This window comes from Rhinolophus sinicus, linkage group LG05 (genome assembly GCF_036562045.2).
Source record: "Rhinolophus sinicus isolate RSC01 linkage group LG05, ASM3656204v1, whole genome shotgun sequence".
NCBI lineage: Eukaryota > Metazoa > Chordata > Mammalia > Chiroptera > Rhinolophidae > Rhinolophus > Rhinolophus sinicus.
Genome location: NC_133755.1, coordinates 3,565,554 through 3,695,223, shown reverse-complemented (window position 1 = coordinate 3,695,223; position 129,670 = coordinate 3,565,554). Strand labels below are relative to the sequence as shown.

At 49.1% G+C, this 129,670-nt stretch overlaps 2 protein-coding genes across 8 annotated transcripts in view; both read right to left on the bottom strand.

Annotated features, from left to right (window-relative positions):
- Nucleotides 1-13,085: 13,085 nt before the first annotated feature.
- Nucleotides 13,086-110,196, bottom strand: RNF144A (ring finger protein 144A). Of its 7 annotated transcripts, XM_074331652.1 has the most exons (10): nt 110,059-110,191; nt 107,047-107,301; nt 86,064-86,236; nt 43,873-44,018; nt 37,214-37,318; nt 36,998-37,058; nt 31,376-31,583; nt 28,013-28,160; nt 23,579-23,668; nt 13,086-17,197 (listed from the first exon to the last, which is right to left on the bottom strand). In XM_074331652.1, the coding sequence occupies exons 3-10, from the start codon at nt 86,128-86,130 to the stop codon at nt 17,066-17,068; spliced, it is 957 nt and encodes a 318-aa protein (XP_074187753.1). In that variant the 5' UTR covers nt 86,131-86,236; nt 107,047-107,301; nt 110,059-110,191; the 3' UTR covers nt 13,086-17,065. The 7 variants fall into 7 exon arrangements, with proteins under 7 accessions (XP_074187753.1, XP_019613181.2, XP_074187754.1 ...); XM_019757622.2 differs by lacking the exon at nt 107,047-107,301 and having other exon boundaries at nt 110,059-110,196; XM_074331653.1 differs by lacking the exons at nt 107,047-107,301; nt 110,059-110,191 and adding an exon at nt 57,272-57,447 and having other exon boundaries at nt 86,064-86,208.
- An 11,932-nt stretch (nt 110,197-122,128) lies between these two features.
- Nucleotides 122,129-129,670, bottom strand: part of RSAD2 (radical S-adenosyl methionine domain containing 2) — a 12,584-nt gene continuing 5,042 nt past the window's right edge. Inside the window, exons 4-6 of the mRNA XM_019757619.2 lie at nt 127,316-127,465; nt 126,605-126,637; nt 122,129-124,970 (exon numbers count right to left, since the gene is read on the bottom strand). Of these exons, the coding sequence (XP_019613178.1) occupies nt 124,806-124,970; nt 126,605-126,637; nt 127,316-127,465 (348 nt within the window). The 3' untranslated portion in view covers nt 122,129-124,805. The remainder of the gene's footprint in view (nt 124,971-126,604; nt 126,638-127,315; nt 127,466-129,670) is intronic.

Here is a 129,670-nt window from a genome sequence, read left to right as displayed (position 1 = left end):
GTGGATGCTAGGTGGACTGTGGGCCTCTGAGAAATAGCCTGACCACCCCCCAGGACATTTGCCTCTGACTGCACCCCAGGTTCTGGGATCCCCATCCTCCTGACTCCACACCCTTCAAACCTAGGGGTGTCTTTAGCCATAGCCCTTAGGGACTAAACGTGATGGGGCTTGGTTGAGTGCCCCTCCCCCATCCCTCCCCCTAGGTGGCTGGTAGCAGAGGGGTTAAGCTCTGGGCTGCTCTCTTCTGCCACCTAACCAGCTTCAAGTTATGCTATATATATATGGCCAAAAATGTATACACATTTTAAGAAAGGAAAACCTGTATTAAAATTGTTGTACTCAACATATACCGATAACAAAAGAAGAATACAACTCACGTTTGACTTCTGCAATTACAAGAGGTGCTCATAGTGGTTATTTTAATATAGTTCTTTTCCTTTCTTAAAATGTGTATACATTTTTTGTCACCCTCTGCATACGAGGTCTGACAATTAAGTTTGTGAACTTGTTACAACGATGTTGCTAAACTTTTTTTTTATTTCAGAGGGATTATTTGTTATGAATTTGTACCAACTGGACAAACAGTTAACCAAGTTTACTATTTGGAAGTGCTGAAAAGGCTGCGTGAAAAAGTGAGACGATCTGAACTTTTCTCCAACAATTCATGGTTTTTGCATCACGACAATGCACCAGCTCACATGGCACTGTCTGTGAGGGAGTTTTTAGCTAGTAAACAAATAACTGTATTGGAACACCCTCCCTACTCACCTGATCTGGCCCCCAATGATTTCTTTCTTTACCCGAAGATAAAGGAAATAGTGAAAGGAAGTCATTTTGATGACAGTCAGGACATCAAGGGTAATACGACAATGGCTCTGATGGCCATTCCAGAAAGAGTTTCAGAATTGCTCTGAAGGGTGGACTAGGCGCTGGCGTCGGTGCATAGCTTCCCAAGGGGAGTACTTCAAAGGTCTGTAGTGATATTCAGCAATGAGGTGTGTGGCACTTTTTCTAGGATGAGTTCTCGAACTTAATTGTCTGACTTCGTGTGTGTGTGTGTGTGTGTGTGTGTGTGTGTGTAAAATTCAAGCTTAAAAAAACTATGTATGGTGTCAGATGGGTACTAGATGTATTGGGGTGATCACTTCGTAAGGTATATAAATGTCTAATCACTATGTTGTACACCTGAAACTAATATAATATTGTATGTCAACTGTAATCGAAAAATTAAAAAATGATTTAAAATGATAAATAAAAACTAGAAAATAAATATTTATGGATCAGACACTCCATATTCTGCCATATTCTCCTTGCTGTACATCCACGAGGCAATGCACATAGGAGCCCACATGTATGAATACTCATAGGTCTATCAAAAATAATTATGGTATTGCAGTTAGTTTTGTTTCTTTGTTTAAAAATGAAACAACAACAAAAATTTCTCCTAACTTTTTGGCAAGTTAGGACAGCAGAGTTTGGCAGCTTTGAACGTGAGGTTGGGTGATATTTAGATATAAGAAATATTCCTATCTTTTTTTTTTTTTTTCAGGTAGAAAGAAAGTGAGAAGAAGGGAGAACCTTAGAGTCAGAGGAATTCTGAAAAACTGGGAAAGTCGTAAAAAAATAAAATAAAATTGTGAGGAAATTGGCAAAATTTTGCATGCAAATATGATGAATCTGTCAAAATTAGGAATGATTCTTAAAGGTGAAAGCTGCCTATGCAGTGTGCAGGATGAGGAAAAGTTAGCAGGAGCAATGTTTCATATGCACCTGCCAGCTGTGTGTTTAGAAGCCAGGGATGTCTCCAGAGTTGAAAGGCTGCTGGTGATTTCATGGGCTCAGTGCCCTTTCACTTCAGCACAACACTGAGGTGCAAAGGGGGGAAGAAGATACCCCCTTTGTTACAAGAGGTTCACAGCAATACTCACAGGGGAAATACATTTTCAAGGTAAATAAAACATTTATTTAGAGAAATGAAGCCAGGTGGATATAATTCATCAGCACATTCGTTTGGGGAAAATACCTCCTGGAAATAGAACCTTAATCCCTTCCTAGTCACTTTTTAAAAACATAAATAAATGGACTTCAGCTTTGTTGAGGGGGCTCTATGTAAGCCATGTGATGAGGAACGTACGTTTTGTTGATTTCTGGGGCTATGTCCCACTCCACTTCTTGCCAGGTGCCTGGCATAGTACCAGGACACAAAGTTTCCGCGAACTGTTGAGAGTGAAATGACCCACTATTAACAGTCGACAGAGATCTCTGTAGTTTAAGAAGTGTTTTCACACCCACCATTTCCATTTGACCTTCACAACAGCCTTATTGGCACTTAAGGGAGAGGTAATCAGGCTTCACAGAGAAAAAATGATGGCTCACCTGTAATGTGAGTTGCCCAAGAGGACACAGCCAGTCTGTGGTTTAGAAGCAGAAGTCGAACATGGGGTCTTCTGACGTTCTCCTAATTTCTAGCTGGCAATAAGCCAATAATACATTGCATCCCAACCCAGAGGCTAGGCTGAGCCACAAAGACTGAGTGAGAAAGATCTGGAATTACTGTCCTGGTATGCAAGGAAGCTTTGCACTTGTGATGCTTTTCAGCCCAAACATCTCACCCTTAAGACTGATGAGCAAATGTTTCTGACAACATATTCTGAGTAGAAGCTGGCAGATGATAAATGAAAAATATGAGGTCCCTTTGTTAAAATTTAAACTAGGTCTCCTTGCCATCCATGCATGGATTGGTAATCAGGTTGGAGCCCAAGATAACGATACTAATCACTGCAATTACTAAGCCCACCTTTACGCAGGTTTATTTCAATTAATGGAACACTTCGCAGATTCATACTCTTGTCCAGATTTTGTGAATGGAGAGCAGACATGGGACCTGCAGGGCCAAGAGGTGGAGTAACGTGCCTAAGGTCCCACTGGCACGAAGAGGCAGAAAACATGGGAGCGCAGTGCCCAGCTCAAGGAGTCCGTCAAAGGATCAGAAATGACTGAAAACACTTGCCAAAGGGAGATGGCAATACGGATGAGTGACAGAACAGAGCCCAGCTTAGGGGGCAGGGCCTTTGGGAATCCTCTTTCTACTAGGAAGGAAGGAGCCTCTGGGGAGAAAGCACTGAGTGACCACATCTCTTGTCCTTAAGAACAGACACAGAGCATTACTGAGGACCTGTAAGGTGCAGGTTGGTTTTATGCCATCTCGAACAAGTGGGTCTACCTGGGATGCAGGAGGAAGTGGACCAGGTGCATGGGGAATGGGTACCTGTCCACTTCCAGCTCCCGGAGCCCAGGCTTCCCCGACTCGTGGTCCCTCCTGCTGGCAGCGATGACCCCTAGGCCTCAGAGGTCTGGTCTTGAGCACACATGTGCAAATCAGAGACAGCTTGGCTGCCCCGAATATGACACTGTCCTTTCTGAAACGGAGCACTTTCTCTTTCCTTGCTGTCCTACCTTATTCTGGTGAATCTCGGGGCTGGGAAAGAAAGTATTCTGAAAAGAAGTTGAAAGCAAGCTGGGTGGGTACAGGGTGGAAGAGCCAGCAGCAGACACGAAAGTCCAACTAATGTGAAAAACACAACAGCAAAATAAATAACAATAACAAAAGGCCGCAAAGCACACTCCCTGCCAGAAACTGGAGCAATGTGGTGCTGGAGTGCCACCTGCTGGTCATCTTTGGGCACTGCATACTGGCCGGCGTCTTCCGCGTCTTGAACCCACAGCCGTGCGTAACTTCAACTCCCCAGCAAACCGAGCACATCTCAGGCGATTCTCCTCTCTAACCCAGTTGCCAGGAAATCTTTCTAAAACATACGACTTAACTGTCACTGCCCGATTTAAAGCTTTCTAGTGGTTCCCATTTCATATAATAATTTCAATTTCAACTTCTTTTGCATGGTACACACAGGAGGACGTTAAAAAGTGGCCCTCAGCTCTGCTCCTCCAGGCTCCTTTCCTGAAACCACGTCTCTCTCTAGGTTCAGTTCAAGGCCTTCTTTCTTCCTCCCCAGGTTTCCCATCCCTGCACCCCTTTCTCCAGGCTTCACACCTGGTACGTGGCCCCTTTCCTGCGTCACTGCCCCTCTAATCTATGAGAGCTCCGTGGGAACTCTGTCTGATGTATCCCTCCAGACAAGAAGCACAGTACCTGAACCGTGAAGAGTTCCAATCAATGCTGAGTTATTATTTGTCTACTTGGTATTTGCAAAGTACATGCTGGTCCTTTTACCAGAGTCCAAGTCTACTCACCTTAAGAATTCAGAGGTTTTCCAGCATCGGCTGTCTTTCCCAGTACAGTGAGGACGAAGGTTCTTGTGGTCTGCAGTGGGGACCTAGGAGAATCCCTTCTGCCCGGACCTTGGCGAGCACAGCTGCCCCCGGGGAACCACTGGGGGTGGTTGGCTGAGTGGCACAGGACGAGGTAGCCCACGAGGTAGAGTCCTGTTTGGTAGCCCTGCCACCCCGCTCCTGCCCTGAGAGTGCTTCCTGCGCTGTTGCTTCCCTTCTCACTTCCTTTACCTGGAGCAGAGTCCTGCCCTCCCTCCATCTGGGATGTCTCCCAGGATATCTACGCATATCTGACTGCGGATCTCCGGTTACTGGCTCCCAGACACTCGGATCTCTGCTTCCATCTGGTCCCCAGGCCTCTGTCTCCACTTTGTGAGGATTCGATCGCATGTGGAAGCAGCTAGCACATGTTCGAAGCTCAGCACTGGTTGACCTCTGCATGTGTCCTCTGCCATTCACACCCACATGCCCTTCAACACTCAGTCCTAGTTGCTCTTCTTCCAAGAAGCTCTCGAACTCCTACTGTCCCACTAGGCCCCCTGCTTTCTGAATGTCCACCGACAAATACCTGCTTTACGTTTGATCTTTGGGAAGATTTGTATGAGAAAATGCGCTATGATTCTCTCAATTTCTACCTACCCACACCCAGGAATTGTTACAGTGCTAGAAGTGCTGTCTAAAATATATTCAAATTGATGGAGGGCAACTGGAGTTTGAGAATTCCCAGCATTAGGAATTGTCAGGTCTATAATCCCATCTCCACAGAAAGTACGAAACCATTGTAGTGGTTCCAGGTGAAAGACAAATAGTAGTTATTCGACCCACAGAGCTTATCCCATCCAACAGAACAGTCAGCACGGGGCTTATTTTCACCATTTGGTAAGCAAGAAACATGAGCATCAGGAAAATGCTTGTCCAAGCTCATGCAGCTCGTGCGTGAATGGATCCTCAGGTCTCTTCATCGTCTGACCCCCGGTGCCTCTGTAACACCCTCGCCAAGTGAACACCCACGTTCTCCTCCTTCAGGTTAGAGAGAAGCAGAAAGCTGTCCCTAAATCCTGCTTCTGGAATGATCCACAGGGTACTCACTCAGGGAACATTACGCCTTGAGCACGCGTTGGGTGCCGTGCCACAACGGGGACTAGACAGAGGAAGAGAAAGCCGACCAGCCGCCAGGTAACTTGGACTACACTGCGAAGAGATACGAGTACAATGTAAGGCACTGCATTAGGCATCTCCAGTGAGGGGTACAAAAGACAGCACGAGAGTTTTGCACCTCGACTTTGCCACTCTAAGGTAGAAATCACTTCCGTAGCCTCCCTTGTCACCTCCAGTTGGTGGATGAGCAGCTTCTCTGATAAACACCAGATTGTGTATCGGCTCCCAGGGGTCACATCCCACAGTCCCAGGCAGGAGGTGTCAGGGATCTCGGCAGATGGTGACTCCACAGAACTGAGCTCCAAGGAGAGGCTGCCAAGAGCTGTGCCAGGCCACCAGACTGCGGGGAGCCTGGGGTGCTCAGGTTTGTGGGGGTCCTGAATGCCGTGTGCCCCGACCACTACTGCACGGTGTGGATGCGAGATCTGCAAACAAGCGAGGCACTGACGGAGTCCCCCAAAGTAGGTAGTGAGGGTGAGAGGGGACCACGGCCAGGTGGGAAAACCACGGAACAGGCATGAAGGTTGACCTCAAGGACTGTCAACAAAATATGGGATTGCAATTCCCTACCAGGAGGTAGAGCCGGAAGCGCTGCTGAGAGAATCCTGCACAGTGGAAAGTGGGGTTGGACCAGTGCTGCAGGACTCAGAGCTAGAATGACCAGGAAGAGATGTAAGAGGCAACACACCCTAGATGGACAATGGTGGGGTGAGCTGAGGGGCAGTTGGCATGTGGAGGAGCTGCATGTTGGCAGGTGAATCTGGAACAATACCACTGTGTTTGTGGGCTCGGGCTGCCATAGCCAAAACACCACTGACTGGGGGCCTTACACCACACACGTTTACTGTCTCACAGTCTGGAGGCTGGAAGCCCAAGATCAAGGTGTTGGCAGGTTTGGTTTCTCCTGAGGCCTTTCTCCTCAGCTTGCCAACAGCCACCTTCTTCCTCTGTCCTCACATGGTCTTTCCTCTGTGCTCATAGCCCCTGGGTCTCTCTGTGTGTCCTCATCTCCTCTTATAAGGACACCAGCCAGATTGGATTAGGGCCAACCCAACAGCCTCCTTCTAACTTAGTCACGTATTTAAAGACCCTATGTCCACATACAGTCACATTCTGAGGTATTGAAGGTTAGTGTTTCAACATATGAATTTGGGGGGACACAATTCATGCCCTAGTAGTCATGAGCTGGGGAAGGGAGAGGTTCCCAGAGAAGAGGTCTGGCTGAGGTGGTAGGGGGACATTGTCCAGGAGAGAAAGTTGAGTAGGAAGAGCTATAGGGCTCCTCCTTGAATAACCCCATCATCGGAAAAGCTGGAAAGAAAAAGCAAGAAGAGGAGGCTAAGAAAGTCTCCAGAGAGGTGGAAAGGAAGCTGGGAGATACGAGAAAGCAGAGAAAGAGAGAAGGGGTCAAGGAGGAAACGTCAGCCCCGACGATGCTGATGAGAGGCCAGGGAGGAAGACCAAACAAGCACGTGCGGGTTCGGTGCCCGAGAAGTCACTGGTGACTTTAGCAAGATGTGTTTGGTGGAGCAGTGAGTGCAGAAGCCGGTGCGGGTGGTCTGAAAGAGAGTGAGCATGCGAGGAGATGGATATTCAATTATGTCACTCAGGAAAAATAGTTCAGATGCAAAGCTTTAGGTTCTTACACCTGTGAGGGATGAGGTAACAGATTAGATTTGATCATTGCTTTCAAATTTCTATCTGCATGACAAAAAAAGACTCTAGAGCAGCTCCCAAGTTTGCACCCTATATAATTCCCTCAGCTTGAGTGTGGGCAAGACCTGCATTTGCTTCTAACCAAGGCAAACATGTCACTCCCATGATTAATGTATCTGGACACAGAGACACATATATGTAGTATATGTGCATGTATGTATATGTGTACTTACAAACACAGATGTATATATACCTATGGCTTCATCTGGCTAGCACACACTGGAGAGATCTTCTTAGCAGAGTTGATGAAGGAAGCCGCTATGTGGAGGACACCCAGGTGATGACAAACTGCAGGCAGCCTCTAGGACCGGAGGGGGACCTCCAGCTGACAACGGACATACAGAAGGAAATAAATTCTGCCACAATGTGAATGAAATTAGAAATGGACTCTTGCCTAGTGGTGGCTCCAGCTGAGAACACAGCCCAGCTAGCCTCTGGTAAGACCTGGGATCTTTCTAAAATCCAGCTCCTAACAATAGGTTTGAGGTGGCACCTGAGATTCTGCATTTCTAAGTAGTTACCAGGCAATGCTAACGCTTCTGTCAAAGCCACATTTTCAGTATAAAGGCGGTAGGTGCCTGTTGAGATTCCTTCCAACTCTAAGAACCTACCAGCTGGAAGAGAAAATCCCATGAGGATCAAAGAAAATAAGTTATCACCGTTTGCAAATATCTAAACTGACTTTTGCAATTTCACTAAGAACTGAAAACTTATGTTGAAGGAGTTTAAATGCATATGGAATATTGCACAGAAGTCACTTTCAAGAGATGCTTGGTGTCCCGCAGGAGAAACGGAAGGACTAATGATGAGAGAAACGTTGGAAAGAAAAACATAGCAAACTGCTAGCTTCAGCTCAATATTACACATGCCACGGCGTGTGTGGGCCCCTATGCAGGAGTCCCCCCGTTTCACACACAAGCCGAGCATTACAGGGAACAGGAGGGCCTGCAGTAGACGAGGGGCACCCTCTGCGTCACAACAGAAGCCTCAAACATGCTCTCAGCGTGGGGAGCCTGGCCACGGAGCTTCTGGAATGAAGCACTAGACAGCACTGCACAAGCACTGGGCGGCTGGGCTGAGCTGGCTTTGCTGCTACCAGTTACGCCGCTTACAAGACACCCTCTCTGAACCATCATGTGCTCCTCTCGTGAAATAATGAGCCATTCCCGCCTCCACTGTACCCATTTCGCAAGAGGCACTTGGACAACGAAACACCATGCTTCATACTGACTTCTAGCATTTCTGCGAGGGTTAGGAAATGCTTCCATGCTAGGCGGTAAGCTCCCTTGTGGAATGAAGAATCGTAGAAGGGGAAAAAAAAAAAATGGTCATCACCTTGACCATTTTCGAAGGTTTCCTTGGCCAAGATAATCAGTGATTTCTTGTTCCTGTTTCAACATCAAGGTGGTGACGCTGAGACAGCACGGCCTGGTAGGGCCTGTCGCTATGGCTATAGCTGCTGAGACAATGGAGCATTTTGGCAGCATTTGTGTGATTTTTAATTAAGCATCATAGATAAGCTGGATTAAAGGAGGGGAAATGTGAGTTAAGAACTGGGCCCCAGGACAGACTGCGGGCCTGACCAAGGCGGAGTGTGAAGGGAGAGTCACTGGCTGCTGACTTCACCCCCAGGACAAACTGCCTTTAGTTCAGTCACATCTGCACTCCAAGGGCAACCAAAATATGTCAACTTTGATGGACTGTATGTTCTCCTGGAAAGCAGGGGTGATGGTACTTTTCCCTGAAAATGGAACCATTGTCATCCCACAACCCCCCCCCCCCCAGGCATGTCCAAAACCCCCTACTCTGGAGCGGCTCCCCCTGCTGGCCGACGTCAGCCTCGCCTTCTGGGATTCCCACACTGTATTTGGTGCAGGTGCATTTGCTTGCGTTTTGCAGAAACGGAAGTTTGCTTTGTTGTAACGCTTCCTCCTTTTTGTCCCTCTTCATTGTCTGGTTGTCCTAATTGGTGTTTGTAATAACTCCCAGTCTACTCTCATCTGCAAGTTTCATTAACATGCTGATTGCTCCTTTGTCGTTAATAAAAACATTAAATTATTATTTCACATTCATTGTGCCCAACGATGAATTAGGAGTTGTGCAGAATAGAGAAACAGATTCAGCTCTGAGCGCACCTCGCTCTCTTGTGCCTGAAAACGTCTCACGTAGCTGAGGATGGTGGAGTTTTGTCCTTTCCTTTCGTTTTCAGGATTTGGGTGCCAGATGGAGCCAGCACACAAAATCTCCAGAAGTTCTCTCTCCTGAGATGAAAGTTATGTGATCTAACCGTTACTCTTGTCATTGATTAAGCCTGACTATCCGGCCAATGTCCCCTCTTCTCCTGGCTTACACCATATGAACGACGTACTTATTTGCTCCTTCAAGCAACAAACATGACTTCACATTACCCAGCACCGACTAGGCACAGCCACTATGCAGTTTGCCTGAAAATGCCACGCCTTCCCACCTCTGTGTTTGTTCTCATCTCTGTGTTTGTCATCCCTTTTCCCCTCTGCCTCTGAGCCAGGCCCAGACCCCGCAGCCCACTCCAAGCACCGCTCAGCCTCCCACACTCAGCTTAGATGGCTAAGGTTGCACATGAGGTGTTCCCAGACCCTGCCTCCTGTCCAAGTCCAGTCACTCATTCAGTCTGCTGAGGTGATGCCATAGGGTCTCAAGCATCCTGTCAGGCAGGGCTGCGGTTTGTCCCACTGACAATCCCACTAGGCCTTGAGCCTCATGAGGATGGGGTCTAAGAAATTTTGCCTCTTTTTGTGCCCTTGTCATATGTGTCTGCAGAGCAAGTGTCTGGTGAAGAATCAATGGTGCCCACGTCGCCGGTGACTCAGCCACCGGCTGTGCACTCAGCCTGCCCTCGGTGAGAGAGACTCTCTTCCACAATGGGCTGCGTGGCCCCTGCCAACGCTGACTTCTGTGGATTTCCATGTCATCCTGCCTCTCGTTTTTACTCCACTTCAGATGGTGGGAATGTCACCGACCAAGGTCATCCTTTCCTAGGAAGCATTTTGCTGTCATGGAAGCACAGCAGCTCCAGGCGAGGCTGCCTGGTCCCCACCACTCTGAGCCCTTCCTGAAGGGAAGCTCTTCTGGGCCCCACTGGCCCTTGCCCTGGAGCACCTCTGGACATCTTGCTGAAGTCCTGAGTGGTGTTCCCACAGGCTGTGGGGCGGTCCTTGACTCCAGTCCACTAGTGACTGTTTTTGGGTGAGACTCTTAATACCATCTGAGCTTTAGTTTCCTCACCTGTAAAGGGAAGTGTCCACAATAACAATACTTTTTTCCCAGGGCTGTTGTGGGAGTCAGTTTCATCTGAACAGAATGTTGACATGAGAAGGACAGTTTTGTCCTGCAATGGGCACTATTTCCTGCTAGATGCTGATCCAGACACTTCAAAAGGCCACGTGTGATCATTTGGGGGTGGCAGGGAGGCACGTTTGGTCTATGGCACTGACAGCACCCCAGTGGTCTGTGCGCCTTTGAGGAACTGCCTCCCCCTGGGGACCTCCTGGGGCCAGTGCCCTGCTTCATCTGGCTGGTTGGAAAACAGGTGGGACTGAGGTCTTCTGTCTCCACATGGGAGATTCACCTTCAGACACAGTTCAAACGGTCAGGGACAGAAAGCAAGCTGCCGCACATGGCTGAGGGACGGCTCTGTGTGTCGGTGGCGGTGCATCAGGACAGGAAAACAGGAAACCTGTAACAGGAAACACACGGGTCCCCCATTCCAGGCTGCCCCTCACTGTTGGTATGTCTCGTGGCAATGGCTTCTGCCACCCGTTTCCTCGCCATAGTACGGAGGTGATAGTCCTCGCCGGTCTGTGAGCGTTCAAATGCATGGCAGGAGGCAGTGCCTGGCTCATGGCAGGGTCTCGGTTCACAATAGTTATGTTTTTACCCTATATTGAGACTTTTGCTTCTAGGCCATCTACACTTCCCCTGCATTCCGATCTAATTAATTTTTATAAGTAGTTTTGAAAGACACCCTTCCTCTTCCACCTCGTTTCAATTTAATGGTTGTCTTCTAAACCCAATGACTCCAAGCGACTGTCCCTCTCCCAGTCCACATACACACACAGCCTTTATCTGACAAGCACTTAATAAGTCCCTACTATGTGTCAGACAGTACGAGTTGCTGATATAAACGTGAATAACTCATATTTATGCTCATTTTCCTAACCCCCTGGATAAAACTAATCATCAAGTCCAACTGTTAGAAGTTTTCAAAATACATTCCCTTTTATATGGTGGGCCTTTTATAGACATTGTGATCATTGATTCTGAAGATGGAGAAAAGCCTGTCCCTTTGGATCTGTCCAGTGTGCTGAGGAATGAATGCTCCACTGTGAGCAAATTTTCTGTCAAGGATAAAAAATAAATAGAATAAAATATTGAGAAAAGAGACAGGTAACTATCCAGGGGAACAAGTAAGTGACTTCTGATTTTCCCATATGCAGAATTTGCTCCATTTTTCTGTGTTAACCAGAATCCCCAGGGTCCCTCACTAGTGGCCTAAGCTGTGATGTAGGAAGGCAAAGTGGTCCAAGCCAGACCTTTCAGTGGCCCTGGGATGACACGAGTGGGCCCTTTGGGATCCCGGATTTGCAGGTGGTGGGGGAGCTTTCTCAACAGCACCGTCGTCCCCATCACTGCTGGAGCTCATTAATGACTTCACATATTGCCAAACACTCTCTTGGTTTACTTGCCTTTCCTCATCTGTCCTTAGAAAGATGCTGCAAAGTATTTTTTACCCTCATTTTCAAATGAGGAAACTGGTGCTCCAGACTGTCACATGCCTGAGAAATCACATGCCTCAGAGGGGACCAACTCTGCTGGCACTTGCATCTTGGATGTGTGGCCTCCAGACTCTGAGACAGTAAATCACTGTTGTTTAGGTCCCCGGTTTGTGGTGATGTTACAGCAGCCCTAGTACACTAACCTCCCGCACCCCACAGCTTCAGCGTGAAGGTCCAGGCCAAAGCTTGGCATTCCGCCCTGAGGTCGGACACGACTCTGCATCCCCAGGGCGCTGGCGGCCCACACTCCTCACATGACTTGTGGCGTTGGCCCATGCCCTGAACACTCGTGCACTCATCTTCGCTTGGCTCACGCCTCCTCATCGGCTGAACGTGTTCGCACACAGCACCCCAACAACGTTCCCTACCTGGCCCACCTCAGCACTGCGCCATCTTCTTCTGACAGCGATTGACAGCTCGACCTCCCCTCCAGACCAGGTGCTGCTGGAGTGACAGCAATGAACCCCGTTAACAAAATACAACTCACCTCTAAATTCTGAGGGTTTTTGAACTTTCGCCTTTCCCTAGCCTTTCACTTCACGCTAATGAACGAGGTGCCTATTCTTCCATGAATTTAGAACAGGCAAATGAAAAAGGTCACTTATTCTAATCTTAGAGTTACTTATTTCTCCTATTGAACAAGAAGTAGCCACATCCATTCCACTTTGTTTTCCAAGCAGAAAAAGAATGTCACTGATTTTTATGGGGGGGAAAATCCCCCATGAAGGTGGTAGGTGTTGAAGTGCTTGTCTTCACGGAGGGAGGTGCCGGTTGAGGCGGCATTCCTGGGCTGGCACCACGAGGAGACAGGGAAAGGCAGGAGGGGGGTGCCTTACCAATGAGCCAGGTCCCTTGGTGACACTCAGGAGAGAGAAAACCGGAAGAGAAAGCTGCTTTCCCAGCGGGTAAGCTCCGTACCCCGCCCGCCCCTCTGTCCACCTCCTTCCCTCATCACACTTTCAATCCCCACCAGCAGTCAACTCAGAATGTACAAAAGATGGAGCCAGACAGGATTTAGAAAAGGAACCTGTATTCTAGCCAAAATATCTTTAAAAAGAAATCCCTTCTGAAAGGGGGGAGAGTGGGGACAGACTACATAAGACACAATACATTTAAAATATGTATTGAAATTACAAATCACACTTATCCATACGATTCCAAAGTACAAAACACAACATTAAAAGGCATTCAAAACAGCTCTTCTATACATCACAGTGTTAGTGACATTTCAAAAACACAAATTTGTTTTTGTTTTTACCACCACTTGTCAAATACATCACATATACAAGTGCATGACTCATTCATGCATGCTTTTATGCAAGATTAAAATACACCCGTGGTAAAATGATCAAAGAAGGAAAGAACAGGCAGGCGTGTGGGGGGCACCCAGCCCTACCTGAAGGCTCCTGGATTGTGGAAGACAGATTGCAGAGACCAGAGGCAGGAGGGCGACCGTGGCCTTCTGCACCCAGACAGTATGCTCCCCGAGTTCTGGTGCCCAGCTACTCCCTTCGTCCCATGTGGCATTTCTGGCAACACTAGTCATAATCTCATTTTGTCTCTTTTCATAACGGCTTGGGTTCATTATAAGGGATAAACAAGCTTTGGTATTTTTTAATGAGAACTTCACGAAGCTTTACACATGCAAAATGTTTTCCCTTGATGGTTTCACTATGATTTGTGTATATATACTATATACAGGGGGCATTTATTAATAAAGGAGAATCTGAGAAGTATACAAAAAGCTCACCCTGGTTCTTTGTACTCCCCTCATTTTTTAAAGACTCCCAAGGGAAATGTCTTCTTCTAATTTGTGAACTACCTTTCAACTTTTATGATACAGGTGAAAAAGATAGACGTCTTGAAGTATTTCTTGCACATCTGACACTCCCTTCCCCTTGGCATTGAATCCTAGTCAGGAACTGAGCTGCTTCCTACGCTGGTTTTATGGAATAATATGCTGCAAAGAGAACTCGTTCCCATTTTAAAAGATGCCAGAAGTGGCGAGCGCTGCTTCTCGGTCTGCAGCTACTCCAGGGGGTCAAGGAAGAACTGACGTGGACAGGAATTTGTGCCATGGAAGGTTTTGTCTGTGCTCAGTCTCTGCTACGTGACTACCCGCAGGGACTCCTCTGACAGAGGCAAAGCTTGGCCACCTGGCTACAAGGACACACAGCAGAGTCAGCCTGGGTGGTCAGGAGCATCCAGGCAACCGTCAGAACGTGGTCAGTTTCCAAAGGGACACAAATAACTATGGGGAAACCGTGCCCTCCCTCACCACCGCAACCGCTGGCAGTAGCATCAGCTATGGTCCATCTGGAAGGGTTTTCTTCCCTCTTCCGCGGCTTGATACAGAAGCAGGCATGTGCTCCCAAATGGTCTGTATGAAAACCGTCTGTGAAAGTGAATGTCATTTTCAATTAAGACAAACTGTGCTGGATCACAGGAATGAGCCCACCTAATAAGGGCAGAATTCCCCAGGTTTTACCGGGGAGTGACAGGAAGGTTAAAACCTGAAACGTGGGCCACCCTCCCACGTCCTATTTATATTTTACACCAAGCCTAGTTAGCAGTGCGTCCCCGAGGCCCGTGGGTACGGTGCTGCTGAGGGAAACTCCGAGGGCAGGGAAACGCAACGTTATGGAAGGACCCCCGTGCAATCTTGCTGGTATCTTTCCGGGGAAGGGACGTTTTCAGTTCTGTTGTTACTCAAGCCAAATGAGAAAAGTGAGGCTTGCTTGATGCAAAATCTTGGCGTGAGCAGGTACTCCTTTGGCCCCTGAATCTCTGCGGTCCCTCCCTGGTCAAACCTCGTGCTTGTGAAACATGTCAGAGGTGAAGGCACAAGGATGGTTGGGGCTTCAGATGTGCAAGCTGTGCCCACGGACTCCCCCAGGAGAGACGGACGGCCTGACCCGCTAGGAACAAAACGACCTGAGCTCCAGCCCAGGGAATGCAACCTTTCCAAGGCTCTGCTCCCTCCCCCAAAGGTGAGGGGAGCAGTGTATGGAGTCGTGCAGTGTGCAATGGGCAGCAGTTAGTGCAGGCAGGATGGACTGGGTGGGATGAAGACCTGCCCCGTGGACGTCTCCACACGCGGCCACGAGCCTGTTGTGTTCAGTACATTTTCAAGGGCTCTGGCTAGTCAGCTGCATTCTCAAATCCCAGCAGGAGGCCTCAAGCCGTGCCACTGACTTCATCCTCAGGCCTCCTGCGGTTGTCACCCTCTCAGAAAAGCCATTCTACCTCCAGGCCCTATTGCAACACCTCCAGCTACAGACTTTACCCAGGCTTCGTCCCAACACACAGTCCCAGGCATGTTCTTTCAAACTACAAGTAGGAGAAGTTTTCCACATAATTTTGACACAGACTGGTCTCCTAAATGGCTTCTGTTTCATAAAATAAATACTAGAGGTGAAGAGTGAGGTGATCCTATTTCTTCTAACGTACTGAACATTAAGAAATAAGACATTTCTACATGAGAAGGTGAACCAGGACCTGAGATGAACACGCAGGTAGGAAGGGAAAGATTCAAACACCACCCCATTTTCCACACACGCTTGCAACAAGCAAACGGCCGAGACACAAGTCAGGTTTGGTTTTCAATGTGCTCCTCTGTGGAATGCTTAATAAGTTTTAAAAAGTTCCCCTGTGATGAATCCACAACATTTGCCTTTCCACTATTTTTAGAAGCCCCAAGTTCAATGCAATCGATTTGTTCTTTAAAAGCACATGTGGATTTAAGAGCCGTATTAAAGTCAATTCTCTGTGAAGACACATCCCCCACTTTCCAAAGTCAATTGATGGGATGACATGTGTCTTACTGATCTGTGCATTCTGCTGCCATGGTAACGGTCACACACAGCCTGTAAAAGACAGCCTGTAGAATCCCATCAAAATAACGACACGATGTGAAAGGTGTTTCCGCCAGGGCGAAAGGGTCAGCAACAGGACTGGAGTTCTGTGAGATACGTGATTTGTCCAAAATAGCTTAGTTATTTAAAAACTGAAAATCTGAGAAGCTCCTCCCTTGCAAAGCCAGAGGCCCTGCCTCTGAGAAGCGGGGCCCAGTTCTCTTCCTACTTCCTACTTGAGGAGACTGAGGCAGGTGGCCAAACCATAGTGATCCCGAGTAGAACCGTTTCCGAGTAGAACTATTTCGGAGCACAACATTTGGTTTCTGAAGACATTAAAACTCTGATGACACTCGGGTGAGAAGAGACAAGCCTGTGAGCTGAACTGAGTCACCAAAGAGAGAAAAAAACAAAAGGCAAATCTATTGGTGGTGACGCTCCTTTAAACACAACAGCATTTTCAAAGAAATGCAGCGGTATAGGAATCACGTTTCCGATGGTGCACAGCGCACAGCATTCGAAAAGTCGTTACAAGTTTCAAGAAGAACACAAAGGGCATATAAGGCTTCCTAAATCTCCTGAAAAGTGGCCGAGCCAGAAAAGTCATTTCACAATAACTGCTTAAAATGCACATTTCAAGAAAGGCATAGGATGGTTTAGATGCACCTTGTTGATTTTTCACTTCTCAGTTGGAAAGAAAGAAAAAAAAGAACGCCTTCTAAAAAGGATTTTACTAAATGCCGTTAGTAATAAAAACAGTTGTCATAAACAGAGCGCTTTTCTCAAGTCGGAATAACTGGATTCAGTCTGAAGTGAGCTGCAATCCTCAAAGACTTCTCTCAGCGCCATGGCACCGAGGAGGAGACGGACAACATTTTGCACGAGAAGCTCCTCTGCAACCCCCAGACATTCCTCGTCTACTGCCAGAGGGAGAAAACTGCCCAGTGTGCTTCTTACAGCACCTCCCTTGTCAAGTCTGCAAGGACCGATTGTGTGGGGACGTGCCCTACCCACGCCAGCCCTGCCTGCCCCATGCCTAGGTGACTCCACCTGTTGTCTCGGCAAATGTTCTGACATCGGTCCCTGAAATCACGGCATCCTGCGTGACACTGTGAAGCTCAATGGGGCACATAAGGCAAGAAAGATGTTTAGTGAGAGGGGGACGGCGGGGAGAGAAAGGGGAGAGTCACGCTTCCCGGAGGCAGGGGTCTTGTTCCAGCAGCATGCCTTCCTCTAGGTGGGTAATGGGTCATCGTCACCTTTACTGCACTTGCACTTGCAGCAAAGTACAAATGGAGTGGCCAGGAGCAGGAAAGGTGAGGCCACCAAGAGCAGGAGCCCAAATCCAGCAAAAATGCCCACGACCTGCAAGAGAAAACACAGGATCAGAAGGTAAGTGGCTGGTCTGTAGGTGCCATGGCTGAAGTATAAACCACACCACCACCCATCCGTCCATCATCACCCACATCTCATCCATCCATCCATCCATTATCCACGGCACATCTACCCAACCATCCATCTACCCATCTATCCATCCATCCATCACCCATCCATTCACCCACCCATCCATCCATCATCTCTCCATCATCCATCCATCTATCCACCCACCCGTATTTCCTACCCTTCACTTTCTTCCCTTCACTCTTCCTCCTCTTTCTCCCTTTCTTTTTACTTCTTTTCTCTTCTCTTCCTCTCCTTCTTTTCATCTGAGCACCCAAACATTCATCCATTGATACGTCCAATTAACCAACATACTTCTCCTGAGCCAGACACTGTACTAGTGTCATGCGGGGTATCAGGCAGGGTGTCATGCGGGGTTTCTGCTCCCGCTCCCCGCATAAGAACACAGGACACAGTGAGGCCAAAAAGGAACACCCACGGAGCCACAGATGGGGGAGTCATACCAATATATTCTTGCTGGCGGCTGGGTTGGAGACACAGGAAGCAGGAGCCACAATGTTCGCAACCCTCACTGTGCCGCTTGCAGGCTCAGCCACCATCTTCTTGCTATCCCCTTTTTTCTGCTAGCATAGCCACAGCAGTTATATTAGTGGCCAATGGCTCACTGGTTACAGCTGACGGCCAACTAGCCACAGCTGATGGCCATGCAATCACAGTTGGCCATTTACTACCTGAGCCAGCACCTTTCTACGTGAGGCTGAGAGCCTGGAAACTGCTTTCTGGGGTTCTGTCCCCACAACTAGGTGCTGCAAATACAGAGGCACAAAGATCTTGGCCTTCAAGGAGCAGCCAGTCTGATGGAAAAAGATCACGATTTAATCAACTGGTAACAATACTATCAACAAAAACTGCTGTCAGGTTCCAGGTGTACAGGGCCCTCGGGGAGCAGACACCTGCATTTGCTGGTGGGGATGAGAGTTTCCAATGGGAGAGGGCTATGATTATAAAGGGAAGGCAGTGGTTAGTAAACAAGAAAGACTGGGATGAGGCATTCCAGACAGGAGACCTGGGAAGACACAGGTGTGGTGCGTTAGGGAGTGACCAGACCTGTATTAATCCTGGAGTGTGAAAACGAGCACTTACTTTTACACATCGTGATTTTGTTTTAAAACATATGTTTACCCCCAGGTTTGAGTAACTGCTGAAAAATAAAAAAAGCCTCAAATGTAGACATGCTGTCATCCAATCTGGCAGTGTGACTGGTCAAAGAAGCAGGACATTTACTCTGACTAGTCTCTTCCATCAGGCAGGGAAGAGCCCAGGATAGAAATCCGAAGATGGAGTTACACCGCCACCTGGTGTTCAGAGAGAGAAGTACGTGAACGTGCTGGGGCACATGGTCCTGATTCTGACTCAGTGTGTTTACGTCATCCTGGGCCTCAAATTTCTCGGTTATAAAATAAACAAATGAGGTAAAAGATCTCCAAGGGCTATGATCAGCCCTGAAACATGATACTATGCTCAAGCTTCCCAGGTGTGTGAATGAAAGTTTGCCTTGATTAGAGTTCTGCCTGAAAATGGTCACACACACACACACACACACACACACACCCATTGCATTTATAAAACAGACTGTATTATAAGTGCTAAGGATCCGTGTGTTCTTCCCAGCCGGTAAGTCCGTTGGTCTGAGCGTAACATCGATGAGGGAACTCCACGGTCTGAATTCAGACCCTGCTTTGTTAAAAGCCCGTGCACACCGGTATCTCAAGAGCCCATGGACACACACCACAAGGTGTGAGCGATCCCCAGGGCACTCGTGAGCAACGTCCACTTCTGGGAACACCCTGAGCCCCGAAGGGCCATGGACTCAAAAACGTACCAAAACCCTTCACCAAAGGCTCCATTCCGGGTCAATGCGACACCGTCTTAGATGTCACCCCGTCTATCTTGTCTCTCATTTGCGTGCCATTCAACAAGCGGGGCTACCCATTCCCTTGCCGGCTGCTGATAGGAGGCTGCAGACACCGCCAGAAGGAAAGCAGCCAACGGGAAGGAAAGAGACCGGACGCAAATGTCCCAAAACAAGCCTAATGGCTTAGTGAGCATGTGATAAATACGCGGCGGGCACAGACCAGACCCTGCCTGAGACAAGCAGACCCGCACCCAGGGCCCGGCTGCCGAGGGGAGCACGGTGACCAGCGTCATTCACGCCGGCAAACCCCGATTTAAAGGACCGATTAACCACTCAAACTGAGCTGCTTGTGGGGTTTACTAGTCAGAGCAGAACACCCTCGTGTGGCCACAGCCGAGTGCCTGTCCCACAATAAACGGTCATTTATGGGAGGGACCAGGACATTCTGAACACATCCCAGCGCGGTGAAACGCTGCACCAGGGGAGTGACACGCCTGTCAGTCACTGCAATTTGGCGTTGAGCACGGCATGGCGAGTGGCCCAGCACACGCTCCAATGCGGCAGAGGCTGGGACGAGGGCTGGGGTCAGGGACCCAGGGCTGCGTCGCATGCGCTGGGGTCGGCTCTCAGGTCTCCTCTCCATTCAGTGACAGCACCTTGGCAGCCAGCAATAGTCAGTTGGAGCGTGAACAGAATGTTAGATTTTCCCACATAGTCTCTTCCTCCTTCAAGTGGCCCTAATTTCATTTCACTTAAACAAAGCCCTGGGCGACCTCCCGGATTCCCCCACGGCCCCTGCATCCCCCTCCCCTGCTCACCACACGCGTAACCCCCGGCTCGCCCTTTCTCCCTTGGTCCCTCTCGTAGTTCAGCTCAGCTCCCAGTCCTTTGTTTAAGTGAAATGAAATTAGGGCGACTTGAAGGAAGAAGAGACTGTGGGGAAATCTAACATTCTGTTCACGTATGTTCTGACACCCACATGCACACGGGTAGCCATGTAAGCTGGGAATCCAGGGGAGCAGTTAGGGGCACAAACCCAAGTGAAGCAAAATCACTGAGGTCCTGGGAGGCCCATGGGTGCCAGGAATGCAGGTAGAGGCTAACGGGACACCTCCCTCACTGCCGTGGCCATAGCACTGGTCCCAACTCCCTGGAAACGTAGAGTAGCAAATCCTGTTGGACCCTGGATTATAATTCACCCCAATTTTCTCATTTCACCAATAGAAAACTCTAAGGTCAGAAAGCGATTCCAGAGGTCCCAGGATTTGTGTGAGACAGAGAGGACTAGGCCTCCTGGTTTCAGTGCAAGACACAACTCATGCGTATTTTACTGAGCTCAGAGAAAAGACCCTTGAACAAACAGGTCACTGCACAGGCTTCCAGGACACCAGCGTTTCTGGAGAAATCAATCACCAGCCAGCAATCTTAAATGCCCCCCTTTGGCTAAAAGCGAGCCCCCCCTTTACCGTGAGCTACAAATGTCTGTTCTCTGTGCAGAAAAAGAAGAACCAGTGTGGGTAACGCTCTCCCACATTGGGAGCTGGTGTCCTGAGGAAGCAGACTGACTCTAGTGAAAGAAACACCCCTTTTAGCTCTTAAGCAGGATGCCCCATTTCTGGAACTGCACTGGAAAAAGGCAGGCGGACACTTCACAGCCATCGTGTATGTTAATGGAGTGTCCGAGGGCAAATGAAAGGGCCAGGCTGGGAGCGTCTGGCGCTCACATCCAGCAACTCCGTGGTGAATAATACAGGTGACATCTGCTCCCACGCCGCCTCAGAGCCCTCACAACCCTCCTTCCCATGCTGATTGGCAAAAGCACTTTGTCAGCAAGAGACGTGCTACACAGAATACGAAATGACATCACTTGGCACAAAATAAAATTCTATAAAACCTTTACTTTACAGAGACATATGAGGTGTGATCCCAAAGTACGTGAATGTTTAAGTTAAAAAACATTTACTACAGTAAAAGACACATTGCCATTAACCCCTCTCAAAATACCCCCCCTTGCTTCCAACACACGTATCCCATTGTTCTTGCCACTTTCTGAAGCAGTTCTGGAAGTCCTCTTTTGTGAGTGTCTTTAGTTGCGCTGTCATGGCTGCCTCGACGTCCTAAATCATTTGGACTTTGGGGAAGAGCCAGAATAGCCTGGTGCCAGATCCGGTGAATAAGGTGGATGAGGACACACCATAATGTTTTTATTTGACAGAAATTGCCGTACCTGAAGCGATGTGTGACATGGAGCACTGTCATGATGGAGGATGAAGTAAAGACACGAAAGAGGACTTCCAGAACTGCTTCAGAAACTGGCAGAAACAATGGGATAAGTGTGTTCGAAGCGAGGTAGAGTGTTTTGAGAGGGATTAATGGCAGTGTGTCTTTTACTGTAATAATTTTTTTTTATTTAAACATTCACCATATTTTGTGATCACTCCTCATAGAATTCTTCCATTCATGGCCCGATTCCCTTGCTAGAAAAGTCCATTTGAAAGGGTGTTATGTAAAAGGCATTTGGCTGAGAATACTTTTTCTCCCACGAAAACACTGAAGGTGGCCTATGATAATTGCAAAGAGGCACACTAAAATTCTCAACAATCTCTTAAAACAATTCTACCTAAGTTCACATCTAGAGGGTGGGGAGCAGGGACCTTGCAATATCAACAAATTATACTGGGCAACTGATGACAGCCCCTAAAAGCTGGGAGTCACAGGACACTGGATTCAAGGGCATTTCCTGAATACATGGAGGGAGGCCTGAGCTGGGTGAGTGGTAGGCAGAAGGAGACGCATTTCCCCAGGGAGCGCAGGACCCACACTGGACAGAAGCTTAAGCAAAGACCCACATGCCAGAGGGCAGCACATGTGATGCATGTGGGAGACAGTGCAGGTGAGGAGGACACATGTGAAAGTGGCGAAAATGAGCTCTGAGACTGAGGTCCACAGACTGACCCTTCAGCCCAATCTGGTCTGCAATCTGTTTTGTTTGTTATTACAGCTTTATTGAGCTGTAATTCCCATACCTTACAACTCCTCCACTTAAAGTGCACCATTCAACGGGTTTTAGTGCATTCAGACTTGGGCAACCATCCCCAGTCAATTCTGCCACCTGTTGTTTAAAGAGCTTGTCTGGAATGCAGCCATGGTTCTCTAGTGACATATTGTCAGCGGCTGTTTTTTCCCACCAGACACAGTTGAAGGTTGCAACAGGGATCTTACGGCCTGCAAAGCCAACATACCTACCACCGGGCCGTCTGCAGGGAACGCCAGCCGGCCCCTGCTGTGCACCCCAGTGGCTTGGCTCCGGGGTCTGCAGTGAGGATTATCCAGGAAGCACAATGATGGGTGGGCACTTCCTATTCTCGTGCACCTGCCCTGGGACCTGCTCCCTTATGCCCCAGATGGGGCTGACAGGCCTGCGTCAACGGGCTGACAGCCACCGTGAATGCAATATTGGCTGTGAACCTTCCAAGCCTCTTCTCCAGCCCGGGAGTTCCCACAGACCCGAGTCCCCCCCAACCCACCTCCTGCTCACTTCCCACTTCATGCAGAGTGAGCTCCGGATGTCTTACTGTGCCAGCAAAGCCCTTGGGGTCTAGCCTCTGAGATCGCCTCTGACTATTTCTGCCTCCATCTCAGTCCTTCTCTGTCCCAGGGATCTTCAGGCCACAGTTCCACCATCAACCCATCCCTGTTCCCTCTGCCTGGACTGTCCCCTGTGCCCTGCCCCTATACTCCAATGGCCAGCCACAGGCGCCACACAATCTAAGAGACCCTTCCCCATCCATCACCCCCATAGCTGAGTACGTGCTGCTTGCTTAAGGTCTCTGTCCCAAAACAGAATGAGGGTCCTTTAAGAGGAGAACGCATCTATCTTACTGGAGTATTTCCAGCGCGTAGACTAGTACCTGGCATACTGCAGGAAATAAAGATGTGCTGAAAGTATGAATAAATATCAGCACACAGGCCCTCTGTCAACTCCACAGGCTGCAGAGACCTTACTGGGCAGGGACTTTTTCTGTTCTCTGCCTGTCACCCTTCCCTGTGACTAACTCACTCTCCTCGGAGCCTGTACGGGAAGCTCTTCCTCCCTTAAGCGCGATACAAGGATTAACTACACACAGTGAACCGTTACCAAGACCATGAGTGAGGAGCAAGGGATCCATCGCCTGCTGTTAAGATTCACCGTGTGCTAAAGGTGATGCGTCTTCACTCCAGCTTTGGGTCCGGGTGACCGTGAACGTCGTCAGCCCAGGACCACATTTCCTAGCTCTGTTTCTCTTCACTGCAGATCTCCAACCAACTGGCAAGCCTTCTGGAAACCACACACACAGGCGTGCGCGCGCACACACACACACACACACACACACACATGCACGCACGCTTTCTCTTCCTGACATCAACGTTCCAGGTGAGTGGCCTCCTACCTGGGTCCGGTGCCAGATCACAGAAGCCCTGGAGTGGCCCAGCTTGTTGCGGCAGGGTCCTTTATCGTAATGGATCAGGAGGAAATCATCCTGAGGAGGAAGACAAAGAGCAGGGTCCATGAGCAAGTCAGCTCGGCTCAGTGAATGAGTCCTGCCTGGGCCGAGTTTCCCTGTTTGTACCCAGCGAATGATGATGTGGTTGATGGCAGAAAAAGGGCAGAAATTCCACACACGACCCTGGCAGCTCCAGGCCAGACCCCTCGGACTGGGCACAAGAGGGAGCCCTGACCACGATTTCCACCTCAGCCTGAAGAAGGCGGCCCTGGGCGCAGTGGTCACTCTTGGTTTTGCAGGAAAGAGAGAATCCTGTGATGGAGTCTGATCAAGTAGATCAGAGCCTCTTGCTACTCAAAGGCCACTCCTGGCCCTGGCTGTGGTTTATCCCACTGGAGTCCTTCTGCCTTTACGTCTTCCTTTCGTCCTGGCAGGACTATTCCTGGATTTGATGGTTTCCTTTATCTCTGGCCGCCCTCCTCCAGGAGTGCCAGACCTCTCACCTGTAAAGTGCTTCCATTCCGCTCAGACCCTGAAAACGTTCTCCTTGCTTGGGAACCAGCCTTTCCAATTTCTACAACTGTCCAGGAGGGGGCAGTAGCTCCCTTCTGACTCTGGGGAGACACGCTGTTCTCCAGGTGCTCTGACATTCCACCTCCACCTTCCCTTGAGACCAGGACCGGACTGTCAGGTTCCCCTTACTGATGCCAATCTCTTCAGCTATGTGCCCGGGCCAGTGTTTGGCACCCAAACCTCAACAAGCACCAACTGAGCTTGCAGCAATGGATTTTCTAGACAAAACCCTCTGTCCCTCCACGTACAGGAAGTGCCACTGTCCCCCGTTCCTCCATAAAAAGAAACAACTCAGTACAAGCACAAAGGAGGGGCCGATGTCTGTCCATTCATTTAACGGAGGGTGCAAACAGCCTCTTTTTGAGAAGAGAGTGAATAAGTACAGGGCCCAGTGTGTCTGAGAGGACAGGAAGTCATTCTTCCGAGAACCCAGGAGAGCTGGACACAGTGGCTCTTGTTTGGCCCTTAAAATCAGCTCTGCTCAGACCAGACTGGGTGGCTGCAGCCAGCCCGGGAGCACTCCTCTCGCCCTGAGGACCGTGCAGGCTTTGCTGATTTTAGGGCAGCGCCAGGGGCCTGAATACAGGCATGCGGCATGAAACCCTGGCTCTTCTGGGACAGCAGTGAGATGCCTATGGGGGAGGTGGGCAGTCCCAGCCTCCCACTACCTGCCTGCCCCCTTCACCCACACCCCTCACCTACAGGGACGCACAGGTGTAAATGAAGGTAACGTCTCTTCCCGCTGGCGCTCTGTCTTCTCTGCAGCTACTGCTGAAGACGTGGGCCCGCTGTGAACTCTCGCTTCCCGAAACTCTTACAGTACTTCCCTCACCACTCACATTAATTTGCACATACCCCTGACATCAGTTCATTTTTCATTTGTATTGCTCATTTTCCCAGACTGCCTGTCGAAAAGTCTGGCACCATAGGCTCCTGAAAAGTTTCTGAGCTTGTTTTCTGAAACAGGATCAGAATCACGTGGCCCAACCCAGATGACAGGTCTTCTGTGATCTCTCCACTGTCAGACGCGGACAACCCCGGCTGCTACTGTCACCTGCACAGCTTACGGAAAACGCAGGTTCCCAGCTGCACCCCCATGAATCATGGCGCCCAGGTCTCAGGTAGGGCCCAGCTCACAGCCTTCCTAAGTGGCCCTGGTCTGACCAGTGGCCACCAGTGCTTGGGAAGCAGAGGCCCCGTCTAGAGGACACACTCCTCAGCCCGGCACACGGAGTCATGGCCGCGACTTCTCCTTCTGGCCACGTTCAGGCCGCGTACTATTTATGTCCGCCTGCATCACATGCAGCTGCCTGGTGAGCTAACTCTCCCTCTACTGTCACCGTGCCCCGACCTGCCCAGACCCAGTGCCTGCTCCTCCCCAGGCTGCTGCCAGCGGCCTTTACACCCATCATCCTGACACACTCCATACAAGGCCCCAGTGCCATCAGCCACCAGGAGCCTCTCAACCCAGAGATCACCAGCTCCCCATGCCCTGGACGGGGCCGTGGCCAGCCAGCCACCCCTGGAGTTGAGCTCTGACAGACACTCAGGACCTGCTTCCCGGACAAAGTGAGAGATGGTTTAAACAGTACCTATCTTCTCTCTACAAAAGCACTCTAATCCACTTTGACAATGTATAAACGATTTCATTGTGAGCTCAGTTTATTGATGAAGCCTGGGGCATACCAGCCCCAGGACCTGGCAGCAACCCCAGTGCATTTTGTGATAGGGACCATTTCCTTAGTATTGTTCAGAGAAGTTTCATTATGCTCCTGGGTGGAAACAGAAACAATGGAGCCGGGATGGAAAGCTGCAAATCTCGGAGATGGTCAGAGATAAAAATAAACTCCTTCCAACAATCCCACCCATTAAGGTTTGAGCCTTTGTCAAAGACTGGCTTGCAGCAGCCTGGTCTGACCCAAAGTTGTTGAGTTTTGGAGTGTGAAGGTCAGAGCAGGGATGCAGGGTCCCTCTCTCGCTCCTTCAGGGCTTTTGGGAAAGACTATCAACCTTCTTGAAAAAAAGGAAATCGATTCCAACTCTCATGGATAGATTGAGTGTATTAAATAAAATAGGTATGAAGAAGAAATTGCACAGTGCTGGCACAGAACAATTACTTCAATAAATAATAACTATTTATCTCCCCCACCAAAAAAAAAATATAAAAGAAAGTGTGTGTGCCCCTTTCGACTGTACTCGTAAGTAACAAATGCTGGTGCAACCAAGGTTCCTTATGACTTTGATTAAATTTAGTTTTAAATCCCAGTTCTAGAAATCATATCCCTCTTTATATATACCCCTCAGAAACCTAGCCTTTCCTCTGAATAACCAGCAAGCTCCAGGGCAGCAGAACACAGTAGCCTGGACCTGACTAATGGTCACACAGTGAGACCTCTGGCTGACTAAAGGTAACATCTTACCTAAGTTATGTTTCAGCTCAGAGCCCTAAGGTGGAATGACCCCCTGGCCACTGTCCCAGGAGACCAGACAGAGGGATGCCTGAAAAGACCTCAGAACTGTCCTTAAGACCTGAAGAGACGACTCATTACCCTTACCGCACTTTCAACCAATCAGATCCCAACACGAGCCCCTAACCCACAGTGTCCTGTGACTTTGCCCCATAGAATCTGTAACCTACAGGCCATCGGGGAGCCAGGTCTTTGAGTGCCAGCTCACCTGTGTCTCCGGGCTTGGCACCATTTCCTTAAATAAACCTCTACTTACTTTGCTGCAATCTCCTGTTCACATCTAGTTTGGCTCTGATGAGCGCAGGTTAACGAGCCCCCTGAGTTCGGTCACACTGGGAGGGTGTATACTCGGCCAAGAGGCAGGAGTCACGGGCCTCACCAGTGAGGGGTCCGGGGGTGGGGCCTGGCCAGGAGCAGAGGAGGGCTAAGGGACAGGATGAGGACAGGAGTCCTTGCTGCATTCCTGTGCAGAGACTGGGTGTGTGGGGTGGGGGGGTTCCCGAGAAGGAGGGAAGAGCCCAGGGAGACGTGGAGCCACGTTCCTGTTTTCGCATGCTGTCTGCTCCCAGCCCTGCCTTTACGCACGGGTCTTAAATCCTTGTTACTGTCCTTGATCAATGGCCCCAATTCCTTCAGAGTCTGCTTTCTGTGGCAACAGGGTCACTTTTCAGCAGCTCTTCATTTCCAAAGAAAAACAGGAAACTCTTGGCCAGGAGAACAATGAGTCTCATGAAGGAAAGTGCAGTGTGGAGCCTCTGTCACCAGTTCAGGCCGAGGCAGAGCGCACTGGGCCTCGGGCACAGGCAGGAACCACGTTAGAACTGAGTCAGAGAGGGCAGTGTGCCCGAGCCCAGGACAGTGGACAGCCCTGGGACCACACGAGGCAGAGGCGGACGCCGGGCTCGCCTCCCACGCCGTGTAAGTAGATCGAGGTGGCAGAGGAGGCAGCAGCAGAAACAACAATCACCCCAGGAATCAAACTTGTTGTCAGTCCATTTCCAATACTTCCCCTAACATAGTAAAACTGGCATTTCACTTCCTTTCCCTTTTAGGAAAAGTTCTAAGGAGCGGCAAATTGCAGGTCAGAAGTTAGATAATACAATTTAATGATCAGTTTTCCGAAAAACATTAGAACATGGTAAAATACAAAATTATATATGCATTATAGATCCACTATAGAGAGAGACGATATATACGTATGGACTCTCCACAAAGATGTTAAGGGCCTCGGGAACCTTCTCTAGGCGCTTTAGGTAATGGCCAGTCTATAGCTCCCCCATGCTGAAGGTACCGGCAAGGTCAAGGTCAAGGTCAAGGTCAAGGTCAAGGCCATACTCACGTCTAGAGACTCAAGGCAGTACCAGCAGAAGGCATGCTTGCAGTTCTTACACATCATCTGCGCGCACCCTTCGTCTCGCTCTATGTAGACCTTGCACTTGGGGCAGCGTTTGATGGGTGCGTCGTCCACCTCCAGTTTGAAAGCAGAACTGTGGGGAGAAATGCCATCAGGCCCTGCTCACAGGGACCCAGGGAGACTCAGTCACCGTCACTTAGGCCGGGAGCGGAAGCTCAGCTAGAGGAACCACGGTCAGTTGATATTGAAGGAGATAAAACAAAACCAAAGAAACAAAAACTGCAGAAAAAGAAATCACCGAAAACTGTGAATCGCCCAATTTTGATTAAGGGAAAAAAATAAATAAAAACACCAACATCAGCACACACCTGAATGTAGGTGTACGTGTGTGTATGGACGAGCCAACGAAAACATGACCTAAGGCTTAGTTTAGATTGGAGGTTCGTGAGTAATGGGATTATGGTTAAATTTTATGTCCTGATTTCCTATATTTGCATACTTTCCAAAGGGTTGATAATAATTTTTAGGCACTTTGCTATTTTCAGGGGGAAAAAAGTATTGCGAACACATAGCAGTTGCTTACTTAGATCTACCTGGTTTGTGTTGAAAGAACTGTCTTCTTGGGTAGTCTGGCTAGGCTGGCGGAAGCATGACAGGCCGTAAGCCTGGGGTGAAGTGCCTGCTGTTCTACAAACTGGCTATGTAACGACCTCTCTGAGCCTCTCCTCAAGTCAGTGTGGGAATGAGGAGAGATTCCCATAGGAAAAGGCACACGGTGCAGTATCAAGCATGTGGCAGGTGCTGATAAATGGGACCAGCAGTTCTGTGCTGCTAATGAGAAGGTACATAGGTATTTCGGCATGACTATGGAGAGACACCTGCCCCACGCCGTCAATTTAAAAAACACAGCTACAACGTATGCATGCGGACAGGTGGGCTTGGCACCAGGTTGCAGACACCGGCTGTGGCCGCCCTCTGAAATGACTTTGATTTCTGCAAAGAGCCACACGTCACCAGACACCAGTCCGGTGAGCAAAGCTATCAAGTTAGATAACGTTATTTGGGTTTGAAAGCCAGGCGTGACCAATGGAACCAATTTTCATGTGACGCATAAGCTAATTTTGAAGAAAAGGCCATTGACAGAGGCAATGTTAACAAACAGAGTCTCTCCAGGGGGCTTTTTTAAAAACAGAAACAGTTAAAATATGTAGGTGCCAGTGCCTCGTGCTATGCACAGAAATCTGCATAGTACGGACAACGGTTCTCAAATCTCTTCTGGCACCTGAATGATCCTGCAAATTATTAGTCGTAACAACTCTCACTGTACACTCAGAGTTAGGAGTGCAGACAGGAGTCTGACAGCTTCATGCCTCCTCATGTGTTCTGGTGTCTGTATGCGTCAGACACAGTGACACAAGTCAAGCTGCTCAGGTGCAGGATAGTAACGTGGGTTAAGGGAAGTTTCATTTTCAACAAATAAACTCTGTTATTTGAATACAGTTGAGTGTACTCTTCGTGATGGGAGACAGCTGTCAATCAGGACCAGGGAGCTGAGAGGGCAGGGTGAGGACTGTGGCACGTAGGATAGCTCACACCTCCTTCTAACGAGGTGGCCACAACTCAGCCCCAGCCGACTGTCAGAGAGAGCGAACAAAGGCTCAGGGCAGCTGGGTATTCAGATTTCCCTGAGAAGCCAGCCTGTCAGATTTTTAGGTCAAACATTTGAATTTTAAGTTTCCACAACTTCAGATTTGTGAGCTTTGATGTAAACTGCCCTTGTGTCACTTCTGAAGGTTATCCATGTGATTTTTTTTCTATTGGTATTTTTTTGTTTTTGTTCTTTGTGAGATGCATGGCATAATGACTTACACGAATACACTGAGAAACGACTGCCACCTTTGTGTAACGACCTCAGTGAGACCAGGACATCACAGATGAAGAAATACTGTCATCACCCAACACCCACCGTCCTCCATCTTAAGGTTTTCTGCCAAAGAAACACCACTGCCGGGCACCTCCTCCCCACCAGCAGCGGAGCCGGGCTCTTTCTCACTCCGGGTTTTCCTGCTTAACAGACTGTAGGCGCCCCTCACTCACACATAGGGTGGGGGGTTCTCTTCGAGACAACTCTACCGCTGCACGAGGGGACACGCCCCCACCAGCCTTCTCCTTTCGTCTTCCCTAACCCGGAAGCTCAGCTCTCCCACGTACGCACAACCTGACCACACAAGAGGTTTCCCTTTGCTGAATTACGGAGACTGAGGCCTAAATTTTAGCTCACACATTCATTCCAGCCTTCGGATGCCAAGTTCTGGGGTGACAAGGTTCAAAGGCATGCGGTGACGTCAGGAAGAAATGGCCACATAAATAGATGAGCTAAAACACAATGTGGCGCGTGTTGTAATCAACACAGACAATCTCCAGTGGGGACAGACACAGAGGGTGGGGCCACCAGCTGGGCCCTGAGAACCGGGAAGCTCACAAAGGAGGAGACGTGAGCCACGGCTCGGAGGGTGACAAGGCGTCTCCAGGAAAAGGGGAGGACAGACAGGGCATCCAGGCACAAGTATGCAAACGGGAGGGAGAAGGGACGTGCTCCAGGGATGCCAGGGGGTCTCTGTGCAGGGCCAGCTGTGGGGGCTGGGGGAGGGGACAGCAGCAGGGCAGAGAGGAATGGAGGGAGCAGCTGACGACTACACCAGGGGTGGATGGTGACAGTCCATCCATCAGAATCGTGGTCTCAGCAGGCACAGGACCAACTCTATCTGTTTGAACCATTTGCCACCGCAGATTTTACAGGACACAAAAAGCTGAGCATTATCGATTTCTAAATTTCAACGTGTGCAGAACGGTGCCCCTCTGGGCACCAGTCTGAGGGGACAGGAGGGCAGACGCGCAGCTGTGACTGACCATCTCCTCCCAACAGGCTCACCATTCTAGGGTGATGTGGTCCCCGGGGCCTCAGGCATCCAGGAACCTGCTGGGTGGCCCTTCCAGTGTTTATACTCACTGCCACCTACTACAGTCCCCACTCCTGCACCGCTCGGGGTCGGGGTCACCTTCAGCGCAATGTCAGGCAGTGGAGGACTAGCCCCTTCACAGTGACTCACTAACCACATGCTTGTCTTCTGTGCATCTTCCGGTTCCCAGGGCCCTGCACACACTGCCTGGCATGTAACCAGTTCTCAAATATACAGTCAAGAAACAAACCAACCCGGTGTGAACGCGGGTCACAAGAAAGGGGCTGACGTGGCACAGGCATGTACTCCCTGTGGCGCCTCGAGGGAGGAAGCCCCTTCTGTCCCTTCTCCCAGCCCTCGGCCCACACCTGCTGTGCGCAGGGCGTACCTGGTCTCCCCGGGGAGGAAGGTGATCGGCATGGTGTCTGGGCAGCCTTGACCGGGGTGCCAGCTGGCTTTGCAGGCAGAGCAGAACTGGGTGTGGCACGCTTTGCACTGCACCAGCTGAGGGGTCTGCAGCCCCATCTCCTGGAGCTGGCACACAGCCTGGCAGGTGGACGCTGGGCACCAAGTCCGACAGGGGTCCAGGAGCACCTCTAGCACAGGAAGACAAGAGCGGCAGGTCAGACTACAGGTGAGGGCGTCTGGGACCTCGGACCCACGGCTCCCCTCAGTGCTTGCTTTACATTTTTCCTGGCGAATGTCCGGAGCACACATACCGTGGCTGTCTGGCTGTTTCCTCCTCTCCAGGCATTCTCCCCCTCTGACCCCACTCCCAGTGCCCCCCAGTTCTTGGACGCTGCTGCTGCCTGCACCCAGTATGCCTGCAGCCACCAGGATGGCCCTGCTGGCCTTGGATAGCCTGTCCTGGCTTCCTGGGAGCCGACACGCCGTGGCCTGGGCACTGCCCTACTTCCTCGCCTGCCTCCCGGGGACACTTCCTGAACTCAGGCCCATGTCTTCAGGCCCAGTGCCAGGCAGGCAGCAGACCTTCAGAAAATGTTTAAGGATAGAAGGGAGGAGGGATGGAGGATGGCTGGATTCTAACCAAACAGCTCACCCGCCTGAGACTGTCTCCCTCCCAAACCTACGCCGGGAGCTATCTCCCGTGTAGAGCAGCTGGTTTTCCAACCCGACTGGAGCCCAAGTTGCTAAGAGCCATGATTTAACGAAACCAGAAGTTATTTTGAAAACCAGGCTCCCAGACACTCCCAGACACATCCTTCACATCTTTGTTCAACATGCACGTTTCTTTACACCGTGGGTCCTGAGCTGCCCTTCCCTCCTCATGAGGCTGGTTATGCGTTTCATCCCCCCATGCGGTGTGACACTGAACTCTCTGAGGGGTAGTGGGAGGGAGAGCCCGACAGGAAACCACAGGGAATGCGGACGCCCTGCCAGGGGGTCACGGGGCCGCTTTCAAAGGCCTGCAAGTAGGCCACGGCTTTCTAAGCTTTCCAGCAGGGCTGCTCTCAGGAAGGAACCCCGGACAACTGAATTTTGCTTGGGAAACTTGGAAGGCAATGAAAAGCACTTGCAAGCTTCTGGGCCGTGTGGCCAGCTGACAGCCAGGGCGGGGGCAGCTCACCCACATCGAAAGCGTGATTTGTACTCACTGGGGACGTACACAGGCTGGGGCTGGGCAGGGCTGGATGTGGGCCCAGGCCGCACCTAAACAAGCTGCACAGGACACACGTGTGTCTGCCATGTTCCCAATTAAACGGGGAAGCCAGAGGCAACGCTCTAGGAACAAGCCTGTGTCAGGTACAACCCTGAAAATGGTCTAATCGTCCATTCCAGGAGCTGGCAAACCTTTTCTATAAAGGGGCAGTGAGTATTCCAGCATTTGAGGGCCATGCAGTCTCTGTCCAACTGCCCAGCTCTGCTGTTGTAGCACAAAGGCAGAGATGCTGATCCATAAATGAGTGTTCCAATAAAACTTTATTAACACACCAGGCCAAGGGCCAGGCCAGTTTGGCCCACTGGTCATGGCTGGCTGACTCCTTATCTAATCTAAATTCCCCGTGTCTTTTTTTGTTTTTTAAGGTGAATTAATCAATGACACAAAACTATCAACTTGGTAGGCCTGGCAGAAGACTTAGAAGAACTTGATAACACAAAGGAACTCTGGAATTCAGGAAAACGTGTTCCTCTTTCACGGACTTTCATGATAATAATGTAAAATCATAATGCTTGTAACAGTGAGTGAACTAGTAAAATTAGCTCTTGTCATTAGTTCATGGTTTCAATGTTTGCTTTTCTAAGAATGTCTCTGGCTGTCAGGTCCCAGGAGATGGCTTTTGTGGGAAAATGCAGCCTTTGTCTCCTGGGAAGGGGAGGAGAGAAGGGCGGGAAGAGCTGGTGTTGCTGGCCTGAGGGAGGGGACAGGGGACAGGAGGAGAGAGGGACGCCGGGTGCTCCATGGAGTGCTGGGAAGGCCTGGCTTCAGGGGGAAAACGCCAGGGCGTCCTCCTAAAGATGAAAGCCGAGCAGAACACCAGGCAGCCCAGAGTCACCTTGAGACCCTCCCTACCAGGTCTCTGGGTGCTGTGGGGGAGCCCAGCTCTGGGGTCCCCTGAGGAAGGGCGCTGTGGGCACACAGCCTGGTCAGTGACACATGGAAAGGAATCCTCAGCTGTTTGCTTTCCACCGTGACACTGTGGTTGGTGCTGGTCTAATAGCCTAAAGGGACAACCTGCCCAGTGGAGACCCTTCCGGTTCCCACTGAGCAGCCTGTGACATCGGGGAAGGGCCACTCTCCCAAGCTATGCAGAGCATCTTCACACATTCCAGGGCAGTGGGCCATGTCCCCTTCATTTTCCTTGCACACAAAAATGTAGCTGTTAGGCTGCTTATCATGAGAGGCCCAATGATAGTGTGGAGGGCAGGTTTCCCTCCTAGTTAAGGTTTCCATGGTGACAACTTAAATTGTGTGACTTCTGTCCTCCTGGAGCTTTGACATGGCACTGCTTGTCCCATGGGGAGAGGTCCCCTAGCAGAGAAGTGAAGGACAAATACTCTGCCAACTGCAAACACCCTTCCCAGCGTGCTCTGTGCACACGGCCCCACACTTTTCTCTTAGAATTCCAGCAAAATTCTACATCATCTTCCTCAGTGCGGAGTTCTGCAAGCTGGGGTGCAAGCTCGCTCAGAAGATGCACACTGGACAGCCCCCAGAGCTTGTCATAGGTCTATCTAACTGTCTATCACATGTGTACCTAACAATATGCATAAGATCCATGATACCGCATATGTCATAACAGATCTAACATTTTATATAGACTTACATGTATCTGGGACGTTTTCAAGCAAAGTACGCAGTACATATTCTGGCATGCTAGAAGAAAGTAATCTTAACTCCAATCTCCTAAAGATCTATTCATGACAGATTAATAAAGCAGATCCCTAAAAGCTTTACTTATATAAAAACCCAAGACTTTTTTTTAAAGGTGCTTTTCTTTCTTAAGCATGGTTTTCCTTTGAGAAGTGCACTGTGACAGGCATGCACCCAGCGTCCCGTCACGGACGGGTAGTGGGTCTCACTACAGGGGCAGCCGATATGGTAGCTGAGGTCCCAGCCTGTAGGGAGGCAGCGTGATTGTCAGGGGTCCTTGCCTCTGGTCAGGCCTGAGTACTGATGGATAAGCCTGAACCGGCATTTACCTTCTCCAGGCTTTCCTTTCCTTTGAAAACACAAAACAACACAAGCCCTGACTTCAGCCTGCATTTGCGGTGTTGTGCTGCTGTCAGCAGGATGAAGAACCCAGGAAGTCAGGCCTGTCTCTGGGTACCAGGGGCCTCAGGAGAGACGCACAGGTACCGAAACACCTCCCACACGGCAGGGTCGATGCTCAGGCAGGAGCATGGGTGTAGCTCAGCGGGGCACGCAAGAGAGGGTGATGGGCCTCTCCCTGGAAAGCCTGTCCCCTCCCAGCCTTTGGGGTCTTCAAGCTGGGGGGGGCAGGTACTCAGATAGGGAAAAATCCCGCCATCCTCTTGCTCAGCTTCCTACTGGCCGAAGACCCAGCTGGAGGAGTGGGGAAGTTCCAATTAAAATCAAGGCTCTTCTATCAAACGAGACATCCTAAGACCCAATGGAGATAGTGTTTGCAACTTTAACCACAGGACATCTCGGTAACTGAATGTTTTCAGAAAACCATGGAACGGTCTTTCTTTCAGGGCATCTTGCATTAACTACGCTGCAAAGGGATAGAACAAGTCAAAACTCGCTTTCTGATCACATCTCTAAATTTGCTCGATGACTGGCTACAATCAATAGCTGTATTTTTGTTCTAACATGTTAACATTTCATTCAGACAGGTCTTTAGTCATATTAAGTCTGAGTCCATATTTTTTTTGGCTTTTAATGTAATGCTAGCAAAAAGGTTTAAAGTGACAGCTTTGAGAGATGTATTTTTTTAACCTAAGTCAAGTTGGCTTCATTTTTATGCAAAAGAAAAAAGTCTTCTTTGACGAAGCCAAAGTACTGAAGAAAAATAAGAGTAAAAAATTATTAGGCAGGAACATTTACCCAGCTGCATTTTTAAATAAAATTCAATGTCATACAAAGTTCATTTTCTTGTAACCCAAATAACCACCAGTTTCCATCAAGATTTTCGCTGGAAAATGTTTTCAGAAGAGCCTGAAAGTCTCAGAAAGCCAAATTAATCAATTTTATAGCTCTACACACTGACTGTTGTATCACATGGCATTATATTTAAATTATAAACTGTCCAAATCCAATGATAAATGCCATTTAAATAAACAAGCTTTTGAAATTTCAATGCCACCAAAAATGCTATTTTTTTTAAGTTGGCCACACTTTTTTTTCCTTTTTTTTTTTTTTTGAGAAGCCTCATGAGGAAACACAGCTATCTTTAGTATTTCTTTAAAAACAAACCAGAAAAACACACATAGAAAAGATTTTCCGCTTTTAGCTAAACTAGGAGTCTTCTGACACTTTCCTCTGGTTTGTTCTGCATTCCATCCCTATCCTGACCAAGGGTTGCCTCGAAGCAGCGAATACAATGACATGAGAACCCATTCAGGAGGGGGGGACAGCAGACATCAGCCATCACAAACTGGGCTGAAAAGTTTAGAATTTGGATGCAGTGTCTTCACCATAAAGTGGTGCATAAGGGGTGTCATTGACACATGTTGGTTATCTGCTCTTTTTCTGATGAGCCCAAGGCCCAGAATATATACAAAAACGAGGCCAAAGGGAATCCATAGACTCCTTAAAACATCGTGTTGCGATTGTGGCATACTTCAGGGAGCAAAGAGATGGATCTGTCCTGATGGATAAACGTCACAGCACCTTGCAATGTCCCCTCAACAACGTTGCCATCAACTGTACAGCTCCACTGTGGACAGGCCACGCCATGCCTCTGGAGAACCCCCGAGTCTGGGCAGGAGGGCTGGGCAGGGCACCCCGGGAGATGGGAATCAGGGTGAGTCAGCCTTTGGGGTGGGAGTTTCATAGATAAGGACACCGTAAGGGCTGTTGTGACGTGACACTTACAGGGACTCAGCACCTACTAGTCTAGGCCCGCACGAGGTGGACAGGGAGTGCCAAGCAAAAGGCTCCGCTTTGCTGTCAGGGTGGAGACCGTACACCTGTCCTCTGCTTAGCCACCAGCCTTCTGCCTTTATGTCTCACACTCAGTGCAGGTCTAAGAGTTTCGCCCTCAAACCGTTAGGCCTTAACCTGGCTGAAGAGTAACATCCCAGGAGGGTCACATCTCGTTAAACCTCCCCCATTAGCCCACATTCCTATAAATAAGTTCTGTCTCCTGAATCCTTGTGGCTACCATGTAGACCCCTAACGAAGACCTTCCAACTCTGAACACTTCAGAGAATTCAGAATGGCAGAAGAATTCAGAAGTCTAATGCACAGCGACTTTTTCCCTTCTACGGTAGCCAAATGATGTGTAATCATATCTACTGAGAGTGCCCCCCACCAAGTTATCTGGATTCTCTCACAGGAATCGTAACCACATAATGTACCCACCTCGTTCAAATTGCAGCTTTTTATATCTCTGCATAATTTCAGCCGCAACCATGCACTCAATCTAAGGGGGGAAAAAATACAAGTAAGGAGTGTAACACGCTGAGTGAGGGCTAGCGCAAACGCAAGGTCAGCCGAAACCGAAGCCAGAATGCCCTGAGAAGCTCCACAGGACATGCTGTCTGCAGCACAAAGCCCGACTTGTCCTGCATCACGTGCCTCCTTGTCCTGTAGGTGGCCCTGTTTAGGGCAGGTGGCATCCGGACAGCTAATGGCAGTTTCTAATCCTTCTTTGATCAAGAGCTCGACATACTGTTTCAGGCACTGGAAAAAAAAGAGAGAGAGAGAGAGATATTTGTAAACATCCTAACTTTAAGGCCGTGATCCATTAAAAAAAATGACCAATCAAGCACATCGTTCCATTACAGTTTCATATTTCCACTGTGCAGCCTATAGCAACCACTGAATCAGAGGTTTTGCTCACTCAACAAATGCTTATGGGGGGCCCCTCTGTGCCCAGCACTGCACGCTGGTTTACAGAACCAAGACTGCAGGTCGGGTCCCTGCACACACCCCCGGCAAAGACAAGGCCAGTAAGACTGGCAGCCAGGGGAGAAGCGGTGATGGAGGTTGGGGAGTCAGACCAAGTGCACACCGGATGGCAGGCACTGCACTCAATCCTTCACAGTCCTTTGTGTCGCATCTTCCCTGGAACATTCTCACGGGAACCGGATGACTACTCCATCTGTCAGATGTGAAAACTGAGTCACCAGAAAAGGAGCTTGCTGGCTTATCCACAGCAAGGGCACACAGAGCCCGGATGCAAGCCTAGCCGCGCGACTCTGAGATGCCCGCTGTCCTGCTGGGAGCCCAGGTACAGCCGCCAGACCTCCTGCACGGACACCTCACTAGCCGGCAATTACTACAGGCTCACCTACTTGGAGGCTGGCCGAGCGCGTGAACTAAGCCAGAGGTCAAGTGCGAGACACAAAGCAGGTTCCATATCGGAGATGGGGAGGCAGTTCGCAGAAAGAACCAATTCCTCTTGCTTTACAGCCTACTCTTCTTAGAAATCCAGGCTTCCCTGAAGAGCCCAGTAAGAACTGGAAGGAGAGACAGAGCCTTCCCTAGTGAGCTCACTACCAAAAGTGACCAAGGCAGAAGCTCAGAAGAGCTTACAGAAGAACTCAGGGTAGTCGGGAACCTGTCCATGACGTGAGGGGACAACAGTGTCACATGTCTCACCAGCAGCCCCAAGTCGGCTTATAATCACAACCCAAGTCCCGTACGTGGGGTTCATGATGCCAACATCACTATAATCACACGACTCAATGTTGTAACAGCGATTCACCGAGAAAAGCCCACAGCTATGTTTCCTAAGTGTACCCCTGAAAACGCGCAAGCTATTTCATTGCGAGGATGCTCAGTCGTTATGAATGGATGGGCCCAGCATGAAGTCCAGATGCACTTCTTCCCAGCACCTGGCCCAGGTGAGTTCCCTCTCAGCCTCATCTCCCCAAACTGCAAATCGGGATGGTTTCACTGCCTTGGAGGGCAGTGGTCAGAATCGTACACCAGAGAGAGTCTGGAAGACCACATGGAGGCACTATATGTTCAACGTGTAAATAATAATTGGATCTAAATGGCAATTCTCACCATTCCATCAGACTGGAGTGCCACTCATTAACGACTCCAGATGGCAAATTTCTTTAAAGAATAGAAATCAAGGACATCCTCAATTGAGCCACTTCCCACAGCTTCTCGTAAGAGCACTAACACAGAAAGCTATGACTTCAAGTGTCCGTCGCAATGCTGGTACCCATGAGCCAAGGACCACGTTGCAGCCTGGTCCTTCTGTCTGACCCAGGGCCCTGGACTTAAGATTATTCCACAATCACCTACATTTCACCCACCCAACGACTACAAAGAGAGCTCCCAGGGAACCGAGGAAGGATGAGCCCAGACTTGGAGCCCCACCTGAGGCAGAGGGAGGCAGAGGTTTCAGAGGGGAATTCTTCGAAACCAACACACAGGCCTCCCCAGAGGAGAGAGGGCAGGGGTGGGGGGATGTCACACGGAACCTCCATCAGGCCTGAGCCCGCTGTGCTGGCACCAGGTGGTCTGTCTGGGAGGCAGGGCAGGGGCTGAGTGGCACGCTGAGCCCCTGCCGCAGTGGAATGTTTGCAGGTGGGAGGTCACTGGAATGTGCCGTTTATGGCTGGGCCTATGGTGAATCTGAGCACAGAGAGAGACCTCAGGCTTTGGAGCCAGACAGACTCGAGGAATCCCCGTCCTTACAGACAGAGGCTGCAAACGGTTCCTTGAGGAGTTTGGGCCACAGCTCGCTCAACAATAAAATAGGAGGCCTGACCTGCTGGACTTTTGTGATAGTGACAAAGGAAGTATATAAAGGCATCGAGCACAATGTCACTACATGGCAGCAGCTAAGTAAACAGTCACCGATGTTATCTGTGGTCTGTCTATCCACGTGACATGTTTCTTAGTCACAGGCAAATGAAAATCAGAGCCGTAGCGACAAGATCATTATTTTACTTTCTAGAATTAAGTTGGTCTAATTGGGGTCTCTGGAGGACATGGAACGCCATAAACCGATAAAACACAAAGCGTCTCAGGATCTTGTGCAGAGCAGTCCGTCATGAGAGAGCGTGTACTCTCCCTGAGGAGGAAAGCACAACAATCACAGCTGGTGTGAAACGTACACGCAGGGACATCTACGACTCTACACGTCACCGGTCAAGAACTTGCCCACGCCAACAAGGTGTCACATCGCTGAAAGCTGCCCAGAGCAAACATTCCATGCCACCAGAAAGCACCTGCACAATTTCTGCAAAATGACTGTGTTTGGGTAGAATTGGTTTGTTTACTACAGAAGCTAAGAAGACGACCCAAGTGTCTGGCCACGCTCTGTGCCCAGTCTTCTCCCAGATATAAAGTGCGTCCTGACTCACAAGCTGCATTTTCAAATCCACCAAAACAAATGTCTTGAAATGAGACAAGTAACAAAGGGGCTCACAGAGAAACTTCCGTAAAAATGAATATGCAGTACACAAGCAGAGACTGGCGTGTCTGCCGACTGTCCTATCAATTCTGGCTCTCAGGGGTCAGATGTGAACACACCAGACTCTATGCTAATCGCTTTCCCCATCAGTACACCCAGCAACACGTGCCGACCTTGTGAGGTGTCCTCCCTCCATCAAGTGGAGAAACCAATATTTCTGTTTGTGTGTGTGTGTGTGTGTGTGTGTGTGTGTGTGTGTTTGTTTTTTATCTCAAGAATAAGGAGGGATTGGGGAGACCGATGAGTGTACCCACTTGGGCATCTTGCCAATAGCAGGGCAGGGTTCCAGGACCCTGACTGCTGCAGGACCTCTGGGCGCCTCCTGGGAGACGGGGAGGGGCTTCAGGATGAGAGTCAAGTGCACAGAATACAGAGAGCGGGAAAGCAGGTCCCCAGTGTCCTGCCTCGGTAGGAAGGTGCAGGGACACGGAGGTGTGTGAAGGAAGCCGTCTGCCTTTGACCTAGGGTGTGGCACAGAAATGCCTCTGGAGCAGACCTTCGGCCCTGTGCCAAGTTTCTCAGCAAAGCCGATACCAGGAATCAGTTATCTCACAACTTCAACAGATAATTATCCAATTATAATGCCAGGGGCGAGAGCACAGGAGTCACGACACACCCGGCGAGCCGTGGTTCCTTTGTGTTGGGTGGAGAATCTCGCCCATTTCACAGGGTTTCATGAGAATTGAGATAACATAGCAAAGCATTTGGGATTTCACCGGCAATCAACACATGCTATTCCCCATCATCTTTATCTTATCCATAAAGTAACGTTTTACATGGGTTCTAAAAGCCAGAAGTAAAGACGAAAACCACGCTGGTAGTGCCTGTGAGCAATGCTGGCAGAGAACCTGGGGGCTTGGGCGATGCCTGACAACACGAATGGAGAAGCAGTTCCGCCCACGGGGACACAGGAGGGACTTGCAGAGCGAGGTGTCACTGTCATCGTCATCTGGGCCCCTGGACGCCCCACCTCTTGGGTCCACTGTCAGCCCCCGCACGCACCTCATCACCCCACCCTGCCAGTCTGCTTTTCCTGTCTGGACAGCCGAGACCACGATGAGACCTCTACATCCTAACCCTCCCAGCCCACAGAGCAGAGTCCTGGGGTAGACCCAGGGTCCTCCGAAGCCCCCGGAGACAACATGCAGGACAATCAGCTGGGCTGGGGTCGCAAAATCCACACTGACAGAGCAGGGCTGGTTCCAACCATTGTACACATTTTTAGGCTTTCCTGGAGACTTTCGTTTGAACAAACGGACCCCGAGCTAAAGGAGGCTCTGAAAACTGTTTCCAGCACCCATGCTTCCAGGGCAGGCTGATCCCAGGAATGCCTCGTGGTTGTGCCATTTCGTACCTGGCAGGCAAACATTGCTCCCCTTCAGATAAATTTGGGACACGCAGGTAAAATCTAGTTTGTCCCTAGCTATGGATTGCTCAGGGTTTCCGCCATGCTCTTGGGCACCAGATGGTGTTGGTGGGGGTACACGGAGAGGGACGCAGCATGTGGCTTAGCAAACCCACTGACCCACAACAATCATGCTGAGTACATCTTTTAGGACGAGAGTTCCCCAGGACACACGTTTGGGGACTCTGCCCCAAGCTCTCTTTCACTCCTGCAGTTCTCAGCCCAAACTGAGAGGCAAAAGAGAAGGACCTGGGCCTGCGGGAAGCCCTGCCATCCACAGATACTTTATATATGTTCTCCCACTGGAACCTCGTAAACTGTTTGTAGCCCATTTCACAGGTGAGGTGAACGACGCCTGAGGTCCGAGACAGCCTGAATTTGACCGAGTGGATGCCTGACTCCAAACACTGTTCCCCAGGGAGCCCGTTCTTCCTGAGGTCAAGTCACCTGACAACTTAACCTATTTGTCTAGTAATAATTCTGTTAAGTGTCTCCCGCTTTCAGTCTCACACAATTTTCTACCGTCACCCTTTTCTACCTTCCCTGTCTGTCCCCCAGGGAAAGGACAGTTACAAGTCCGCTGGCCACGGGCTCCTCCCCAGTGTGTGTCCCGGGCTGGGGTGACTAGAGGCCCACACAGAGGGGAACACAGTGACTGAAGGAATGAGGCAGGGGCCCCCCACACCCCCCACCTGCCGCACACAGGGGCTTCCTAGCTTCACACTGCGGTGGCTGCACAAACAGTGGAACTGCTCTCAACATTTTAATTTTTCAGCAATGGTTATGAAACAAAATAAAACCATACTGTCACCCTATTTCCTGCTACTCCCTGCAACCCCTCTTTGAGAAAACAGTGCCATTTTCCTCCTTTCATAAGCCCTGCTTTAAATTAAGTGTTTGATCTGGAGTTGCTGATTTATTTTTACTACAATTCTCCAGAAATTAAAAACCAAAACAACAACAAAGGAAAGCCTGGGTTAAAGGGCCAGGCTCAGGGACAACTTCAAGGGGAAGGACGCAAACCCTGGTCACGGAGGTGTCCCCCAGGGTGGCGGGTTACTGAGAGGCAGCAAACTCGCCCAGGGCACCAGGGCAGAGGGGACTCTAGTCCACTGGTGGGCACTGTGGAAGTCCCTGAGGCAAGAAGCTAATTATTCAATCCGCCCAACCTGCTCCACCGTCCTCCCTCACCCTCTAGAAAGGAGGAGCGCCCTCCTGGGTTAATGGAAGGAGGTCTCTGTCCACAGCTCCCATCGGCGCTCTCTCTGCTTTCCTTCCCCATCTCAGAAGGCCAAGGCCATGTCCTGTGCTGCAGGCGGAGGTCCCTGCCAGCTTTCATGGGCCCATTCCTTGCCTGTCAACTACAACACTGAAAGAGACTCGCCGCAGTGCGAGCCTGTGAGCCTTCGTCGACCGGCCATCACGAGTCCTGCAGCAAACCAGGGCTTGGAGGCTCAGAATCTGCCCCTCGGGACGCCCGCGTCTGGCAGAGAGAGTCAGGAGAGGAGACTTAAGCGTTTGAAATACGGTCTGTGAAATATGAGTAAGAATGAAGAACACACCTCCTGCAAAAGGTAGGAAAGACTGTCTAGTGACAGATTTTAATCTAGATAAATACCTAGGCAGGCCACCCATGTGGTCCATTTACAACAGTTAAATTCAGAAGTGACTGATTGTGTTTTTTTAATTTGAACAAAATGGTTGTGTTTTGTTTGTTTTTTTTCTCTTCTCTGGACCTTTTTTTTTTTAATTCCTTGAATGTGAAGAAAAATCAAGTAAAATTAAATGAGATGAACTGAAAAATGAACCCAACATTCTCATTTTCCCTTCCTGATGTGAAAATATGGGTCTGAGTTGGGCCTGCTGGAAACAGAGGTCCCTCGAACCACAAAGAGCAGATTGTTTGGCCCCAAACAACGCCGGCTCCGTCTTACGGGAATTTAAACATGACTTCAAGATGTAGGCATGCATTCTGGTTCAGCGCACCCAGGGCAAGCTGACACAGGCTGTGCATGCTCATTAGGTGAGCGCCGTTATGAGGTGAGTACGTGTTATAAACCACGGAACTACCAAATGTAACACAGGGCGTGGTGAAGCTTTTCCTTTCCAGAAAGGAGAACGCATGCCTCTCAGGTTTTCTACGGTGCTTTCCTGGCTTCCAAAGCTCTGTGGAGTGGACTCCTTTTGCACCAGAGGCAACTGTGCTGGAAATCTACCTGGGGCCCTGGCTGACTTCGACACTTCCTCCGATAGCAGGTGAAAGCCTCCCGAGGGGGACTCGGCACTAGCGACTCTGCGGCCAAAGGCCTGTGGGGGGGTGAGGGAGGGGTGTAAAAACACAAGCAAAGGCTCATCCCGCCACCCTGGCAGACACGCTTCCTCTCAGAGACCCACCAAAGTACAGAAGATGCACTGGCACTGGGCCAAGGTCGTCATCTGCTCCAGCGGGTACTCCCCGAGGCACAGCTTGCAGGACACGAGGGGGTCGAGGGCCAGGTCCCACGTGGGCCGGTACCGCGCAGTGGTCATGGCAGAGCAGTCTGAAACGAGAGAAGCACAGGCCATCAGACCCTCACAGCCTTCCCCACAACCGATGCGGGGATCACTGGCCGCAACCAGGGCCCCAGAGGGTGGCAAAGTGACTGTTGATGGGTCCAGGGTCTCAGAGAACTCGCTCCGGTCCTCTGAGAAATTTTAGCCCCTGACTGGAGACCATAGGGGACCTCTTTCCCATATGGATGGTGACATTCATGTCTAACCTCAGAGTCCCCAAAGGCCACCCCATCCCCTTCCTTCCCTCCAGGCCTCCAAAGGGCACCGAGGAAGACACCTCCCACCGGCCCAGCCGCCAGCCCAGGAGCGTAAAACCGTAGCAGCCAAAGAACAGAAGCTTTTGTTAAAAAGGTCATGGACGGGCTCGAACGGGTCTCTAGTTTCTGCTGTGGAATCATCCCAGGGAGCCCGGTCAGTGAAGTCCTTCCCCTTCAGGCCCCATGCTCTCCAAACAGACCACACCTTCCCACGCTGGCCTCCATCACACCACCCAAGTGCCACCGACCCTCCAGACACAGCCCAAGCACCGCTGCCCCAACGCCTGGCAGATTCCTGACATGTAAACATCATAAAGGCCAGGGCCTCTGGCAGACGTGTGCGGCTAACTGCACCCAGCGGTGCCTAGGAAATCAGACACTCGACACACATCAGTGGATGTGACCTCCACTCCCCATCCTCAGGGAGCGATCTCTGGCCACTTCCTCACCCGCCCACAGTCTGTGTTCCCGAGAGCATGCACTTTCCTGTGGCTCCATGTGCCACACCGATGCCCACAGCTTGCTGCCCCGGGAACTCAGGGCACGTGTGGGGCCCCAGCTCCCAGCCAGCATCTGAGCCATGGCAGACTCGCCATGACTGCCGGTTGACTGAAGGGACACATGCCTGCATCTGGAGACACAAACCCTTACCCTGAACCCCCCGGCACTTGGTTTGAGCTTTATGACACTTACCAGGTACCTGAGACAGGTAAGAATGTGCTTTATCACACCAGCACCCCATGCTCCCCACACTCAGCTGCGAAAGACTGTTAGAATTCCAGAGAAAACTCCTGGCCATCTGCACTCTCCCTGCTGGCTAGCCACATCTCAGGGGTGGACGTGATTCAGAAGACGTGGTTTCCGTCCCTCCTAACCTTGCTCTCTGACCTCAGGAAGGAAGCGAGGTGGGTACAGGAGACTCTGCATCCTTGGCTGGTTTGTGAGGCCAGAGACAGAGGACGGTCTTTTCCCGACTCCGCACTCACAGCAGAGCGTTGCATGTGTAACGACAAAGACATAACCCGCAGGAAAAGGGAAAACAAAACAGAGCACCAAGCAGTGACCAGAACGTCCTCGGACGGCTGCAGGATCTCGGGAGGATGCCAAGACGCAGGAGACACAGTTCCGGACCCGGGGTCTTCAGGTTCCACTCACGAACATCCTTTGTCACATAAAAAGCTAACTGGTAACACAGGGCAGTGTGTGATTCTGCCCGGAACTGGTGCCCCCGGCCCCCGGTGAACACGATGACAGGCCTGGGAGGACTGGGCAGCACAGAAGAGCCCGGCGGGGGTGAAGCTTGGGTTACGACTGGACGTTACATTTCACACAGGTGAAAAGGAGTGGACAGCAAAACGGGAGAAAGAAATACCCTCAGACCTTCCACCAGACCACAGAGTGTGCAGGCACCAGGGGAGGTGAGAAGGAAGTCTGCGCTTTGACAGCAGACAGAAGGCCCATAGCTAGTGCGGTGCATGAGTGCTGGACCACTGCAGCCTCAGTTTGCTCATCTGTGTGATGGGCTGCTGTGAGGGTAAGGAGAGATGGTGAACGGGCCTGACACATCCAGGAAATGCTCAGCAAAAACCCCGTCTCCTCTTCCCCTGCAATGTCTCCTTCAGCCATAGTTGTATCAACCCGTGACAAACAATGGTGACACCACTATCTCTAAAATTAGGGGCTGCACGTTCCCATCATCTGTGCAAGTTACTCCTCGGACAAGGAACTGTTATGACGAGTTTGTAAAAACTTCTATTCCTTTCTCAAGGTTTGTCAGTCATAGCGCCTTGGGGATGACTAAGCAGCACCCCTGCGGGTCCTCCCCAGGGCATGGGGTGGGAAGAAGACCCGTGTCACTCAGCACTGCACAACCCTGGCAACACCCGGAGGACATGCGACGTCCCGACACAGGAGAGAGGAACAAGAGTGACATAAATGTAACAGCTAAGCAAGGCGACCTGACCTATAAGCTCCAGAAGACGACGGGACACACACTGGGAGTGAGGCCGGAGCTCAGCATCAGGAGGGAGAGGAAGCGGGGACAAGGGACGCAGTCTCCTCCTCCCAGGACACTTAATAACTGAGAGGCTTAGTCTAAAGCAAATGCATTTTCCGTTGTCAGAGCTCTTTGACACAAATGCAAGTAATTTCTGAGTTGACTGGGGCTTTGCAGATAATTCAAGCAAGCTCTCATCACTTGACCTAAGGCCAAGGGGCCAGAATGCTTCGATGATCTGGGGGTCACTCTGCTACCTGGGGGCGCAGCGGACACCAGAATCAAGCCTTCGCATCTCCCCGAATTCATTCCATTCGGAACACTTCTCCACACCTTGAATCCATGCTCATGACTATTATTATTTTCAATGCCCACCACAGCTTTCTGGACCCTGGGCTCATGGGCCAAGATTGTTTTTCATCTTTTTTTTCTGCATGTTTTTCTGTGTTAACCCTTAAGTAACATCTCTGACGGCTCACTGTACAGAGTGATGAGTAGGTTTTGACTAAGGATGTTAGCTAGTCCTAAGAGGGATTACAAACCTTCACCGGAAGCTATGCAGGCTCGGGGCTCAGGACTGGAAACGTCCCCCAGGGGGCAGCAGCTCCTCAGTGGCTTCTCTGCTGGGCAGCTGGGGGTGGCTGTCGCCTCTGCTGAAAAGGCCTGGGCTCAGATTCTGCAGGGCTGGAGCAGCCTCCTGGAACCTGCAGAGCAGGGTTCAAACTCTTGTCCAGGATACTTGGTCATGTGATTTGGGTGAAATTACGTAACCTCTACAAACTTCAGTTTTTTCCTTCTGCAAAACCTTATACATCGTCACCTCCCATGTACACTTGGTACGAAGAGTGAGTGAGGAGTCATATATTTAAAATCACGGGGACATATTACCTGCTTGGAAAGCAGATGTCACTATTACATGTCGGGTTTAAGAACCAGGCCGTTAACTGGTATGGACTGAAGGGAGGGGACATGTGGCTGAGCAGAGAATAGCTACCACAAGCTCCGCCTTTGAGGAAGTTCAAGCTGATGGCCGTGACCTTTGAAGAAGAAAACATAAAACCTCTGGAAGCCTCTGACGTCGTCATCCGCTGTGCAGTGTGGTCCAAGCCTGGATACCCCCCAAAGTGGGTATCGGAAGGGCCGAAACCGAGGGCTCAACCCTTCAACGTGGAGTCCGTGAAGGCCGCCCCACCGCCAGTCCTGGCAGGCACATCGCGGGTCAACCACTGCCTCTCGCTCTGGACCACGGGTCCTCGCTGGCTTGCGTTCCCAGACAATTCTCACTCTTCCCAGCTTCTGAGCTTGGCTGCTTTTCCTGTTTACAACCTCCCCGAAGACGTGACCCTCAGCACGAATTGCTGGCTTGACCTCTCACTTCCTTTCTTCCCGGACCGTGATTTCCACTTGACCTCGAGACAGTGTGGCTTCCCACTGCTCCCCTTGAGGCAGGTCAGATTCCAGTTTCCTGCCCCACATCAGTATTCTTTCTCCACGAGAGGAGATACTCTCTGAGGTACATTCAAAATCATGACTCAAATGGTGACAACAATAGGATATATTTTACCAAAAAGAAAGTATACATTGTCCAAGGCCACCCTGGTCCTTCCTCACACAGGATGGGCTGAATATGACTTTGCAAACACTGAACAGCTGCAACTCGAAATACGAATGTGCTAAGAGAATCACAATGCACAATAAAAGAAAATAACAGTCTTTGTTTTGCTCATGTGACTGTCAAGTCATGAAACAACAAAAGATTTTAAGAACATCTGGTCGATTATAAGTATTATTCAATCTAAGCGATTCACAATGTTTATAAGGCAAGTTACTTACTAAGCTCCTGCCAGGGTTACAAAGCGCTGTGCGTTGTGCTGGGAGAGGTATGGGTGCGAGGATGGGAGAGCGCTGAAAGGGAGGGCAGTCCCCTGAGGTGGACAGTCCACCGATTACTACGAGGCCGGCACCATCCCGCCCCTGGGCTTTGGGGCTGTGGACTTCTACGGGTCCCTCTTCCCCAACCTTCACCCCTTCAAAGGACTTAAAGGAAGGGAAAGCAGTGGTCGACCAATCACTGTCCCCTTTTATGCTCATGACTTCCTCCAACAAATCCCTGGTCCTCAAGGCTGGCAGAGTCTCGCCCATGTTTGTTCCCCAACCCCCCACCCCACCCCCACCATTCCTCCAAATCCTCCATGCCCAGCGTCAGTCCCTGTGCTCTGAGAAGTCTCCTGGGTTCCTCAGAAGTCCTCAGCTGTCCCCATGTCTCAGTCTCTGCTGCAGGCAGCCTATCCGTGCTTCCTAGCATAGGCTCCCTGAAACACCAGTGTGGCCCAAGACCTTGCAAGTACACAACCTCTGGGGCCCTAACCCAGCCCTAGTAAGCTAGGCTCTCTAGGTCGGGGAGAGAGAGAGACGCAGCAACCTGGGTTTCCAGGAGCCTTTCAGGAGATTCTCATCCACAGCGATGTCTGAGAACCACAGCTATCTGTCACTCCTGAGAGCAACTCCCCTACCCCACCCCAGCTCCATCTGCCTCCAAAGCCATGTAGGCTGAAATCCAACAAAAGCACCGCCCGCCAGAGCACAACTGTGCAGCCTGTCTGCCTGGAACTGGGCTCGCCTCTGCACGTGAACTTGCATCGATTCTGTCTATGACTCTGGGTAAGTGTGGCTTTCCAAGTCCGCCACATGTGTTAGTGTGTCTCCCAACTTGATGATACATTATTCAAGAGTGTCTCTTTTCCATCCTGCTCAGCAGTGCTTGTAACAGGCAGACGCAGACGCGCACACACACACCCTGACTGTTTAATATGCATTATTTCATTTATCTGCACGTGCCTTTGAGACATCAAGAGTTTGCTATTCTTCCAGTTTCACCAATGAGGAAAGCAAGGTGCAGAGAGGATGAGGCAGCCTGCTCCACACACAGGGCGCTGGACGGCAGACTGCTGGGCCCTCAGGCTCAGTCACCAACCACTCTGCTGGGCCCCTTCCTGTATCTTACGCCCTGACTGACAATGGAGCTTGGTGGACGCAAGAGAACGAACTTCAGTCCCGCGTCTCAGCTTCCGGGGCCTCAGCCTAGCGCCCCCTTCTGGCAGTGGCTATGGAGAACACCGCTTCGTAATTTGGAGCTGTCAGCAGCCCTAGAAACATGGCAATGGCAGCTGAGTAAAAATTAACTACAGAGACGCTGCCTTGTCCGAGTGTATGGTTTCATAGCCCTTTAGGAAGGTGCTTGGCTGTTACTTCCTGCAAAGGAGACAATGCCTACAACTCAACAGCAGATTTTACTAGTTCCAGCAACTGTGCTGCAGGTAGTTATCCAGCAACTGGAAAACTTACATTCACATGAAACCCTGCATAAGGATGTTTAGAGCAGGTTTACTCATAACGGCCAAAACTGGGAAGCCACCAGGATGTCCTTCAGTCAGTGATGGATACACAAGCTGTGGTCCATCCAGACCACGGAACAGTATTCCACGCTAAAGAAATGAGCTCCAAGCCACGAAAAAACCTGGAGGAAACTTAAACGCACAAGACTACATGAAAGAAGCCAGTCTTGACAGGCTACAGACTGTGTGAGTCACCCATATGACCTTCTGGAAAAGGCAACGCTAGGGAGACAGTACACAGGTAAGCGGTTGACTGCAGGGGAAGAAGCTATGAGCCGGCAGAACACAGCGGATATTTAGGGCAGTGACACTACGCAGTATGGTACTGTCATGGTGGGTGCACGTCATCACACATTTGTCCAAACCCACAGAATGTGCGACACCAAGAGTGAGCCCTGATATAAATGCCATGCACTGAACTGTGGCCCCCCAAAATGCGTATGTTACAGCCCTCAGTCCCCATGTGACTATGTCTTTAGGAGGTAATTAGGATTAAAGGAGGTCATAAGGGTGGGGTTCTAATCCCACAGGACTGTGGCCTTAAGAAAGATCTGTCTCCCTGCCTCCCCGCCACCACCCTCTCTCCCCTCTCCCCACCATGAGGACTTAGCGAGAAGGCAGCCATCTGCAAGCCAGAAAGACAGGTCTCCCCAGAACCTGGGCGGCCCCCTGATCATGAACTTCCAGTGTCTAGAACTGTGAGAAAACGAATGGGTCCCTGTAGCGTAAGCCCCCAGGCTATGGAATTTTGTTATGGTGACCGAGCTAATCCAGTCAACTCGGGACTTTGGGTCACAATGACGCCTCACACTATAGGTTCACTGATGGTAATCAGTGTGCCACTCTGGTGGGTGATGCTGGAGGCTGCGTGTGTGGGGACAGGGAGGATGCAGGAATCTATGCTTTTCCATCCATTCTGCCGTGAAGCTAAACCTCTTCCACATGGGAACTCCCTGTGCTACCAGCATCTCCTTGCTAAACCTAAATCCAAATCCGTTAACCTAAATCTAGAGTGGAAGCTGAATCTGTACAACGAAATCTAAACCGACCTAAAATAAAGTTTTTTAAAAAAGTAGTTTTCATTTAAACCCAGATAAACCTACTGAAACGCAGATTCAACGGGAAGAGTACAGTTTTAAGCCAGTGTTTTCCTCCAAACAGTATTTTTAAGCGTGACCGGAGAAGGCTGAGACATACTGGGTTTAGATACAGTTGAACAGGTTTGTGTGTTATTTTTACCCACAAAACTCCTTAGGGGATTGGGTTTTCATGTGTTAATAAACACAGAGACGCCCCAGGAAGTGTGTCTGGTATGGCTCGACTGGGCCCCAAGAACCTCTCTCCAACACAACCTCACACCATTAAGGTTCATAAGGAAAAAAGAAGGAAGCAAGCTGCTCTCAGTCACTTCACTGCACCAGGCTCCTGCATTCAGAGCTGGCAGGGCAGCAGGGAGAGCAGACATAGCAAGTGAGGAGGCCCAGAGCAGGGCACCCGGCTGTCCGAGCCGCCCTTCTGCCCAGAACCAGCTCTCAAAGGACTCACTGGAGAAACAGCCACCGACATGTTACGTGGGGGAGGCTGTGCGGCCTTTCCTTAGGCATACACCTGCCCAGGTGAGGGGGAGAGGCGTTCCGTCATAGCATCAGTAAAAGGACATGACCTACCTAGGGAGGGTTGGGGGCATGCTGACTTAGAGGGAGCCTGGCCTTCCACAGAGCAGCCCCACCCCATCAAAGCTCCGAGCCTGCACTTCCCTTGCCAGAAAGAGTCTGGGCTGGGAGAAGAGGTCACCCTGGCAGGATTCCTCCAGCAGGGCCTGGGACTGCATGGGGCCCCCACAAGCACACGACAGAAATCCTGCTGAAAACGGTCTTAGAGGAATCTCCAGCGTCAGCTATGGCCTCCAGACGCCTCCTTCCCCCGCAGCTCGGCACACCTGTGCACTTGCCCTGGGAGCGGCCTCTCCTGCGGGAGGCAGGGCCTGGCCTGGGAAACAAGTGGCGTGCACGGCAGAGCGTTCACCCCTTTGTTTCTGAGACAGAGGCAGTCGGAGCAAGGCTTCCCCAGAGCTCCCAGGAAATATCCCACAGCAAGTTCCAGTGGTCCGGCAGCTTCCATGAGGGTCTTCTCCACAGACTGCCAGGCTCTCTGACCTCCGTCAAGGAATGAAATGCAGAGGACGGCACAAAGAGCCTATTGTTTCAGCTCCAATTCACCCACATTACGCTCCGGCAGCCAGAGAGCCTTGCTTTAAAAATCAAACATAAAGTCATTACATCTTAAGGCTAAAGGAGTCTTGGGATCTTTTGTCCTTTCTAACATGACTTCCTTGTTCCCAGCTGTTCAGAGACGTGCTAAGAAGTCACACAGCCAACCCCACCCCCGCACCCCCAACGCCACTTCCTTCTGCCTGACCGTGTGTTACTGTCAAACCTCGCCAGTGACATAGTCATCATCTCCGTTTTTTTCCAGACAAGGACACAGAGGAATGAGTAGCAGCATATATTACACCTATGATAAAGCGTGGGACCCCGTCCCCAGCTCTGCCAAACAAAGACTACTTTGTGGGGAGCAGAGACTGTCTGATGCTGTCATCCTCAGTTGTCCTGCTCCATTAGTCACTTCTGGTGGATGGCAAGGGTGGTTTGGGGGCACGCCTCTGGCCAGCGGGAGGGGGCAGCTGGGGCAGTGGCTGTTTCCTTCAAGGCGCCAAACAGAAGCCCTGTTGCCAGGACAACAGCCTGGGTTTGGGGTGTGTCCATCCCTTGAGTTACTGGAAGGAGCCGTGATGGAGTAGGGGGCCCGCAGTGGGGTGCAAAGAGGTGTCTGTGAAGATTCCAGAAGCCTGGGTTGTCATCTCAGCACAGCTGCTCAGTGACCATGCGACCCTTTGTGACCTGTCACTGTGCCTGCCTGGACCAGTGGCGTCATCTGCAGCTTTGGTGGGGAGAGCTGGCCTCCACGATTCTTCTGAGCCCGTGAAGGCTTCCCTCCTCCCGCCCACCTGAAAAGGTGTAACTGAGCTCCCAGGAAGGCAGCTGGTCCTGGTGGTGCAACAGGAAGGTGGGGAAGGGATCTCTAAGTGAGAGAGCAACAAAGAGAAACCATGCTTTCCGATGATAAAACCCTGTCACTGCACAGCCGTCTCAGGGCACATGACAAGCCGAGTCATGTTCCCTCTATTAAACCATTGCAACATTCAGCGTCCTCCTTTTCTAAGAACTCACCTGCTGTTCCACTGCAAGGAAACCCCCCCTTCCCAGCCCTATGCTCACACCACCCTAGTCTTCCACTAGGCTCGCAATTGGTTAGCCAATGGGCATTAGGTTTCTACAATGTTCTAAATGCTGTTCCCCACGTGGGAATACAGGAGCACACACGGCCAGGTGCCCCCTCGGAGAACCCTCGGATAAGAACCAAAGCCTTCGGTTGAAGCACCTGCCTTTCACGGTCTCATTGTGAAGGAAAAGGGATCAAATAAATGGTATAAAATGACAAGGACTCTGTTCAAAGGAACTTAAGGGAGTCGAGAGGAATCACCCCTGTATCAAGATCAGGCTGCAGTTTTCACTTCTTTGACGTACTTCAGCCAGAAAATGAAGTAAAACACGGGGCTTCCAAACACACTCAGCCCATCTCTTGCTGCACCGGTGTCCCTAGTGCTGGACTTCTTTCATGTTTTCTTGGATTTGCCTTTGCTTTCTAAGAGCTGGACAGGGACTGGATGGGAGGGCGGAGGGCATGGGAAACACCGGGATGAGTGGATACAATACACTCTGGGCATCAGAAGAGCTGCCTTCTCAGTGTGGGAGGCCAAAGTGTCTGGAGAGTCTCCAAAGACGAGCGTGGCAGGCTGACACGTGGGACTCAGGAGGGGGTTGGGATCGGGAGACGCGTACCTGGCCCCAGCCTTGGGTTCCGGGGGCGCCCTTGCAGACCAGGCCCAGGGGCATCCCAGAGGGCAGGCATGCTCAGCACGGCCGAGAACTGTGCGTGCATCTACACGCACCTATTTTTCCCAGTACACGCGTGTGGTTGAGATGAAGACCACATGTACTAAACGCATTACTGAGTTCACACACGCGACAACAGAGACCTCCTTTCAATTATCAATAGCAATCCTGGAGAATCTGACTCTAGTCACCGCACATGTAATAGTGAACAGACTCGGTAAGTGCCCTGCCCTCTGGGAGCTTGCACTCTGGAGGGGGTGGGGGTGTGGAGAAACCAAATGAGCTAAACTGGTGATCTATAGTGTGTTAGTTTGTTGTGCGTGTTCTGAGGGAAATATTAAGCTGGGGGGGGGGGGGTGCCTGCAATAAGCCAGGGATTAGGGGGTCTGGCAGGGTACAATGACAAACAGGGCTGATGACAAGTGCTCACAACCTACATATACTCTGAAAGAAAAGCCGCTGGGATGTGCTGACAGTTTGGGTATTGGTGTGAGAGACAGACAGCAGTCAAGGGTCAGCCCAGGGCCTTGACCTTAGCAAATGGAAGGACGGACAAAGGGCAGAGCTGCCAGTGCTGAAGCCCAGGGAAGGGGCAGCCCCGGCAATGCCCATCTACCACCCGCTGCAGGAAATGCAGTGGAGCCCTGTGGGTGCAGCTCCTCCTTCCGGCGTGTTACAGTGTCAGCAGGCGAGGCCGGCTCTGGGCCAGGCAGACCCCTCAGGGTTTAGACCAGGCTCTGTGACCCACAGGCCAGCCTGTTCTTTGTACAGCTTTCAAGCTAAGAATGTCTTTTTATATTTTTAAAGAGCATAAAACACACAAAAACACAAGTAAACAAAGAAATGTCTGTCGGCCAGCCAAGCCTAAAATACTCACTACGTGGCCCTTTCCAGAAAAGTCTGCTGACACGTTTTATAGGTTGGCATCCTCGACTCCAGGTGTGCGGTTGGCACAGGAGCTCTGGACAAGGCCCAACGAGTCTGGAAGTTCCTCCCAGAAACACTCCAGGAGAGCAGAATCCGGGTCAGGAGCAAGGCAAGGACCTGGGCACCCGCATCCTGAGAATGTCCCTTAAAACACACGTAACGCGAGCAGCCCGCTGTAACTTCCAGAGATTAGAATGAAAAGGACCGACTACAGACTCGGGCGTCCACGCGACAGAACATTTCCTTGTGACACAGGAAGCTTGAAACTGACGTCAATGTAATTCTGAGTCTCATCCCTGGCACTCAGTTCCCTGAGACCCGCAGGCTCCTAAGGATTTGTTCCAGAAAGACAACAGCACAGGCCCGTCTGAGGGCCCAGAGAACACAGCCTTAGTTCTGGAGGCTTCTCGCAGGAAAGCCGACAGGAGCCTTTACACACGTCCTGTGCTGCTCGCAGCGTGCCGAGGGGCTCACACGGGGACCGCCCATGGACAGCCCTCCATCCACCTGGGAGTGGGAGGCACGTCAGTGCCCATGTCCTCCGATATGGAAGCAGTGACATCTGCCAACAGAGGCGTGGGAGAGACAACAGATCCCACTGGAAGAACAGGAGTGTTTGCCCTCACCTGGAGAACTATCTCCAAACTCTCATTTCTCCCTTTGGGGACAATCAGAGTTCACTTTCAATGACTAATAAACTATAACCCGCCGTGCCATGAGCCGGGCAGAAGTGGCAGCATTCCATGTGCCTCAGTTATTCCCTCAATGTAACAATGGCCCCAGGACTATGAACAGACCCCCCTTAGAAAATAAGTGTGACAAGCCCAGAGCACGCTACGGCACTTCAGCAGGATGACAACTGTGGCAATAATACCAGATTTTTATGTTTCCCAACGCACACAGGCCTAGTCCTAATGTCCCCCACTTGCTTCAATCACGTGATCACCTCCATGTAGCCGCCAGCACCCATGCCCCGCCCCCCTGCATGTCACCCCACATACGCCATGTGTCCTTCCTTAGCATTCTTTGTTTTCTCCCCCTCAAGAACATAAGCACCATGAGAGTCAGTATTACCATTCAACGGTTTTCATAAACCTACTCAAATTTTAAAAATGGCTACAATTTGCCCTTTCCTTTAGTGCCCAGTTAACTAGCTGGGAAAGAAATAGTAGCCTCAGTCGGCCATTGCCTGTCCCATTGGGGTGAAGAGGACACTTTCTTCTTCCAACGACGAGGACTGACGCTCCCCCTGCCCCTGACAAACTGCAGGGGTCCCAACATACCTACTTTCTGATCAAACAAAGCTGAGTAGCACACGTGATATCCTTACGATCAGCTGCGGAGTTCCTGAAGGTCTTTATCCTATTTTGGATTTTGCAACTCAGCAACCAGCACCAGAGATAGGAAGCCAGCTCACTCTCTTCTTTGGACAGAGTAAGAACTGAGGCTCAAGAGGGATAAAGGATTTGCCCAAAGACCCAAGGTAACGAGTAGCAAATCCAGGGCTCTGACCCCAGGCTCCGGGCTCCTGAAGGCCCTGCCCTCCCCCCGCCCCAGCGCTCCGTCTACACCCCGTCCAGCAGCGCTCACACCTCACCCACTGCTCAGAGTCTGGGAGAGGCTCCTTCCTTCCAGTCTCTCACTGCCGGCTCTGTGACCCGGCCACCGTCGACAGAAGCACAGTGGCTAACCCGGCCGGTCTACCTTTAGGACACAAGAGGCCCCCTCTCAGAAGCAGCACCACTGATGTTTCTAACCTAAGAATGTTAAAGGCGCAATGTTGTGCTTTTTCATCAGCGTCATCTGGATACCAAATAGGACATGTGGGCTACTGATGACAATGACAGACCACTCAGTTGGTCAGATGCTGAAATCAACCCCGTGCTCGGCTTCCCTGATGAGAAGATGGGTCGTAATCACACGGAAAGCTGCTCTGTTTCCCCACGGTCAGTACCAAAGGCTGTATGTTCCAATAACTGGGAAAACAAACCCTGCCCCCTCATTTGGAGCTCCTAACTGCACGAGGAGGACAAGTGGGTGGCAGTATGTCCAGGCTGGGCTGAGGACCACAGGTTAAGGGTGTGACCAACATTAGGAGGTCGGGAAGGGTCCACCCACCGCAGCTCCATCCCAGCCAGTCCAGAGACCACGTTCCGATGTTCCTTAGCCCACATGTCCGAGCCCTTCACCCACTATTCCAGAACTCATATTCCAACAGGGACTCACAGGACACCCAAGACGCCCCAGTCCCTCTTTGCTGGCTCTAGCTGGGGAGACTCAAGTGCATATGAGCTCACGAGACGGAGAGAAAACCAAAGCCATGACAGAGTGGTCACGATCCTGATGCAAACCCCTTCGCGTCCCCCTTTGTCCCAGCAGCTCCCCGTCCCCACTCCATCCTTCAGCTAGATGACAAAGACAAACCACAAAACTTACTCAAAATGAGTTCCGCCATGACGGCGAGGATCGCCACAGGTGCAGAAACAGAGCTTTCACTTAAAGAATATCCACAAAGACAGAGGAAGGCCCCAGACAGACAGTCAGTGCCTGCCAACTGCAGACCCGATTCATGTGTGTCCTGAGCAGGAAGCTTTGTTCACAGCGCTCCCCTGAGGGAATTCACTGTCATCAAATAAACTGACGCAACCTTTCCTGAAGGGAGACAGCCATGCGGCCTTAAATTATTCCCAAGAAAACACCACCACCAACCTGTGCACAGCCGTCCACGGCGGGAAGCACTCCTGCTGGGAATACGCATAAAACGCCAGGCTAGAGAGCATATTTATTTCCCGCGCACTGTGACAAGCTGGATTTTTCCTCTGTGAGGTGTCCCTGCGCGTGCAGCCTTCGGTCACAGAGAGCAGACGTGGAACAGCCTCAGGAGTCTGTTTCAGGAAAGGATGGAGTTGTTGAAATGATAACGAGTCTAATGGGACTATGTTCTCGTAAGGACGCAAAACTCTTAGGTCACTTGAGAATCCTTAGTATAGAATTATGGCACCAAAAATAATATTAACAGAGCCCGCTGTATCCAACCGCCATCATCCTCATTCCCAGGTTATGACAGCCTCTGCCACACGAAGGGGCATTCAGGAACGTTCCAGAGAGGGGCAAGCCCACGCTCTCCAGGGCGGTGTCGGATGATGGGCAGCTCTGCCCTGCTCTGCCCAGGGTCCTCTCTTCTCCCGGTCTGCTCCCCTCCCGCAGATGATGAGGGGTGGGGGCCTGGCGGCTGTGCCTCTGCTTCCCCAGACATCTGCAGGCCAGTCACGACACCATTTCATCATGTGTCCCCAGCACCAGAGCTCCCAGTGACGGCCTGTGATGCACGTGAAATACGCGCTCCTCAACCGCTCCCACCAACACCTCTTCTTCACTTTACTCCCTTCCATTCCTTCTTTCCTTTTCTCCCCAGCACTTGGCATTGCCCACTGTTTCACTTCCTCATTGTAACATCTGTCCTCTTCTCCCTTTCCAGATGTACATGCCACGAAGGCAGAGGTTTCCATTTGCTTTGCTCCCTCTCGTACCACAGAGGGCATCAGGGCGCCAGCACAGAGAACATGCGCCATGAGACGGGTCAGCACAATTTATCTGACACTCACACTCCCCGCCTGGGAAAAAGCCAGGTGGCAGCGCTCCCGCTCTGTTACTCTAGAAGCTTCACTGGTAATGGGGAATTTCATGCCCATGTAGTATCAACTACGGGGTACCATGCTCTACAGACCTATAACGGGCTACATATGGGAAGCACCTACTGAGCGAATGGCTCAGGATTTACTAGAAATTAGGTGTGATTTTTCTGCACTGAAGTAAAAATGCTCATTTCGGCCCTTTAAATGTATGTGAAAATTGTCCAGTCACCTGTGCTCTGCTGTGAACTCATGTAGAAACGTGCCAGCTTTCCCTTCCTGGGAACCAGGACACTGGCCTGCAGCCAGCCTCCCGATCTTGGCATGTCTCCTAAGCAATCTGCTCCCTGATTTACTCATGTGAAAAGTGACAGGGCTCATTTTCCACCTATAAGATCAACGGAACATTTTCTGAATAATAATTTGGTTCCAGGTATGGAGAAGCTAACAAACAAACATGGCTGGCAATAATATGCAAGGCTAGAACACTTTTGAGAGGCAATAGGCAATATTTTTCCAGAACCTTAAAAATGTTTAAATCCCTTAGTCAAGTAACCCCATTCCTGGGAATTGACCCATAAAATAAAAAACTGGGAGCAAGAACATGTTCATTACATCATTTTCCATAATATTAAAAAGCTCTAAGTGCATAAAAGTCATTTTTGAAAGGTGATACCAAGGAAATAAGAGCAGAAAAATGGAAAAGTGTGGGCCACAGAATGTCATTTTGCAGTAGTAACCAGTGGCTTTAGGATACGATGCTGGTGGGTGGAAAGAGAGCATAAAATGTACATGCTCGGGGCGGCCGGATGGCTCAGGTGGTTAGAGCGCGAGCTCTAAACAACAGGGTTGCTGGTTCAATTCCCACATGGGATGGTGGGCTGCACCCCCTGCAACTAAAGATTGAAAATGGTGACTGGACTTGGAGCTGAGCTGCGCCCTCCACAACTAGACTGAAGGACAACAACTTGGAGCTGATGGGCCCTGGAGAAGCACACTGTTCCCAATATTCCCCAATAAAATTGTTTTTTAAAAAGTACATGCTCGTATGTCAGGCACTACAAAGAAAAGATACACACTCGTAAAAATCACTGTTTCATTAGGATGAGGAGAAAGTGTTTTTCTTTCTGCAGTATTCCTGTTCACATCTAAACTTCAAATACTTCTAAGTTTCAAACACTTCTGCAAAGCCAAGGAAAAGCAAAATAAATAACAAAATGAACAAAAATTTGCACAACTTATCCCAAAGAGCTAACCTCCCTAAAACAGTTTTCGAAATTGAGACATAGAAGAGCAACAGCTTAATAGAAAGTGATCAAAGAATAACAGTTCACAGGGAAAGGAACACAAATGGCCCCCAAGTCTACGCATTCATAAGAAGAGAATGCAAATTAACTACACAATAGGCCACTTCTCAACCATCTCACTGGCAAACATTCAAATGTCTGAGCAAACACCTGCAGGTGCAGCTGTGGGTCAACATCCACTCTCCTGCCTCACTGGCTGGAGTTCAACCGGATCCAACACATGGAAAGGGGGGTCTGTCAGCAGCTAACAACATTGTACCTTCCTTTACCCAGTGACCCAGAATTCCATGTGGCCAGAATATGAAGGCAGTCAGTACGGTCTTGTTGGGCACGCCAAAAGATGAAAAGCAACCCAAGTAGGGGCAGGTTAAATGCCACGGGCAGCGCACACGGGGGAAAACTGCAGCAGCAAGGACGACAGGGCCTCATAGGCATTAAAACAAAAAGGTCGACAGAACGTACCAAGAGAAAAGAGCCAAGTGTAGAACAGTATTATATGCCGACAGTTGTGTAAACTTGGTGTGTATCTGTACTTATTTTTACCTGCACAAAGAAACACTGGATGAATACCCCAGATCCTAATTAAAACGGGGACCTCACAGGGAGGGAGGGTCGGGAGGTGGAGAGAACGGCCAGGCAGAGAGGCAGACCAGAGTTCTCCACATTTACCTTAAATATATGTGGCTGTAAACCCTGTGGATATCCCTGTTTGAAAGTTACAAAGATTTTAATAAAATAACCTAATGTCATAATAATAATCATTTGAAATACATAGAGGGTCTTTTGGCCTTAATTCAGTCGAGGGTTAGTGCCCATTCATTCTACCCATCTATTTACCTACTTAAAGTGAGAAGTATTTCACTATTGTATAAATTAAAAGTTCCAAATGATATTTTAATAGTAATTTTCTTCTCTGAGGTAACTCAGATTTCCAAAAAAAGTCAGTATGCGTCTGCTCGCCTACATGTGTCTGCCGAATTCAAACTCTGACCTCCATATTATTGTCAAAAGCTTCAACAGCCTCTGATCAGCTGGCTGCCTCTCAGAGCTCAGATTTGAGACAAGGGCCTGAGGCTTTCAGTGTCAGCCTTTTCGGGAGGGTTTGAATTTTCCCACAAGGGATAAACAAGCAGCATTAATTCAAATAAGAATTAAGAGATAATAATCACAGCTGAGGCATAATGAGAACTTGAGAGTTTGGTAAACTCATTAGCCATTTCACGATACAACAGCTTCATGAGGCGGGGACAATCACCCTCGTTTTGTAGGAGGAAACTGAGGCACAGAGAGGCTAAGTGACAGGGCAGGTTGTGGACCTGCTGGCAGTCCAGACCCGGTCCTTGCCCTGTAAGCACCCACTGTAGGTCCTGATTTCCTGAAGTGAGATGAGGCTGCACGCAGCCATCTCAGGGAAATGCAGAATCATGCTTCAGGCCCTAGCCTCACTTCTTAAGAACCTGCACCGTTCCATCGCTGCACGGCTGGTGACCAGGCCGTCGAGGTGAGCTCCACCATCCCAACCTACAGATTCTGCACTGAGACGGCAGACCTAGTAACAAGCCCCCGCCATGGCCGAAAGCACTCTGCAGTGCAGAATTGTCCCCAATCTTCATTCCCACATCCTTCCTTGCACTGGCGATCACCATGTTATCCTCAAGCCCAGGGAAGGTGCAGAGCAAAGGTTGGCAAGTTTCATCGGCAGAGGCTCAGACAGTAGATCCTTTGAGCGTGAAGGGACACCCAGTCTCAGGTAGCAGCTAATGGACTCTGCTGCTCGCCAGCGAAGCAGCCAAAGGCGATTCCTAAACCGACGGGCATGGAAACCGCAGGCCACACGCTGACCCCACTGTAGGTACCTTGGGTGAAAATCCTGCCCACCATTCTAACCTTCCCCCTCGCTAAACATCATTAAATGTTCTAATAAAGTTTGTTTTTTTCTTCCTTCCCTAAAATTTCATTTCCATTCAAATGCCTGAGCCTGTTGTGAAGACGTTTCACAAGCTGACCCTCGGCCACCTACAGCCTGCACCGCACAGCCTGCCCTACCTCACGAGGGGCTCACGGTCAGTGTCGAGGGAGAACCGGCTGTTTCAGCCACCCGCTCCCCTGCTTATTTCCTGCAGAAGCTCCAGGCCTTCCCATTGCTTGGCCTTTGCTCGTGCTGTTCCAATGGCACAAATGTCCACGCCTCTCCTTCACCACCAAGTGAGTCGTGTCCCTCCACCACCATGCGGCTCAAGGGCACCTTCCAAGACCACCTCAGCACCAGGCATGGCATGACCCTCAGGGGCGCAATCTGAGGCACCGCGACCACAACTGACATTCAGACATCAAGCCTTTCCTCCACATTAAGTCTATAAGCTTCTCAGGGTCAAAGCCATGCCACCTTGCCTCATGCTCTTGACTCTTACATGACATTTATTCTGTGGGTTTGATGACAATATGGTGGCCTTCCCAAGCCATGACACATGAGGGAAGCTGAAAAAGTGCAATAAACGAAGCCAGCTAGTCTGTGGTGCCAGCCAATGGTTGTTGGTGCCAATTCAACACCAACAGGCATCCCCAATTTGGGGTGCAGTGAACAAGGAAACCTTATTCAGTGCAAACGCCTCCACTGCGCTACAGCACGGCTGTGGGACAGCGCTTGTCCAGCATTAAATGTCAGGGCCTTAGTTTCAAAGCAAGGTAATCTGGAGCAGAATTACACTCTCCCAACCCTAAGTCCAGCCACCCCCTGGAGAGGACGCCTGCTGTCATCATGACTCACTGATCACTCTGCCCCCACGGGGACAGGATGAGCTACGGTGACTTAGGGAACTGACCTCATGAGTTCTGTCCTGTCCACGCATCTGCTCGGCCAGGCGCGGCATCTATGAGATGTTTTCCTCTGGGAGTTTGGGCCCCGCGGGACACAGCACAGGACTGGGACCCCTGACCTTGGCCTCAGTAGTGTGTATAGGGTCCCACCCAAGGTGGGACCCAGCCAGCTGCCTTTTCAACCACGGTCACAAGCATGCAGCCAATCTCTCAGGTAAAATCGTTCAGAAACTAGAGAGGCCAGGAAAGGAGGGTGGGGGCAGGAAAGGGAAAGGGTTTTCCGAGGGGAACCGAATCCCACATTCCCATTCCAAGAAATAGTGGTTAGCCCACAATGAAACCACCTGGGGCTGTTTCCACTCAGCCCAACCCACTCAAAAAATTCTTCTAAAAGGGAAAAATAAGTTACAGACCTAGAAAAACATGTGCAGTTTAAGAAGGTGAGCGGGGGCGAAATTAGAAGTTATATAATATCCCTTTTGAGGGAAAGTTATCGCCCGAAGTTTGACAGAAGAACAAAGAAGCAGGACAGCATTTCAGCCTGTCACTCACCCTCTCTGTAGAAGTACCATGCAGGTGACGGAGGCTGTGTCCAAAACCCAGATGGCGATGGGGGGCGGGGGGGGGGGGGAGAGAACAGTGGAAATTAGAATCCACTCAGCTGCCTGCTACTGTCAGGCTCCCAGGAAAGCCGTGGGTTCCGGGGGCTGCAGCCCGACTGCTGGTACCCCTGCCAGCCTGTGGGTCTGGAGGAGGGAACCATCCATTCCGCCCCCAGGGGCCTGAGCAGCGAGAGGCGAGGCTCCTCCTCCAGGGCAGAGGCCTGCAATCTCCCGTTTGCAGACGGTAAGAAGCGCCCAGTAAGAAAACTGCACTGAGTTCAAAAAACCAAGACAGGAATCTAGAAATATACAGTCCCTCGTTTCTTAACCTGAAGTAAGACACAGTCAAGGCTTCGTTCGGAAGTAAGGATGCAGAGTTAGACAACCGGGAGTTTAAGCCACACCAAAACTCCAGTAAATGTCACAGTGAGGGAGAGCCTGGGGACCGCATGGTCCCAGCCGTCTCCCAGACATCACTCAGAGACAAGTGACTCCCATGGCCACAGAGCTGAGTGGCAGAATCAAGTGAGCAGGCAGATGTCCTCATCCTCAGGTCAGTGGAGCTGCCAGGCCACCACACTGACACCCAGGGGCTGTCTGCCCTTAGAAGAACCACGGCCCCGTGTTACAAGCTGAATGATGGGCAGAGGCACGAGGTCTGCAAGAGGGAAGGGTCAAGGAGAACTCGGTAATCCTCAGACCCCCTTGTTCTTGGCCAGACCCCACCTCAGAACTCAATTTGCTTTTCAATCTTAACTATCACATCGCAACATTCATTAACTCTCTGGAACCTATGCCAAACAACATATGAGTATATATACCAGACATGCCCATCGGTGGGACCCCACCCCCCACCCTCCAGGGCTCAGACGGTGCCAAAGAAATCAGGCCGACTCGAGGAACCAGACCACTGAAGGAATTTCCATAAGGCAAGAGCTCACAGACCCTTGGAGATCGAGGGAGCTGAAGAGAACACTGCACACGCACAGCCTTCCCCATCGGGCCCCCGTATCGCCTGGGCCAGCTGGGGCTCCTGCAACAAAGACAAGGAAAGAGGGCTGGAAACCCAGGGGACAGCAGCAACGAAGGAAAATGGCCATCAGCCTTTCTATTTTTCTACACTTGCCGAATAGCCCACAAAGTGTATGCCATACTTTGTAACAAGAAAAACGTGACAAAGGAACAAAACAAAGTCTTGGAAAGTAAGGTGGAGCTGAGCGTGACTTCAACACACAAAATTTCATGCCATCGAGTTTTTGGTCTGTTTGTTTAGTGAATGTTTTTTGCACTAGTTTTTATATAGACCATGATTTGGGAGCAATAAATTTAGCCCAGAACTTCAAACAATCAGAGGACGTGGGAGGAAAGTAGGAGCACTAAGCCCCTTGAGGGGTCACTGAGGAGTGACAAAACCAGGCCCCTGCAGGTGTCCAGAAAGAAGGCTGACATTGTCCACCTCCTGGGCCCGGGGGCTGCACTAGGACCAGACGGCTGGGGTCACCCGCCTGCAGCCCTCTCGCGAGGGGAATGTGGGAAAGTTACCTGACCCATCCGGGCCTCAGTTTTCCCATCTACAAAACGAAGATGATGATACTTGTGTTAGTCACCTAAAGCTGCCACAACAGAGCACCAGGGACGGGGGACTTCAAGGACAGGCATTGACTGTCTCATGTGCTGGAGGCCGAGGTCCAAGGTCAGGGTGTGGGAGGCTGGTTCCCTCTGCGGCCTCTCTGCTTGGTGTGTACACACTGTCTTGTCCGTCTCTTCACACTGCTTCGCTTTTTGCACATCTGTCTCTAAATTTCCCTTTTCTGAGGACAACTGTGATAGTGGGTTACAGCCCACTAAGGACCTCATTTCCATTTGATCCCCTCTATAAAGACCCTCTCTGCAAGCACACTGTGAGCTACAGGGGTCAGGACTCCAACCTGTGAATTTGGGGGGACACAGTTCAGCCCCCATGGAGCTTATCAGAGAGAGGGTTGCAGTGAGGACTAAATACGGAGGTGACACACAGCTGAGGGGGCCTGGACAGTCAGTGCTCGCCCAGAAATGACCGCCGATGTCCTTGCCATGCCTCGCTGACGGGCTGGCACAGAGACCCTGGTGGCAGCCCCAGACCAGGAGGCCGGAGACCCAAGGCACGACCAACGTCACGGCCACAACGTCCCTGAGCCTGAAACCTCATCTGAGCAACAGGAACCCGCCAAGCTCAGTGTCACTGCAGCAGAATGGGACGGACTGGAAGGCGGCAGAGAGAGGAAACAGCATGGCTGTCACCACCCTGACGCCTGAGGACAATTCGCCCAAGCACTGGCAACAAACCCACCAAGTTCAAAGTGTCTCCTCTGTCTGGAAGAAAAGTTGTTTTTCTAGACATGGCGGCTAAACTGATTTGTAAACAACCAATTTACAGGTAACTCGGAATGCTGTTTTGCACGGCTGGGGAAAATGACCATTTGGTCAAGTGTGTTTGCTCCTGGTGACGAGAACAGGCCGACCCAGAGAAGGGGAGGGGTGCCTTCAACGTGAGGTCCTGCCCATGAGCCCGGGCCCTCATGGCTGCCACTGCCACTGGATGAATTTCAAGGACTGGAGTCGCTTGTGGTGTTCCCAGAATAAAGGCACAACACCGGGTTTGCCCCAGCGAAGGACGTGACGAGCGATTGGCTCAGCTGGGCCTGCCAGCTGGGAGTTTGCTCTGACCCGGCTGGCTTCTGTGCCCTAAATGTTCACTGCCCTCCTGCTGCAGCCAAAAAGGAAAAAAAAGAAGCCAACATATTTTAACGTGTGAGTCATCTTGAAGGAGATTCTCATTTTGCATTTTCTAATGCAAATGAGGAAAGCCAGAAAGTTCTAGAACATATGTACCTCTTCCAGCCTTCTCAAGAGGGGCCCAGAGAGGAGAAGGAACTTGACCAAGGGACACACTCGGGGTTGGCAAGGACAGCCTGGCTCTCGTCTCCGTGAGTCCAGCGCTTTTTGCCCATGGCGTGCCGTCTCTACTGTCTCACCAGTAATACTCCGCCTTCATAGAAAATTTCACGTTGTTCCGTGTCACAGTTGCGATGCCCGGAGAGTAGCCGTGGTAGTGAAGGAGGAACACACAATTTAAAAGCAACTAACAACAGATCTCGCACAATTCAGAATCCTTTCACGAGGGAACAGTTCCTTACTCCACGGATGCCAGCAGCTCATTGCACACGGTGACCCATTTCTGAAAAGACATCAGTGCTCCTTGAAATGCTAATCAGATCCGCCAAAATATGGATTCCAAAACCAAACAGATTAGTGCTTTGAATTTAAAAACACATTCATGTCCTTTGATTCACCTGATTCTCCCAGCAAGCTCTTGGGTTTTCCTGTCGTGCACAAAAAGGAAGAGAGAAGCGCATCTTGACGTGGCTTCCCCCAGAAGCAGGCAGTGGTCCCAGGAGAGATGCGAAGTGAGGCAGGCAAGGAAAGCAGGATTCATCAAGCCACCACCACTGTGGTTAACGGGAACTTCATCTTAACCACTCGGGGAGCTGCGGTCACAGCCTGCTCGTCACCAGCCCGTCCTAGAGGCCAGGCCAGGCCAGTTACCTCCCACCTGCTGGCCCATTGGCTGCGGCTGCTCCACGGCAGGATTCTCGTATCCACACTCGCAGCCCTAGGATGAGGGGCTCCTCAGAGAGAGGCAGGTGCCCACAGCTGGGCCAGTGGGCACTGAAGGGGCAGAGTGGAGGTGGGGTGGGGGTGGGGCACGAGCCACCAGACCGTGGCTCTCCGTCCTCCTGCCTGCAGGCTGCTGAGTGCCCACGCTCTGTGCTTCCGGGAGGAGGTCCTGTGGACAGTGACAAACGAGCCCTTCCTCCTGTAGATGAGGAATTACGTTTCACATAACACTTTCAAAGCTTGATTTGCGGCAATTTGTCAGACAAATCAGACTCTCACTGGAGGAAACACGATCTAAATGCAGCGAGACGGGTCAGAATTCATTATAACTCATGTATGGAGGGATAAGAACCTCAATTTAGGGGGTGGGGACAGGGAAAAGAAGAAGCAAAAAAGGATGGACAGTCACGCCCAGGGAAGCCGTCTCGGGCGCGGCGGACAAGGGCATGTGGGAGGAAGGACCAGACCAAGATGTCTCCAAGACAACTCCCGTGCAGGGCTGTAAAACCTCCTGACACCATTCACAGGAGCCGAGAAAGCAGGATCGATTTGGGAAGAGAAGTCTGTGCTGGGCAGACGCACAGACGTGCAAAGGACAGAGGCCTCCAGGTGGAAACGCCCAGGAGGGGAGCCCAAGGTCTGGCAGAGGGAACTGGATGATACAACAGCTGAAGGACCCCGTAAATGCAGCAACCCGGGCAGTCGCCCGAACCACCAACTCCATGACTGTCCTGTCCACGGTGAGTCCCCCCAGGTCATTATTTTACTACACAACCTGCTTCAGACCAGCTCAGGACAGGCTCTCTCGCTCACTCATCCTCTCACACCAATATTTATGCACCTCAGAAATGCAAGAGGAAGAGGTTGCCATGGAAAAGGAATGTCGCTGCTATTAACCTCTACTTTAAAACATTATTTTCAGAATGGGCTGTTTGGGATATTCTGGGTGACTGGGGGTTTCTACAGTGGCAATTTATCCTTCTCCCAAAACAAACCTCACGGCGGAGCCTTTTTGGGTTCTGGGAAGACCAACGCCAGTTATGCCAACTGGCGACCAGTCAGACTTCACGCCACCGCTGCTGTTTTGTTCCAGCTTCCCAGCTCGAGGGGAAGAAAACACCCGGCATGGGGAGAATGACCCCAATCTGAAATAATTCCAGAGCTTCTCTGGCCAGTTTTTCAGGATGAGACGCACACAATTTAAATCGTCTCTATTTCTTCCAAAATATATTTGTAAAGAAACTTGGTGAATTTCACTGCTTCACGAGGCACACCACTGCGGACTGAGTACACAACTTCTCTAAAACTTAAAGTGTGATTTTGGCATTGACGGGGGTCGGGGGGAAGGGGCAGGACATAAGGGGTAGGGGGCTGGGCTCTGGGCAAGGCAGCGCCTGCCACCTGCCTCGGGAAGTTTCCAGTGTGAAGATAAAATAAGACAGGTGCATAAGTAACTGCACAAAATCGAAGGGAAGGGAAGTGATGTTTTACTGGTTGTCCAGTAAGGTAGGGGCTGGACCTACTTATAGTCTGATGGGGTATGTGTTACCTTGACCTCACAGGTGAGGAAACTCAAGAATTCCCATTTCTCAGCGTCATGTGTCTCTTTGAAATAAAATCTGAATGGCGTCCTTGGCACGCATGCCTCCTCTCCAAACATGTTAACACCTGTATGAAGGCTGAATCTGTCACATACCTTTGGAACCCCAAAAGCTCCACTCACGGAGTCTCGCGTGGAGTCGCCGCTCAATGGAAGTCTTAAGTGGACGGTTAGCATTCTAAGACAGAATACGTACTTTTATAGGAATTCGATATCAAAAATCAAATGCCTTTACCCCTCAGAAAATCATTTGCTGTTTTTTTCTTTCCTGTTCAGATCGGTGCTGCATGTTACTATCCTAACATCTGAGTACAACCAAGGAAGGAAAACATAACCTGCATATGAACTGAATGCCTATGAAGCCAGGGTTCCCCTTGTGATGCCCTAACAGGCAGTTAGAAACCTTGGGCCGACAACATCAGACTTAGGAACAGAAGAGCATCTGTTACTACCTTTCCAGTTGCAAAAGTATCACATGATGTGTTAAAGGGAAAATACAAGACAAGGCATAAAGAGGGCAAGTGATAAATCCACAAACCAAGAAAGACATCAAGGGAGCCAGGTTTCTTTCACACATCAGAGCAGGGTTTTTTAAAAGCTTTTTTCAATGCCAAAGACACACACACACACACACACACTCCCTTAAATTGGCATTCCACTGGCCAATGACTTCACACAATCCCTTCACTGCCAAGTGCAGAGGGAAATGCAGCCAGTACTCTCCTCCGCGCTTCCTCCATCCTGGAAGAAATAAACAAACCACTTGTAAATGTGAGAGCAGGGCTGAGACCAGGCAAGCAAGGCCTGTTGGGGCCTGGAGAAAGGTCTTCGCAGCCACCTCCAGGGCCGCACGCTGCACGTCACCACATGACCTGTTCCTTTACAGATGAGGAAACAGGGCCAGTGGCACACAGTGCATACCAGGCAGACAGCAGCCCCGGGCTCCCGAGTTCAGCAATCCCGCCCACACTCCACGCCTTCTGAGTCACGAGTGCGCTCTCTTCACACTCCGGACTGCGTTAAGTTTCCTCACTGACAAGTGAGGTCCTCACTTTCCATAGGACACGCTGGCTCTCTCACCGCCCTGATGAAAAGCAGACTGTAGGGACCCGGGTGAACTCGCTCCCACTCAACTCCTCTAACAAAACAAAAGTAAAGGCTCCTCCCGGCATGCCCGCCAAGCGTCAGAAACGGCCTTCTGCCAGGCCGCTTTAAAAAAATAAGAAAGCAGGCCAGATTCCGAGTACAGACCTGGAAACCTCAGAAGGCTGACTCCGCTATGAAGATACCCTCCCGAGGCACGGCTGTGCGTCTCTACTTCCCTGACCCACCCGGGCGCAGACACGGAAAAAATAAAAGTAAAGGTCTCAATGAGCAAAAACCCAAAACAACACACCATTCACTTTTCCTTCTCGTAAGTACATTTCCATTCCGTTTTCCAGAGGCCTCAACTGTCATAACACAACCTCCAAAATATTAGAAGCAATCTGTACATTTCTGAGGCAAAACTGATTTTCCAATCTCATACTGTGAGGGCTGGGAGGTCATAGGACACAAAGGGCTACAGAGAGGAAGTGACCTCGGGGCAAAAATGAGTGATCTGGGCTTGAGGGCAGGTACCTGAGATCAAAGACCTATTTCAGGACTCCAGGGAATGCTCCCACCACCCTGCTGCAAACGGGGCCCAGGATCTGTTTTCTTAATTAACAAACAACTGTGCAAAGGTTCTGTGTTTACCTTCCATTTCCCCATCCCACTGCTCAATTCCTCTACTTCCTTTGCACATTAACTCCAGGCAACCCCTAGACCTCCCATGGGGAGAGCAGGGGGAAGGTGACAGGGCTTCCTAAGACTCCAGACTCGTGAATGCAAGCTCCCTGCAGCTCCAGAACGGCTGGGACACGCCTGATGTGCAAGACGACAGACCTGGCACTTTAACCTGGGATGGAGGCCTGGCTGCTCACGGAGAGAGCTGTGTATTTGGAATAAGCCAGTGGGGTACTTCAGCGGGAGTGCCACATGTCCTCTGCTTTCAGGGGAGGAGCAGGCAATACTGCTGAGCAGTGACCTTGAGGCTCACGCAGGCTCATGTACAGTATAACTTAGGGAGACTGGCCATTGCATAAGACTTAACTCTTAGCTTAGCATCCTGCAGACAGGGCCTGCTCTAGGCCTTGATCTTTTCACAACCCCCCCAGCGTCACTCTGCACCCTGACCCCCAACCCAGGTCATGACCCAGATCCATTACCCCACCTCTCCTTCAAGGGTTCTGAGGAAAGTGACAGCTTCTTAATGACATTTTCATCCTTTAGGGCATCTAACGTTTGTTGTTTGCTAAGAAGGAGCTTACGATACATATGCTGAGTTGAGCTGGCCAAGAGCACATGCCCAGCGCACCCGACCGCAGTGGAAGCAGGCCGGAGATGGAGCCCGTCACACCTGGAAGCCCAGGATGGGCCAGTCACGGAAGAAGCCTGCATCGCGAGCTGGTCCTCTCTGCACCTTTTTCCTCATGTGCCAAATGGGTGAAATGCCTCCCTCATAAGGTGCCTGAGGAATAAATCTGGTCAGGGGCACAAAATGCCGCACCTGGACAAGGGACATCCCAACAAATGCCGGCTGTCTCAGTAAATCAGGCAGGTCATTACAGAGGGTCAACACGAACCTGAAGGGGGAAGGAACTTTGAAAATTAAAAGAAAAGAAATAAAACACTAAATCTCCCTAATACTTAATATAAAGTCATCACATCCTAATGCAAGTATTTTTAATAAGCTATCAGTGTGGTGGCCACCCTTCCCTGTCCTGGGTGCTGACAAAACTGCCCTTTTCAGCACATGGGTGACAGTTACAACCCACGGGGGTGCTGCAGGTGAGGCCACAACTCCAAGGTCGTCCAGGTTAATGTCCATGAAGGTTAAAGGAGCTGGTAAAACACCCACAGTGAGCTCTGGTGTGTGGCCCGAGGGCAGCAGGAGGCCTGGCCCGCCTCCGTCACGGGGCATGTACACGTGTGTCAGGCCCCCAACTCCGCTTCTGTGCCAGCAGGAAGGCTGGCCTAGAACCGGGAAGGGGCCCCAGGAGCTGCACGGAGACTCGGGGTAGAAGGGAAGAGGGTCCTGAGTCCTCTAACCCAGCTCAGATCACACACGATGTCAGATTTGGGGAAAAAAAAGTTCTGCCAAAAAAGTGCCTCCGTTGGTGCTTTGGCCCGTGGTGTCTGGAACAGACTAGAACCCTGCGGCTATAACCACCTGCACCAAGCTGCCCACCAACCCCCTCAGCACGCTCCTGCCGAGGTCCACAGAAACAAGGCCTGACCGGAAGAGCAGCCAGCCCAGCACCCGTGGGAAGCCCATTATGGCCACACGGACATTTCCAGAATAGTGGGCGAGGAGGCTTTGGCGCGGCACAAACGGCCACATCAAAGTCCTAGGAACTTGCCGCCATGAGACAGGAAAGAGGCTGCCACGTAATGGGCTGAGGGCGGGAGTCACAGTCTGACCTTCGCAGTTCCCCAGAGGGACGTGGAGCTCCACCAGCCACTTCCTAAGTGGGTCACACGGGTCATTTTCTCAAGGTACATGCTGAGAAGTCTACGGGTAACTACACCATTGGAACTGGAACTTTCTTTTCACTAGGCTGCTTTACAACTGATTTTTGCTCTCCCAAACTGGGTGACAGTCGAGGGAAAAGCGTTCCTTCCGTGGAAAGAAAGCACGTAAGGTTTGTCCTCTGCTCGTGCGTCTGTCTGCTTGTGCTGTCACTGTCGTGGTCACAGCAATTAGGGAGCTACCTGGGTTTGTCCTTAAGCCCTTCCTTTTCACCTTCTGGACCTTTCCCCAGGGTGCAGCAGTACAGAGCAGTGGACCAGCAAACGGGATTGCCGGGCAAGGTGGTTGGTGACCGAGTTCCAACTTCCTGGGAAGGAGTGTGCCTGGTACCCCATGGTGGCCGTGACAACAGCCGTTCCACAAGACTGCTGCGTGTGTCCATCTGTCACCTTCCAGTGCAACGTGACACATGCCCTCCGGTGCTCCATATGCTTCCTGGAACTTCACCCTGCCTCCCCACCCCAGCCTGACACTACCTGAGGGGTACAGCCCAGCTCAGGTGGTCTCCGCTGCAGCCTCCAGAAGAAAAGCTGAGAACCCAGTACTGGTTTCTAGAAATCGACAAACTGGGATGAGGTGGTGGGAGCGAGGAGAGAGATGCCCACAGCACCCACAGGCGATACCCAGTTCAATGATTAGCAAAGGGATGGAAGAAATGAGGATGTTTATTTTCCTTAAAATGAAAGCATTTGCAGAGGTGGCGCTCAGCACACACCTTCAGGTGTTCTCTGGGATTGCCAAAGGGGCCCAGAACTAGAAGGCCCAAACCCTACGGGTTTAGAGAAATCACAGTGTCACGCAACCCCATCAGCACTGCCGGGGGCCAGCTCCGTGTGAGAGACTGCAAAGCTGCTTGGGACAATCTGGGACCACACCCCTGAGGCCCCCACAACACTCTCTGCTCATTAAGTCCTTTGGGCCAAGGGCCACCAATGCCACGGTGGACACCGGGTAGACCAGGCTCCCTGAGGAATCAGCGTCAAGCTTCCTCCAATCACAGCCTTCCAAGCAGCCGTCCTGGGCACCACACACAAAGGAACCTGAAAGGAAATTTGCAAAATGCAGGTCTCTCATCCAGCACACAGTTCCTCAGTGCATTTGATCCTGCAGGCGCTCTCTATGCCCCAGTAGATGCAGGGCCTTCCCCGCTGAACTCACAGTCCAGTTGCAGCTGAGTGCATCCGTGATTGCAGGGAGGAGGGAAGAGGCTCCAACAGACACAAGCATCGGGCACAGAGGACGGGCTTCCCACCAGCCTGGCTCTCAGGACAGGCTCCCTGCAGACACTTGACCGAGGGGAGGGAGTGACCCGTGAGCAGTCACACCCTGGCCTCCAGGCAGGTGTATGCTGGGGACCCAGGAGTAGAGGCTGCAGCTCGGTCATAAGCTGCCTCCTGGGTTAGACGGAGTCTGAACTTGGCCCCTGAGGCCCTGGGAGCCAGTGATGGGTTTTGAACACAGAGTATCTTCCCAGGTTTGCCACTGTAGAATGATTGTTCTGCAGCAATAAGGGGTGGACGAACCAGTTAGAGCTTTGTGCAGATGAGTAAGAATTGGAGGCGGCCTCCGCGATTTCCATAGTGTGTGTATGTGGTTGAAGGCTATCAGAGACTGCACGAGGGAGGGGACTATAAACCACAGCGCCTTCCAGAAGGGTGACTCTGAGGTGGAGCAGCGTCCCCAGGTGCCAGGTCATTAAAATACAGCATGTTTAAGGATATACGAGGTGTGGTCAAAAAAAAATACAGTGAATGTTTAAATAAAATAATGTATTACAGTAAAAGACACATTGCCATTAAATCCCCCTCAAAATACTCCCTCTCACTTCGAACACACTTATCCCATCGTTCTTGGCCACTTTCTGAAGCAGTCCTGGAAGTCCTCTTTCCTGAGTGTCTTTAGTTGTGCTGTCATGGCTGCCTCGATGTCCTGAATTGATTCAAAACATTTACCTTTCATTGTCATTTTGACTTGGGGAAGAGCCAAAAGTTGCACGGTGCCAGATCCAGTGAATAAGGTAGATGAGGGCACACCCTAATGTTTTTATTTGACAGAAATTTCCACATACCAAAAGTGATGTGTGACATGGAGCCTTTCCGTTGTGATCACGAAATACGGTGAATGCTGCTGCCAAGTGCCCACCAACAGAAAAGCAGGGATCTTCAATACGGGAAGTAGCGTGTTGAACCTTAGTAACAGTGTGTGACAAGTTTCAACTTGTTCAGTGCAGTCAGTCGGGTGTGAGCTACGGTTGAGAGAAGATGTGTTTTAAAGTGTGCGGTAAATCATCCTGCATCATGACAATTCTCCGTGTCACATATCGCTTCTGGGACGGCAATTTCTATCAAATAAAAAACATTACAGTGTGTCCTCATCCACCTTATTCACCAGATCTGGCACCATGTGACTTCTGCTCTTCCCCAAAGTCAAAATGATTCAGGACATCGAGGCAGCCATGACAGCTCAACTAAAGATACTCATGAAAGAGGACTTCCAGAACTGCTTCAGAAAGTGGCAAGAACCATGGGATAAGTGTGTTCGAAGCGAGGGGGCCTATTTTGAGGGGGCTTGATGGCAATTTACTATCATACATTATTTTTTTTTTTAATTTAAACACTGACCATATTGTTTAATCACACCTCTACCTGGAGTCAGTAGTGAAATGGAAAGACTTTCTAAGATTCGGGAGACCCAGACGCGAGACCCAGCTGCAAGTTACATTCACAAGCTCTTGAGCGTTTGCACAACCCCTGGCAGCCTCTGTGTCATCACCTGCAAACTGGGGGTCAAGACAACTGCCCTACTTCTCACAGGATGGTCATGGGGATCAAAGAGGTGACCTACACACATGAAACGCCAAAGTAGGGGGCATACAAATGACAGCACGTGGCAGGGACCTGGAGGTTCCTTCCACTCTTAACACCCCTGAATCTCCAGTTCAGTCACTTCACAACTATGCCTGGTACCTACCACATGCCAGACACAGAGGACACCAAAACAGTCAAGGGAGGTGCCATCCTCAGGAGCACACCGGAAAGTAAATGGCTTTTACTGTGTGTCTTATCCCAGGGAAACAGAAACAAGAAAGGAATCTGCTTATTGGCAGCCAAGACTCCTTGGTGTCAGACACAATCCTCCATGAAACAGACCCCCCTGAACATGAAATCTGCGCTATTCTGGCACACCCCATAAGCCTTAAAAAGGTTTGGAGGGGCTGCCTCACTGTCAAAGGCCCCAGATGCCCATGGCCATGTGATATTTTTAGAGCTGCTTTCGGAGCCCAGAGCTGTACGGATTTTGTACTCACTCCGAATTGAACTAGTATTTAGGTGTCTGATTATAGCTGCAAACACACTTCTTATTCCAGCATGTGGTTGGAGCGCGGGACGAGGAAGCAGCTTTGGAAATTTACAGCCCAGAAATAGCATGTGGTCTGTCTGCTTGAATCGATCCCTATGTGACCAACACTGAGGAGACCAGCAAAGGGCCTGAAGCAAACGAAAGACCGAGAATAGAACCAGGCTTTTTGCATTCAAATCCCTGTTACGGGACACTCAACAGGCTTTTCCATGGTCTGGGAGACCTCCAAGGGTTAGCGCAGCAGACCCAGGGCTGGGGCTTCAGAAATCTGTTTAGCACATTGGAGCAACCCAACCAAAACATCTAGACATGATCTGGATTAAAGGGAAATAATTAAAAGTGGAAAAGTGCGAATCACTTCCTAACTAATTCTTCCTATCTGAAGTAACAACTTGACCTGGTGTGGAAATGAGTGATTGGTGGCAGAAGGCCTACAAGGGACAGAGAAGAACTGAACTCTGGTCCAGTCACCAGCCAGCCTGAGACCCCTTGTGGCTTCCAGTTACTCCTTTGATGAAAGGTGGGGTTAAATGCGAAGGACTTTTTGTGGGCTCTGTGGTCCTCTCACTTTACCTGGGGGTCAAGCTTGTATGGGCCCCAGGTTTCCAAAGGTAGTCCCAATCTGAGCCTTGGCTGAATTCTATTTCTATTCATTTTTAAGACATCGGCTTTCATAAGACTTCTTTGAAGAAAGGGTCACTGCACCAATACGTCCCAAAAATAATTTTGGAAACCACTGTACTATGCGAACTCCATGATTTCCCATAAGCCAAATGTCTACAATTCTCTATCAAGACACATCCACGTTGCCCTGCAGTGAAACATTCAGGAGAAAAGGGACTATGGATGTTGCCCTGACAGGGTCTGGTCCAGGGCCACAGACACCTAACACACACATCTGACAACGAAACCCCCTAACACACACATTGATAACGACACCCGCAGCTATCCCAGAATTTTAAGTCACTGAGAAAAACACAGGACGAGGTTTCTTCTTAAAATAAATACACCATTGATCTTTTTTATCGTTTTAGGCGGGAGTAGGGGAGGTTGGTGTCTCATTATAAATTTGACACATTATAGAAAATAAGGGTAAATGAAATTATAGAATAAAAAGTAAACCTAGAATATCATCCTGACAGTTACTACTTTTAACTCTGTTGTACTCTGTTTGTTTGTCTTCATAACATATGAAGGAGTCCCTCGTCGACACACAGGTGAAATCTGGATCATTCATCTAGTCCAAACTGACCAACACATCCTTCTTTACACTCACACTTGCAGCGCGTACTTTGCTGACAGTCTGCACAGCAGTCAGGAATATCTTCCAAGCAGGGAAGGGGCCATCACCCTGTGAGGCCCCGAATACTGAAATGGGCGTAGAACCCAAGAACAGCCGTGGCCTCAGTAACAACAAAGACACATGACTTGAAAACACAAATGGCAGACGCCTGCTTCTCTCAATATGGTGAATTAGATTCTGGAAAGGTCGCTCACCCTGGAAAATAACTAAAGCCCAGTTAAAATATTGAACTTAAAAAAAAAAAAAAAGATCAGCACACCTAGTTTACAAGTCTAAGTCACTGATGGTGTTCTAAGGCTTTAGACTTGATGTATACATTTTTCAGCAGTAAAATTTAGTAGGTAAAATTTTAGCAGTAGCTACTAGGAGAAGAGAAATAGGACATACAGCTGCCAACTGTAAAAGGAGAAAATGGAATAAGGATACAAAGAAACAAAAATGTACTTTAGAAAAAGTTTTTTCAAAAGTTTAAAAATAATTGGGATAAAAAATCCAACTTTATTAAAGATCAGGAGATGAGTAAATTTGATTGCCAAAAGAAAGAATGTTAAAACTGAATTTTAAAAAGAGAGACATGTACATAAAACCATACAATACATTGGAAAGATTGTAAGTCAAAGGATAGAGAAAGGTGATCCAACCAAAAGAAAGTTTTTGGGGGCAGACGGATGGGTCAGTTGGTTAGATTGCGAGGTCTTAACAACAAGGTTGCCGGTTCAATTCCCGCATGGGATGGTGGGCTGCACCCCCTGCAACTAACAATTGAAAACGGCGACTGGACTTGGAGCTGAGCTGCACCCTCCACAACTAGATTGAAGGACAACAACTTGGAGCTGATGGGCCCTGAAGAAACACACTGTTCCCCAGTATTCCCCAATGAAAAATCTAAAAAAAAAAAGAAAGAAAAAGAAAGAGGACTTCAAATAATTTTAAAAGCCAATAGAAAACTAGATAGAAATCTCCCAACAAAGAAGTCACTAGGTCTTGTTTTCAGCTGAGTACTATCAAAATTTCAGAAGCAGATAACTCAAATCATATGCAAAATTTTGCAAGGCACAAGGGAAAAAAAAGAAAATAGAAAAAAAAATATTCCCTCTAAATCAAACAAAAGCAGTTAAAAGAAAAAGACAAACCAACCTCACTCATGAGTAAAGAAACAAAAATTTAAAACAAAATACGAGCAAATAGAACCCAGATGTTCATCAGATGTGTATTTAGGAAGAAAAAAACAAAAAACAAAAAAGAAAAGTCGAACAAGCTAAATTTATTCTAGGAGTACAAGGGAATTTACCACTGGGATAATCCATACATTTAACGTAATATAGTAAGAGGGAAATAGTGGAGCCCATATGGGTTATCCTAGTAGATGCAAAACAGCTTTCTATAAAATTCAACATGCGTTTATGATTAAAAACATAACTCTGCCAAACAGATATATAAAGGAACTTACTTACCCTAATGAGGGACATTTGGAAAAAAGTGACAGCAAACATCATTCTTAATCAAATTAGAACATTCCTTATAAAGATCAGGAACGAGAAAACGGTATCTTCCATTGCTCAATTCAACACTGTACTATAGGCCCTAACTCAAACAGGAAAACAAGAAAAAAAAAGAAAATTGAAAAGAAATAAGCAGTACTGTAATTATTCACAAATGGACTTTTTAAATGTAGGAGGAACTATAAACAAAATATTACAAATACTAAAGGTTTAATAAAGTGGCTGGATGTATGATCAATATACAAGTATCAATTACATTTTTATACCCAAGTAAATACGCCTCCTAAGGCACTCCAAAACTAAGGCACCTAAGAAAAAACAAACATATGCTGCATGTATCTAGGTGCATACAGGAGTTAAGACTTATGGACAGAAAAGTATAAAGCTTTACCAAAAATAATTTGTAAAGGCAAATAGTATGGATAGCAATACAATGTTATAGATAGCAGGACTCAATATCAAAAGTCAGTTCTTTCTAAACTGACCTAGAGATTTAATACCATCTAAGCAAATTCCCAACAGGGTTTGTTGTTTGCATTTTTCTTGTTTGCTGTTGCTGTTTCATAAGCTCTGAAATTTCTATAGAAGGGCAGAAGCCCAAGTACAGCCAAACGTCACAAAGACAGAAAAGGTGAGGGGGCTAGCTAGTAAGACTTAGGAGAGAGCTACAGCAATCAGAGCAGCACTGACTGACCCAGCTCTTAAGACTTACTGATGTCACGACCCTTTCAATAGAGAGGACATCTTTCATGTCTTGTCCTATAAAAGAATAAGAACCTTCCTCACACCATGTGCTTTTGATTTATTCTCTATTCTACTGGACACTTTTTGATGCCAAAAAAAGGGGTGGGGGGGACTGTGAGACGCTTCCCCCAGCGTAGCCCCCTGTTTAAAGATTATGAAAGGTGACTTTTTCCCATTTTGGCACAATTTATATACAAAACTCCCTGTTTCTCGTTAATCCTTACATTCTCCACTTACACAGTGGAGAAGTCACAGTATGGTCTTCATTCTGACTTTTCCAAACCCCAAACTGCAGATTTTCTTTCTGGGGCTACTGGTGAAAAGATTCCACTCTCTGGTGCTCCCTTCAGCTTGCACCAGTACTGAACTCAAATTTGCCCAAGAGGATCCAGAACAAGATGACAAAGTGCTGTGTGGTCACCTGCATGACCTACATGTCCAGGCACAGATGCCCAGAGCCCACGGGCCCTGCTCCTCTCCCCACATCAACCCCATCCATTAATGGACTTCACGGTGATGTTCCTCAACTCTGCAAATAATTCTTCATATATAAATACATATACATGGCCCCTCCCATAGCTGGGCACAGTTACTACTAGGGCTCAAGATATCTTTAGAAACCCATAAAGCACCAGCCAATACCCCTTAAAGGGCTTCTCCCAAAACTCCAACATCCAGAGATGACCCCATCTCACCCCCGCACGCACCTGCCCATCGGGATCCTGTGTGTGTCTTGCAATCCGAAATAACTTCCACTCGAAACAAAGACGTTTTCTAAGATTTCCTAATCCTCCCTGATTTGCTGGTGCTGAGTCCCCCCAAGACCTTCGTTATCAGGCAGAAAGGTCATGAGACCTGGACGGTGGGCATTCTGGGTTTGTTGCAACTCCACCTATTACCTACCAGGTGCATGGTCTTGCCCAAGGCACTTTCAGTCTTAGCTTTCTCACCTGGGTGATGGGAAGAACAACAGCGATAATCAGAGGGGAGCTGTGTAAGCTAATGAGATAGTGGTGCACCTGGAAGTTCATTTATAAACACCAAAGTGATATGCAAGTGACTGCTATCGTAATTAGCAGCTACTTAAATTATTGCATCTCTCTCTGGACATTTAGACAGTGGCTTCAGGAGCCTAAGATTAAAACCAAACTCCTTTCTCTCCGTGCTGGCATGGAATACATCCCTTAGCCAGATCCTCCAAATTCCTACAGCCCTCCCTTGGAATCGGAATCTCCGTCCTCAGAGGACAAAACATGCATGGCCATGGAACGCCCAGCCCTCCTCACAGCTGTGAGCAAGGGCGCTTCCTGTCATCTTGTTTGTATCTTCTGTGGTTTCATGGTTCAGCGTGGGTGCGACACACGTACACTCACCAGTCTTCTTTCCCCTTTCCTCGGGTCCCAGGAGGCTGCAGCTGATCATTTATATCATTTGCTTTTAGTTCTTAACTAGTAACTAACATTTGAGTAACTACTATCTGAGAGATATCTGCCCTCCCATGTTTGCAGCACGATTCACAACAGCTAAGGTATGGAGACAATCTAAGTGTCCATCGAGGGAGGATAAAGAAAATGTGAGATGTCTGTAGCTATATCTATCTATCTACATATATATAATGGATTATTATTAGCCTCTAAAAAGAAGGACGCCCTGCCATTTTCAACAACATGCATGCACCCAGAGGGCATTATGCTCAGTGAAACAAGCCAGACAAAGATAAACACTGCATGGTCTCAGCTGTAGGATCGTTGTACAGTTTAACTGTGTTACAAGCTGATTCATACCTCAAACAAGCTTTAAAAAAAATAAGTTAATAAAACTAATTAGTATTTCTCAAAGAAAAAAAAGATTTGGATTTTTTTTCTCCTGAAGTTTGGGGATCTATAGATAAAATTCATCTACATGTATAAGGCCCAGTTCAAGATCAATTTTGCTCCAATTTTTCATTTTTATATACATAATAACTTTCTTCATTCGTTCACATAAGCACATAGATGAGACCAGATGGTGTTTTGTAAAAATGAAACAGAATTCTTCACAGTCTTCCACTTATATGCCAAAAACTCACATAGAAATGAAATAAAAACGAGTTTTAGACAATTTCATCAGTGGAACTTTTTACAAAAGAAAACCATTGGAAACTTCTGGACCCTCACAAGAATGAGTTACCAAGATGTCAGTCATCCAAGCCCCAATTTCTGGGTAGTGTATCAAGAGATAGACTGAGACTCTAGAAGTAGCTTAATTGTATTTACTACTTTTTCATAGAAGGCACCTTGCTTAAACCAATATACTCAGAGAAAACTTGAAAAAATAGTGATTTAAATGCACCTTCCCATATAAAATATCTTAACGCATGATTTTATTGTAATGCCTCGATTATGTTTGTCCATAATACTTGCATATTTAGCTCAGCCCAATAACTTGAGATAAAGACAGTTTTCACTGTCACTTCAAGCAGCCAATGCGACCTCTTTTCTATCAGAAAAGGTTTCATCTTATTTTTAAATTCAAATAAGTGTGTAGATAGATAGATAGATAGATAGATAGATAGATAGATAGATAGATAGATAGACTTTTTAAAACATTGAGAAATAAATCATGGGACACACAAAAAATAGATTATTAAAATCAGTAAAGTCAGGATTAAAATGAGATTGAGGTAACTGAAGTATGTTATTCACCTTATAACAAGTTACAATGACCAGACACTAATGGTTCCCTCATTGGTATTTAGTCTAGCAATGTTAAGTGTAGCTAAAATCGTAAGTTATTTATGGAAGTATCACAGGAGGCATGAGATTCCGTTGGTAAATGTGTCTATGAAGCTTTGTTGTTAGGCTTTGGGTACAACCAAAACAGCACTGAATTTTTAAAGTCAGAGGGGAAAGTACCTTAATTTTGTTAAGCTGCATGATCAAACTTGGCCTTTTGACTCTTTCCCTGCTTTCCGTCTTCTCTTCCACAAGAAATGGGTCCAAATAAATGGGTCCAAAACACATTTGTTTTGTTTTAATCCTCTCCCTCCCCTTCACTAATGGTCATGGTTCTCCACCAGCCACAAGACAGGTCCTAACTACAAATGCTGATGGTCCCGCACAAGTGGTCCCAGGGCTGCCTTTACGTCTCTTTTCTCTCCACTGCAGCCTCAAAAATGTCTTAGTTGGGAGGGAGCCCCTCATACACAGCACCCATTTCTTAGCCACTCGGTTTTGCTCTGTCCTGTGCCCAAAACCATAAAAGCAGAAACCTGCCTGTTTTCCTCTTCTCCCCCTCACAGTCCTTGCATTATAACAGATGCTCATTAAATTTCTGCTGCTCCACCCCCTGGCGGAATCCACCGTGTCCTAGAGAACAGGCACACTCTTTCCTTTGTAGTTATCAGGCCACTTGAACTTGGCATGTGGAAACACCAAGAAAACTGGCCTGGCAGAAGACTTGACAACAAAGCTTAGAGGAAAGCACATACATGAAAATGACCCGAGGCTCTCAAAACAAACAGAAAAGGAACCCAAAAATGTGAAAACAAAGACACTGCAGCTCTCCTGATATAAATGCGGAAAATGTGGTCGTTCTGAGCTATTTTAACAGAACCCTCAGCCATAGCACCTCAGAACAGCACCTTTATGTGTTTCCATTTCTAAAAATATTGTTTAGCTACCTCAGCGACACTGAAACCACGAGAACGAAAGCAGGGTACTGATATTTTCGATTCTGGTTAGTGTTTTGAACGACCTTTGCCTTAAAGCTTCACTAGCTAGAAGCAGAGTGGCCCTGGGCAGTCTCCACAGCTGCAGCTCGGCAGACGCTGGCCACCCTCAGCGCTCAGTCAAGGCCAAGGCCAAACTAAAGTTTCTCCACCGAAGAGTTTTTTGTGTGTTTTGTTTTGTTTTGTTTTTACTGATGACATTCTCCACTTGAAGAAAAAACACAAAACAAAACCATCTTTCAGATTCAGCTGCTTCAGTCAGTCACAGGAGTATGACTTGGGTGGTTTCTATTCCACGAAGACTGTTTCTCTTTATAACTCCTAAGCATTTAAAAATATCTGCGCTTGTGCTGGAATGTCATTTTCTGGTATTTTGGCTTCTTCCACATGAATCTTTTGTAACTATGAACCATTTCAGTTCTTGGAATTTGCTGGAGAGAGAGTCCCAAAGGGATTGTCCAGGGACGCAGCGTGGGCAGACGCAGCAAAAATGCCCAGCCCCCCGGGCCCGGCGGTACACCGTGCCAGGGTTTACGCCTTCCCTCCTACCTGAGGAGGCCGTGTCTTTCTGGGCCAGTAAGTACACTGCAAAGAGGCAGTAACCCCAAAACATTCAAGTTAAGGTTTTTTGTTTTTTTAAAAAAAGGTTACAATGCACTTAGTATCCAAGGTATGTGAAAAAGGGAGGAACAGCCTCAAATGTTCAAATACCAACGTTCCATGTCCTCCTCCCCCACCACAGTGATGGCAGGGATGCAGACTGCCATGTGACTCAGCAAAGAGATGTGTCAGTCACATGTTAGCAATATATTCCCAGGATCACCAAAGGGGCGTGCTGGTCCTATGAGTACATGGTCAGGGGTTCAGGAAGATTTCTCAAGCTGCTCCTTTCAAAGTGTAGAGGTGAGAAGTGCGCGGGGTGACGAGGATGTGGGCTACAGGGAGGGCCAGAGTGCCAGGTCCGCACACAGCGTCTGCCAGCACCGCCGTCTCCCCAGCCTCTTCCTGCAGCATCCCAGACCTCTCCTGCACCTCCAATCCATCCATCGTCCAGCCCCATCGCCTCCTGCACCTCCAACCTGCCCATCGTCCAGCCCTATCACCTCCTCACTCCTGATGTCCTCTCTCCTCACGCCACTGTCTTAATGTCTGCGTGACCAGTGCCATCTCTGTCCTGCATCCACTGTCATTTAATGCCACCCTTTCATTTTGCCCCTTTCCACTCGGCCCAAGGATAATTCAGTTCTTGGCCTACTATGTCCCTTTAATTCCCCAGCTGAGGTGTCTTGAAAAACACACTCACACTGATCCGGGCCTACAGGCTGTGGCCACTAGCTGCCAGGTGACCACTCTGCAGGTCCCTCTTTCCAGAGGACTTCTCACGCCTTCCCTTGTCCCCTCAAACTTCCAATCCCTCCTCTGCCATAGCATCAGCTGGTGACTCTGTTTCCTATTTCCCAAAGAAAACAGAAGCAATCGGAAGAAAACTGTAGCTCCTCCTCGGAGCGCCCCCTCCCCAGCACCCCCCTGAGGGTCCCGGTCCACCCCCAGCAGGAACTAACTGCCTGTGTGCATCTCCTATCGCAAATGACTCCCCCTGTGCACAAATGCACCCCTCTCCTACCCAAGAAACTACCTCAGCCACCCTCGGTCCTTATTAATTTTTCGTTCCCATCAGCATAAACATACGAATGCTAAACATGAAGTGTCAACACGAATCCTCTTGGCCTTATTGACCTCAGCGGACCCCACCCCATATTCTGCTCCCCTTTGCGGCAAAGCCCTACACAGTTGTCGACAACCCCCGTCTCCGTCTGATTCCTCCCCTCCATCCTTCCCTCCACACCCACTCCACTCGGGCTTTTGCTGCCAGGGCCACCAGTCACATGGCATTGTACTATTTTGACCAAAGCCACCCATGACATGCAGAGCTCCGATCCAAGAGGCAATTCTCAGTCATCGCCTCGCCTGGCCCATCTGCACACCGAACGCAGCTCCTCACTCTGCCCTTTTGAAATGATTTCATGGGGCTTCCAAGACTCCACACTCTTGGTTTTCCCTACATCTCTGGTCATTCCCTCTTGGTCTCCACTGCTGGCTCTTCCTCTGGACCTCATGAAGCTGGAATGTCTCAGGGTCCAATCCTTACAACTTTCCTCTCACGGGGATCTCATCTGGTCTTATTCCTTTAAATACCAGCGATCGGCCAAAGACTCCCACGCTGTCTCCAGCTCAGATCACTGCCTGCAGCTCTCAGATCTGGATGTAACTGCCCACTCAGCATCTCCATGTGGGTGTCTCACAATCTCAAACTCAACATGCTCAAGACTGAACTTCTAATCGCTCTTTGCACCAAAGCTTCTCCACCTGCAGCCTTCCCCCTCTCAGCTAGACGAAGTCGTCACCAACACCATCTAGTTATCCAGGCTAAACTCTTTGCCATCAGTGCAGACCCTTCCCTCCCTCTCACACCACAGCCATTCTGCCGGGACAGCACAAGGGCTCAATCTTCAAAACATATCCAGAATGGGCCCACTTCTCACTAAATCCACGGCTACCAGTGGGGCAAGCCACCATTATCATCTGAATTACTACAGTGGACTTCTCTAGTGGCCTCTGCGATTTTCTGGTCTACCCTCGTCCTCCACCCCAACTTTCTGCTACCAACACAGAGGCCAGACTGAGCATATTAACACGCAATGCAAAGCCTGCCCCCTTCCACCTAACACCCCGCACTGGCTTCCCATCTTAAAACCCAGAATTCCCCCTGGTGGTCAGTTTCCGCCTACCCCCGACCCCTCCCGAGGACTCACTGCTCTCAGCTGGCCCCCCACCAGCCTCCCTGCCTCTGGGGCCCATCCAACAGGCTAGTGTGCATACGGACTGGACCCAGGGCCTTTGCGCCCGCCTTTGCTTCCATCTACCACACTCTTGCTCCAGACACGAAGTGGCTAGTTCCCACAACTCCTTAACTCCATGTTCAAACGTCACCTTTTTCATGAGACCTCCAAGACCGCTCCGTTTAAAACGACAACCTGCCCCTGCCCCAGTCCTCCTAACTTGATCTACTTTTTCTTTTTTCCACAACATTTATGGTTTAGAACAACACATGTAACTTACTTCTCCGTGCTGTCAACTGTACGTGGTCTGTCTCTCCGTGCCTGTTCCCACCCCTTCCTCCAATCACACCCCACGACCTGGGATCTCTGTGAGAGCGGGGGACAGTGTGGTCCCTATGTGTCCTAAGTTAGAAGAGCACATGGCACGGCCAGGAGCTGAGTCATTTGTTCTCAGTGAATGGTTCAGTGAGGCCCTGGGCACATCCCGTCATCTTATAAATCTGTTCCCTGCTCTACAAAGTGAGACTGACAGCACTGACTGAAAGGTCGTGAAGACCCAGGGAGGAATCCATGAGGACCCGGGGAGGAAACTCTGTGAAGAACTGATCACTGTAACAGTCAACATAACGTATTAAGGAGCAATCTTAAAATTCCTTCAGGGGAAGCACACTGGGCGACTGCTTCTACGGGGCGACTTACTGGTACCGAGACAGCCCCCCAGGCCTGCCGGCAGCCTTTCCCATCAATGGCCTGAGATTCCACTGAAAGACATAAATGAAGGTTTGCAAGCCTTCATTTCCCAAATTCAAAAGTACCTCTGAGAAGTCGTGAGGGGAGGAAAGGAACCGCCTTCTGGCCAAATCCTGGTGAGCTGGTGAGCATTCAGCGGGCTCTTCCCCTCGTACGGAGAACTAGGACGTCTCTGGCCCCAGGGTCCCGCCACACCGAGGGGACTGGAGCGTATCCCACTCAGCACGGCTCCCGGCACCTGGGGAACAGAAGGGCAGGGGAGCTTAGAGAGCAGATTGAAGAGGGAAGGATGGCAAAGTCCGTCATGCTGACTTAGGATCGGCCTCAGCATGGACCGTTCAAATCTCCAAGCCACGAGGGAGGCTACTGGTATCACTACGAGAACCTTATCAGAGCAAACACTGGGAAAGTACCATAGTTCATTGGAGAAGAACTGAAGTTTACCATATAAATAACCAAATTCCACCAAGAACTTAACAGATAAATCCACCAACACAGACAATTCTCAGATAACAAGTTGTCCCTGAGTGTCCCATTTTGTCCCCAGCTTTTTCCATCACAGCCGTGCAGGTGGGCCCCACTGGGACTCCTACAAGGACAGGTTCAGGTTCATAGGGAAGCTTCAAAATAAGACAAGATTATGTTCATTGTAACCCCCAGGGCAACCACTAAGATAACTCAAAAATGTATAATAAAATAAACAACAGACTTAAATTGTAAGTAGTACTAGAAACTACTGACTATAAAAGGCAAATGGAGGAATAAAGGCACAGAAAAGACATACGGCCCACAGGAAACAAACAGCAAAATGGCAGGCAAATTCTACCTTATCAGTAATTACATTAAACGGTCTAAACACTACAGTAAAAAGGCAGAAATTGGTAGAATGGATGAAAAGTGTAGATGCTACCGGAAGACACCCATTTTAGAATAGCGTAAAAAAAAAATGTATACACTTTTTAAATGATGTGAAAGACTTGTACACTGAAAACTACCAGAACATCATTTCAAGAAACTAAAGACCTAAATAGGGCGGCCGGTGAGCCCAGCTGGTTAGAGCGCATTGCTACTAACACCAAGGTTGCAAGTTCGATCCTCCCATGGGTCACTTTGAGTAGCACCATCCTTAAAAAAAGGAAGAAAGAAAAAAAAGACCTAAATAAATAGAAAGATCCTATGCGCGTGGACAGGAAGATAATATTGTCAAGATCGCAGTACTCCCCGGACTTGTCTGTAGCTTCAATGCAATCTCTAGTAAAATCCCAACATCCTTCTCTTGCAGAAATTGATAAACTGATCCTAACAATGCACATAGAAATCTAAGAGACTTTGAATAGCCAAAGAGCCTTGCAAAAGAACCTTTGAGCAGCCAATAGAACCAAAAGCAAAGTTGGAGGAGTGAAACGTCCTGGTATCAAAAAACCAAACCAAAACAAAACAAAACAAAAAACTAGTAATCAAGATAGCGTGGTAGTGGCATAAGCACAGACATACAGACCAATGGATTAGAATTAACAGTCCAGAAATAAACTCACACATTGATGGTTAACTAATTTTTGACAACATTGTCATGACAATTCAAAGGGTAAATGATGGATGGTCTTCTCAACAAATGGTGCTGACACTCAAAAAATGAATCTTGACACAGACCATACACGTTTCACAGAAATGAACTCAAAATGGATCATAGACCTAAATGTAAAACTCTTGGGAGAAAACATAGCAGCAAATCTTTGTGACCTTAGATTAGGTACTAGTTTCTCATATAATTCTCCAAAAGCACAAACAACTACAAAACAGTTGTATTGGATAGCCATAAACTACAAATTTTTCGTGTCAAAAACACCATCAATAAAGTAAATGGCAGCCCACAGAATAGGAAAAATATATACAAATCATAAGGACCTTGCATTTGGATTATATAAAGAACACATACAACTCAACAATAAAAAGACAAATAACCCAAATTAAAAATGGGCCAAAGAGCTGACTAGGCATTTCTCCAAAACAGATACTCAGTATCCAATAAGCACATAACCAAGTATTCAACATGAATATTCAATTAGGGAAATGCAAATCTAAGCCACAATGACCTACCGCTTCACGGCCATGAGGACGGCCAGAATCGTACCAAGGGGAGGCGACCATGTGGAGAACTCTGCACCCTCAACATGGCCGCTGGGAATGTGGGGGCGTGCAGCTGCTTTGGGAAACAGTCTGGCAGTTCCGCAAAGTGTGAGACATAGAGATACCACATGACCCAGCAATGCTACATCTAGGCGTGTACCCGAGAGAAACGAAACAAATGTCTACACCAAAACCTGGGCGTGAACACCTGGGCAGCAGCATCATTCGTAACAGCTGAAAAGTGGAAACGACTCAAATGTCCACCGACTGGTGAGTGTGTAAACAAAATATGGCAGTGGAGCTGGCCATAAAAAGGAATGATATGCTTACGCGTGCTACAACACGGATGAACGGTGAGGACATCATGCTACGTGAAAGACGCCAGGCACAAAAGGCCGCCTACGGCAAGAAACCATGTCTATGAAATGTCCGGAACAGGCAAATCCACAGAGAGAAGAAAGCGGACAAGTGCTTTCCGGGGGTTTGGGGTGAGGAGGGTAAGGAGTGACTGCTGTGGACACAGGGTGTTTGGAAGGAAACTGAAATGTTCCGGAATCAGATGTGACGGTGCTCGTACAACTGTGAAAAGACTGAAAACCACTGAACTGTACACCTTAAAGTGGTGACTTTTATACTATGTGGATTATCTCTCAATGAAACTATTTAAAAGGAAACACATCAACTAAAAAAAATTTTTTTTAAAAAAGAGTAAGGCAGGATAACCCCAGAATTTCCAAAACGCTTTCTTTTCTCTGAAACAGCTTCTGCTGCTCAGGAATGCCACCCCAGTGTCTGAACCTCCCTTATTTTTAGGCGTCTCTGGACAGGCAGGAAAGAACAAAATCAATCCTGTCTTTCTAGTCACTTCCAAGCTGAGCATCAGAGAGCAGCAAGTGTTGAGATCTGGGCAGACATGAGATACATCCAGCTGGATAAACCCACTGAGCTCCTCGGTAGCTATTCCTTCCTCACTGCTTTCAGAAGTCTGTCCACCCACACACAGCCCGAGAAAGTGAATTTTCCTGCAATGCTCAGGACAGCCCACTGAAGTCCAGACCCTCAATGTCAAGTCTGAGAGCCCTGGCCTCCCACAATACCACCTGGCACCGGCAGGGAGCGATCCCCTTCATCTGCCAAAAGCTGCCCTCCCCCACTTGATCCTGGAAAGCCTCAAGATGCCAACTTCAGAAAACGTGGTTCCACTTTTTGCAAGTCTATTTTCTGCCTTTACTTAGAAATAAACGCAGACCCTTCAAACAAAAGGCAATACAATGCAATCTCCTTTACCCTGTGTTCCTGCCATTTTTCCCAGGTAAGAGCCAGTAAATAGAATTATAATCTTCAGCAGGAAAGACAAGCGCTCTGCTCAGCTGGTCCACTGGCGACAATAGACGTTTTTAGATGCATTATAACAAAATTTATACAGAGGCTGCATGCAGAGGGTGTGTCTTGAGCCTGTGTGGCTTCCAGGCGGTTGGCAGGTTACAACGTCCTGTGTCCCCTACCTTACCGTCCTGTGTCCCCTACCTTACCGGAGCCCCACTGCCAGAGAGCCTCAGGCGTGAATGAAAATGCTGCAGCATTTCACCAGCTGGTTTTCCCACCCTTATGTTTAATGTGACTTGTGGCCGCCTCAGCAATGGCTCCCTTGTCTACGTAGCAAGCATTGCTCTTAGAAGGGCTCTGCCTAGGAAGCTGGACAGGCTGGGAGTGGTCAGTCATGACCCCACAAACCCTGCTATTCTTAGGGTGAGGTTCCGCGGAGCACCAGGCATGCAAGGATTGGGTTTCAGCAGGAACACCTAGTAAATACTCATCCATGTGTCAACCTTCTCTTGCCCTCCTCCCACCTGCTGAGAGACTGGGTAGAGAGATGCAAAGATGGAGAAGACGTGGTCCTGCTTTCAAGTTCAGACTGTGTAGGAATCTGTAAGCCCACACACTATCCGCTGATAATATTAAAAAAAAAAAAAAAAAAGGACTACTATTTGTCACTTGAAACGAAAGTATAAGGTAAGACTTCTAGTTTCCTAAGAGTGTGCTCCTCTGGTAATTTCAATTTCACTTGCATATAATTTAATTAACCCACTCCTGTATACAAACAAGGATGTTACATCAAAGCATGAACAAAACTCAATTGCCTGGAATCACCTGAGAGAGCAAACCTGGTGCAAAATATGCAGCAATTTTTCTACTCACTTATTTCTTTCACTGATTGCATGTACATCCGTATATAAGTGAGTCCTGTTAGCGCGTTGTAGGTAAAATTATTCCTTGTTAAATTAGTTTACCAAACTAAGAACAGCTGGAATCACTAAAATAACAAGATTTAAGAAAAAAATAGGGTTAGGGACAACCACTCAAAACTTTAAGAACTTTGTAATCTGCATGCATGTGTAATATACATATATATACACACACTGAGATACATATATATGTGTACATACTGTGTTTCCCCGGAAATAAGACCTAGCCGGATAATCAGCTCTAACGCATTTTTTGAAGCAAAAATTAATATAAGACCCAGTCTTATTTAACTATAATATAAGACTGGGTCTTATATTAATTTTTGCTCCAAAAGATGTATTAGAGCTGATTGTCCAGCTAGGTCTTATTTTGGGGGAAACACGATATATAGTATATACACATATATATATATATATATATATATGGTGTGATCAAAGAATATGGTGAATGTTTAAATTTAAAAAAAAAAATTTATTACACTACAAGACACATTGCCATCAATCCCCCTCAAAATTCTCCCCCTTGCTTCGAACACACATATCCCATCGTTCTTGCCGCTTCCTGAAGCAGTTCTGGAAGTCCTCTTTCATGAGGGTCTTTAGTTGCGCTGTCATGGCTGCCTTGATGCCCTGAATCATTTTGACTTTGGGGAAGAGCAGAAGTCACATGGTGCCAGATCCAGTGAATAAGGTGGATGAGGACACACTGTAATGCTTTTATTTTATAGAAACTGCTGTACCAGAAGCGATGTGTGACACGGAGCACTGTCATGATGCAGGATGATTTATGGCACACTTTAAAACACATCTTCTCTTGGGGCGGCCGAATCGCTCAGTTGGTTAGAGTGCGAGCTCTGAACAACAGGGTTGCCGGTTCGATTCCCACATGGGATGGTGGGCTGTGCCCCCTGCAACTAAAGACTGAAAACGGAGACTGGACTTGGAGCTGAGCTGCGCCCTCCAGAACTAGATTGAAGGACAATGACTTGGAGCTGATGGGCCCTGGAGAAACATTGTTATCCAATATTCCCCAATTAAAAAAAAAACACAAAAAAACTACATACACCTTCTCTCAACCGTAGCTCACACCCGACTGACTACACCAAACAAGTTGAAACTTGTCACATACTGTTACTAAGGTTCCACACACTGCTTCCCATATTGAAGATCCCTGCCTTTCCATTGGATGGCACTCGGCAGCAGCATTCACCATATTTTGTGATCACAACAGAAAGGCTCCATGGCACACTTTGCTTCTGGTACAACAATTTCTGTCAAATAAAAACATTATGATGTGTCCTCATTCATCTTACTTACCGGATCTGGCACCAAAGGACTTCTGTTCTGGCTCTTCCCCAAAGTCAAAATGATTCAGGACATCAAGGTAGTCATGACAACACAACTGAAGACACTCCCGACAGAGGACTTCCAGAACTGCTTCAGAAAATGGCAAAAACGATGGGATAAGTGTGATCAAAGCGAGGGGGAGTATTTTGAGGGTGATTAATGGCAATGTGTCTTTCACTGTATTAACTTTTTTATTTAAACATTCACCATATTTTGTGATCACACCTTGTGTGTGTGTATACACACACAGACACACATACACATACATATATACACATATATATATTTCTTTACCTTGTTTAATTTTATTATAGCTCTTTTCACTAACTGATGGCAGTATGTGTGCGTATATAGCATCAGTTATGTGGTGTGTGTGTGTGTGTGTGTGTGTGTGTGCGCGCCATCAGTTAATGAGAAGAGCTATAATACAATAAAACAAAGTCAAGAGAAGGGAGCTGAGTGTGGTCGGTAAGGCCTTCCTGATAAGCTGATGTTTTAGGTGAGACCTGAGTGAAGCGAGGAGCAGGAAACGGCAACGATGTGGAGACAGAGTGCGCCCCACAAAGAGTGACAGTGACCTAGCTGGGGAAAAGTGATGACAGCAGTAAAAGGTTAGAACCCAGATGGATTCTGAAGACAGACCTCTAAGCATTGGATGGATGGATAGAAGGAAGAAAGGAAGGAAGAAAAGAAGGGGAGGGTGGCAGAGAGGGAGGGAAAGAATTCAAGATGTGTGCAGGTTTTTGTCTTGAGCAATTGTGTGAGTGGGGCCCCAGGGCCTGTGACACCTCTCTGACACCCACGAGTCAATGTACACAGAGCTACCGCTCCTGGGGGCGATCTAGTGACACAAGTTGAGGGCCATCGGTGTCTGCATGCTTCACCAGGCAGGGGACTGAATGAGCTCACCTGGGCACGGATATCAAAGGGATGAAGAACAAGAGGGCAGAGGATCAGCGTGCGGCCGTCCAGCGTGTAGCCACACAGAAGGAAGGCGCTGCCAGTGCATAGGAATAAACCTGGAGAGTGTGGTTTCTGGAAGCCAGGGGACACGGCAGGACGGCTGGGCCCTGCTGAGCCAGCACTGTGGTCAGACACACGGCAGGAGGGGACTGGGCCCCGCATTCCCGCCAGCCCACCAGCAGCTCAGGGGCAGGCGCGCAAGAGCAAAAACTGGACTCAGCCAAAGCTGGGTTTTGCTGGGTGATTATGAAGGGAGGAGAACAGACCACATTCCAGAAGGAAGGAGAGGGAGCCCATAGGGTGGCAGTGAACACCAACACGGAAGCAGGGCTGAGGTGCCAGTGGGAATGGCTTATTTCTAAAGACCAGGTGCAATAGGATGAGACGCACTGAGGGAGGGTGGTGACCAGAGTGGGTGCTGGACGCCTGGGTGTCAGGATAATCGGGGTCATCCCGGGGATGGGCAGCTGAAGGAAGAGAGAAGGCAAGATCACTGGAGAGGAGGTGACGGAAGAAGCTGCAGGGTCCTAGTTGTGCACTGACCTACGCAGATGTAGAAATGGTGAACTCGGAACAGGGAGGACAGCAGCGTACTGGCTGGTCCAACCTCCAGTGACGCTGGAGGAGGGGGCCTGCAGAAGACCCAAAGAAGGAGTAGGGACAGGAACGTCTGACGGCTCGTTCCAAGGGGCAGGGCATGTTTGGCGAGGAAGAAGGAGCAACGGTCTGGAAGTAACAACGAGAAGCGAAGTGAGTACCAACCCCACACTGATAAAACGTTTTCTAAAGGTGGCAGTCACTGACCTCAGCCCGGTGGCAAGTGTGGTATTAGACAAAGCACAGGCACCGCACGAGAGCTGCCTCACAGAGGAGGACACGGGTTAAACCCTTGTCCACGGTCAGGGTGCTAGTCAGGCAGCTCTCGTAAGCCCAAGCAAAGCTCTTGCACAAACCCTCTACCCCACGGTGTCTTCCATGTAGAAATCTCAAAATACTTCTAATGAGTGTCTGCAAACAACTAGAGAAAGCCGAGACCTTCAGTAAGTCGGGTTGGGACAAAAGTTGCACGGTGGGGGGGATCAGGCTTGTTTCCAAATAATGCCTAACGGTAAAACTACAACTTTACTAGAAAAAACATGACAAAATTATTTATAACTCAGGAGGAAGGCCTCTCAAAACAGGTCTCGAAAATAAAGAAGTCATGAAGATTTAACTACACAACAATTGGATTTCTATATGGAAAAAAACCCATAAGCCAAGTAAAAAGTGACTAAATCGGGAACAACTATCCTCATTATATGTAATAAAGAATCAATGTTCCTAATTGACAATGAAAAACCAATAGAAACAGCGCAATAGAAAACAAAGAGTTCACAAAAAGAGAATTATCAATAGTTTAAAAAGACGCTGGATCTCACTTCTAATGAAAGAAATGGAGTTAAAAGGTACCATATTTCACCAATCCGATCAGCATAATAATGGAAACCAGTTAGAAAATTACTTGGAAATAGAGAAAAGTATAATATACATACCTTTGACCCACATATGCCCCCCTGAGTTTTTATTCTATGGCTAGACTGGCAACAATGTGCAATAGGTATGTAAAAACATATTCTTGGTCGCCTTTTTGTAAGAGCAAATACTGGACGCTACTTAAACGCCATCAAGAGGGACAAGTTGAATAAACACTATGGTGTCGTCCACGTAGGTGAAGAGCTCGACCTGCAGGTGTGGGTATAGAGCGGTGTCCAGGACACAACTGCAAATAAGGCAGCGTGCAAAGTAATTCACATAATCCAATCTGTGAGCACAAATTTCCGTACATCACTCACACACCTAATTTTTCTAGCATGTAAGTAAAAAAAGAAGAAAACCCTGTTGCTAATCACTTTAGGCGGAAGGGAATTTTACTCCTCATTTGATTCTTTATTGAACCTGTTTTCTCTACCTTCTGCATTTGTAACTCTAAATGTTCAGAGCTAAAGATTTTTTTTTTTCTTTTTGAGGAGGGCACAGCTCACAGTGGCCCATGTGGAGACCAAACCAGCCACCTTGGTGTTCTTAGCACCACGCTCTAACCAACTGAGCTAACCGGGCACCAAAGATGTTTGATGTAGTATATGACCCACAATAATATAGAGAAAGAATTATTATTCGAGAGAAAGAATTATTTTTCGTTGGCCTCACAAAATATCACATAAGCGCCACACATTGCAAACTCTGAATTAAAATCCCACTAAAAGACCCATTACTCCGCACCCTCGGTTTCCTGACGCAAATCCTTACAGCAGGTCCCGCTGCGACGCGGACCCAGAGATTAGTAGTGGAAGCGCTTTCTTCTGCTGCTTGTCCCTCTCTCTCCTTCCCGTAATGAATGGACGTTTAGACTTGGTGCCAAGCAGTCGCCAGCAGACTCCTGCTCCCAAAGAGAAAGCCTCCCACTTACCCACAATTCCTTACACACACACACACACAAAAGGGGTCCAAAGGCAATCTCTCTGCTTCGCCCCAGTCTTTCAACTTCTAGGTCAAGAACGGTCACTCAGGTACAGCTGAACTTGTAAGTTACTATTTCAAAACTCTATGCATATCATAGCTCTCTGCATGTCTCCCTATGCGACTATGATACGGGGCGGTTTTCGCATGTGTGATTCTTTGACTTTAACATGAATAGAGATCTTGTCTGGCTGCAATAAAGCCATCTCTGTTTACAGACATTGTATACTAATGGTTTGCACTCTGGGAGACAGAGGGCTCCACAGGCATCCCTTCAGAGTTGTCCTGCAGTGAGTTATTTCACATTTGCCTTCTCTGGGGGAAAATAAAACACATTCTTCAGTAATGGAGTTATTGGTCAAATTGTAGCTAAGGAACAAATTCATTGGCTTATTGACTATCAATTAATTAAATGAGTTTTTCATTCTCTTGCGATAAAAGGCATTTGGCTAATTCCACCATCATTCCTGAATCTAAGAAATGACTCACAAAAAGGAAGCTCTTAGTCTTAAACCTGCTCGCAAAGAACCAACTGATTTACCCAACGATACCAAATCAGGCACAGAATAAGCAGCTTGTTACAGGAGAGGCATTACCCCAGGAAAAAAATAGTTTATTTAGAATGGCGAGATAAAACACACCCCACTTCAAAGAACTTAGAAAACAATTCCTTTAACTATTTTTTGAGTAGGTAGTTTTGAAAAGGAATAATGTAGATTTGTATGTGCTAATAGGAAGAAGCTCCAGTCTAAGTAGAAAAAGGCAATATGCAGTGGTTTCCAATAAAAGAGGGAGGTGATGGGGTGGCATGTGTCAGTAAGAAGCCAGTAGTAGATGCCTCCTGATTGCAAGACTAAAGGCCTATGCAAGAGGGAGAACTGCTTTGCATTAGAACAGTGTTTGTACTCTTAAATGGTTGAATTTTCAATATGCTATTTTTTATTGAGATGAAATTCCCACTACACAAAATTAACCATTTTAAAGTTACCAATTCCGTGGCACCCAGTATATTCACCATGTTGTGCAAGCACCACCTCTAACTCCCAAACATTTCCATCACCCCAAAATAAAGCTCATTAGCCAATAAGCAGTTATTCTCCACTCCCCTCTGCCCAGTTCCTGGGAACCAACAATCTGCTTTCAATCTGTACGGTTTTAACTATTCTGGATATTTCATATAAATGACATAATACAGTAAGTGACCTTTTGTGTCTGGCTTCTTCTGTACTTGATTTTTTTACAACTAAAACATAAATAGAATATTTTCAGGAAAAATTCCATCCAAGTCACGCATTAAATTTTTTTTCAAAAATATGTGAATGCCCAATATCTATAAATCAATTACGAGGTTGGACAATTAAGTTCATGAACTCATCCTAGAAAAAGTGCTACATAGCTCATTGCTGAATATCACTACAGTCACCTTCAAAGTACTCCCCTTGGGAAGCCACGCATCAATGCCAGCACCTAGTCCACCCCTCAAAGCAATTTTGGAACTCTTTTTCTGGAATGGCCATCAGAGCCGTCGTCATATTACCCTTGATGTCCTGAATGCCATCAAAATGTCCCTTTAAATATTTTCTTTATCTTTGGGTGAAAACAGAAGTCATTGGGGGCCAGACCAGGTGAGTAGGGAGGGTGTTCCAATACAGTTATTTGTTTACTGGCTAAAAACTCCCTCACAGACAGTGCCCTGTGAGCTGGTGCATTGTCGTGATGCAAGAGCCATGAATCGTTGACAAAAAGTTCAGGTTGTCTCACTTTTTCACGCAGCCTTTTCAGCACTTCCAAATAGTAAATTTGGTTAACTGTTTGTCCAATTGGCACAAATTCATAATGAATAATCCCTTTGATATCAAGAAAAGGTTAGCAACATCATTGCAACAAGTCCGCAAACTTAATTGTCAGACCTTGTAAAACATCCGGGGTGTGAGGCTTCAATAAAAGAATGTACTGCTAACTTCAGCCCACAGCCCACATCTGCTCTATCTACCAGAAATGCTCTGGGGTCTGCTGGCATTTTCACTGAAAATTTAAAGCAAAACACAGTCAAAAGAGAAAAATGGGGAAAGGAGGAAATATGGCATTATTTCAGTTCAGCTGTCCTATCTTTAGCTGAAAAGCTAGAGAAAGTAGTACCAGCCTTGATAAGCCCAATACTTCCCATCCTTATGGCCAGAAAGTGTTTTCGAGGCAGAGTTTGAGAGCGTTAGGCAGTGTCTGCCCGGATTCCCAGAGCCCTCACCATTCCTCACATGTCACATGTCACACCTGGCTACCTCCGCCCTCCGGAACTGCAGCAGGGTATTTGTGACTCTGCCTTTGGGATAGGATTAAATGTTTTTCTTTAAACTGTCTCATTCACGATTGACTTAATCCTCAGAGGAGACCAGAAAAAGAAGTAACCCTACTACTCTACTCACTTTTTCCACCAAGAAAATGGGAAGGTTTGCAGAGAGGTAAAGGTCTTTGCAGAAGACCTTTAAATGGAACCTGACGTCCAGAGCAGGACTGTAATCCCCTGTCCCTGTGGTTTCCAGGCACTCCGCTCAAGTTGTGACCACAACCACTAGGCTATGGATGAGGTGACCTGGACACCGTGGAGCCACGTCACAGTTCTGACACGGACTGTCATTGCTCAGATTGGCGGGGGTAGGATAGAAAAGCAAGCATGAATGAGCACCCCTTCAGGAAAAACGCTGGTGTTTGCATTGCGTTGTTCCGTTTATCATTAACAGGAGGGCTTTCTCTGTGTGTCACTCATTTCTCTCCAACCCCATGCTGCAAAATGCCCACTTGAGATACAGGGTTAATTTATGTATGTGTTGTGTGTGAAATAATAAAATTTGTGTGTGTCGGTCGTCAGAATTTACGATTAAAATGTTTTAATTGAAATCATTTATTTCACAAAATGAAATATAACCACAATTTAAAAAATCAAACAGAAAAAGTCACAATCCTTATGAGTTATGATTCCTTTCCTCAGCACATTTTCCATGTTTGTACACAAACTGCACACACATTTTGGTCTCATACCTGTTTTCACTTAATGATATACTGTAAACATGTCCCCATGTCCACAATCTCCAAAAATTGTACCTAACTACAGCATACTATTAACTTAACCATATTTAGATGTTTTCCATTTGCGGGTATGATTGTTCTAAAAAAACAATGAAGAGGAGCATTTATGCATAGAGCATTTTTTTCTCTACATTTAGCATCTTTTCCTTGAGCTCGATTCCCCAAGCACAACTGTCCGAAATAATCACACAGTTGCAAATAAAAATCATGCATTTATCCTGAAGCCACCCCTTCCCCCAGTCTAGGCCTAGAAAGTCATCCCTCCTGCTGAGGCTGCCTGATTTATACATAAACGCCTCCTGCTCGGAAGCAGAGCCCACTTCATCGTATTAGTGTGTGTGCCTTGTAGCTAATTTCACTTAGAAAGAAATTTTGAAATAATAACAATTTCACGTTTCCCAAGAAAACGTTTATGTGATGACCAGCGTATTTATTTTCCCATGATGGTACACAGTGTAAACTAGACTGATTTCTGGATCAACAGTATGGGGCAGCTAGCATAGAGTCCATACAACGGAAGTTCCAAATAGTATCTAAACTAAAATCATACAAACTACGCTTGCACCTTCCAGGTGACTATTTTTATTAACAGCTCAGCTAAGAGTTTTTGTCATTTGGGGTCAGTTTATGGACGCCAGTGGTTTTAAAAACAATCCATATGGTGGTATTCCAGGCAAAATCCTTTTTTGTTGTTGTTTTTCTTCTTTTTAGAAGACAGTCTTCTCTTTTCTTAATTGTTTTTTTCAATTACAGGTGACATCCAATATTATATCAGTCTCAGGTGTACAGAATAGTGGTTAGACATTTTATTATTTACAAAGTGATCCCCCCCGATCTTAATGTCCTTTCTATTTTTCAAATTAAGTTCAGTTCACAGTTTGGCATCCTGAAGCTGAATACACCAGGTCCTGTGCTGGCAATTCAAACATGAGTAAGACGTCCCTTTCCTCCAGAAGCCCTGCCTGCCACAGACACATTCACCCCAAAGAAATGCGACAACTAAATGTCGACGTCCGCGTGTCATCTCTACTGTCAGGGAAAGTTGAAAGAAGACAGAAGCATGGAGGGCAGTGCAGAATTCGGGGAGGTTTTACTGCCAGAGGCCTCACAGGCATCAGGCCAAATACTAAAAAGCACACTCGTTCCAGGTTACATATAATTTCCATACAGCTGTGCCTTGAGTTCCAGTTGACTAAATGACACTTCTATTTTGTTGACATTAAATGACACGTATTAACGTCAATTCTGGTGTTACTGTTTTTTAATACATTGGCATTTATGCTTGTTTCTAGGATTTTAAAACATTCAACTTTGCAAAGCTGGTAGGCGCTAGGTGCCATGCGTGCCTGCTGGGGCCTGGGAGTAAAAGAACGCAGCTCAATCAGTGTCACCCACAAAGTGGCAGGTCAGGGACAGGGTGAGGCCTGAAGGGAACACTGTGCAGCTAGGAAAGCAAACGAGGAACACACCGCTGCCAGAAACGTGGGTGCCACCGAGGGGTCAGCTAGAGAAGGGCACGTGCGTGGAGGGCTGACCAGCTGGCGGACAGCACGTGCCAGCACTCTCAGACATACACCAGGCGCAGTGCTCAGAATTCACAGAATCAGGGGCGCACAGGAGCTCCTAATCCCCGCCAGCCTCCTTCAGGCATCTGCAACGTGCAAGGGTTAGTGGGTGCACTTGACTCAGGCCCCCGAGGCAGGTAGGGAGAATGCCAACATTCAGGGGAGAACACAGTGGAAGCTGCATGAGAGACGGGGGGACTCGGGCAAATTAGGAGGTCCTGGGACAACTAGCCTGACGTGGAGGTGAAAGGCAAAGTCAATGTCAACAGTCAAGGCGTTTTGGAAGGAAAAATGTTAAGTTCATCAAACCCAAGCCCCGCATTTTACACAAAAACCAACAATAACCAGTCCAAGGACTTTTGCATCTGAGTTGATACTGAATCGAGCTGAGTCACTTCATCGTTGAGGCCAAACCATTCAGGCTGCAGAGAAGAGTGTGCCCAAGTCAGAGGGGACGTCAACCATCCACACCTGAACTCAAGGCATGAAATGCGAACGGTCAAGTGACAGTGAGAACACAGCACGACTCAGGAAGAGACACGCTGCTGTGTAGGCCACCACGGCCTCTAGTCCCGAGTCCCAGGCCCGGGGACTCCCTAGAAGGGGACAGAGCCGGTCAAAAGCCTATTAACCACGAAAGAAACATACTTCTCCAGGTCCCTCCAGATCATCAGGCCAAAGAAATACGCGAGGCACCTATGTAATTTTAAATTTTCTGCTGTCCACATTAAAAAACTAAAAAGTAAAAAATACGAAAGGGAAATTAATGTTAGCGACGCATTTTATTGAACCCAATATAGCCAAACTAAAATCGTGAACACGTTATCTATAGAAAAGTTCTGAGACATTCTACACTGTTTTTCTCTCGATTTTGGGTACTGGATGCTTTCTGCACTCACAGCCCAGCTCACTTGGGACTGGCCACAGTTCAAGGGCAGTAGCTACCACTGGGACAGTACCCCTCTCGATGACAGCCCCCCACCCCCGCCTGTCTGCCTGTGGTTTGTCCCTCCTGTACCAGAGAGAAGTCCTGCCCTCCTCAGATAAACGCGGTCCTTGAGAGAATAGTCTTATCTGCCATGCCAGCAGGGCACAGCCAAGGGCTCAGAGGAGTAGCCTCCACAGAGCTGCTCCTTTTGGAAAAAGGTGGGTCCTGCTGCAAGTGGCCAGGGACTGAGAGAAACAAGGCCACTGCCAAGGAAGCAGGGCTTCAGGCCAAAGGAGCAAGAGTGCTGGGAGCGATTAAAGCATTCGCAGATAAGACTGCTGCCCTGGGCCCGTCTGCGGCAGGAAGAGCACACTCCTTCAAGACCAACTGAAAACATTTCCTTCTGAGATGCACTCACGCGAGCACCTTCCTCAGCTCCGTGCCTGGCTTTGGGTGGAGCCTCACAAGTACTTAGCAGCATATTAAGAAGCACATATAGTTACAAGAAGTGGAGGACAGCATTAGGCATGGAAGCAGTGGAAATAGCGGCTGTATGTGATGTCAGAGGGGTAGTGGATGGGGGGAGGGGGTTATCACTGTGTGAGGGATGTAAATGATAAATGTTTATTACATTGTTTTGTACACCTGAAACTAATTTTAAAAAAAAGAAGAAGCAGCACTCACCGTAGATTTTGAGCTATTTCAGAAACAGGATAAACGGAGAGTAAGCGACACTGCTAGATGAGAAGGGATTCCTCTGTGTCCCAACCGGTTGCTCTCACTAGAGTAAAACTAGAATTCGTACAATTCCAAACGTTTAGGAGAGAACACCTGTCCTGTTGCTTACAGAGCACCACACCCTGTCTTGTTCTAGAAAGACCTCGCCAGCCCCCTCGCCTCGCTCTTTCCACGCCCTCACCCTCACTATATATTCCTTAATTTGCCTTTGAACCCTCAGCACCAAACAGGTTTCGCCAAATGGATGGATAAATGAATAAAAGAAAGAATGAATGTCTGAGATTGTTTCCTGCCTTGAATGACACTGAAGGGAAAAACACACCTATGAAGTTCAACAAATATACATCGCGCACCTACTATGTGCCAGGCACTGTGCCAGCTGCGAAGGGAAGCAGAAATGAACAAGACAGGACAGTGATTTCCTGGCCCTCACTGAACTGGAAGCTCCAAACATTCACGTAAGACCCAGGTGTGTGCGCCACCCCACACATCACCAAGGACATCTCAGCCAGGTGCAGAGCGGTCTGCACCTCATCCCGTAAGGATTCTGGCCTTTCAAAGGGCAGCTGCGAGAAGCAAAGACTGTTTCTGAAAGTGTGTCTGGCCAGGAACCACACTGGGCTTTGCCCCAGTGCACTCAAGGCCAGTCCCCCCAACCCCTGTAGCCTTACTTTCCAACTTCTCACTCCTGGGAGCTGCCATGGAGCCCAGAACAATGAGAAGGGGAAGAGGTAACTGCAGTGCTTTTGGAAAAGCCTGTTATTTCCTGATAGAAAGGGACAGACAGTGCCGACACCAACTTCCCCCACCTCTCCTGCCACCCTAAACACGGGCGTGACCCGGAGCCCAGGCGGGCCTGCCGGACCCTGCAGTGCCCACATGGGAAGGACGGTGGAACAGCACAGGGGAACCTGGGTTCTGCGTGACAGCACCGGGCAGCAGCACCAACGCTGGAACCACACCCTTAATCACCTCGTCACTGAGGACACAAACCTGTGTGTTTAGGTCCGTGTTAGCAAGTGTTCCAGTGCTGGCCAAACACACAGTAACACATGCAAACATGCACTAGCTGACACTGGCAGGTGTATGCTATGGGCTGAACTGTGTCCCCCAAAAGACACGAACCCCTAACACCCTGTATCTGTGAATGTGACCTTACCAGGGTTTGTGCATGGGATCGATAGAGGGGGCCCAACTCCTGTGACAGGTGACTAACCATTTTTGCCGTCGGATTATCACAAGAAAAAACCCACAGACCAGGTGGCTTATAAACAACAGACATTACTCTCAGTTTTGGAAGCTGGGACGTCCAAGATCCAGGCACTGCCAGATTCAGCGACTGGTGAGAACCCGCTTCCTAGGTCACACACAGCCCTCTTTTCACTGTGGCCCCACATGGCAGAGGATGAGGGAGCTCTGGGGGCCTCTTTTATGAAGGCACTGATCCCATGCATGACAGCCCCGCCCTCAGGCGCCTCCCAAAGACCCCACTTCCTCGTGTCATCACATTGGGGGTTAGTGCCAACACATGACCTTGGGGGTCTGCAGCATAGCCCTGCAGCATTGCCCTGGGCCTCAGGTCAAGAGGGTCCGTGGAAGCCGTCACTGAGCAGCTGGGGAGGGGACAACAGACACTGAGGCAGCGGCAGTTCCCCAGGGCCCATGAGCTCACGGCATAAAGAGGACTTTCTGCTTCCTTCTCTACCATATCCGGCCCCCGCCAACCAGCAGACTGGTTCAGCTCTCGAGGCTTGTGGTTAGTGCTTCATTGAGACCCAGAGAAGAAAGAAGGTACTATGATCTCAGCCGAAGGCCAGCTCTGTGTCATCCCCACCAGGGACCAGGGCTGCCTCGGCCCTGCCGAGTGATTAGGAAGAAACATACAAAGTTTTAGCCAACAAATTCAGAGCCTCAGACGCCAGCTCTAAAAGTCTTCTGGAAGCTCCTTTTATTCCATTGTCCCAGACTATGACACACCAGTGCCCCCACCACCACAAAGTGCTGGCACTCGGGGGCGTCAGGAAAATTAACTTCTGGGACTTCCGTTTCCCTCCTATTCCCTCCTATTCTCAGTCATGTAACAATTGGCCCCAGGGTCTGCAAGCCTTCCCAGTTCCCAGACAAGGGTTCTCCTGGAACCATTCACTCCCTACGTGATGCTTTTGGCACCAGAGACCACAGGAGAGTGCAAGGCACTGAGAAACGGGTTCCAGAGACCAGACCCCGCAGAATATACGATTGCTCCGTGGGTCCTAGAGTGTCTCCGGCGCTGCTGTTCTTCAATCGCTACAGTGAGAACCACAAGCTCGATGGCCCGCACTGCGTTTCCCTGGCAAATATTCTTCCCAGGAACTCTGGCAGCCCTTTGCCCACAGCACCCAGCATCCTAAGGCTGATGGTGCCCCGCCCCCTCCTGCCGTGGGGCCAGTCACCAGCCCTGACACCAGCCCTGACTCCACAACACCCTCAGGAGCAAACCCTCAGGAGCAAACCCTCTGCGCCCGAATATCTGACCCCGGTGCCCCAGCAGGAGTGCCCTGCTCCCTGCTGTCCTGTCTTCAAAGTCGGCCCGCTCGCACTCCAGTTTCCACCAGTCACTTCCTCCCCAGAGCTCCGCCAACACACAGATGGGCACGTGCTGGCCCTTGTGTGTCACTGTCCCTCAATATGTGTGCCCTGCTGGACAGTGAGCACCCCAGGGCGAGGTCCACATGCCCTGCCTCCTCCTCCCCTCATCACAGTGGGCCCCACGCTGCAGGACGACCTCCAGCCAGCTCACGCGGACCCACCGTCTGTGACAGTGCAATGGGCATCGTCTGCTATCTACACAACCTCGGGACCTGGGACGTCGGGGCCTCCCTCCCTGCACCCCAGGCCAGGGCCGCACGCTGCACGCTGCACGCTCCACGCTCCACACCGGTCGCCTTCAGCCTCCAGCCCCAAGCTGACAGTTCCACCCACCATGCGGTCAGCATCTCACAGTCCTGTGGCCTGACCTCCCAGCCCGAAGACAGAATGTAAACTAATCCCACTTCCTCATTGAAAGTCTGTCTGAGCTCTCCCTCTTGAACCAGCTTCTTCTCCCTTGTGTTCAATCACTGAACAAAAGCACCTTTAGAAAGAAACAGCATGACAGGCACGGAGGGAATGCGGAAGTACACAATTCCAGGGCTTATCATGTAGTAGAGGAAATCAGACAGTTACATAAATCACTAAAATTAGAGTTTTAAGTGCAGGGTTTGAAAAAAGAGTTGCCATGGAAGCACCTGGTAGGGAGAACATTTCCACCAGCAGATGGAGAAAGACAAGTCCCGGACCTGGAAGGGCAGGGGCCCAGCCTGAGCCTCGGTCTGCCTTTTCTCATCTGCAAGACGCCAGTACTGGATGACGCAGCCTCCACGGCCCCCACACTGATGTATCCACAGCGCTAAGAAAAAGGTCACACGTGTGCTGAATGAGCCCTTAGGGTCATCAGTGGACATGGTGGGACAGCGTCCTGGGGCATGAGCGTGGAGGCTGTTGAGAGATGAGTGCTAGAAAGACAAGCTGGAACCCAGTGGTGACAAATCTCCAAATCTCAATCAAGGGGCACACTGGTGACTTCACAAGCAACGGGAGCTACTAAAGGTGTCCCAGCAGGAAAGTGACAAGGGGTCAGTGCAGAGAATAATGAGGGGTACCAGTGGGATCAACACAAAGCATCCCAAAAAGTCAAACATTCTCTGCACTGCTTCTGCTTCAGGACACCAGCGGAAGACAATGTTCTACCTTGAGAGGGAAGAGGTCGCCTGACACAGCGGTCACTTCCCATCCCCCAGCTGGCGGAGGGTGACAGCCTCTCTGACCAGCAGGCAGGCTGCCCTGTCTTCCAGGGACAGCACTGGGGACGGGGTGGCAGGGGCTGGCATGTGGTGCCACCATGGAATGCCGGAGACCAGGCAGACAAGCGAGCAACAGAGGACAGGTGGGGAGGACCATACACCACCCCGTGACTGGCCAGGTACCACGTGCGCTGGCTGCGGGAGACCATAAAGGGGCAGCTCCATCGCTGTCTGCATGGCTAACAGGAGGTCAGTGGCCGTGGCAGAAGCACTCTCCTGTTGTCTGATGAGGCCTGCAAAGCCCACCTCCCGCCAGATAACCTTAAAACGCAGCCACCCCCAACGCTGAACTTGCCATGTTCCGAAGGACTCGAAAACCAGCCCACTGGAAGCCAAAGAAACATCCCAGGAAAACCCTGTTGTAAGAGGCGTTCCGAGGGCAGAGACAAACCCTGTTTAACCAACATCCCGACAGAAACACTCAATATCCACTGTCCAGACCTGGAACCCTCCCCTCCGTTCCCAGCCTGCGCTCCGTCCTGGCCCCCGAGCCAGCCTGCCCTGCCACAGCCTGAGCGTGGGTGCACGTCCAGCTCGGAGGTTCTCGGCCGCAGCCACAGGCAGCTGTCAGCCTGGGGAACTGTGCCAGCCTCGCTCAGGTGACTCTGGAGACAGAAGACACACACAGTCCTGGGTTGTAAACACGATGGTTGCTGCCTGTGGTTCCTCTCATCTGCCCAGACCTCTCTCTACCAAGCAGAATTTGGGGGTGAAACGGGAAGTGGAGGGACCGAGGCTCCAAAGCTAATCCAAACCCCACACTGGGGAGACCCTTCCAGAAGACCAGAAAGGAAAGCAACTGTGTTATACCCAGGAGTCTTGATGGGAACAGCGTTAGAGACAGCAGCCCACCTGCGAATAAGACACTGGCCAAGAGGGTGCCCCGCTAGCTCAGGGCTTAGCCCCGTTATGCTGGCTGTAAGTTTCCTGCCTGCCCTGGGCTGTTTCTCGCTGCTCCCAGGTCCAGAATCTGACCCTGACCCTCCAGTTAGTCCAGCAAACTGGTACTCATCCTCCAAGTCCCGGCCAGAGTCCCTGCTGCCACTGCTGCAGCGGGCGGGCCCACTGCCCCCCACATGGGCTGGAGGAGCGGCCCTCCCACACCCCACTGCACTCTGCTCACCGACCCCACGGCTAGAACATTCTGTGAATGAGCTGGCTCCCACCCCCCGCAGACTGTAGCCTCCTCAAGGTCACGGAATAGCATCTTTTCTGCAAGACTCTGAGTCCCACATTTACCACGTGTGTAGCCTTGGATGACCAGCCAAGCTGCGCTTCACCTCCCCTCTGCAGGCTGGGGACGGTAGCAGTGCCTGTCCCACGGGGCTGTGTGACAGTCGGACCCACAGCCTTGCACTTCCTACCAGCACCTGGAGATGGGAAACGCCACATGCATATTGACTGCCGTTTCCTCTCTCCAGTGCCAAACACGAGGGGACTGTGGGTCGGGGCTGACACGTTTCTCCAGGCTTTCTTTTCTCCAATGCACCCAGCTCGCCATCTTGCTCTTGAGAGTAGGCGTCTATAAGGTCATTCCAGAAACACATCCCAATTCAGGTTTTAGATTCTAGGAACCAAGGATGATGGTGACTGATGGCCAACGAAGCACCCTCGTCAAAGCCCCCGCTCAACATAGCATCCTTGACAAGAGGCGTTCTTGCAAACATCCTTACCTGGGACGCAGTTGTGAGCCGTCCTGCACTACTGACTCTCCTCCTGAACCTCTAACATGACACATTTTTATTTCTGGATCTTGGAAGTCATTTAGGCCGACACCTTAGTTTTATAGTTGAAGGAACTGGGGCTGTGCAGGGAGGTTACGACACTTGGCCCATGGTCACATAGCTGGGTCACAGTTGTCCACGCTCTGTCCTTCAGCCCTGATCCCAGCAGGTATGTGAACAGTTGCTTCAATTTAATTTCTTCATCTAATTAAGAAAAGGTATTCATGTGTGTCAGTAATGCAGACACAGAGAATGGCGGGGACTGGTTCCAGAAATGACCACCTCAAATGACTTTTTGAGTCTTAAAGAAAGGCATCTTCAGTGTCCTTGGACAGCCAAGGTAGGAAGTCACCCAGAGTGAATATGGAGGCTCACCTCCTTAGAAGCACCCCACTCTGTTCGTGGCCTCTGGGGGGTCCTCTGCTGTCCCACACCTCAGGAATCCAGGGGAGTCCTCCTTGGCCAGATGCCCTGGAAGAGTCTGAGGGCTCGCCGGCCTCCTGAGTGGCCCCAGAGCCCCAGGCAGCTGCCACATCTCCACCCTCTGTAGCTCAAGTGCAGGGCAGCAGGGCTGGTGCCGGGCCAGACCAGCCACAGTTGTGTGTGTGGCTGGAGTCCCTGACCTCTCCTGAGTCCACAGTGTCCTCACGGTCTGTGGGGGACTGACTTAGGAAGCTGCGATGACCATCTTGCTCTGATTTCCAGGCTAGGAGGGCAGGCCTCCTCCTGAGTCTACCACAAAGAGAAAGGCTCCCAAGAGGAGGAAAATTGGAACAAAAGAAGGCAGCAGGGCCAAATTATGAACCACAGTGGAAAAAACAGGCAACGTGGCTCCCAGTGTCTGGCCCTGCCGAGTGGCACGTTCCCCGCTGGACGCCAGCAGCATCACCTAAACAGTATGCGAGGTCCCGTCCAAGTCTCAAACCACAAGAGAAGGCTTGGATGCAGGGATCACACACGTCCAGCCCAGACGCTCAGCACATTTTATAAAGCGCATGACTCTGAACGTGGCCTGTTTTCAGTCCCCCACCCAGGCCACCTCATTAATTTGCTGGCTGCAGTTCTGCCCCAGCATTTGGGTTCACCCTTCACTGGCTCTCTTTCCAAGACTAGGCTGACATTAGATTCAGGCCCTTTAAACACCTAAACTTCCACACACCAATTGTGCTGAATCTGGGTCTTTTCCACGCCATTAAAGTTGGGTTATTTGCATCCAATTTTCTCATGAGGACTTCAATCTATGCCTAACCCACTGATGAGCATTACAGGTGTAGGGGTCTGAGTATAAAGCTCACACAGGTGTAGGGGGCTGATCCTGAAGCTCACACTACAAGTTTGTGTGGGGGGGTCTAATTCTAAAGCTCACATAGGTGTGGGGGTCTGATCCTAAAGCTCACACTACAAGTTTGTGTGGGGGGGTCTGATCCTAAAGCTCACACTACAGGTGTGGGGGGTCTGATCCTAAAGCTCACTCCGCACACTCCCCCGTCCCTCAGTGCCGCCTCAGTCACTCTAAAGCAAGGCTCAGTTCACTCACTCTCCTCCAAGCATCAGTGGCCCCCCACTGCTTCAGGATCAAGACCAAAGTTAGCCTGGGACACAAAGATTTCACGATTTGTCCCAGTCTGACCTCCCTACTCAATCCCTTTTGCACTCTTTAACAAATAACAAAAACAAAAATTAAAAATGCAGTGCACAACTGCAGCAGACCAGGTCCCCATCATCAGTACTGGGGAAGGAAATGCAATGCAGAGCACCTGGGCAGGGCCCCCTGGGAAAGCTCCCCAGCAGGCCCCTTTGTGTTCCCTGCCCCGTCCTCGTCCTCGGCTGGGCAGTTCCCTCCGCCAGAGGCCCTTCCTACCACCTAGCACCTACCCCACCTTCAAGCTTTCTCTCCCTCACAAAGCAACACCGACCTTCCTTTCTCCCCTGGGAACTCCCACAGCTCCACAGGCGTGGGCACCACCTCACTTTCTGCTTTGCACTTACAAACACGTCACCTGCTGGTGAACCTCTCCCCAGAAGGCAGCCCCTGGCCAGTCACTGGACATGTCCTTACTAGACCCCCAGGCCCCTCTCCCAGGAAAGGGCTTCCTTCCCAGAACTGTTAGAAGCAAGATATGGGGTCTCTTTCTAGTGCAGGGACCCAAACCCTCCTCCCAGGCCAGCAGCACCCACTCAGGACAGTACCCTGGGGCTAACTTCCCCCCTCATCTGCCTTCCACCTGGCACAAGGAGAGCGCGGGGATATTTTTTAGTTTCTTTTCTTTTTTTTTTCAATTCACTGGGGGGGGGTCAGACAGAGCGAGAACACACACTTTGGGAATGACCATCTGAGACCTCTCCATGTTAATCGTTAGGGTACAAGAAGTAACCTCTTCCTCCCTATGACCCAGAGCCACCGACTTGCACAAGTGACCGGAGCTGGACGCCCAGGACGGTGCAGGGCGGCTGGGCGGCCACTGTTGCGGGATACGGTGGGGAGATCCCAGGGAGCACCACACGCGCCCCTCGGCTGCGGAAGGCATGGCGAGAGGCACGCAGGGGCCACGGTCACCTGGGCGCTGGGAGGTGCAAAGCGGAGGACACCTGGGACCCGCCGCTCCCTCCAGGCTGACCTTCCCGCCGCCTCCCGGTGCCCCGACTTCGGGGTCCGCGGCCTGCTAGGAATTGACCCGCCGGAGCACCAGGGACGCAGCGCTGCACACCCGCGCCCCGGCCACGGAGGTGAGACCCGAGGTCCCCACCTGAGGCCACCGAGGAGCAGGCCAGGGCCAGGGTGGCGCCTTCAGCATGGACTCCGCGGGTCCCTACAGCAGACCCCGATCCGCGCGCCCGGGACCCGGGCTGGGCCGGCGCGGGGCGAACCCGAGGCTGGCTCCCCATGGCCACGTCCCTCCGTCCCCCTCGACTGCGTCCCGCTCCCGAGATGCGGACACAAAGGGGACGCGCGTCACCCACCTGGTCCCGCGCGATCAGGGCTCCGGGGGCCGCCGCTCCTGCTCGGCTGCGGGCCGAGCTCCGAGCGCTCCGCCCGACGTCCGGGATCCGGGCCCGGTCTCGGCGCCGGGTGTCCGCCGCCCCGCACCCCGCTAGGAGCCGCCCTTTATTCCACGCCCGCCCTCCAGCCGGGGCGCGCAGCCGGCGGGGGAAAGAGGGCGGCGGCGCCGAGCGGCACAAAGACGAGGGGCGCGGAGCTCGGCCCGGCTCCCGCCCGGCGCGCAGCGCCCCCTGCTGCCCGCCCGCGCCGCGCCGCCCCCGCGCTGGCCGCGCAGGCGGGGCGGGTCCCCCGGAGCCCCAGGAGGTGACCCGCAGCCGCCGAGATGCAAACGAGCTTCCTTGCCTGGTGGCCGCCAGAAAACGGTACCCTGTGCCAGCGGTCTGGGGGACAATATCAGCAAGCTAGGAAACAAATGGGTGACCCACTCAAAGCTCGTAGCCACGTGATAGAAACAGCATTGTGCTGGGCGGCCGGGGCCAGGGTTCAAGTCCTGCTGTGTTACAGACTAGACAGACAGCTCTCCACCGGGCTCCCCTGAACGTCAGCTTGATGCTTTGTCATACGAGGACGTCGCCATGAAGGCTGAGGCCCTTTCTATGCCAGCGTCACATGAATTGTCTTTCCATCCCTCTGCCTGCTTGTTCTGAGCCATAGAGAAGAGGGGCAACATGATTGGTCCCTCAGTTTTGTGGGTACCAGACATCCAGGTATAGCAAGTCACTTCCTGTTCTTAGGGTTCTGGTTTGTTAGAGTGGAAGGTCTTTGAAGGTAGAATTCCTGTGAGATGTATTTTGCCATTCCCTTTAGTAGATACAAGTTACTTGTGTAACACAGGCGCTTATGTTGTGGACAGTTCACGAGCTTCATTGTCCGGCGGCCCCGTATGTCTGTCAGGCACTCACAGCAACAAAATTTGCTGGTGTATATGAAAGGGTGCCTCCTTCAGTGCATGGCTTTTTGCTCCAGAATTCCGGGAAAACAGCCTACCATCCTCTTTCCTTTCCACCATAGCCCGCCCCCACCCTTTACCCCTTCACTCCCCAGTGTCTGCCCTGAATTCTAATGCCATCACCCATCAGCCTGTGACATTAAGCAGGTTACTTAACTTCATGCTTCAATTGTTTTTTACCTGGAAGATGCAGGTAGTAATAGTGTGTGTGTCACAGAGATCTTGGAAGGGATTAAGTAAGTCAAATATGCATAAAGCATCGTCAACATAACTGGCAAATTATAAGGACTCTGTGGTCTTTAACTACCATTTGTGTCATTTCCCCCAAAACAATTAAGCTACAAGATTCTTCACTATCGTGACACTGCATAATTTGTCTTCCTCTGCTTGATATATACACATCTTAAAAAAACAAACAAAAAAACGGTCTCATCTGCTTTAAGAAGTCATTCTAGTGAATATTGCCCGCCCTCCAAGATACGAAGGAGCATTTGCTTTCTGATGCCTCTGTGGAATTCTTTGTAGAAATGGCATTCAAGAAAAAGGGACCATGAGAAGAATCCTAACAACATTTGGGTTCTCCAGCCTCTCACTAGAAGCTGATAACGGATCTGCATGAGGCAGAAAATCTCTCCTTCCTTGCTCTAGCTGTGGGACCAGGAAGGACTGCCATGATACAACTTGTAAACAGGTGATCAAACAAATGAGGAAATGGATAGCTATAGTCTGTGACTAGCAGGTCCACACTGAGAGGCAGACATTTCTGTAGGAAAGGGGCAGAGAAATCAAGTGGTAGAAACAGCTGGGGCTGGCACGGGGAGGGCCGAGGTACAAACCAACCTCCTCCCCAGCAGAGTAATAGAGACTTGTAAGTCCTTATGTGTGTGATGTGTGACTTGATCCCCATGTTTGTTTGTTTGTCTTTGTTATTGTGACTGTTGGGGAGCTGGAGAAAGAGGGCATCACCATGGATAATACAATTTGGAAGGAGCCTTAAAATGCATCTCAAGTGCATGTTTTGTCTATGAAGTCTTCCCAGTCTATCACTACTCTCTCCATCCCCAGCTCTCTGGACTTGTATAATATTTAGTTGGTTTCTATATTGATCATTGATCGCATCTGTCACACTTCATGTTTTGGGTATTTACTCTCTGATTCTTAGATCTCAAGATTCAGTAGAATAGTGAAGTCACTTTTCTGTGTAGTTCCCCACAGGGCCTTGAGCATACTAAGGGCTCCATAAATAAACAGTGAAATCATCTGCTCTGTCTCTGAGCAACTGACTCGGTCTCTCTAACAAGGAGACGCCTATGTCTCTCAAGGTCATTGCACTCATCACTTCCTGGTTTTCAGTCCAACTCCCTGCACAGGTCATGACTTTGAACCATCTCACCCAGAGGTTGCTCATGTCAAGCCCGTTTGAAAAAATACCCATAGTTCCTGAGTGCTTGTGAGTCATCATCCACTCATGGGGTGAGTGTCTTTTTGATGACTTACTACTTGCAAGAGTGCTAGGTGGTCAACAGGCCAGAGAATCACTGCTGCCTTAGACGGTCCAGAGGATGGAGAACGGGAAATCCATGCTGAAATTTCTCCTCTAGATACAAGAGTAAGAGAGGCTCAAGAGTCACACTCACTGCTTTAAAAAGACTTTCAGACAGTGGAGTTTGTAGTCACATATTCTGTAAGTATGAAAAATTCACGTTTAATTTTTTAAATTAACAAATTCAATTATTTCTAGAGAGCAACAATTAGGTATCGGTTGTTTGTTCTGACTCTCCCTTGGGACACACGGGAATCTGGGGGATTTTATGGTCCTAGGATGGAGGGTGTAATTAGTCATCCTCAGCCCATCGCCAGGGAGTCCACTGACAGTGTCCTTCCTCATGTCCTGGGGTCCCTTTCCAAGCATGCCATGCACAGCTTCTCTTCCAGGGGGCCCGGAGGCCTGATAGGTCCCCAAGTCTCAAGAAAATGCCAAGTCCCTACCGTTCTCAGGGATTCTTGGGACGGCTTCCCTGGTCCACACTCTGCTTCCCTCCCCTCAGAGGCCACTTCTCCACCTTCCCCAGCCCAGATGACCCAAGTAACCCCTTCCTTGGGTGGAGCGCCCACAGAAGGCACAGTGCGGAGAGGTTGTCTTCAGGCAGCCCTGCCTTCAGTTCTGCAAACATCCCCAGAGCTAGGGAAAAATGCAAGGTTGGAGCTGTTTTCCTAGAACACCTGGAGAGAAGATGCAAAACACCAAACCTGCGTAACAATCACAAGAAAATGTGTGGTCAAAACAACAGAGTAATAGCTTAAGGAAGAAAAACAAAACTTCAAGAAAGAAAGTACAAGGAAGAAATTTCCCCTTGCATATGGTCAGCAACAGCACTGCTAGGCATTGATTTGTATCCCCCAATTCACTGTTGCCCCCCTAAGCCCCAGTATCTCATGATGTGACCTTATATGGAAATAGGGTCTTTGCAGAGGTAATTCGTTTACATGACATCATCCTGGAGAAGAGGAGGATGGCCCCTCATCCAATAGCACTGATGTCCTTAGAAAAAGGGTAAATTTGAAGACAGACACACACAGAGGACACCATATAAACATGAAGGCAGAGATCGGGTGATGTTTCCACAAACTGAGGATTGCCAAAGCCTGCCAACAAAGTAGCGGAAGCTAAGAGAAGGCCTGAACAGATTCTCCCTCAGGGCCTCAGAAGGAGCCAACCCTGCCGACACCCCGATCTCAGGTTTCTGGCCTCCGGAACTGGGAGGGAATACATTTCTGTTGTTTCAGCAGCTCATTCTTTCAGCAGCCTCGGCCAACTAATACACGCCCCTAGACAGTGCCCATGTATGACTCCAATCTGAAAAGTACGGATCATAATAAAAATAAAATGGCAGACAATTGGTGGTAAAATTAATGATAATAAACAGGAAGTTTCCTGTGTTAACGATAAAGTAAATGTATTCTTCCTGCCATCCTCCCATGCCACGTCTGTCCCGTCCCCCGCCATACCCAGCACAGGAAGGTCACGTTCCAGGCACTTAATATTCATCAAATGAAACAAATGAGTCGTGTTTTCTACAACGCAGCCAGCTAGTACCTCCTTGTGGCTCGGACACAAATGCCATAGATTCTAAGGAGACATTTAGACTGGAAAGAAAGTTTAGTCTAATCTTTCCATTTTGCACATGGAAACACTGAGATTTAACATGACCCTTGATGGTTTCAAGGTCACTGCTAGCAGGTGCTTTAAATGGTGCTCTTACTCAAGGTTCTTGGCTGATTCGGTTCTTTTCATGTTTTATTGCACTGCTTTCCTATAGTCTCAATAGAATATAGGCCTTGTGTCTCAATAGAATTTTAAAACGCGTTTTGAGTTCTGAAGGAATTATTAAATTACATTCAGCACTGGGTGAACTTAATTGTGGGCAGACATTCAGTGCTCAGTAAATATCCATGCATTTCTGCCCGTTTCCCAGCCCCTTACAGTTAGGCAGGAATGTGTGACTCATTTTTTTCAATAGACCACGGCAGGAGTGTCACCAGTGGGTTGACAAGGGCGGTGTCCCCATCACAGTGACCATAGAGCAACCCACTGAGTCGGCAGGGCCACAAAATGAAATCCACCTGTGGTCCCTCTTGGTGGGACAATTCCCAGGACCGCATAGAGTCATACGTGTTAAGCTATTGAAATGTTAGGGTGTGCTTTGTTACTGCCGCTTAGTCTAGTCTAAGACAACTTATGATGCCTTCATGAGAGGCTGCTTTTGATCAGCAGTAACTTGCTGATCTATGCTGGAAGAGAGCCAAAGTGCAATACCAGGTGGTCAGGCCTTACACATTTGTAGCGGGTAGCCAAGTGCCAGGGAAATACAGAAACCTTGAAGGAATTGACGTAGCAGGCCGGCAGGAAGGAAGCACAGTAAGGAAATCAGGCCTATGTCAGGATAAGACAAGTTGTGGTGCACCTGGAGCTCCTTCCTAATGGATGTGGTCATGAGGTATAAGGTCTTAGAAGTTTATGGTAAGAAATTGGGTGTGGGCAGGACACGGGCTTCATCCACTGAGCAGGGTTTGGGTGAGACGTGATGGTGTAATGGATGCTGCAGTGCCTTATGTGACGGGCCAGCCGCCACAAGTCGATCAGTATCTAAATGGGGGAGTGGGAATGGATAAAAGACACTCATACAAATGCTGATGCGGCCGGTCTTCAGTGATGCTGAAGCCCCGAGTTTATTTTTCTTCACCAATATATGCAGTTTGAGTACGTGCAACTTAACAAAGAAAGCATGCATTACCTTAACAAATGTAAATTTTAACTTTTTCATAGAGGATACAAAATCACTGAAACTCCCAAAAGTAATTATCTTATCAATTACCCTGAATAGCCATCAGTCTTCTGTGTCCGGGAACTGGCCGCTCCCACCACATTCCTTAGCAGCTTGCAAGCACCCTCCAGGTGCAGGCAGAGACAATGCATTAGGTTAAGCATAAACCGAACCATTCTATAAGGCTCAGCGTTACCTGCAACCATGGCTCCCCACAGCCTTATACAGACCCACCCACAGACCAGGGCACTATCTCCCGTGGCTGGCAGGAGTGATAAGTTGACGGCTCACCTCCTGGGGATTATCCTCCACCAGAGGAAGCTGCCACGCCCAAATTTACACCCCCTTTCTGGAGGCAGCTGCTTCCAGTAATTGGCTCCACTGCCTTAAATAATTTGGTCCAACCCTGAAGGCTCCCAGCCCCAGTGTCCTCATACCTGAGGGTCGGCTGCAAACATGTGCCAGGTCCACTGCCCTCCCCACCCCCCTCCCCGCACTCCCTGCCCCTCAGCCCATGCTCCACAGGCGTTGTCGTGCAGGGAGGCCTGCGGGGTCTCTGGTCCCGCTCTCCCCATAAGAACGTAGGATATGGTGAGGCCAAAAAGGAACACCCACGGAGCCATAGGTAGGGGAGTCATACCACTTTATTCTCTCTGGCGGCACTATACTCTCACTGGAGGCTGGATCCACACTGTCCGCAAACCGCCATCCACGCTTGCCAGCCCAGCCGCCATCCTCTTGCTAGCCCCCATTCTTCTCTCTCTCCTTCTCTCAAACCGCCATCTTTCTTCTCTCTCTCCTAGCATAGCCACAGCAGTTATATTGTGGCCAATGGCTCACTGGTTACAGCTGACGGCCAACTAGCCACAGCTGATGGCCATGCAATCACAGTTGGCCATTTACTACCTGAGCCAACACCTTTCTATGTGAGGCCGAGAGCCTGGAAACTTCTTTCTGGGGCTCTGCCCCACACTCCACCCCTACAGGCTCTCGCCTCACAACGACAAGCGTCTGGGACCTGTGCGAGGAGCCTGGAGGTGAATGCAATATCCTGGACACAGCCAGGCTCTCTGGGCACAGCCAGGGTTTCTCAGGGCACCACCAGTGCTTCTGGGCACGGCCAGACTTCCTGGACTTCTTAGGGTACCACCTGTCTTCCCGGACACAGCCAGGGTTTCTCAGGGCACCACCAGTACTCCTGGGCACTGCCAGACTTCCTGGACTTCTTAGGGTACCACCTGTCTTCCCGGACACAGCCAGGGTTTCTCAGGGCACCACCAGTACTCCTGGGCACAGCCAGACTTCCTGGACTTCTTAGGGTACCACTAGTTTCCCCGGGCACAGCTAGGATTTCTCAGGGCACTGCCACTTTCTCTGGGAACAGCCACACTTCCTGGACACAGCCAGGGCTTCTCAGGGCACCACCACTCTCTGTGGGCACAGCCACACTTCCTGGACACAGCCAGGGCTTCTCAGGGCACCGCCACTCTCTGTGGGCACAGCCACACTTCCTGGACACAGCCAGGGCTCTCAGGGCACTGCCACTCTCTCTGGGAACAGCCCGACTTCCTGGGCACAGCCAGGGTACCTTCAGGGCTCTACTAGTCTCTCTGGGAACAGCCCGACTTCCTGGCACAGCCAGGGTATCTTCAGGGCTCAGCCAGACCTCTCAGCGCACTGCCACTCTCTCTGTGCCTCTCAGGGTACCCTGCTGGAACATCAGCGACTCACAATCAAGGTGCTTACATATTCTCAATGGCGGCCAGTCAAGAGACAAAAGCAAATATCCCCCAGTTCCACTAACAACAGTTCCCAAACAAACAGTCAAGCGGTCCATTAAATTAGGGATGGAAGGCAATTCCCCATAGTCCATAGTCATTCACCAGGGCTGTCCTGGGGTGAGGGACGACCGTGACCTCACCCTCATCTCCCACGGAGGACTCAGCAAGCGTTACCTCCTGGGACTATAAGTCCTGCATCCGGGCTGCCTGAGCAGGAACTTCCCGGCCCACAGGGCTGCAACGACCTTCGCTTTCTCCGGCCTGTGCTGGTTGGGGAACCGTCCACATCTTTCCACCTCTCCACGGGGCTCCATCTCTCCAGCAGCTGCATGGCTTTTCCTGTGCTGGTGGGAGAACCGTCCACGTCCTCCCACCCCTCCACGGGGGTCCAGCTCTCCGGCAGCTGCTCCTCCTGGTCTTCAGAGACTGAGTGTTCATACACACAAACTGCTCCACCGTCCTTCGGGGAGCTTTGGCCGGCACCATATCCTGCTCGCTGCGCCATTTGTCGTGCAGGGTACCCTGCTCGCTGCGCCATTTGTCGTGCGGGACGGCCTGCGGGGTCTCTGGTCCCGCTCTCCCCATAAGAACGCAGGATATGGTGAGGCCAAAAAGGAACACCCACGGAGCCATAGGTAGGGGAGTCATACCACTTTATTCTCTCTGGCGGCACTATACTCTCACTGGAGGCTGGATCCACACTGTCCGCAAACCGCCATCCACGCTTGCCAGCCCAGCCGCCATCTTCTTGCTAGCCCCCATTCTTCTCTCTCTCCTTCTCTCAAACCGCCATCTTTCTTCTCTCTCTCCTAGCATAGCCACAGCAGTTATATTGTGGCCAATGGCTCACTGGTTACAGCTGACGGCCAACTAGCCACAGCTGATGGCCATGCAATCACAGTTGGCCATTTACTACCTGAGCCAACACCTTTCTATGTGAGGCCGAGAGCCTGGAAACTTCTTTCTGGGGCTCCGCCCCCACAGGCGTCATCCATTGACTGAGTGCAACATTAGAATGAAGAATACAGCTTCCTCCTCCCCAGGCTGCATTCTCTGTGTGTGAAGAACTATGTCAGCCCCTCTCCCCTTTCTCTTCCTCTGCCATTTCATGTCTTTATATCAGGGGTGTCCCAACGGCGGCCCGTGGGCCAACTGCAGCTGGCAATCCATTGTTAATTGGCCCGCAGCAAATTCCAAAAGTATATTTAGTTTACTTAAATAAACCAGGTGAGGCAATACGTACTTCACCTCGAGTGAGTGGCCCAGCTGTTTGTGTGTTTTACCGCATATGGCCCTTGGTGAAAAACGTTGAAAAAAGTTTGGACACCCCTGCTTTATATGAAGCCGGACCTGGTGGGATGTATTTCTGAAAAGAATCATCAAGAGCAGGCACCACAGATGAAAAGGAACAAACAGATACAGCTAAACAAAACCTGGAGACATGGAGTCTGGTCACGGGCTGTTGGGAGGGAGGAGGGAACAGCTGTGTCCCCAGCGTGGCTCTGATGTTGTTTTTCTTTTTGAGGAGCCCAGGTGAGACCCCCCCCCCCAGGTGTTATCGAGTGGTGGTCTTGTTACCGAACCCAAGTTCAAGTGCCCAGTGCTTCAAAAGACCGAAAACTCAAAGCGTCAGAGTGTGGAGCAAGGAGAAATTTATTGACTAAGAAGCCACCAAGCCAGAGATGGGAGACCTAATGGAGTCTTAAATCCACCTGGCTTGCTGGAGGCTGTTAAGAGTTTTTAAGGGGTCAGGGGAACACGTGTGTGGAAGCGCTGGGGGACCCGTTTTAATGGGAGGACCTCGGAACTTGGCCGGTTATGATGAGGGCGTCAGCACCAGATCTTCCTGGCCAACGATCCTTCATTTCTGAAAGGGTTCCCGTGTTCAGGTATTCATGTTTCAGTCATACCTTGGTCCTTCGGTTCCATGGGGGACAGGGGGGCAGGGGGAGGGGATTCTAGACTTCGATTCCGGGTGCCGCTGGAGGTCAAAGTTCTCATCTGTACGTGCATGACAGGTGGTTTTAGCCCGCTCTCCCTGAAACACAACTCACCATCTTGTTCAACAGGATAAAACCATTTCCACATGGTTCTGCGGTTACAGTCTCTGCCCCCTGAAAGCCAACCGGCAGGAACTGCCTGCCTGCACCCAACTGGCCAGCACCTTGGTCTTGGACTCCCAACACCTAGTACAGTGAGTGAAAAATGTCAGGCTTTTAGGAGCCCCTAGTCTGTGGTATTTTGTTGGCACAGCCAGAGCTGACCGAGGTCAGTTCAATTCAAACAACACTTGAATGCCTGATATCTGTTAGGTTCCCTAAGAAAGTGACGTCTGAGTTATGACCTAAGGAGCAAGGAGGAATTCCTCATGAAAGTACACAGCTCCAGCTTTATGTACACATGAGTTTTCTGACGCCTCAGTAACAACTGACCTGTGGGAAGGAATTCTCAGAAAGGTGGTTACAACCCAAACCCTAAGAAAGAACTGAGAGAGGTCAGTCTATTCAGACATGGAGCTAAGGGGAGTTCAGGGGAGATACTGTGATTTATAATGAGAAATGTATCTTTGATCTTCTTTCTGTCCTGCTTCCTGGCCCAGAGCTCCTAAAACCCTTAGAATTTCCTGACTATGGAGCCCAATAAATGTGTCTTGTGTTACGTTAATGAAGACTTTGGAAAGTAGCTAAGGGTGAGGGCTGGTTGCCAGTAAACTCAAACAGGTGATTAGAGGGTTAGAACTTTCAGTGTTCCCCCTCCCCCACCCATACCTTCATGGAGGGGAGAGAGGCTGGAAGTTGAATCAATAGCCAATGATTTAATCATGCTCAACGATGTAATTAAGCTTCCATAAAAAAACCAAAAGGATGGGTTCAGAGAGCTTCCAGTTGGTGAACACATGGAGGTTTGTGAAGAGCCGTGTGTTTGGAGAGGAAGCGTCACCCACCTGCCCCAGACCTCGCCCTGTGCATCTCTTCCATCTAGCTGTTTCTGAGTTATTTTATACTAAATTGTTAATCTAGCAAATAAACTGTGTCTCTGAGTTCTGTGAGCTGCTCTAGCAAATGAATCAAACCCAAGGAGGGGGTCGTGGGAACCTCCCAATCTATAGCAGGTAGGTCAGAAGTTCAGGTGACGACCCGCTTGCTACTGGGGTCTGAAGGGGGTGGGGGCCGCAGTAGCAAGGTGTCTGAAGGGGGTGAGACTGAGCCTTTAGTCTGTGGCATCAGATGCTATGTCCAAGTCCATAGTGTCAGAATAATGGAGGTGAACTGTAGGGCATCCAGGTGGTGAAGCGTGGCTTGCTTTGGAGAAAAAACACACATAAGAATTGGGAGCAGGATGGGACAGGCTCAAGTCAAGATGGACCTGGATGAAAAAATAAATTACTTGGAGGCAGTTTCCCAGATCCTCCAGGAATGAGCTTGCACAGAGAAGCTTTGTTTTCAGGATTGTATTTTTTCTAGCTAAAGTGAATTCCCAGAACATAATATACACTCACTTTCATAATCAAATACATAAACAACCCAAAAACCAAATCCACTGAATTTTTTTAATTAACTGATTTTTTAAGTGCCATTGACTCACTTCTCATCTACCGTGTTTCCCTGAAAATAAGACCCAACCGGAAAATAAGCCCTAGCATGATTTTTCAGGATGACATCCCCTGAACATAAGCCCCAATATGTCTTTTGGAGCAAAAATTAATACAAGACCCGGTCTTATTTTTGGGGAAACATGGTTTTACTGTGAATTGTTAAGACCTAGCTGTTCTTATTAAAGTATAAGGATACTAATTGTCTTTAAAAACCTTCAGAAGGTGTGTGGAAAATAAAATTGAGTATGAACTGAATTCTATTAAAACGTGCATGACTGGAAAGACAGGAAGTAAATTGGCAGTTACCTCTGGGTGATGCAATTATGGGTACTTTTTATTTTCTTCATTTTGCTGTACTGTTTTTCAATTACACTCCAAATGTGTATTATTTTCAGAATCATGAACAAACTGCTGAAATCTTTGTGATCTTTCCAGATGTTAATGTCCTTTGAGTAGGATTTGTCATGTGGGTTTTCGGTGTAATTTTCCCCCTTTGTCCCTGGCTGGGCTGGACATACATCCCCAGGGGCACAGCATTGAGTTGAACACCCCAAATGTGGCTGTCAGGGTTCCAGCCACAATGATGGAGAATTCTGATGCCCCTGGAGTCTCTCATTGTCTTTAAACCCCTGGATCTGACCCCTGCCCTGGGGGCTGGAGCCCAGAGTTGGCACATATTGGATGGGGAAAATAGTGAGGCCACATCCTTCCTGAAAAAGTGAGTGCTTGTAACCAGAAGTCAAGTGTGGGGGCGTGTCAGAGAGCCCTGCATGTCTAAGGAAGACCATGGTGTCTGGAGGCCATGAAGTGAACATTGGAGCCAGGAGTTGGAGCCCTAGGCTCAGATTGCTGGGGAAAGGGACAGGAAGGCCAGTAGGTGACAGGGGACATGTAGGCTGTTCATATACTAGATGAACAGATGCAGGCCCCCCCACCGGTTGTCCCTGAGGGGTTAGGGCTGAAAGGAGAGCTAGGAAACAGGGTACTGGGGTGAGATCAGCTTCTCCTCGGGACTCTGATGCCTGATGCTGGCTCCTTGGACAGCTGACCAGGTCACACTCGGAAGGGTGGCGCTATGACCACTCACGTGGAAGGCTTTTGCTACGCCTGCTATCTGTCTGTCTGCAGGAATTCACTCCTTCTGGCATGACCAGGTCTTAGATGCTGGGTCCCCAAGATGCTGGCTTTCATTTTAGAAAACAAGAGTATGTTCCCAGTGGTTCGCCTTTACTCCACCTTGTAGCCAAGTGGGTTGTCTGAAATGTGCTTCTTAATTACGATAACCATGTTGATTGTGAAATTGTACTTGCCTTTAGCAATGGCCATTTGTAAAGCACATAGTTACTTTAAACATTCACATTGACCCACACAGAGAGAAGGCAGTGTGCAAAACATACTTTAATATATTATAATGTCTGACAACCCATCAAACCAATACTTAAGAGCATCACATATACAGAAAAATATATATACAGATTTTCCCCCCAAAATTCAGACCTCCTATATACACTCAAGACAAAGCCTTAAAATCTTACAGCTTCATTTGTCTTGCTCGAATCATAGTTGATTGAACAGTCCTTTCAACAAGGGGGTAGCCCACACAATGGGTTATTGCCTGATAGAGGCCTATTGCGACTTTGTTAGGATCATGATTCTCTCTAGCGACCCAACGACTCGATTCCAAACTCCAGACAGGAATAGATAGGAGCCTACATTTCCGATGGTTCAGTCAAATGATCTCACTCATCTTTATGCTTAAAAGAAAACAGGTAACTTTCATATCATTTATCACTAAATAACGGAGATGATTCATACTTTTAAACCCAATATGCTGTTACTCATATCTGATGCATCTATGTTTCTTCAGACAAAATTCCAATGACGTTGTTACAGTGTAGACTTAAGCAATAATTAAAGGTGCCACAAAATATTCGCCCTTCACACTGAAATTGAGCTACCTCTATGAAATCATCCTTCGTTTTCCCTAAAAAAAGGAACATATTTCATAAAACTGAGGACTCACATTTAAAACTGAAAAAAATAAAGCAAAATGTTATAGAATCCAAATTTGAATTTTATGGCAATGCTAGAAGTCTTTGTTTCTCCCCTTGAAGAAAAATTAACATTTGAATATTTTAAACATTAAGGCTTTGCAAATCTTGACAGTGCACAAGGAAGGGAGATGATAGTATGAAAGGAACTGGATAATATATAAAGGAAATAGATAACGTATTTAAAATACTGTAGCTTATTTCTTAAGTGCAGCTTGTTTTTTTGTTTGTTTTGTTCTGTTTTATACTTCTCTTTGGGGAAAGAGAAATATAGTTTCCCTCAGCTTGAGAAAAATTCACTCTGACTCAGAGGACCTGGGCTTCTGATTTGGATTTCGTTTCAAATACTATTGACTGAGTACCTGCTGTATACTAGGCAATATCTTTGGTGATTTCACATTATGTGATCTTTCTTTTTGAACTTACTATTATTGAATAATATGAAAATCAGCAAAATACACTCGTGTTAAGTAAAAAACCTGTTTTGTGTTTATCCTGATTATGTTAGCATCATCATAGATTAGACACTATCAAAATCCATAGGGGAAATAAAAACTTTCTAGTTCATTTCTCTCTTAAAAAGTAAAACTATAAATTTGAAAATTCATGACAACTCAATGGGACAAAAACACATTTTAGTTGATTTATAGTGACCTAAAATTTGAAGTAGGACTAGCTCTTCTGAGGAAAATAATCACAAAGAACAAACCTTTCAAAACTATCGAGTCTTGAACACGGATTATGGAGTTTCTGCCTGGTGGTGTAATGCAATCAGGCAACCCTTAAACGCCTCCTAGTGACGCACAGTGGAATGGCACCTGGATAAAAGTTTTCTTGCTTGGGCAAAAAATTTTCCATGATTTTGCTTTTTTGAAACAATGACAGGAAATTATTATTTTGGAGGCAATGAGATACTATCTAGGTTACATAAACAAACTGCATGTGATTATTTCCAGAAGGAGAGGACTCTGTTCCCTGACCCAATCTAAGTGACAATTTTCCTCCAGCACTTTCTTAGAGCTAGAAAAGAAAGGCACTGGATCTTGTCTTTCTGACCTAATCGGAAATAAGGTTATACCTTATTTCAAGTGAGTAAGAGTTAATTGAGAAAAGTTATATTGTGCCACGGCTTTATGTACATAAAATCCCAGTGCATTCTACACTCGTTAACACAGTTTTTCCTACAGGCTGCGTCCGGTGCTTTTTCAGGAGCAGCTCATGGTAGTCCAGAGATATGGGGACAGCCATCCACTTAAATCAACTCGCATCTTTCTGCTTCACGGACTCATGTGGCTTGACTATAGAGGTTCACACAGCTGCCCAAGCACTGACCCACTTGTCGACTTCACCATGAAATGAAAAGTGTATCTTCGTTTTGCTAAGAATCTTGGAAGAGAAAAGAGAGGGAGAGAGATAGCTAACATTCTCGGAATAGTCAGCGTGGGCCAGGGGCCACTCCTGAGCATCCATGCCTGGATTGTCCTCCTGGGTACTGACTGAAGACTGATAAGATTATCGTTTCTTATCCTTTGAAATACCTGTTGACTATTTCTGAGCTTCTGGGGAGAAAGTCAAGGATTGCAATCGTACAAGGGCAGAAAAGGAAAGCATTACAAGTAGAAATGTTCGGGACAGATATTTTGCAATTTTTCCAGATGTGAAAATTGGCGTTTCGGTATTTAGCAGAAAAGATTTGAGTATCATATGAACAAACTGGAAAAAATTACTTCAAAGCGGAAATACAGGGGTCATACTAAACAAGGCTCAAAAGACCAGCACCAAAATAAACTGATTAACTAAAGTTAATGGATTTTGCATCATCTATGGAATTCGATTATCCAAGTTATGAGTTCGGTTACCGCAGAGAATCAAGATGTGAAGTGCAACAGAAAATTAGCTTTAGGGCCCCTGAGAAGTGCCACGAAGAAGCCCGGTGGACGGTGGAGGCGGTACGCTGAGTCTGAGTGAGAGTTCCACATGGGCCGCAGGCCGGGCCGCTGTCAGCCTTACCAGTCCAGCCTGAGGTCTGCCTTGCTCCACACATACTTTCCTCCTCGCTTCAGAAACATCTTTTCATCAAAGCCACTGAATTTTATAGCTGCTTCTACTCCAACATCCAGGATGGACTTGGAAGGTTCCTTCCGCCCATTTGTACAGTTCAGGAAGCGCATCTAGATAGAAATTCATGACAGAAATTAGGGCATTTCCATACACTTTACCCTGTACAACTCAATTATGAGGGTTCACCCAAAATGATGGCTGAGATTGCAATCATCTCAGCACATGTGTACTGAAAATTGTGGGCCAGGTTCTCGACAGAGGATGCTGCCCTCCTTGGACCCCACCTCTACTCAGCCAGCTCACGTTAAGCTCCATAAACTCGTTACATCAATTAATTGCATACGTGCTCCGTGTCCCTCCATTGTGTGTGTGTGGGGGGGAGTCATCAGGAAAGACTTTGAAAAAATGTTGACATCTAAATGATGCTTTGGAATGGTAAGCTGCAGGGAACAGCATGGTGTGTTTAGGGAACTGCAGGTCGCTGGTGTTGCTGGAGGGAAAACTGTGTAGGCATGAATATATAAGCGTAAATAGTAATAAAAAGTTTCTTTAGAGGAAGGGAGAGAGAAGGATAAGAATGGAGATGCAGAGGCTGAGGCACCAGATCGGGAAGAGTTCTGTAAGCCCAGCGAAGGCTCTTGGTCTATATCCTTAAGCATCCACCGTATAGGCAGGAGCGAGGTCTTCACATGTCTATGACCTACCATCGACCCTGAGCATTTTGCAGGAGCGCCAGTAGTATTTGTGGAATCAACATGTTCTTAAATTGCCAAAAGCAAATTGTGGGACCTCTGTGTTTGTTCCAACTGTGTGAAAGAAGACAGTTGGTGGAGAAAGGTTTGTCAAAACCTCCAGCCAATCATGATAATTTGGCTTCCCAAAATGAATTCTGTTTGAATTCACCTCTCTACCTTGAACCCACCAACTGAACATTTGCATTGTCACCTTTCTCCTTATGCCCCAGAAGAAAGCTCATAGTGACAAAACCGAAATGGCTGTGAAGTGTCTTGAACTAACTTAAAATTATGAAATACCAAAAGTCACAATAAGCATTTCTCAAAATACCACATTCAATTTAAATACTGAAGCCATGGTTCTTGTTGGAGCTCATTTCTTAAAAACAGCTCTTTGAATGGAATTATTTGCTCTTTGCTAGAGGTTTATGAATCTAGACAAAAACAAGCAAACAAAAGAGAGAAGGGAAGGAGGAAGTGATGTATTTTTCAGTGTTGAGAAGGGGAGCTTTTCCTTTTCCTCTGGAGGGCAGTGGGGTTAAGGGTAACGTACGCAGCTTTTGAGGAGGAACCTCGTCTCACCAAAGTCAAGATTATCCGAGCGTTAGTTGACAGAATCTGAGGTATTAAAGGTATGTAAAGTGTAACATGACTTCCCTTTAAAGTGCCCTGGGTGCCCTGTCGCCAGAGAACCCCTAGCCCAAGATGGCCCCGCTTTGTGTCATGTCAGCTTTGATGTGACATCCATGGATCCCAGCCACGTAGGAGAAACCATCATCTGGCGTTTAGTGCAAACACAGGGACCAGGTCAGGCTAGGACCCGCCTAAGTGCCAAGGTCAGAACTTGACACAGTGAAGTCAGGGCTCCACCATATTCAGGCCAATGAGTGACAATCAACATATGAAATGCTGGCTGAGAAGAACAAGTGTGGACTAAATGATTGCACTCATTATAACTTGGGCTGAATTAATTTTAAGTGATAATTTTATAATTCATTAGAAACACTCACGTATTCATCCAGGATGAGGTAGGAGTCTTTCATCTGCAAAGGAGAGATTAAATACACATTGAGTTTTAAGTGTATTTTTTAATATGCACGCTCAGCTCTGTCCTACAAAGTGTGTGTGTGTGTGTGTGTGTGTGTGTGTGTGTGTGTGTATTCTGGCTTCAGTGCTTCTTAAATTGCTTGAGCATCTGTGGGCATGGCCCTCACGAGGTGAGCCATCCGTACCTAACACGTCTCCAGGGGCATGTTTGTGTCCATTCAGATTGCAACAGATTCACGCAGGCCCAGGCCGCCAGGGACAGGGTCCAATGTGGCTCTGAAAGCTCCTCTGACAGCGGAATCTCCAGGGCATTGTCCCCATTTCCTTGAGCTGTGGGGGAGCCTTGTTCTTTACTATTCAATATCCCCAGTGGCTGTGTCCACCAGGCACCTAATTTCCCCTTTGTCCATGTATGTATTACATGAAGAGAGAGCACCACAAGCCTCACACCGGCTCTCCTCGGTACCACTTTACCCACCGGTGGGTAGGGCACTGCCTTGGGCTCCTGCAAAGCCCCAGCTGGGAGGTGCAGGGCGGACACTGAACCTCTGCCCTGAGGTCCCGTCCTCCACCATGCACCCTCCGACTGGCACTGTGGAGCCCTTGGCAGGAGATTGTGCTCTTTGGGATCAATCTAATGGTGTGTGAAGAAAACAGCGTTTGCTGTATACAACCTTCTGGTTCGACTCTGGCACCAAACAGGAAACCTCTTTGTGGCGCTCTAAGAAGCCTTCAAATTCTTCATCACTAATGATGAATCGTTCTGCTTCTCTCAGGGCATCTTCTCCAGAATTCTCGCCCTCAATTAGGAGACACTGGAAGACCTGAAAAACAAGCGTAATATTTGCTTTGCAAGGTGCTTTCTATCATTTTTTACCCCAAACCTCATTTTCTCCAGACCCGAGCTTCATCTCTTAAGAACCGAGACTCCTTGAACTAAGGAACATTCTAGAAAGGCAGTGCTCTCTGAAGAAATGAGACCTCTCCCTGGAATGTAGGGAGTACAAACATTCATAAAATACAAAGTTTAAAAAACTGGTCTAGATTATATTTGATCTAGCCTTACAATCTATGTTTTTCAGATTACGAAATAACAGATGTGTCATGAAGGAATGATGGACCATACAAAAGCGTCCATAAAATAAATAAATCATTTCAAATCCCAAACCAAAAAATAAATATTTCACAATGTCATTTCCTCTGCTTTTTAATATATTCTTATTAAGGCCTCGAGAATATATTGGTTTTTCAGTTAATATATATAAGGACAGTCTTCCAAAGCCATTAATAGTCTTTTTCAACATTCTTTTAAGTAAATCAATGTGTGTGTGTGTGTGTGTGTGTGTGTGTGATGTGTTATCCCATCATAAGAAATACATTGTCTGGCAAGGAAGACTTGGTCCCAGGGGCTTGTTCAAAGTAACAGTAGGTGGCAGCTGATCAATGACAGAGCTGGTGCCGGACCAGGTATGTAGGGTTTTCACGTAAGGGGGGGATTCTACGTAGCATTTGATTACATTCTAGCCAGCACAGAAGTGACTTTTAATGCCCTCAATTTAGCCTTCTTTGCTTACTCTGTTCCCTGTCCAGTCACCCCTCCTTCTGCACTCCCCAATCCTGTGACATCTGCCTGCACTGCCCCTGGTCACAGGGTGACTCTCCTATTTACTTTCAAGGCTGTCTCTGTCGGTAGCTTGCGAGCATCTTGGGAGGGAACCCACTGACCTTTGCACCCACAGCACCCACCCCTGTCCAGGCGCAGGACGAGGAGAGAACCCTGGCAGGGAGGGGAGCTCTCCACACAGACTGGCATCCCAAGCTGACTTGAGTGTCAGATAGGTGATGACACAGGTGGGCGGTTTCCCTGCTGACCTTGGCTTCAGAATCCACCAGTGAGAATGCGGGGGCCCCTCGGGAGAAAGCCAAGTGTATGCTGTTGAAGGAGAGCAGTGTGTTTGTGTGTGTGAGGGGGGGTTGGGGGGGATCAGAGGAGGGGGGCCAGGTACAGCCCAATCTGCTGCTGCTTGAGCAAGCCAGCAGGTGACAGCAAATCCTCTGGCTGACGAACACCACAGGGCCTTTACCTCCCAGTACGGCTGATGGAGGCTGCAAGCCCAGGGCCTCCCTGGAGGAGGCAGATGGGAAAACCAGCTCCTGAACCACATGAGTGATTACACAAGAACAGGCACCTGATCCAGGGGCATCAAGTTACATCTGCATCGATTTGCAGCCTGCGGACACTAACGATCTGATGAGGAAACTGCATTCCGAACAGGTTGCAACTAACCCTCTCCCTCTAAAAACGTCAGGATTTTGAAAAGGCAATTTCAGAGCGAATGGGGCAATGCTCACTAGATTAAATTCTACGTCTTATCCTTAGTTGCATCTACTCTTTGTCCAGGCACAGACTTTGGGTAGCTATAGAAACAATCATTAGGGCAGCATGTCAAGGATATATATTCATGCAAACCCCCCGCTAATGTCTGCCCCACTCTCAACCCCCACCAGGGTGGGTATGGAGTAAGGTCCAAGAAGCTGTTTTTCAAACAGTTCCCAGAGTTGAATCTGAAAAGTAGCCAGGGGTAGGAAACTTTAATTTATAATTATGTGCAAGTATTGGGGCTTTGTGGGTGCTATATAGGGCACTGGCTTGCATGTCTTTGAACTTCAGACATTTTAGTAGCTGACAGTGGGGCCAGTCCTGAAGCACGAATCTTGGTGAATGAATTTTGCTACAGTTGGAGGATGGCCTTGTCCTCAATATCTTTTAATAATTCCATGAAAAATGTATTCACAGAATTTATGAAAAACAAATAGCCATTTATAAATAATCCAAGAGTTTTTAGAAAGAAATCCAGCCTTATTCTAGTTCACAAATAAATATGGTTTCGGCTTTCTGTGGGCATGGTCTTCAGAACACCCCCAAGCACTTAATGTATCTTCTGGCCTTTGTCCTCACAATATTCCAGAAGGGAATCAGTTCCAGTTTTCAGGAGAGGAAACTGAGGCCAAGAGAATGTGAGTAATTT

What these genes read in the sequence shown, in the direction of transcription:
- RNF144A (XM_019757622.2), bottom strand. Translation starts at nt 86,130, where the DNA reads ATGCTCACCAGCTCACCAGGATTTGGCCAGAAGGCGGTTCCTTTCCTC. An exon ending in CCCCTCACGACTTCTCAGAG is followed by an intron (nt 44,019 to 86,063) that starts GTACTTTTGAAT and finishes CTCTCGTTTCAG; the next exon opens with ACTGCTCTGCCATGACCACT. An exon ending in AGTGCATCTTCTGTACTTTG is followed by an intron (nt 37,319 to 43,872) that starts GTGGGTCTCTGA and finishes TTTTTTTTCCAG; the next exon opens with TGCCTGAAACAGTATGTCGA.